General features: G+C 43.5%; 5 protein-coding genes across 6 annotated transcripts; 3 read left to right on the forward strand and 2 right to left on the reverse strand.

The window, feature by feature from the left end:
• The first annotated feature begins 15,136 nt into the window (after nucleotides 1-15,136).
• LOC120054315 (extensin-like) lies at nucleotides 15,137-16,936 on the forward strand. The gene has a single exon (XM_039001729.1). The coding sequence runs from the start codon at nucleotides 15,137-15,139 to the stop codon at nucleotides 16,934-16,936; it is 1,800 nt and encodes a 599-aa protein (XP_038857657.1).
• Nucleotides 16,937-26,549: 9,613 nt separating this feature from the next.
• Nucleotides 26,550-31,629, forward strand: si:dkey-44g17.6 (guanine nucleotide-binding protein G(I)/G(S)/G(O) subunit gamma-12). Its single transcript, XM_039001985.1, has 2 exons — nucleotides 26,550-26,648; nucleotides 30,744-31,629. Exons 1-2 carry the CDS (start codon nucleotides 26,556-26,558, stop codon nucleotides 30,867-30,869), a joined length of 219 nt encoding a protein of 72 aa, XP_038857913.1. The 5' UTR covers nucleotides 26,550-26,555; the 3' UTR covers nucleotides 30,870-31,629.
• A 3,987-nt stretch (nucleotides 31,630-35,616) lies between these two features.
• gadd45ab (growth arrest and DNA-damage-inducible, alpha, b) lies at nucleotides 35,617-38,470 on the reverse strand. The gene is made up of 4 exons (XM_039001986.1): nucleotides 38,337-38,470; nucleotides 37,936-38,037; nucleotides 37,518-37,731; nucleotides 35,617-36,465 (listed from the first exon to the last, which is right to left on the reverse strand). The coding sequence occupies exons 1-4, from the start codon at nucleotides 38,384-38,386 to the stop codon at nucleotides 36,355-36,357; spliced, it is 477 nt and encodes a 158-aa protein (XP_038857914.1). The 5' UTR covers nucleotides 38,387-38,470; the 3' UTR covers nucleotides 35,617-36,354.
• An 836-nt stretch (nucleotides 38,471-39,306) lies between these two features.
• On the forward strand, nucleotides 39,307-74,006 carry sec16b (SEC16 homolog B, endoplasmic reticulum export factor). 2 transcript variants are annotated; one of them, XM_039002761.1, is made up of 26 exons: nucleotides 39,307-39,427; nucleotides 39,918-39,986; nucleotides 44,830-45,249; nucleotides 46,212-46,303; nucleotides 47,885-47,987; nucleotides 48,075-48,162; nucleotides 48,335-48,476; nucleotides 48,718-48,869; nucleotides 49,141-49,202; nucleotides 49,442-49,580; nucleotides 50,466-50,562; nucleotides 50,769-50,914; nucleotides 52,811-52,908; nucleotides 53,604-53,685; nucleotides 53,942-54,059; nucleotides 55,778-55,889; nucleotides 60,017-60,122; nucleotides 60,353-60,490; nucleotides 67,080-67,199; nucleotides 69,355-69,439; nucleotides 69,843-70,124; nucleotides 70,317-70,345; nucleotides 70,668-70,847; nucleotides 71,132-71,236; nucleotides 72,749-72,860; nucleotides 73,345-74,006. In XM_039002761.1, exons 3-26 carry the CDS (start codon nucleotides 44,870-44,872, stop codon nucleotides 73,350-73,352), a joined length of 2,976 nt encoding a protein of 991 aa, XP_038858689.1. In that variant the 5' UTR covers nucleotides 39,307-39,427; nucleotides 39,918-39,986; nucleotides 44,830-44,869; the 3' UTR covers nucleotides 73,353-74,006. The 2 variants fall into 2 exon arrangements, with proteins under 2 accessions (XP_038858689.1, XP_038858688.1); XM_039002760.1 differs by lacking the exon at nucleotides 73,345-74,006 and having other exon boundaries at nucleotides 72,749-72,999.
• A 28,856-nt stretch (nucleotides 74,007-102,862) lies between these two features.
• Nucleotides 102,863-104,335, reverse strand: znf648 (zinc finger protein 648). The gene has a single exon (XM_039001730.1). The coding sequence runs from the start codon at nucleotides 104,333-104,335 to the stop codon at nucleotides 102,863-102,865; it is 1,473 nt and encodes a 490-aa protein (XP_038857658.1).
• Nucleotides 104,336-137,887: the final 33,552 nt, after the last annotated feature.

The following is a 137,887-nucleotide window of genomic DNA, read 5'->3' on the forward strand; positions in this document are numbered from 1 at the left end:
CCAACTAACCACCAACACTAGCCCTCACATACCTTCTCCCTGAGATCTCATAACTTGAATGAATACTTCCTTGTACTCCCGGTGGAGTTTGAACCCGACACCAGGAAAACCCATCCTCCTCAGCTGCATCACTATGTGGTGACCTTATGCACGTCAATGCTGGAGGAACATGCCAACATACAGAAAAGCACAAGAATAAAGAGTAGGTTGACTTGGGCTGCTGCTAAGGAAGAAAAGCATCAGTGGTCAGTGTAATCTTGGTCGTAGAGTACTTCTTCTGCAAGGTTATTCAGAACATGTTTATAGGATCATTTGATACGTATTTGGCACAGCAGTTAGACATATAAAACAACCAACACCCACCCTGTCAGACCCACACATACAGTGAAGCTGTTAGACTCTCTGCTCGTCTCTGTACCCGTTTAGAGCAGGACCTGGTCTCTCCCTCCTCGTCTCTACCTGTTTAGAGCAGGGCCTGGTCTCTCCCCCCTCGTCTCTGTAGCTGTTTAGAGCAGGGTCTGGTCTCTCCCCCCTCGTCTCTGTACCTGTTTAGAGCAGGGTCTGGTCTCTCCCCCCTCGTCTCTGTACTTGTTTAGAGCAGGGTCTGGTCTCTCCCCCCTCGTCTCTGTACCTGTTTAGAGCAGGGTCTGGTCTCTCCCCCCTCGTCTCTGTACCTGTTTAGAGCAGGGTCTGGTCTCTCCCTCCTCGTCTCTGTACCTGTTTAGAGCAGGGCCTGGTCTCTCCCCCCTCGTCGCTGTACCTGTTTAGAGCAGGGTCTGGTCTCTCCCCCCTCGTCTCTGTACCTGTTTAGAGCAGGGTCTGGTCTCTCCCTCCTCATCTCTGTACCTGTTTAGAGCAGGGTCTGGTCTCTCCCCCCTCGTCTCTGTACCTGTTTAAAGCAGGGCCTGGTCTCTCCCTCCTCATCTCTGTACCTGTTTAGAGCAGGGCCTGGTCTCTCCCTCCTCATCTCTGTACCTGTTTAGAGCAGGGTCTGGTCTCTCCCCCCTCGTCTCTGTACCTGTTTAGAGCAGGGTCTGGTCTCGCTGACCGACTCAAACGTGTCCATTCTGCCTGTCCAGTGGATGATTTGGCTGGACGTTGCATGAGTTTGTGTTTGTGTGAGTTCACAGGGCTGCTGCCTGCTACAGTAGCATTGCGAAGGAGACAGACTGTTGAGGGGTTCTGCTTCCTGTCTGATAAGACCAGATCCCAGCTCAGAAAATACAGCTGGGGGGCACTGACTGACTAATGGCTTCTGGCTCTTGACAGGAGTGTGTGTGTGTGTGCATTCAGTTTGAATTTGAGCATTCTATACACAAACTCTTTTGAACTAAAAAAGCACTGATTGGCATGTTGTGGAGCCAGATGCCGTGTCATTGGGCCATGTGACAGGTGCAGCATTCCTTGGTTATAGACAGACTCACATTCCTGTTTAAACTGAATGCCATCAGAATAAGGAAAAAAGATAGCTTCTTTGCATGAATGGCATCAGGGAAGAATGTCATATGTTCTGCAGCTGAGTCACCAGTGCAGGTTTCTGTCTGTCTGTCTGTCTGTCTGAGAGGGTAGAGTTTAGTCTGGTCCCTGGCAGCTGATCTGAGACAACCAGACCAGACCAGACAGGGCTTCAAGGCTTGTTTGTGTCACACTCCATTATCATTGGAATGCTAATGCTAGCACCGTGCCTGTTATGCTGTCTAATCTGGAGGAGACACTACTCTCACACACACACACAAATCAAATCAAAATGTACTGGTCACATGCGCCGAATACAACAGGTGTAGACCTTACAGTGAAATGCTTACTTGCGAGCCCTTAACCAACAATGCAGTTAAAAAAATATGAATAAGAATAAGAAATAAAAGTAACAAGTAGTTAAAGAGCAGCAGTAAAATAACAATAGTGAGACTATATACAGGGGGGTACTGGTACAAAGTCAATGTACGGGGGCACTGGTTAGTTGAGGTAATATGTGCATGTAGGTAGAGTTATTAAAGTGACTATGCAAAGATGATAACAACAGAGAGTAGCAGCGGTGTAAAATATGGGGAGGGGGAGGGGGGGCAATGCAAATATTCTGGGTAGGCATTTGATTAGATGTTCAGGAGTCTTATGGCTTGGGGGTAGAAGCTGTTTAGAAGCCTCTTGGACCTAGACTTGGTGCTCCGGTACCGCTTGCCGTGCGGTAGCAGAGAGAACAGTCTTTGACTAGGGTGGCTGGAGTCTTTGACACTTTTTAGGGCCTTCCTCTGACACCGCCTGGTATAGAGGTCCTGGATGGCAGGAAGCTTGGCCCCAGTGATGTACTGGGCCGTTCGCACTACCCTCTGTAGTGCCTTGCTTCCGGAGGCCGAGCAGTTGCTGTACCAGGCAGTGATGCAACCCGTCAGGATGCTCTCGATGGTGCAGCTGTAGAACCTTTTGAGGATCTGAGGACCCATGCCAAATCATTTCAGTCTCCTGAGGGGAATAGGTTTTGTCATGCTCTCTTCACGACTGTCTGGTGTGCTTGGACCATGTTAGTTTGTGGACACCAAGGAACCTAAAGCTCTCAACCTGTTCCACTCCAGCCCAGTCGATGAGAATAGGGGCATGCTCAGTCCTCTTTTTCCTGTAGTCCACAATCATCTCCTTTGTCTCACATGTCACTGTGAGCCATTAAAGTCCATGTCATGTGCGATGGGTGGATGCGACATGCTGGTTCCACTGCCATGGCTGGGCCTGGAGAGTCTCTGTCAGGTCTTAGCTGGTGTGAGTGCTGTCTAGTGCCTACAGGTCCTAGACCAGGTGAAAGCTTCAGGCACTGCATTGGCTCAGGTTACGGGTTCTTTGATTGTTGGAATGTGCCTGTCTGTCATTGCCTGTTGTGTGGCTTTGTAGTGAGGTATCTCACCCTAGATTGAAAATAAAACTCTATTTTAAACTCTCTAATAGTTAAACCAAGACCGAGACAGTCGTGGCCAGGTCGCAGTTGCAAATGAGAACTTGTTCTCAACTAGCCTACCTGGTTAAATAAAGGTGAAATATATATATATTAAAAATAAATTAAAAAAACAGTAGGCTACTTTGTTTGGGTAGGATGGATGGATTGATATCTTGGTAGGTCAGGCCATCCTCCTAGCCCACTGATGCATGCACAACTGGCACTAAAAGTAGGGCAAAGTAGGGGGAGAGGGAGGGACCTCTCAGTCTCATTCCTGTGGGGGGGCTATTCTCTGTTCTCCTCGTTCCCCTGGGGGTTGTTATCAGTATAATGCAGCCCCATCACAACCTGTTAACAACCCCCCTGTGTAATACACTCCACTAGGCACTGACTCAAAGCTAGAGCCTTCGAACCAATACTGTTCGTACTATGGGGAAAATCCTTACCCACTGGGCACAGACGTCAGGTCAACGTCTAGATTTTATTTACATTTGGTTGAGTTTTCAACTAACGTGACTTCAACATGAAATCAACCAAAAATATCACCATGTTTTAGGTAAAACGTTGGGTGAAAAAAATACGTTGATTGGATTTGAAAAAAAAATCAGTTTTCAACGTTGATTCAACGTCATCACATTGCTTTTTTTGGTTGAAATGATGTGGAAACATTGTTTTTGCCCAGTGGGTACTATCGAGGGCCTGGTTTCCCAAAAGCATAATGATGAACTTAGCCTTAAGATGCATTTGGGAAACCGGCTCCTGGTCAGTCATGCATTGATGTCAATGGGATACATAGTGAAAATTTGAAGTTAGGATTTTCCCCTTATGAGAGTAGCTATTGACTTGCAGTAATGCTTTAGGCAACCAACGTTGCATTGTTTATCATTGTGTTTTTCGGCCAGGCTTCTGGCCAGAGACAAATTGCTATAGCTACTTCCTGATGTGAATTGAAATCATGTGAATCAGGGAAGCATACCTGGCTCTCAGCCTGTTACACATAATGACAATGTGAGAGAGACTGACTCCTAACCCAGTCGACTGACTCCTACCCCAGGTTTGTGTTCGAGACCACCTAAAGCGAGACTGATTCAAGACCGACACCTGAGCAAAGACCGACACCGGAGCGAGAGGTACAAGACCAAGTCAAGACCGAGACCAGGAGGGGGTGAGGGTTCCGAGACCAAGTCAAAACCGAGAACAGGAGGGGGTGAGGTGTCCGAGACCAAGTCAAGACCGAGAACGGGAGGGGGTGAGGGGTTCGAGACCAAGTCAAGACCGAGAACGGGAGGGGGTGAGGGGTCCGAGACCAAGTCAAGACCGAGAACGGGAGGGGGTGAGGGGTCCGAGACCAAGTCAAGACCGTTATTGTACTTGTGTCAAATTGCCACCATAATAAAAGTTCAAAATGTCCAGTATTTCTGTATTCATATTTCAGAAGAACATATGGATTCTTTAGACATTCAGAATGGTGAAAATATGTTGAGGTCAAATAGAGAGACACTCTACAAATGATCACTACCCCGAACAGGTCTATAATTGATACAAATACAAAATATGTTCCAACTTCCCCTGGTCTCCCCTTACTAATAGTAAGTGCTCAACTTTCAAACAATTTCCACCACTCTTCCCTACCAGCGAATCAAGGAATTTCTGACCAGCACGACAAAGTAACGAAAGGACAGTAATATTACGAGTAAAGTAGGAAGTCCAGGTTTCTATAGGCGATAAGATATTACTTAGTCATGAAAGGAGTGTGGATATGGCAAACGCGGTTTTATGCGCTGACTGAATGGGAGCTGATAATCCTACGTTTTTATACTCCGCTGGTCTCGGGAAGAAAGTCCTCATTGTCCAAGACCGAGTAAAATGGATCCAACACGACACAAGACCAAGACACTCAATATGTGGTCTTGAGACCGGACTCGAGTACTACAATACTGTCCTACCGTACAAAAGAAAATGTAAATTCTTACTTCCCCGCAATCTCTATCTGTCTCCAACACGAGGCACTGCATGCTTTTTTCTCTCATATAGCCTTTCCTATGATCTTGTGCACATACAGCTGTAGGAGACTGGGTCAAATTAGGATCCTACAGCAGTAAAGGGCACTAGTTTTTGTGGGAATCGTTCTCTGTCTGTCTGTCTGTTTGTCTGTCTGTCTGTCTGTCTGTCTGTCTGTCTGTCTGTCTGTCTGTCTGTCTGTCTGTCTGTCTGTCTGTCTGTCTGTCTGTTTATCTTTCTCTCTCTCTCTCTCTCCCTCTACGTGTAACCTGATACTCTCCGTCTCACTGGGAGAAAAGGGATATTGGCCCACCCGGTTCAGTTTGAGGAACTGTTTTGTTTTCAGTTTGCTCGAGTCATGCGATGATTTCCAAGAAACTAAATGAAAAATGCTTGGCCATGATCCATGTGATATTGAAGTCAACGACAAGGTTCAGACTGATCTGCACAACATCCTCACTTCATCCAGTGCATTGGGAAAGTATTCAGACCCCTTGACTTTTTCCACATTTTGTTATGTTACAGCTTTATTCTAAAATGGATGACGTTGTTTTCATAAATCTACACACAATACCACACAATGACAAAGCAAAAACAGGTTTTTAGAAAAAGTTGAGCAAATGTATAAAACATTTCAAACTGAAATATCACATTTACATAAGTATTCAGACCCTTTACTCAGTACTTTGATGAAGCTCCTTTGGCAGCGATTACAGCCTTGAGTCTTCTTGGGTATGACGCTACAAGCTTGGCACACCTGTATTTGGGGAGTTTCTCAGATTTTTCTCTGCAGATCCTCTCAAGCTCTGTCAGGTTGGATGGGGAGCATCGCTGCACAGCTATTTTCAGGTCTCCAGAGAGATGTTCCATCTGGTTCAAGTATGGGCTCTGGCTGGGCCACTCAAGGCCATTCAGAGACTTGTCCCGAAGCCACTCCTGCGTTGTCTTGGCTGTGTGCTTAGGGTTGTTGTCCTGTTGGAAGGTGGACCTTCGACCCAGTCTGAGGTTCTGAGCGCTCTGGAACAGGTTTTCATCAAGAATTTCAATGTACTTTGCTCCATCTATCTTTCCCTCAATCCTGACTAGTCTCACTAGTTTTGCATTATCATTATGGGGTATTGTGTGTAGATTGATGAGATTTTTTATTTATTTTAATACATTTTAGAATAAAGCTGTAACAAAACAAAATGTGGAAAAAATGAATGGATCTGAATACTTTCCGAATGCACTGTATAATAGGCCTGATTTCTAACTTGAGATCTGTGCACATATCTAGTTTTTGCACAAATATTCCATTGACATCAATACATGATTTAGGTGATCATCGGAGTTAAGTGCACACATCTATGTACATATACAGATCTTCAGATAGTCCCGAAGACCACAGAATGTTGAAAAGATGACCATCAGTAAATTAGGAACATATTTAGCAGCTTCATATGAATGGTGTCATTGAATGTACAGTATATGGAATAGGAAGGCAGGCAGTTTTCCTATACAGCTCTTTATTCTGCATGTGAGCATCTTGTCCACACTGACTCTCACATACAGTATTCCAAGTTTAGCACGTTGCACAGAAATAGCTGTATAAAATAACTGTAAATAGTCTGTATTTTTTGTCTCTTTTATTCATGACTATTTTGTTTTCCCCATGTTGCTTAACTGAATATCAGTGAGTATCATAATACACTGTGTACAAAACATTAAGAACACCTGCTCTTTCCATGACAGACTGACCAGGTGAATCCAGGTGAAATCTATGATCCCTTAAATCCACTTCAATCATTGTAGATGAAGGGGAGGAGACATGTTAAAGAAGGATTTTTAAGCCTTGAGACAATTGAGACATGGGTTGTGTATATGTGCCATTCAGAGGGTCAACGGGCAAGACAAAAGATTGAAGTGCCTTTGAACGGGGTATGGTAGAAGGTGCCAGGCGCACTGGTGTGAGTGTGTCAAGAACTGCAACGCTGCTGGGTTTTTCACGCTCAACAGTTTCCCGTGTGTATCAAAAATTGACCACCACCCAAAGGACATCCCGCTAACTAGACACAACTGTGGGAAGCATTGGAGTCAACATGGTCCAGCATCCATGTGGAACGCGTTCAACACCATGTAGAGTCCATGCTCCGACTAATTGAGGCTGTTCTGAGGGCAAACGGTGTGCAACTCAGTATTAGGAAGGTGTTCCTAATGTTTTGTACACTCCGTGTACCGTGCATATGTTTGAGTGCATGCACTGCAGTGTATACAGCATCAAACTTTGTCCTTTGTGTGAATGTTTGTGTGAGTTGTAAGCAGGGCTAGAGGTGAGTGCAGTGAGTCATTCTGCAGGATTTCAGGGTGCAGTCAGTCAGGTGGCTTCCAAGAAGAGAGAAGTCATGCTGGCCTGTTATGAGAACAACAGTTCCTTCCTCTTACCCTCCCAACAGAGAGAGGGGGGGCAGAAAGAGAGAGTGGAGGGAGAGAGAAGGTAAGGAGAGAGAGAAAGAGAGGGGGGACAGAGAGACAGACGGAGAGAAAGAGAGAGCAAGCGTCCATCCTCTGCTCTAAAGTCCACTCTGGGGGAGGAGGATGGGTGGCCTTCCAGTCAGTGAGGTCAGCCTGTTTTGTTATTCTCTACCCCTCCCTCCCCTTTTTACTTCTGTCTTCTGTTAGCAGTGATATAGAATCAGTCAGGTGGTAGGCCTTGTGAGAATCTCTCTTTCCACAGTGGCATGATAGGGAATGGTATCATGCATCCCCACCAACCCCCATCCTTTTCCCAGAGTGCTACTGATGATGCCATGATTAGACCATCCTCATTCTCATTCTAGACTTTCACATTCCCTCCAAATAAGGAAAGAATGTTCCAGTGCCAACTGTTTTAAAGTCTTAACTTGGGTCTACCACACTAATCTTTACTTCCTCACTCAGGTGTAGCCTGTAAAAGAAAAGATACTTTAGGACCAGAAAATATGTTATTCCTATGCCTGGAGTAGCTGTGTATTAGTGCATACTGTGTACTGTCTGTTGTGTTGTAGCCTGACCACCAGAGACTTTGTGAGCTGCACATTTGACCTGTGTCCCAGTGTGGAATCAGATCTGAAGTATTTTACAGTGCATTAGGAAAGTATTCAGACCCCTTGACTTTTTCCACATTTTGTTACGTTACAGCCTTATTCTAAAATGTATTCAATAGTTTTTTACTCTCCATCAATCTACACACAATAGCGCATTATGACAAAGCAAAAACTGGTTTTTAGACATTTTTGCAAATGTATAAAAATAAAAAACTATCACATTTACATAAGTATTCAGACCCTTTACTCAGTACTTTGATGAAGCTCCTTTGGCAGCGATTACAGCCTTGAGTCTTCTTGGGTATGACGCTACAAGCTTGGCACACCTGTATTTGGGGAGTTTCTCAGATTCTTCTCTGCAGATCCTCTCAAGCTCTGTCAGGTTGGATGTGGAGCATCGCTGCACAGCTATTTTCAGGTCTCTCCAGAGAGATGTTCCATCTGGTTCAAGTATGGGCTCTGGCTGGGCCACTCAAGGACATTCAGAGACTTGTCTCGAAGCCTTGGCTGTGTGGTTAGAGTCGGAAGGTAAACCCTCGCCCCAGTCTGAGGTCTTGAGCACTCTGGAGCAGGTTTTCATCAAGGATCTCTCTGTACTTTGCTCCGTTCATCTTTCCCTCGATCCTGACTAGTCTCCCAGTCCCTGCCACTGACAAACATCCCCACAGCATGATGCTGCCACCACCATGCTTCACCATAGAAGATGGTGCCAGGTTTCCTCCAGAAGTGACACTTGGTATTCAGGCCAAATATTTAAATCTTGGTTTCATCAGACCAGATAATCTTGTTTCTTATGGTCTGAATCCTTTAGGTGCCTTTTGGCAAACTCCAAGCGGGCTGTCATGTGCCTTTTTACTGAGGAGTGGCTTCTGTCTGGCCTCTCTACCACAAAGGCCTGATTGGTGGAGTGCTGCAGAGATGGTTGTCCTTCTGGAAGGTTCTCTCATCTCCATAGAGGAACTCTGGAGTTTTGTCAGAGTGACCATCGGGTTCTTGTTCACCTCCCTGACCAAGGCCCTTCTCCCTCGGTTGCTCAGTTTGGCCAGCTCAAGGAAGAGTCTTGGTGGTTCCAAACTTCTTCCATTTAAGAATGATGAGGCCACTGTGTTCTTGGGGACCTTCAATGCTGCAGACATTTTTTAGTACCCTTCATCAGATCTGTGCCACAACACAATCCTGTCTCGGAGCTCTGCGGAGAATTCCTTTGACCTCATGGCTTGGTTTTTGCTCTGACATGCACTGTCAACTGTGGGACCTTATATAGATAGGTGTGTGCCTTTCCAAATAATTTGCAATCAGTTGAATTTACCACAGGTGGACTCCAATCAAGTTGTAGAAACATCTCAAGGATGATTAATGAAAACAAGTTGCACCTGTGCATTAGTGCATTCTCATCTGCCACGCTGATCCTCAATACGGGGGCGCCTCAGGGGTGCGTGCTCTGTCCCCTCCTGTACTCCCTGTTCACCCATGACTGCATGGCCAAGCACGACTCCCAACACCATCATTAAGTTTGGTGACGACACAACAGTGGTAGGCCTGATCACAAACAACGATGAGACAGCCTAAAAGGAGGACCAAGCACACCCCCATTCTCATCGACAGGGCTGTAGTGGAGCAGGTGAGAGCCTCAAGTTCCTTGGTGTCCACATCACCAATGAACTATCATGGTCCAAACACACCAATACAGTTGTGAAGAGGGCACGGCAACACATATTCCCCCTCACGAGACTGAAAAGATTTAGCATGGGTCCTCAGATCCTCAAAAAGCTATACAGCTGCACCATCGAGAACATCCTGACTGGTTGCATCACTGCCTGGTATGGCAACTGCTCGGCCTCCGGAAGCACGGCACTACAGAGGGTAGTGCGTACGGCCAAGTACATCACTGCCATCCAGGACCTCTATACCAGGCGGTGTCAGAGGAGGGCCCTAAAAATGTCCAAAGGGTCCAGCTACCCTAGTCAAAGACTGTTCTCTCTGCTGCAGCACGTGCACTTCTTAACAGCTTCTAACCTCAAACCATAAGTCATAAGTCTCCTGAACAGCTAATCAAATGGCTACACGGATTGTGGTGCAGCCCCTCCCGTTGTCAAAGCTGGAGACCTTTATGTCTTCAAGACACCACTACTAAAACCAGTCAAACCATGGACACAGATTACACTCAAACAATGCACACACACACACACACACACACACACACACACACACACACACACACACACACACACACACACACACACACACACACACACACACACACACACACACACACAAATAATCCCCCAAAATCTTAATCAAAGCATTATTGCACAATGTACAACATGTGCAAAGCAATCCAAACTTATCACATGCCATTTCTGCTCAAACCGTGCACCTCCTGTACTTTGAGCTGACTGTTTTACTGCCATAAGAGGGAGTCCACCTGGAATGTTGTTTTTATGGAGCATGTTGTTGTATCTAAATTCATACCATGGCATTGTTGAATACTTGTTTATGATTGGCTTGAAGGGCATTCTAAGGCGTGTATTATTTCCCTATAACGCACGGTATATTTGCACGGTAGAATTCAATGGCTATAGTTCATTCTTACACCTTCTATGTTTGAGCTGCTTTTGAAAGCAAAGGTCGAATTGAAAACATTACTGGCATTGATAAATTAGATTTTCATACTCTCAGATTAGGACTAATGTTTGGTTAACTAAACTAGCAAGTTTGTTTATTTATTATTAGAATTATAGCCATGGCATAAAAGGGATAATCAACTCGGGGCTCTATGCATTCTCTGGAAAATAATACAACTCCATGGAAGTTCATTATTTTCCATAGAACGCATAGCACCTCGTTGATTGTCCCTTACATATCTTTGAACAGGTTCTTCTTGAACTTGTACTCATTATCACTTTAATGAGTTTGTGTTTTCTCTAAACTATTAATTGCATGTGCGTCATCAAATCTGCATGATTCATCTTGTTTGTGCACTGTGCGTCTGTTTGTTTCACTGTTTCACCCTTACAAAAGGTCCTTTAAAACATACTTTACTGTTTCAGCCTTACAAAAGGTCCTTTAAAACATACTTTACTGTTTCACTCTCTTTACAAATGTATTTTCTCTTGTGCCATATACCATCATAAAAAGTAGCATCATATAAGACAATGTTCTTGTGCTAACAATTTACAGTAACTTTACGTTTCATTTTTACAACTAAATGAGTTACGGCCCAGTTAGTACTGTATATAGTCATGTTGATCGGACTTACAGCATTTGACAGATAACAGAAAGAACACTGAGCATGCATGTTATATGATAGATAACAGAAAGAACACTGAGCATGCATGTTATATGATAGATAACAGAAAGAACACTGAGCATGCATGTTATATGATAGATAACAGAAAGAACACTGAGCATGCATGTTATATGATAGATAACAGAAAGAACACTGAGCATGCATGTTATATGATAGATAACAGAAAGAACACTGAGCATGCATGTTATATGATAGATAACAGAAAGAACACTGAGCATGCATGTTATATGATAGATAACAGAAAGAACACTGAGCATGCATGTTATATGATAGATAAGAGACTGAAAAAATGTGTGTGTGTGTAGTTGTCATCCTCAGAATGCCCATATTCCATTCCAAAAGGCCAAATGATGTGTCATCAACAATGGCCCCACCTCAGCCTGCTGGGAGTGGGTGTATACCAATTGGCACCCTATTCCCTATATAGTGCACTACTCCTATTCCCTATATAGTGCACTACTTCTGTTTGCACATTTATAAAAAATGTCAAACTGAAATAGCACATTTACATAAGTAGTCAGACCCTTTACTCAGTACTTTGTTGATGCACCTTTGGCAGAGATGTTCGATTCGGGTTCAAGTCAGAGGAAAGCCCCAAAAATTGTCAGAGACTCCAGTCACCCAAGTCATAGACTGTTCTCGCTCTCTATTGTCTGTTTTCTCTGCTACCGCACGGCAAGCGGTGCCGGAGCGCCAAGTCTAGGACCAAAAGGCTCCTTAACAACTTCTACCCCCAAGCCATAAGACTGCTAAACAATTAATCAAATGACCACCAGACTATTTACATTGACACCCTCCCCCATCTCTCTATGTTTTGTACACAGCTGCTACTCGCTGTTTATTATCTATGCATAATCACTTTCAAGTTCCTTGGTGTCCACATCAGGCCTCATTAACATCAACGGGACTGTAGTGGAGCGGGTCGAGAGTTTCAAGTTCCTTGGTGTCCACATCACCAACAAACTATCATGGTCCAAACACAACAAGACAGTCGTGAAGAGGGCACGACAACACCTATTCTCCCTCAGGAGACTGAAAAGATTTGGCATGGGTCCCCATATCCTCAAAAAGTTCTACAGCTGCACCATCGAAAGCATCCTGACCGGTTGCATCACCGCCTGGTACGGCAACTGCTCGGCATCCGACCGTAAGGCGCTACAGAGGGTAGTGCGTATGGCCCAATACATCACTGGGGCCAAGCTTCCTGCCATCCAGGACCTATATACTAAGCGGTGTCAGAGGACGGCCCCAAAAATTGTCAAAGACTCCAGTCACCCAAGTCATAGACTGTTCTCTCTGCTACTGCACGGCAAGCGGTACTGGAGCGCCAAGTCTAGGTCTAAAAGACTCCTTAACAGCTTCTACCCCCAAGCCATAAGACTGCTGAACAATTAATCAAAGGGCCACCCGGACAATTTACATTGACCCCCCCACCCTTTTGTTTTTACACTGCTACTACTCGCTGTTTATTATCTATGCATAGTCACTTTACCCCTACCTCCATGTACAAACCTGTATCCCCACACATTGACTCTGTACCGGTACCCCCTGTTCTTTTATTTTGTTACTTTTTATAATTTTTTACTTTTTTGTTTATTTGGTAAATATTTTCTTAACTCTTTCTTGAACTGCACTGTTGGTTAAGGGCTTGTAAGTAAGCGTTTCATGGTAAGGTCTACAATTGTTGTATTTGGCGGATGTGACAAATAAAGTTTCATTTGATTTGAAGTCCGGGCCCTGGCTGGGCCACTCAAGGATATTCAGAGACTTGTCCCGAAGCCACTCCTGTGTTGTCTTGGCTGTGTGCTTAGGGTTGTTGTCCTGTTGGAAGGTGAACCTTTGCCCCAGTCTGAGGTCCTGAGGGACCTTATATAGACAGGTGTGTGCCTTTCCAAATCATGTCCAATCAATTGAATTTACCACACTTGGACTCCAACTTGTAGAAACATCTCAAGGATGATCAATGGAAACAGGATGCACTTGAGCTCAATTTCATGTCTCATAGCAAAGGGTCTGAATACTTATGTAAATAAGGTATTTCTGTTTTTGTCTAAAAACCTGTTTTTGCTTTGTCATTATGGGGTAGTGTGTGTTGATTGAGGAGGATTTTTTATTGTTGATTTAATCCATTTTAGAATACGGCTGTAAAGTAACCAAATGTGGAAACAGTCAAGGGGTCTGAAGACTTTCTGAATGCACTGTATGTGCATGGCGGTCTTGTCTCAGTTAGCATTCAAACTAGTGAGAATGTCCTGTCTGCTCTGCTTTAGATATGAACTCAACAGTACTTCCTTTTACACAAGAACTGAAAGTTATATTTTGTTATAATGCTGACAGAATTGTGTAGTTCAGCAAAATAGTCCAATCAAGCTATTAAGAAATAGGTCATATTTATTGCCAGCTGTACTGCACAGCTGGGGGGTTGCATTTATGTGTAGTAGGGTAAGATATGTTCACCATTATAGCATTTATGTGTAGTAGGGTAAGATATGTTCACCATTATAACATTTAAGTGTAGTAGGGTAAGATATGTTCACCATTATAGCATTTATGTGTAGTAGGGTAAGATATGTTCACCATTATAGCATTTATGTGTAGTAGGGTAAGATATGTTCACCATTATAGCATTTATGTGCAGTAGGGTAAGATATGTTCACCATTATAGCATTTATGTGTAGTAGGGTAAGATATGTTCACCAATTATAGCATTTAGGACTGTGAATTATGTAACTCTCTGGTGCAGCCAATGTGGGAGAAGCAGCACAAGGTAGTCGTATAACAATGAGGGGTTGTGGGCTAGCTGGATTCCTATCCAGTGAGCTACTACTGCAGTCGGGGCCTCTGATCTGTCTAGACACAGGCGAGTCATTGGCTGTCGGTCGTTGAGATCCAACTACTCTAATTCTGCTCTGAAATACAGAACTGCTCCAGGCAACAGGAAGTTGCTTTTGTGTGTGTGTGCATGTGCATGCGTGTGTGTGCGTGCACACATTTGTGTGTGTGTGTGGAGGGGGTTCCTCAGCTCATTTCTCAATCCTCTGGGGGATTTAAGCATATGCGGTCAAACTGCTGTAACTTCAAGCCAGCTCTGTGTGCCGTGCGGTCACAGGAGTTTTTCTCAGCTCGGCAGCCCAGGTGGGTTTTACAGTCACCGGTATCAGACCAGTAGTAGACTAGAGGCCTCAGTCCTTTCAACCCTCTTACTCAACAGGAAACAGTGGCCTCCGCCTAGTCTGGTCTGGCAGTGTAGCACACAGTAAGTAGTTACAGTCACTCACTGCCCTGCTTAGCATGGATTTCCTGCTTTCCACTTAATGACCCACATTAGTTATATCACTGTAGGGAAAGGAATGAAACACCACCACCCAGAAGCAGCAGAACATTAGCCTGGTCCCATATCTGTTTGTGCTTTATAGCCAACTCCTAGGGTCGTTGTATGACAGCACAAACAGCTCTGGAACCAGGCTAGCATCACCTCACTGTTTCAGTTGTCTTTCTGATTGAGATACTCACTTATCAAGTTGGAAGAGGTGATAACATCTCATCACACCTACCTCATAATAGAGATGTTACAGAGTTACAGGTTTTGTAAATAGTAAGCTGTCTGCGTGCTTATAGACATTTCGCAAAGTTACATGACTTGAGAAACAGGATACTAGTATTACCCTGGCTTTGAGAGCTTAAGAGGAGTTGGAAGATGATGAGAGCTGCACCGTGTTCTGTGTCAGTTTGGTGGCAGTTAGTGTGTCATTATTTGCAATAACTACCTGAACAAGAACAAACACAACGTTTCCTTTTGTTACTAACCACCTGAGTTCCTAGACGCTGCCACACACAAAGATGAGCTCTCATCCCTTCCTCAGCCCTCCCCTCGTCAGCCCCCACCCGTCAGCCCTGCCCTCGTCAGCCATCCCCACCTCAGCCCTCCCCTCCTCAGCACTCCCCTCCCATCCTCAGCGCTCCTCAGCCACCCCCAGCTCTCCCCTCCTCAGCCCTCCCCTCTTCAGCGCTTCTCAGCCCTCCTCCTCAGCCCTCCCCTCTTCAGCGCTTCTCAGCCCTCCCACCCTCAGCGCTCCTCAGCCACCCCCAGCTCTCCCCACCTCAGCCCTCCCCTCTTCAGCGCTTCTCAGCCCTCCCCTCCTCAGCGCTCCTCAGCCCCCCCCTCCTCAGCCCTCCCTTCGTCAGCCCTCCCCTCCTCAGCCCCCTCGCCTCAGCCCTCCCCTCCTCAGCCCCCCCTCCTCAGCCCTCCCCTCGTTTGCCCTCCCCCCCTCAGCGCTCCTCAGCCCTCCCCTCCTCAGCCCTCCTCACCCCTCCCCACCTCAGCTCTTCCCTCCTCAGCCCTCCCCTCGTCACCCCCCCCCAGCCCTCCCCTGTTCAGCGTTCCTCAGCCCTCCCCTCCTCAGCCCTCCCATCTTCAGCCCTCCCCTCGTCACCCCCCCCTCAGCCCTCCCCTGTTCAGCGTTCCTCAGCCCTCCCCTCCTCAGCCCTCCCCTGTTCAGCGTTCCTCAGCCCTCCCCTCCTCAGCCCTCCCCTCGTCACCCCCCCTCAGCCCTCCCCACCTCAGCCCTCCCCTGTTCAGCGTTCCTCAGCCCTCCCCTCCTCACCCCTCCCCACCTCAGCTCTTCCCTCCTCAGCCCTCCCCTCGTCACCCCCCCCCTCAGCCCTCCCCTCCTCAGCCCTCCCCTCCTCAGCCCTCCCCTCGTCACCCCCCCCTCAGCCCTCCCCTCCCCACCTCAGCCCTCCCCTGTTCAGCGTTCCTCAGCCCTCCCCTCCTCAGCCCTCCCCTGTTCAGCGTTCCTCAGCCCTCCCCTCCTCAGCCCTCCCCTCCTCAGCTCTTCCCTCCTCAGCCCTCCCCTCCTCAGCTCTTCCCTCCTCAGCCCTCCCCTCGTCACCCCCCCCCTCAGCCCTCCCCTGTTCAGCGTTCCTCAGCCCTCCCCTCCTCAGCCATCCCCTCCTCAGCCCTCCTCAGCCCTCCCCTCCTCAGCTCTTCCCTCCTCAGCCCTCCCCTCGTCATCCCCCCCTCAGCCCTCCCCTGTTCAGCGTTCCTCAGCCCTCCCCTCCTCAGCCCTCTCCTGTTCAGCGTTCCTCTGCCCTCCCCACCTCAGCCCTCCCCTCCTCAGCCCTCCTCAGCCCTCCCCTCCTCAGCTCTTCCCTCCTCAGCCCTCCCCTCGTCACCCCCCCCCCCTTAGCCCTCCCCTGTTCAGCGTTCCTCAGCCCTCCCCTCCTCAGCCATCCCCTCCTCAGCCCTCCCCTCCTCAGCTCTTCCCTCCTCAGCCCTCCCCTCCTCAGCTCTTCCCTCCTCAGCCCTCCCCTCGTCATCCCCCCCTCAGCCCTCCCCTGTTCAGCATTCCTCAGCCCTCCCCTCCTCAGCCCTTCCCTGTTCAGCGTTCCTCAGCCCTCCCCTCCTCAGCCCTCCCCTGTTCAGCGTTCCTCAGCCCTCCCCTCCTCAGGCCTCCCCTGTTCAGCGTTCCTCTGCCCTCCCCACCTCAGCCCTCCCCTCCTCAGCCCTCCCCTCCTCAGCCCTCCCCTACTCAGCCCTCCCCTACTCAGCCCTCCTCAACACTGGCTCAACCCTCACACTTTTATCTCTCTAAAGCCGATGCCAGAACACATGATAGGGGCAGGTTAACAAAAGGATGAGAGACAGTCAAACGCTTCCCTGCAAGTGGTGTCATTTGGCTGTGATGGATACAATAGATAAGGCATAGCACTGAGGCTTAGTGTTGAGATGTGCCAGAGCAGACAGGGTTGACTAAAAGTTCATGATCTGATCTGTAATGCTCAACCATGCCGAGAGGGTATCACTCGCTCTGCAAGCCAAGCAGCAGTCATACTCTCTGAGCTGAGCCTTTGTTTTCAGGTCATCCTGCATGATGACAGCTAGAATGTTTACAGGTGTTTATGAATTGTAGCTGTTCGGGAAAGTATGCCGAATGACGTTAAAGCAAGTAAGAAACATAGAGGAACACATGAAAATGAATGTCCCTCACCACCACCCTTACCAGCTTGTGAGCTTTTCCATTGCTGGGTAGCAAAGAGAGAGAGAACCTGTTTAATTTGCTTAGCTGTCCTGATTGTTCTAAAGTAAGATAAAGAGCCTCTAATGGACCTGGAGAGAGTGTTGCGTGCGAGGCCCTTTTCATTACGCAGCTTCAAGGTAAATGGACTGCATGCAACAGATTTAGTTTGCATGACACCCCTCCTCCCCGTTCCTCCGCCCTTTCTCCTCCTCTGTGTGTTTGTGTGTGTGTGTCTGTGTCTGTGTGTTTGTGCACTGTGTATTAATATTACCAGATGGTGGAGCGTTTCATTGATGTGGCATCTGGTCATACACACTGTGCCAGACAGATTCTCCCTTTGCCTATTCTCCAGACAGACACTCTCTCCTTCTCTCTCTCACATGTCACCCTGTTGCCTGCTGAAAGAATAGTGTGCATAGATGTTCTCATATTTACTGCTAGGCTACATATGACCCCAGTTTTGTGAAGACACTGATAATGATCGAATGAAAAACAAATATGTTGAATGAAGATAAAATATACAGTATGCTTCCTGAAAGGAAATTATGCACATCAATGTCAATGTGTAAACACACCTGGGATCTTGACTTTTGCTCTTTTGCTTGTCATCCATCTATTGACTGGCTCACAGATGTATTATATGAAGGATAAATACACTTCAAAGCAAGACTTAATCCATGGATGTTGTTCACCTTCCCTCTCACTGCAGGGTATACATGCGCTGGAAGCCATAGATGGACTGCTGCTGTGTCTTAGGAAATATTACATCAAAGACATCTACTCACAAAGCTTTGATCACTTTCTGACTGATTGGGAATCTGTCTGTTGTGTTGTGTGGGACAGGCCACACACAGCACGACTCTGAATGTGTGACTCTTGGTGAGATACACTACAGAAACTGAAAGACAAGAGAACCTGATTGCCTTCACATGAAGCCCAGGTGGGAAGGAAGAGACGGAGGAAAGGGTGAGAAAAGAGTCTGTGTGAGACATTATTGTTCTGGGTTTAACTTCAGCCGACCACCTAATTCACTACCTCCCTTCACAGAGCTCTGTGGAAGAACATATATCCCCTGTATATAGCCTTGCTACTGTTATTTTATTGTTGCTCTTTAATGATTTTTTATTGATTTTTTACTTCAGATTATTTTAGTAAATACTTTCTTAACACTTATTTTTCTTAAAACTGCATTGTTGGTGACTCAGTGGCTAAGAACCCTTCTATCCGGTTGAGTAGATTGTAAATAAAACACCTTGTTGTCTCCCTAATGGCACCTCACTATTCCCCATTATACAGTCTGAACAACAAATAACTGCACAGTAAATCTGTCATCATCATTATCACTTAGAATCAATATGGCACCTCTTACGGTCAATACTCAAACCTGCTTGACTGTCATTCCTGTTGCATTGCATCTACAGTTCTTCAGAATTCTGAAATGTTCTTGAAATGTCTGCAGATGTGTTCCTTTCATAGCACACAGCAAATTGGCCAGTGTTAACTAGTCAATCAATCAATCAATCAAGTTTATTTTATATAGCCCTTCGTACATCAGCTAATATCTCGAAGTGCTGTACAGAAACCCAGCCTAAAACCCCAAACAGCAAGCAATGCAGGTGTAGAAGCACGGTGGCTAGGAAAAACTCCCTAGAAAGGCCAAAACCTAGGAAGAAACCTAGAGAGGAACCAGGCTATGAGGGGTGGCCAGTCCTCTTCTGGCTGTGCCGGGTGGAGATTATAACAGAACTATGCCAAGATGTTCAAAATGTTCATAAGTGACAAGCATGGTCAAATAATAATCATGAATAATTTTCAGTTGGCTTTTCATAGCCGATCATTAAGAGTTGAAAACAGCAGGTCTGGGACAGGTGGCGGTTCCATAACCGCAGGCAGAACAGTTGAAACTGGAATAGCAGCAAGGCCAGGCGGACTGGGGACAGCAAGGAGTCATCATGCCCAGTAGTCCTGACGTATGGTCCTAGGGCTCAGGTCCTCCGGGAGAGAGAAAGAAAGAGAGAAGGAGAGAATTAGAGAGAGCCAAGATTTTCAAAATGTTCATAAATGACAAGCATGGTCAAATAATAATCAGGAATAAAAGTCAGTTGGCTTTTCATAGCCGATCATTAAGAGTTGAAAGCAGCAGGTCTGGGACAGGTAGGGGTTCCATAACCGCAGGCAGAGCAGTTGAAACTGGAACAGCAGCAAGGCCAGGTGGACTGGGGACAGCAAGGAGTCATCATGCCTGGTTTGCCGTGACGTATGGTCCTAGGGCTCAGGTTCTCAGAGAGAAAGAAAGAGAGAACGAGAGAATTAGAGAGAGCATACTTAAATTCACACAGGACACTGGATAAGACAGGAGAAGTACTCCAGGTATAACCAACTGACCCTAGCCCCCGACACATAAACTACTGCAGCATAAATACTGGAGGCTGAGACAGGAGCGGTCAGGAGACACTGTGGCCCCATCCGAAGATACCCCCGGACAGGGCCAAACAGGAAGGATATAACCCCACCCACTTTGCCAAAGCACAGCCCCCGCACCACTAGAGGGATATCTTCAACCACCAACTTACAATCCTGAGACAAGGCCGAGTATAGCCCACAAAGATCTCCACCACAGCACAAACCAAGGGGGGGAGTGTAGATCTAGTGTAGATCTTTCAGTTTCTAGTGTTGATTCAATAGTTAAATGAACACTAAAGAGTTCAATTAACATTCAGTGGCATAAAATAACCCCACTGTTGGTGTTGATAACCAGAGTTGAAACAAAACCACACCCATCTTTATTATATTTCCCAGCATGCTCTATTGCAGGTTGATTATTAGAATGATTTGTTTCAATATCTATGTTTTTTATTAATCTTATGTTACTCCAATATAAACATACATTTTTCTAAACTAATCCAATCTGTTAGTAGTTGGACTTGCATCCGTTATTGAAATGGTTATTCCAGTTTAAATACTTTAGTTTATATGTAGTATCATCTTAGTCTTCCCAACCCTGGCAGTCATTCTGAATCCAGGTGGCTGGTGATTTTTTTTTCTCCAAATGTTGGATATCCCCTCTCTGGCTAGATTCCAATATGAGTTAGACATCACTTTGCAAGCCAGCATACTGTGACTTGCAAGGCATGATGTGGCCTGTAAACCATGCATTTCAGGCCACTGTATTAGGCTAAAACTAGGCCATCAAAATAAGATCTATATGCATTGTAATATGCATTGTATTGTCTTAAAGAATTTAACTTGAATTATTAATGATATATTCACTTAGGATCTCACTTGGCAAAGGCCACAGGACTGAAAATGAATGAATGCAACCACCATGTCTGTCAGTAGCAAACACAGTCTTGGGTGGTATTGGTAACTAAAATATTCACTCGAATGGTACCCTGGGAAATATGCAAATAAGGACCAATACTTTATTTGCATAAAATAAGGTGTTGAGTGTGTGTGGTTCTTCGAAGAACCATCCCATTTAAGGTTCTTCTGAGTGTACTATGTTTGTTTTTCTATGGGTGGTGCTTTTACACTAGATCAGAGAGCCTGTGTCTTTTCCCTGCACGGCTAACTAGCTGCCTGCTCTGTCTCCCAGTCCCAGATAGCATCAGGCTGTCTGAGATTAGCACCCATGAGGGTGCAGTTCAACTTTCTTTTTTTTTTTTTTACTCCCGGACCCTATTTTTGGTCCCTCCATTTTGCACATCACCCACTGTCAGTCCGGCAGCGTCAAGCATCTAGTCGCACTGATAACACGTCTGTATTGTTCCTGTGGGGCTCTAATGTCCCCCGAGCCTTGAGAGCTCATTGTACTATCATTGTAGTATCAGGTTTCAGACACATTTTTAGGCCCAGGCTTAAGGCCAAGCCATCTTGTTGCTAGGCAGTTTAGTAGTGCGGAGGATAGATAAAGGACCTGCTTATTCTCTCATGGCCATTGGCCTACCAGTTAGGGACTGGTTTTCCCATTGGCCTACCAGTTAGGAACTGGCGGTTAGGGACTGTGTAACGGTGGCAGGGTTAGCTTCTGATTCAGTAGTAGTGCAGAGGATAGATAGGCTGATAATAGATGATATGAGATTTGTTCTCACAGCTCAGCCAATTCTCTCTTCTTACAATTATCCCTCAATCTCTGAATATAGCTAGTGTCTATTTCACACAGTGTATTAGCAATAAAGTCATTGATAATATCTATAACAAGTAACCATATTAAAGACCATAGTTTTACCAAAGTAGGTCTTAGGTATCTCAACCGTTGATGTGGTTTATCTGTGTAGTAATGTCTAAAGAGAAGCAGGTAGTGTCATAATTATATACACACCACAGGTCAGAGCTCGTCATTCGTTTGACCTCTCAGAAACCTGCTTCTTCTGGTGTAGTGACAACCCACTTGTGTACACACCAGAGTCACACTACAGCAGCCACATTACAGCCACATGAAAGCAGTGGCAGCAGAGGTGCCCACCACCACCAGACCACACATACACGTCTGGGTTGGCAGTGGCGTTTCCCTGTGGCTTTGACACAAGCTGAAAGCTGTTGTCCATGGTCTTGCTAATGCTTCAGTAGGAGTAAAAAGTAAAAAAAGTAAGTTTGACACCAGCCGTGCTGATTGGTCTCAGAGCAGTATATGAATAGTATCAATGATGCAGTGTGCTGTAGTAGATGGCATTACTAAAGACTCCAATCTGTGGTCCAGAGAGGTGGCTGGGTAGCAGGATGGGATGCTAGCTATGGCATTCCTACAGACAATCCCTGACCCTTGGCTGCCTTTCCTGGACAAGAGAGCAAAGCAGGGAGGTGGTCCTATTGACTGGCTATTATTTGTAAAGTGAGAATCTGTGAATCCCTAGACTTAGTCCCCCCAGCACTTCCGACAGGGGTCGCCCAACTGTGGCTATTTCCTTCCCAGGAACAGAGAGTTATTTCAGGGTACATCAGAGGCCTGGGAAGGACCTCAGTGAGTCAGGACTTATGTCCCAAATGGCACCCTATTTCCTATATACGGTGCACTTCTTTTGACCAGGCCCCATAGGGCTCTAAATAGGGAATAGGGCCCTGGTCAAAAGCAGTTTACTATATAGGGAATAGGGTGCCATAGAGCCATAGGGCTCTGGTCAAAAGTAGTGCACTAAATATGGAATAGGGTGCCGTTTGGGAAACAACCAGGCGGTTCCTAGAGGAAAGCCAATCAGCACGGCTGGTGTCAAACTTACTTTTTTTTACTTTTTACTCCTACTGAAGCATTAGCAAGACCATGGACAACAGCTTTCAGCTTGTGTAAAGCCACAGGGAAACGCCACTGCCAACCCAGACGTGTATGTGTGGTCTGGTGGTGGTGGGCACCTCTGCTGCCAGCTTAGCTGTGCCAAGTGGGCCTCTTACAGTATCCTTGTGGACCATGTCCTTAGGTGGTCTGATCAGGTGTGGAGGGTCTATCCGGTATAAATCCTATGAACCCCTGGTCGTGACCATCTAAAAACAGATGCACAATGAAACCCAGCTGTTTCACAGAATGACTCGAAAACTACGTTCCAAATGACACCCTAGTCCCTATTTAGTGCACTACGTTTGACCAAGGGCCATATGGTTCTGGTTAAAAGTAGTGCACTACATAGGGTATAGGGTGGCATTTTAGGCACTCACTAATACTGCACATACTAATACTCTTCTGTACTTTCTTTAAGTAGATATAAGATATGATTAGATTTGAAGCCTCTACAGTTCCTTTTAGTCTGACTTTGGTATTGCCTACAGCATTAACCTGATCCATACAGCTAGCCTCCTTTACTATGACATCACTGAGAGGTCAGACAAAATAAAGGTCAAGACAAAGTAGCACCAACTGAACACACTTCATTGAGTTGACTAGACAAAAGCTAGTTGTTAGTGTTGCACACAGTGGCACTCAGCCCATTGACCCTCAAGCACCTCCTCTTTATGGTCCAAGCCCTAGCTGCTAGCGTCACGTTCAGTCTGGTGCAGACATTAGTTAGACACTAGGTTAGTAGCCCTTGTCTGACCCAGCCCTCCGATTATGGCCTTCTTCCTGTGTTCACTCTACCATCGCCTGGTCAGTGTAGTGGTCTGGCTGTGTTTTAAAACCCACTGTTGCGCAAATAACAGAGATATGCACATTAAACCACTCCTGTGTCTAGCCAAGCCAAGCACACAAAAGGCACTGAGGCAGACATGAGGTTGAAGGGCTCTTGAAGTGTCTCAGAGCATTGAAAGATGAATTAATTCAAGGAAAGCTGCGGTGTGGAAGAGGATGAAGTGTCTTTGATTATTTCAAGATCCTCACGTGAAGGAAAGAGTGTTGAGACTGTGGTTGAGACGGTTGAGAAGTGTTTATTTGTCAGGATACTTTGTTTCTATTCCTATACTTACTCCTTGTGGTACTAAATCTTTATGTTCCTGTCTGTTTGGGTGACTAACCACCTCTGCAGCTCTCTCCTCTTCCGCTTTCTTCTATTTTTAAAACCGGAACATATTTAATAATTTATACTTCAGAGGGGAATTGAACTGGTTGTCTGGCTGGGGATACATCTTCCTGTGAATGAAGGAGGGAGGAAGGGAAAGGAAGGGAAGGAGGAGAGGAAAGGAGTGGGTTGGTAGGGTGATTAGAGAGATGTATGCTTCTGAGGGAGGTCTCTCCATCCAGTTTGTACTCAGCTGCGCTGTGGCTGGCTGCAGATTACTTTGTTCCATTTCAGCTTCCTTCCGTGCGTCTTCCTCCTCCATAAACCTCTCAGCCATTGTAATAGAAGTGCGATCACATATTGATGACCTCAATACGAAGGTTATTGTTGATGCTTCTCAAATGACCTGCATGGTGTGTGTGCGGGCGTGCCAGAGTGTGTGTGTGCGTGCAGTCAGTCTGGATCCACATGTTCCAAGGTGAGAGTGAAACCTGGCAGACTGGTCGCTCTTCTTTAAACAGTCCCAGCACCCGGGCAGTCTCTTTCTTACTACATACTGTACAGACCCACTACAGCCCTGTCCTCTCAGGCAATTTCTTTATTGCTATGGACCAATTAGTGTTGTCACGATACCAGAATTTTTACTTTGATACCGATACCAGGTTTAGTATCATAATACTCGATACCGTCACGATACTCGATTCCAAAACGATACTACAACAAAAAAAGAAGCCATATTAGCCAAAGTCACCAAATGGCACTTGATCCAGACAGATAAACTCAGCTACTGGTCTGTTCAATCGTTGGCCATCTTTTGAGTTCAATACCATTACATTTGAACATTTGTATGTCTTTTTTTTTTTAGACAACCATGTATGCATTAATGAATCAATTATACAATCATACAATCAATTTGTTTTTACCAATCTAACAACAAAACAACATAATGGTATTCATTTATTTAATAGGTAAATATATTGATAAACTGAGTAAATCAAGATGTAGCATAGGTCTTTTCACAATACAGGTGAATGCATATTATTCACTAGGAGTGTGTGCATTGAGTATTGAGCTTGTTTTATCTGATTTCATGGGGCCACAGATGACAAACAATCCCTTCCATTTAGGATCTATTTCAATGGCTACTGCTAGGAGAACATATTATTTCATTGTACTGATCAACAAAATTGATCACCGTGTGCTAACTAGCAAGCTATTACACGGTGTCGCTAACTAACAAGCTAGCTAGTTATCTAACACACGGTGTCGCTCCCCTGCCTCCCACATACCGGAGTAGCTAGCGGGAGGCGGGGAGGCGGGGAGACCGGTAGACAGTATCCTTTGCCCTTGCATGTCGGGCACTGTTTTTCCGCAGTTCTCTTAACGAATGTGAGGGCAGGTGTTCGGCAGGCAAGAGCGAAGGACACTGTCTACTGGTGTTGCCCCTGCCTCCCACTAGCTAGTAAGGAGGACTCCAGTACATAGGAGGCGGGGGCGATAATGCTTGTATTTTCCTTTTGACCCACATTCAAAAGTGTAACACAAGCATGAAGATGTCATGATCGAGGGGGGGCATTTATGCAGGAACCAATGGGATGCTCGAGGGGGGATGTTTATGAAGGAACCAATGGGATGCTCAAGGGTGTTCCTGTATGCCCACATACAGGAACACCCCTAATTGCAGCCCGCAATCACACACTATTGGATTCTACTGGAAACCAGACTGGAAGCGAGGGAGTGAAGAAGTGAATGAGTTTTTGGTGGTGAGGGAGATGAAGTGAATTAACAAAGTTTTTTGTGACAATCAATCAGCTTTGAAATCAGCATATTTTGCAGTATGGTTTGCACAAACAAAGCTAGGGTAGTGAATTGATGTTGCTTCAGCTGTAAGCTAGCAAGGAACATTAGCCTACAATTAAAACCGGAAGCTACCGGTATCGTCTTGCATTGTTCTAGCCTGTATGGACATTGTTTTGTGAACAGTTTCAACACTTCTACATGCCGTGTTGCATTATTGAAGTGTGTTAATTTCTGTGCAGCATGAGTGGGGAGCTAACAATGCAGCCCAGACAGCTCTAGCAATGAATGGAGTGGAGCAGGCACTTTGCTCTTCACGCTATGAAGGGGCTGCATTTATACACAGACTTGATCCTCTCAATCACGTGAGACACATTTGACAGAAGTATCGAATGTTATTTTTTTGTATTGAAATACTACCTAAGTTTTGGTATACCGTGCAATGCTAAGACCAATGCAGACTTCCCATGTTGTGTGTGGGTTGTGCAACCACTTTCATCTATGCCAGTCTGTGCGTGATTATGTGTGTTAGCTTGTTTGTAGGTTGTTGGTTGAGTAGTAAATTGCAGATTAACTTCCGACTGTCACTTTTGGAAAGTTACTCTGGAGAGGAAGGACAGTGGAGTAACAGCTTAGACAGCTTAGACAGCTTGTCAAAGTTCTGTTCCTGGCACTTAACCATCTTGGGTTATTCTCCAACACACCATCTGCTGTACAAAGATGTAAGAAGTGCCTGCTGATGTAGCTGGGATATCTTTTATGAGACTGTTATACAGGGACTGTCTGTTCTGCTGCCCTATATGGATGTACAAATTATGATTTAATGATGGTTTATTGTGCTTTTCTTTAGTTTTTCCAGATAAAGCCACACAGAAAAATTGCCACTACTCCAGAATTGTGGAAGGTATATCCAATATTCATGTATTAATTCATTCATTTATTGTCAGTCATTCTTTTCCATAGTGTTATACAGTACTGAGTCCAGTATGTGTGTTTTAACACAGGTGTGTGAAGACCATCATGTCTTCAAAGATGCAGAGTTCCAATAACATAGCCCATGCCAGGAGGACAGTCCAGCAGCTGAGAATAGAGGCCAGCATTGAGAGGATTAAGGTATGCTTCTCAAACATAACCCATAACTTGAATGACCTAAATAGACTGTACGTATATGATATTACATTTTTCATCCTGCAAGAACTGCCTTCGCTGACCTTCTCTTTAACAATTCCACAACAAATACCTAATACACACAAATCTAAGTAAAGGAATGGAATAAGAATATATAAATATATGGATGAGCAATGTCAGAGCGGCATAGGCTAAGATGCAATAGATTGTATAGAATACAGTATATACACTACCGTTCAAAAGTTTGGGGTCACTTAGAAATTTCCTTGTTTTTGAAAAAAAAAAGTCCATTAAAATAACAGAAAATTTATCAGAAATACAGTGTAGACATTGTTAATGTTGTAAATGACTATTGTAGCTGGAAACGGCAGATTTTTTTATGGAATATCTACATAGGCGTACAAAGGCCCATTATCAGCAACCATCACTCCTGTGTTCCAATGGCACGTTGTGTTAGCTAATCCAAGTTTATAATTTTAAAAGGCTACAGACAAGTCCTCAACTGGCAGCTTCATTAAAAAGTACCCGCAAAACACCAATCTCAACGTCAACAGTGAAGAGGCGACTCTGGGATGCTGGCCTTCTTTTGTCCATTAAATGTGTGCTTTGCTTTCAAAAACAAGGACATTTCTAAGTGTCCCCAAACTTTTGAACATTAGTGTACATACGAGATGAGTAATGCGAGATATATAAACATTATTAAAACTTCTTATGGCTGAGATCCCGTTAACGGGATTGACTTGACAACAGCCAGTGAAAGTGCAGGGCGCCAAATTCAAACAACAGAAATCTCATAATTAAAATTCCTCAAACATACAAGTATTTTACACCATTTTAAAGATAAACTTGTTGTTAATCCCACCACAGTGTCCGATTTCAAAAAGGTTTTATGACGAAAGCACACCATCTGATTATGTTAGATCAGTACCTAGTCACAGAAAAACACAGCCATTTTTCCAGCCAAAGAGAGGAGTCATAAAAAGCAGAAATAGAGATAAAATTAATCACTAACCTTTGATGATCTTCATCAGATGACACTCATAGGACTTTATGTTACACAATACATGTATGTTTTGTTCGATAAAGTTCATATTTATATCCAAAAATCTTAGTTTACATTGGCCCGTTATGTTCAGTAATGTTTTGCCTCCAAAACATCCGGTGATTTTGCAGAGAGGCACATCAATTTACAGAAATACTCATAATAAACATTGATTAAAGATACAAGTATTATACATGGAACTTTAGATAAACTTTTCCTTAATGCAACCGCTGTGTCAGCTTTCAAATTTTCTTTACTGAAAAAGCACACCATGCAATAATCTGAGTACGGCGCTCAGACACAAAAACAAGCCATACAGGTACCCGCCATGTGGTGGAGTCAACAGAAGTCAGAAATAGCATTATAAATATTCACTTACCTTTGATGATCTTCATCAGAATGCACTCCCAGGAATCCCAGTTCCACAATACATTTTTGTTTTGTTCGATAACGTCCATAATTTATGTCCAAATACCTCCTTTTTGTTGGTGCGTTTAGTTCCAAAATCCAAATTGATGACGCGCAGGCCAGACGAAAAGTCAAAACATTCCATTACAGTTCGTAGAAATATGTCAAACGATGTATAGAAATAATCTTTAGGATGTTTTTAACATAAATCTTCAATAATGTTTCAACCGGAGAATTCCTTTGTCTGTAGAAATGCGATGGAACGCAGCTAACTCTCACGGGGCGCGCCTGAGTGAGCGCGTGACACTCTGCCAGACACCTGACTCAATCAGCTCTTATTCCCTCATCCTTCACAGTAGAGCATCAAACAAGGTTCTAAAGACTGTTGACATCTAGTGGAAGCCTTAGGAAGTGCAATATGACCACATAGACACTGTATATTGGATAGGCAAACCTACAAACCTCAGATTTCCCACTTCCTGGTTGGATTTTTTCTCAGGTTTTTGCCTGCCATATGAGTTCTGTTATACTTACATACATCATTCAAACAGTTTTAGAAACTTCAGAGTGTTTTCTATCCAAATCTACTAATAATATGCATATCTTAGCTTCTGGGACTGAGTAGCAGGCAGTTTACTCTGGGCACCTTATTCATCCAAGCTACTCAATACTGCCACCAGCGATAAGAAGTTAAAGTGGCTTTATTAAAGTGACTAGTGTTCCGTTTATTAAAGTGGCCAATGATTTCAATTCTGTATGTAGGCAGCAGTCTCTCTGTGCTAGTGATGGCTGTTTAACAGTCTGATGGCCTTGAGATAAAAGCTGTTTATCAGTCTCTCGGTCCCAGCTTTGATGCACCTGTACTGACCTCGCCTTCTGGATGGTACCGGGGTGAACAGGCAGGGGCTCGGGTGGTTGTTGTCCTTGATGATCTTTTTGGCCTTCCTGTGACATCGGGTGCTGTAGGTGTCCTGGAGGTCAGGTACTTTGCCCCCGGTGATGCATTGTGCAGACCCCACCACCCTCTTGAGAGCCCTGCGGTTGTGGGTGGTGCAGTTGCCGTACTAGGCGGTGATACAGCCTGACAGGATGCTCTCAATTGTGCATCTGTAAAAGTTTGTGAGGGTTTTAGGTGGGGAGCCAAATTTCTTCAGCCTCCTGAGGTTGAAGAGGCACTGTTGTGTCTGAGGCACTGTTGTGTCTGAGGCACTGTTGTGCCTTCTTCACCACACTGTCTATGTGGCTGGACCATTTCAGTTTGTCAGTGATATGTACGCAGAGGAACTTAAAACTTTCCACCTTCTCCACTGCTCTCCTGTCGATGTGGATAGGGGGGTGCTCCCTCTGCTGTTACCTGGAGTCCACGATCATCTCCTTTGACGTTGAGTGAGAGGTTATTTTCTTGACACCACACTCCGAGAGCCCTCACCACCTCCCTGTATGCTGTCTCGTTGTTGGTAATCAAGCCTACTACTGTTGTGTCGTCAGGTAAGGTGGAGGTGATATGATCCTTGACTAGTCTTTCAAAGCACTTCATGATGATAGAAGTGAGTGCTACGGGGCGATAGTAATTTAGTTCAGTTACCTTTGCATTCTTGGGTACAGGAACAATGGTTGCCATCTTGAAGCATGTGGGGACAGCAGACTGGGATAGGGAGAGATTGAATATGTCTGTAAACACACTAGCCAGCTGGTCTGCGCATGCTCTGAGGACGCGGCTAGAGATGCCATCTGGGCCGGCAGCCTTGCGAGGGTTAACACATTTAAATGTCTTACTCACATCAGCCACGGAGAAGGAGAGCCCACAGTCCTTGGTAGCGGGCCGCGTAGGTGGTACTGTATTATCCTCAAAGTGGGCAAAGAAAGTGTTTCGTTTATCTGGAAGCAAGATGTCAGTGTCGGTGTCCGTGACGTGGCTGGTTTTCCTTTTGTAGTCCGTGATTGTCTGTAGAACCTGCCACATACGTCTCGTGTCTGAGCCATTGAATTGCAACTCCACTTTGTCTCTATGCTGACATTTTGCTTGTTGGATTGCTTTATGGAGGGAATGACTACTCTGTATTCTGCCATATTCCCAGTCGCCTTGCCATGGTTAAATGCAGTGGTACGCACTTTCAGTTTTGCGTGAATGCTGCCCTCTATCCACGGTTTCTGGTTAGGGTAGGTTTTAATAGTCACAGTAGGTACAATATCTTCTATACACTTCCTTATAAACTCACTCACCGAATCAGCGTATACGTCTATATTATTCTCTGAGGCTACCCGGAACATATCCCAGTCCGCGTGATCAAAACAATCTTGAAGCGTGGATTCCGATTGGTCAGACCAGCGTTGAATAGTCCTTAGCATGGGTACTTCCTGTTTGATTTTCGGCCTATAGGAAGGGATTGAGCAAAATGGAGTTGTGGTCAGATTTAGAATACATCCCCAGTACATTGGTTCATAATAAGTAGTAAGCAAGTGTATATTTCCACTACATAAACTGTTGAGGATCGATTTAGGGTAGTCAGTCTTTACCAAGGATGTGCATCTCTCAGGGACACAAACTACATTCCTTGGTGAGCCACCTGACTGTTTCTTTGTGTTCATCTGAGGCCGATAGTAACCTGCTGTATGATTCTCTCCCGTAGGTGTCCAAGGCCTCAGCAGACCTGATGCACTATTGTGGAGAACATGCTAAATACGACCCTCTACTCATGGGCATCCCAGCCTCTGAAAACCCCTTCAAAGACAAGAAGCCGTGCACTATATTATAGTAGCGGGACAGCTGAAATTTCTTTGCTTTTTTATTTGTATATTATTTTATAGAGAGAAATATGACATTAATACCGGTACACTATTTGCCTTAAGGCCAGCCCAGCCCCACTCCCCCTATTTCCTTGTGCTTTCGGTTGATTCCCAAATGTTATCCTAGGGCCCATAGGGCTCTGGTAAAAAAATGGTGCACTATATAGGGAATAGGGTGCCATTTTTGGACTCTTATAAACAAGTGCCATTTTGGTAGGATCAGAATCATTGGTGTGCTCTCTCTTCATCAGATACAACTAAGACCAAATAGCACCATGAGCCAAAATGTAACAGGTCATTGGTAACCCAGAAACAATGTTTTAGTTTAGTTCAATCAGTCATGAAAGAATGAAAGCTCATTCTGAGGCTCCTCTCAACAGAGACTGGTGTTCTTTTAGATTGTTATCTCATGTTATGCAGACTAAATACTAGCTTGGTTTAAACTAGGTGTTCCCAACTCTGTAATGTTCACATCAGCCAGAGCATAAATAATGCCAATGGCCCAAAAGTATAAAGCATTGCACTTGCACCACACTCTAGTTAAACCTTTCAGCTCCTGATTGCGTCATCAGTCCCCACACAGTAGCTTCTTTGGGAAACAATCAGTCTAGTTTGTATATTACTGATAAGCCTGTAATAACCCCATGATGTAAATCACCCAGTCCCATGACACAGGAGGACTCTAAAACCAGTGCTGATGGGCTGGTAAGCTATGTCTGTGTCCCAAATGGCGCCCTATTCCCTATAGAGTGAACCACTTTTGATCAGAGCCCTATGGGCCCTGGTTAAAATGTGTGCTCTGAAGGGAAAAGGGTGCCATTTGGGACTCAGACTGTGAATGTCCCGTCACAACAGGAGAGGGTGCCTGTCGTTTTGTAAGGGAAAGCGTATGGCTTGCAGCAATAGCCTCATGAACTGGCAGGTTTAACCAGCATTGTTTTGTTTCTGCAAAGATGTCAGAGATCGTTTCATTTTCAGGTGGGGGTAGATTCGAACTATCCCACTTCTATGTCTTTTGTTATGAAAGAATGACTCTTTAAACTTTAATACTAATATTTATCTCTTGTGAATTTGCCATGCCTTTGCCTTAGAAACCAAACTTTGTGACTTTGCATAGTTGTCTTATTTGTATGTAGTACAGTAGATAGGTAATGTAGCATCAATATGAAGTGTTGCAGATACCATGTAACCCCTTTAAATGATTTTACTAAGCCTTACATTGATGTAAAAGTTGTTGTTCCATAATGATGTCTCTACTTGGCTGAAGGAGAAGAAGTTTTTAAGATCACAATCACGTCTATCCAATGTACAGATGTAGGATCGTAATTTGATCACCCTGTTGTTACAGGACATTTCCTACACAGCAAACTTGCAGTGTTTTTGAGGTTTTAAAAAGGTTCTAAAGTTTGTAATTTTCACTTTAAAATGTCAGATTGGATTTGCCCTAACTAAAAATGTATCAAAAATGTCCATTAATTATAATCCACATAATAATTCACATTTCCTGTTGCTGCAGGATTATTTTCCTGCTGTGAAAAACTGCTCAAATTACGATCCTACATCTGTACCAGCACCAGAGGAAACTGGATGCTAATCTGTTTGTGCTATCATGCCAACTCCTTCACACATTGTAGTGGCAAACAAAGATAAAAACTGGCTTGACAAGGACATCAATGGAGTAAGCAAGAGCACAAACAGATCTGGTACCAAGCTAGAAATGTAAAGGTTTTCTGATTTGTATTTTATTGCCAGTGCTTTTAAAGTGTTTCACTGTAATAACTTTTTATTGATAGATGTACGACTTCTATTCTGACAGGGATTCTGTGATCCAACGTGAAATTTGTGACAACTGTTATTATGATCTCTTCTTGAGTGTGAACATTCCATGTTTACAATAGCTGCTCCATTGTCTTCTTTTCAACTCTCAGAATGGTCATGCGTTGAATAATAATTGTTATTGTGTGTTTGGGAGAATATTTTTTTTTGTCTGTGCACGTGACTGTCAAAGGCAACTCGGAGACCATGGTCGTGTTCATTAGGGCGGACAATAGCAAAACCGAAAACTAAAACAATTAGACAAGTTCAGGTAGTACATACCTGGTTCGCTTTGTTTTCTACCTTATGAACATGACCCAGCTTAACCAGCCAGGGCCTTAGTATTAAAGTAGTCTCGTTTCTACATCTCACTACACCTTTTTAGCCACACTCCTCAAACAACACTATACTAATACTGTGAACAACTGAATCCATACATCCCCAGTGGATGCAGGGAGCACATCTTTGAAGTGCTTGTCGCTATTCATCTGTCAGTATCATTATTGGCAATACAATAAGTTGCTCTTACACCTGTGGGTTAAAGCCTATAATTACTATAGACTGCTATATATAGAGACAGACGGCAGCACCAACTGAAATGTCCCCTCATAGTAGGCTATTTGCCTCCATATTCTGTGTAATCTTGGCAACCTACAATCGAAAATCTCACGTAAAATACTATTTACGTTAAGTAGTCTGTCCACAAGAGATTATATTCTGTGTGGCTTTGAAAGCTCGCTTAAAGTTGCGTGTTCCTGTATGATGTGTTTCTGCACTTGCTTCTTCTCACTGTTATGTCACTGCATTTACATTTACAATAAAAGGCCTGTGGTATTTTGATGCATGTGCTGCATTGATTTTTGCCAACTTAATTCATGTTGCAAATGGATTTTGCAGTTTTAAAGAAAAACATGTTTATTTACCTCTGTGACACATACCGGATGCTAATTTGGTCTCTAGTACATACTGTCTATGTGGATATATTTCCTATTTCAAGTGATTACAATTTTATTCCCAATTTTGCCTTCTTAAATTTAGTAGATCTTAATGAATTTATTTAAATACACAATTTTAATGATTTAGTAGTGATTTGTAAATGCATCTGGCACAATAAAAAGTGTGTAGAAAAAAATACTTGTCTTACAATGATTATCAGATACATTTGAACAAGTGGAGAGGATAGATTGTTGAATTGTCACAACCACTAATAGACTAGCTAGTGCCACGTCAGTGAGTCACCTATCTGTAAACATTCCCATTTTGCTCTGATTTCTGCCATATTTTGTCCTGTTCTCTGCCCCAATGTCCAGGCAGGTCTGGTTGTTATGTAACGATCCCTGTGCTTCAGTGGCCTTTCTCTCTCTCTGTCTCTCTGTCTGTCAGTCTCTCTTTCTCTCTCTCTCAGGGTCTGATGTTACAGGCAAAAACCAGGTCAGGCCATATACAGTGAGGAGAACAAGTATTTGATACACTGCCGATTTTGCAGGTTTTCCTACTTACAAAGCATGTAGAGGTCTGTAATTTTTATCATAGGTACACTTCAACTGTGAGAGACGGAATCTAAAACAAAAATCTAGAAAATCACATTGTATGATTTTTAAGTAATTAATTAGCATTTTATTGCATGACATAACTATTTGAACACCTACCAACCAGTAAAATGTGTGGTTATGGCCCCCGGAAAGGTTGGGAAAGCTAAATTACAAAAATGTATCATTGAATGCTCCATTGTGTTAAGATGCCACAGGAGTACAGCTACATTTCAGGTCATCATGCTGACGTGACATTAGGTGGTTTGTGGTTAACAGCCTGCACTGCTTGTGTTGCCTTCTAATTAGTAACACTATTATTACTATCAGTGCGTCACTGTGAGTGTGATTGCATCACCTCCATTCATAGGGTCTATTTATAGCCATGATGAAATCAGTGGTCAGTAGTACCCCCACTGTAAGGGTGTGAATGGGCCTTGACTCAGTCACACACATTGTTTCATCAGCTGCTCTTTGAGGGCTTTGTCCCCCTGCTTTGCTCTGCTGCACACACACACACAATCACTTCTGGTGTCCTCTGAGTGTGTTGGTTAGTAATATATATTTTCTTTCCTCTCTGGCTATTTTTGTCCCTGACAGGTGTTTGAACAGAGGGTGTTTCTGTGTTCGAACAGAGGGCCTCGGTGACAGCAAGGGTTGTCATGGTGATCACACAAACACCCTGATGCTGCTCATCACACAAGGAAACTATATGTATGTGGAAATTCTCCTTCTCCCTCCCGTGTGACGTTTTTATAAAACATTTTTGATGTGAATGCAGGGTGTGGAACTGTTGTTACATGGGCTTTGTGTCCTTGGATGTAAATAACCAACACTGTAGTGTTTACCATTGGTGTCAATGGAGTGATGTATTGTTGAGACATGGTGTATGTTACATAATAAATACACGCAAAACTAAGTACTAGCTTTTTGCACCCGGTTAAACAGTGCACCTTTCTTTATTCAGCTGAATATGAAAGATCACTTGAAAGTGTTGCATGCCATTCCATTCCCCTGAACTGAGGCTTGCAGTTAACACCTGCAGCTGAGAAAAAAAACACTACCTACGAGAAATGACAAAAGGTGCTGCAGCTGGAATTGTGCTGAATTATCTAGTGACCTCACTGAATTATCTAGCGACCTCGGTGAAAAGCCTCTTTGACCAAGCTTGGTGCAAACAGAATCCTTGTTCAATGCCCGTTTTCCACTGCCTTGACAGAGAGGCATTATTAGTCCTGTGAGTGATGTTGCTTACAGGTTAATCAAAAACCTGCAGAATTATACCCATAACTCACTGCATTAATTCCAAACAAGCAAAACAATTAAATGTTTAGTTCAGTTCAGTTTATTTCTCCACAAAGGTAGCTGTTGATGAACATTGCAACATAAATACAATTAATTAAATTAACGCAAACATATTAATTAAAACAAAACAACAAGTTAATGTTTAAGACAATACATTGCTTTGTCCTGACAATATCTTCCCTTTTTTTATTTAAATAATTCTCAAAACAAAAATTCAGAGATGATCAACATCATATAAATTACAGTTGAGATTTGTCCACTTTCCTTGAGGCATTATCCAACCTGTAGTCCAGACTACTCCAGTCCAGTTCAGTAAAATCCTGTCCGGTTAAATGGAGTCCGGTCCAGTCCTTGGAGTCAGTTGTCTGATCCTCCAGTAGATTCCAATCCCCTGCTGCCTAGTGTTCTCTGCTCACCACCACCTGTGTCTAGTGTGTTCTGCTGTGTGTGCTCACATGATTCAGCTTCCTGTAATGGCTTTCTTCCCGGCAAGGAGGGCACAGTCATACCAATGACCAACCGTTGCCTTGTAATTACAGTCATCATTGTTACCATGGCAGTCTTGGAACCCAGAACGCTGAATCACTCTTCCTCAGCTGAAACCTCTGCATTAAAATCCACACTGATCCAGCAAGTTTTGTTGGAGTTGGAGATTTTGTTGTTATTTTTTGGGAGATGTCCTGGTCCTCTATCTTCCTCTGGCAGAATCAAGGTTGTTCATGAGAGGTCCAACAAAGGGGTTATTACACAGATCTAGTGCAGTGTGCAATGTTTCCATATAAAGTGCACAACATGGGTAGAGTCATCAGTCAGGTAGGTTGATAATGGGAACCCACTGGTCCAGGATTCGACTGTCTCTACAGAAGAGATTCACTTTGCTCAGAGCTGGGTCCTTCCATGTGGTCAACTGGGGGTTCTGTGAAGAGGAAGGGAAAACACAGTCAGGCTAATGCTGCTTTCTAAAAACGTATGCATTCAAATACAGACCTAATAAATGTGTAAGAACAACCCTAATCAGTTAGGCCTAAGGGGTTCTCTGCAAGTGAGTATGGTTACCATAACTGCTCACACAGTTAATCCGCACACATCTACTGCTGTGCTTTCTAAATGTATTCATCAAATATAGGGATAAAAAGTCATTTCTAACAACCATATTAAGATAAGGGTTCTCTGCAACTGGTGTGGTTACAGTGACAAGTAGAGCCAGTTTGCTACAGCAGGAAAAATATTCCTGCAGCAACAGGAAATGTAAAGTATTATGTGGATTATAATTAATAGACATTTTTGTAGGGGTTGATACAAGTAGAAATGACTAAACTTGAGAAGCCTTTTTAAACCTCAAATACATTACAAGTTTTACATTTCTTGAATTGCAGGAAGGTTCTGCAACAGGGGGATCAAATTAAGATCCTATATGATCTGTATGGCCTGCTAGTGTGCTTCATAGATCAGATCACTACTAAGGAAGTGTATGAGCAGGGCATAAAAATGTCTCCATGCTGACTTCTGCATTCTAAGAATCGCTCTGCAAACATGCAATCATTCATCCTCTTTCTCCTATGAGCTCAGCTTTATTTATTTTTAGATCACTTGCAGTACTGCAGCCAGCGTAAGCTACGTCAGACCACTACGCAACCCACATCACTACAGATCAGGTGGCTGCAGTCAGCTGGATTACATTTAAAAGAGCAGAGCAATGAATGAAGACATAAAACTACTAGACCAGATGTTGTGGCCATTAAAATCAAATATTTGTATGCATCTAGGCCTTTGATTCTGTATTCAATGCTCTTGACCTGCAAATCTTTAGCATCCACAAATAATGTTTAATAACCTAGCTGGCATAATGAACTCGGTCCAGGTTAAAAGTGCCACACCTGCAGAGACCCCAGCTGAGTAACTGATATAAAGGTCTAGCACTGTTTAGTGCAGGGATATGGGGAGTATGAATAATGTAATGACACATACAGTAACTAGTACACAGTGCATGTCCATTGGCTCTCCTCCTGGCTTCACTCCTCCAAGGATCTCAGCGAGGCGCCTCATGTTGCTGACCCGCAGGATGTTGATGTCGTTCTCGCAGCAGAATGCCTGGATAAGGGTAAAGTGGATCTGGAGGGCCACGTCTTCTACCTGTTCCTCGTCCGTAGCCAGGAGGCACAACACCACATTATCCGGGTCACTGATGATTTAAATGACAACACAATTTGTTAAACAAGCAGTATATATTAATTTAGTTGCCAGAATGTTTATTAGTTTCATTGCGTAAGAATATATTGAAACATAATGTACTTCACTCCTTGCATTTAGTTATTTCAGAATGGATTTATTACTAGCTAATAACGTTATAATATTGCTGAATGTGCTTCATTTGCCATCTACTTACACATTGAGTGACTTGGCTGCCTCGTATACCCCGACAGTGATGCAGCCCTGAGGTAACGCGGAGCTGAGGACCTCCTCCAGTGCTTTAGCCACCGAATCCATCCTGTGGTTGCACAACAACAAAGAAGCATATTGATGGTGGGTGATACATAGACCAAAACACTAAGTATCGATATTTAGTCAGCATGCAACATTATAGAAAGTATATAACTACCTACCTATCTAGCTAACTAAATAGCTAACTAGGTTAGCTTAGACATGCTCAGCCAAACGCTCGTGCATACCGGGACATTGACATCACATAGCTGCTATAACTGGATCGCTTGCCAAATGAAGTAAATTTAGCTGACAACTGAAGCTTTAATTTTCAACAAGTTGCAAAAAATAATCTCAGCTAGCTACCTTTCTGTAGAGTTTTCTCCGCTGGTTTCCTCAAAAGTCATATTGCACATTAGAAAATATCCACGTTGAAGACAGGATATCCACAGATGGTCTCTCTTCACGTCCCAGTTAAGTTCGCGACCTTGTGTGTCTGCTCTTTTTCTCATATTTCCCCGCAGTTCACCGTGGAAGTTGGAGTTCGAGCGCCTCATATTTGCATATCAAACCCCATTGGTCACATGCTAATTTTCACGGTGTTTCAAGTGAATGAGGAGCGCCCCTCAAGGTATCAGTACACCTATGTAACTTCCTTGGTAAACTGCGACGACTGCTGGAAAAACGATGAAATTGATCAGTGGCTAACTATTTCATTGTATATTCGTGGTAAATGCAAGACTGTTGATAGTGTGCAGAGTTGTGGACAATAATTTTTATTTACACTTGTTATTATAGCCAACATATTTTATACCCGTTTGCTTTGAAGGCTAATTCAACATTCTAAACTTTCTGAAATCACGTGGAAACAACGTTGATTCAACCAATGAGTGGGGAGAAACTCAAGCAGAGCACATCAAATAGATGTTATCTCCATTTGCTGTGATTCCAACAATGATCTCATAGCGGATGTATACAAGACGCCTTGCCAAAGAGTGTACAGAAGGCCTATGGTTTTGAAACTCCTTGCCTTCGCTTGAAATAGCTCATTTAAATTTGGTCAGCACACTCTTTTAAGATATTTGATATACACTTGATATAATAACAGCTATGCAAAAGTCCATAGTGATTTGTCCACAGAAGACACCAGTGGGCCTACACATGGTTCTCCCTAGTCTCATTTCATAGCCACTCTGTGCTTTCAGGTCCTCACTTATGTGGGAGCCAGCCTCTAACTTTTTCCCTTCCCAATATGGAGGTTTTAGGATACCAATCTCCAGCTAAATGGTATGCGCTGGTGGCTTGTTTTTTTCCATTTCCACTGTCAACCGCCCGGGGTTCAACGCAACGTGGCATGTCCAGACATCCAAATAAAATAAAAAATGTAAACATGGAAATGGATACAGTTATCTTTCACAGACACAAAATATCGCAAATGATAGATATAGAGACATGATGTAAGTAATTCAAAGTAGCCTAATCTCTTCTTAAAAGTAATATCATGTTTATTACAACGGTTCTGCTGTCAAGGGTGTTTGCCAATATATGTTTACTAACAATTGTTTGAACAACGTGCATCGGGATTTTGTCGGGGCCACAGATTAGACATTTGTTTAGAAATACATTTTGATAGATGGGTACAATATTTTATATATATATTTTCTATCAATGAAACGTTTATTTTATATATATATATATATATATATATATATATATATATATATATATATATATATATATATATATATGTGGGAAACTATTTTACATGTGCGCAAAGGCAAGCTCTAATTGTAATGCGCAATTTGGCCCTTGTTATCCAATGAAAATACCTCGCTTACGCCATGCTTTTATTTACCGGCTCATTTGGACTGTTGGACTTTGTACCCCTGAGAACTTTATCTGTCAGGTTCGGGTCGGTTTATTTAATGTTGTGTGTTTCTTTTCCAGTGAAATTATGTGGCAGATGAACTTTGACTGCGACTGGCTGGGTGGAAGCGCTTTGAACAGATGTGAACTGTAAGTTTGAACTTTACAAATATATTTGGTATTTTTTTGTTAAGAAAATTATTAATAGAATGTTAAATGCGCTGTCAAGGAAAGACAAAGTACATGTGCATGTATGTATTGGTAGGTAGCTATAGCCTTGTTGGTTTATGTTGCAGAAATCAAGATTGAGAACCTATTTTCGAGAGAGAACTGTCAATCTCAATTTCAAGATATCTCTCGTTTAGACAAAGGACAAATGCCTTTCACAGGCTTTTATTTTATTATCTGTAGGCTACACATGATATTGACCAAATGTGAACGTGTTGCTATATTATGGTCTAAATTAGCCTAACCATGTAGCACTAGTATTCTGCCAGGAGCACAAATGATGATGTCAAGTTTGTATGGTAATGAGCTAACCTTCAAAATAAAAGCCCGCATTTCAAAACATTGCAATGTGGATAACTCATTCAAAATACATGTAATTTTAATCAATGGACACTTTTATTTTGCCAACAAGAAAAGGCAATGAGTAATTTATTAAAACAAATAACAAATATGGTTTAAACATATTTTTACCATTAATGAAAAAAGTACTATGTTGGCACTGGTATGTTGAAAATATTGGTCTGTGGAGAACTTTTCTACCTGTCTCAGCTATAGTAAAGTGGAAAATACTCAGTAGGGTCTCTAATAACCAAATATGGTTCGTTTTGGAGGGGTACTGTGTCCTACATATCCAACAGCACTTTGTTCTCCACCCCTTCCATAGCCCCCAATGCAATACATTGTAATACTGTACATGGGATACATATTGGGTTGTCGAGAGATAACTTTTCTACCTGTCTCAGTTAAAGTGGGGTGGGAACTACTCAGTAGGGTCTCTACTAACCAAATATGTGTAGTTTTGGAGGGGGACTGTGTCATACATATCCAGCAACACAGCTTTAAATGATCTGGTGCTATCCATGGTCCTGACGTCAATACAGACAACAACAAAAAACACACACTAAAGCAACACTATTTTATCAAAATGAAAATCTATTTTATTTATATGTTAAATGTAATGAATATTAACCCGGCTATTAGGAAACAGTATAATCACACTTTCTAAACAGCAATGGAGAAAATGATTTACAAGTTGTAGGCCAATATGTACTGCTTATCTATGAAGGTTATTAGGCCTATTAAATAGTTTTACAAATTATAACAGAGACAAGATTATTTACAAGCTATATTGTAATGATTATTGATTAAGGTCAGAAAAGGCACTTTTGTAGAGTTTAAAATGCGTTACATGAGACAACAAGGCTACAAGGCTAACAGTATACAGTATAATCAAGCTTTCAGAACAACAATGGAGAACATTATTTACAAGTTATATGCCTCTATGTTTTGCATCTCTATCAATGTTAGCAGTATACAGTTAAGGCCTATTAACCAAGTTTTCAAAACCATTATCAGAGACAAGATTGCATGATAATACATACAACAGATATGTGATGATTATCTATCAAGGTCAGCAAAGGCATTTTCTGTAGAGTTTAAAATGTATTACGTTGTAATTTTCTCTCTGATCAGTCATATAAAACATTCTCTCGCATGCCATTGTGACAAAGTGTATTCACGTTTCCCTCTAAGACTGTTTATGAGAATAAGCACACATAAACACCACAACTACTACCATCTGACTGTTTTCTAAAATAGGGGCGCCGATGAGAAAATGTCACATCTACCACAACGCAATGCATTGCCAGATACTGTAATGCCAGGTATTTCTGAAGTAGAAGTAGTGTATCCTTTAATTCTCGTTCTTTCTGGCTTAAGGAATCCATCATTTTAAGATTTAATGTAATGCAATTACTGCTACTAAATACACTGATTACACAAAACATTAGGAACACCTGCTCTTTCCATGACATAGATTGACCCGGTGACTCTACTGTAGGTGAAAGCTATGATCCCTTATTGATGTCACCTGTTAATGAAGGGGAGGAGACAGGTTAAATAACGATTTTTAGGCCTTGAGACAATTGAGACATGGATTGTGTATGTGCCATTCAGAGGGTGAATGGGGAAAGACAAAAAATGTTAAATGTCTTTGAGCGCTCAACAGTTTCCCGTGTGTATCACGAATGGTCCATCACCCAAAGAACATCCAGCCAACTTGACACAACAGAGGGAAGTATTGGAGTAAACATGGGCGAGCATCCCTGTGGAACGCTTTCGTTCATGCCCCGACTAATTGATATTAGGAAGGTGTTGCATATCTATGACTATAACTGTCTAATGTGACTTTACATTCACAAGCAATATCACATGCTCAAAATGCCACCAATTTTTTACCGTTCCAGGCACATTTGGCATAACCTCTTTGATCTCACAAAAAAGACTCTGTAATTCCTGACTCGGAAAAGACACAGGGGACATTAACGCATATTGTTCCTTGAGATGCGACTTCAAAAGACCATTGTACCCCTCAAGTATTCGGTCATTGAACCAGTTGTAGTCATTGCTTAACCTTTTTCTGAAGTGGGTTAAATCAGGGTCACACCGAGTGTTTCTTGGTAGTCTTAAACAAATCTCATTTGAAACAAAAGTATACACCTCACACACATGGTTATGGTCTTAAAAAAGAAGACACCTGTAGCATGTCAGATATAGATTTGAAATGTATTACATTTTGAGTTTGCATTACATAATTGCACTTTATATACATCACAGAAGTCTGAAAAATATAAAAACCATTTGACATAGAAACACCGGATTAATAACGTAATAATCCCTTGTATTTTATCTTTACAACTGATATTCAACACAACAACAGTACATTCAGTTATTGTTTTGGGATTAATATAACATGCAGGACAAATGCATATGTCTATAACACAGTCCCCCTCCAAAACTACACATCATTCGTAAGTAGAGACTCTACTGAGTATTTCCCACCCCACTTTAGCTGAGACAGGTAGAAAACGTATCTCTCTACAAGCCAATATTTATCCCATGTGCAGTTTATTACAGTGTATTGCATTATAACTGGTTGTGTTTATGCTACACAGAAAAGGTAATACATTTTAAAAGTTAAACTACAAATATTTAGGCTATATTGAAGCATTAGGTTCTAGGTCGAGGAATAGCCTCTCTGATTGGACAGGAGGCTGACGCACTGCACTAGAGTGCTAAAGAAAATCAATATTCCCTAAATTCAGTGTGTCTTTGCAAGACTCTTATTTTGAGGAAAAACATCTGCGATTGTGATGCCAGCATAATATCCTGCTGCTAGGAGAACAGTAATCCCTTTCCTGAATATCTGGGCCTGATGGGAAAATAGGCCTATGTGTCTGCACTATATAGGACAACTTGGGAGAATGATGATCGGTAACAGGCAGCGTATCAGAAGTTAAAATACAGCCAGACTGTCCTCTACTGTTCCTTTATAGAGCTTAAAATCTGTCGAGATTACAATTTGGGTCGCTGGTGTGAAAGACAAACACCCTACGCATCATGCCAATAGGGTTAACCCACTTGCTTGGATTTGTAATGTGGCTCATAGCAAGGTTTGCAACACTGCCTCCTACTTTTTACGCGAACAAAGTGCGTTTTGAATAACACAATGTCATGACAGGCCTGATAGAAACTTGCCAAATGTCGACAAAACAAAGTACACTAGAAAAGGTGGGATCTTTTTCTGTTGGTAAAAGGAATTGTGCGTGAAATGTCGGTGGAAATGCTTTTATGTTGAAATATTGATATAATAACACTCATATCGAAGTAAGCTTGGAGTCACGGGATGACATGTAGTGTGGTCCTCCCACTACGACTCCTCTGGGAAAACATGCAGTTTATTAGGCTCCATATTAAATAAATGATGATGAACTTCACAGGGTGGTGAAAGTGAAAGGTGATGAGCTTGATGCTCCTTTCCAATACATATTGAGGGTCTTATTCTGGTGATGTGATGATCAATGCTTGTCTGCCATTTGACAAATAAAAATCATCTTGGTCTTTTGCCCATAATAATCTCATAATGTAGTCTATACGTGCACTCTAGCCAACAGCACCCAATCTGCGCCCTGCGCGCTGTTGGCTGGCTAGAGCGCACATGCCAATACCAGAGTGAGCACACTCACTATATAACAACAAATAATTGTGAGAAAACAATCAGTAGACTTGAAAATGCGATGGAAACACATTTGACTTTATTTTTTATTCGGTACATGGGAATTTAACCGCAAAAGTTATTTTTATGTGCACTCTGTCATCATGCACAGCCTTTTATCCGCACAAGTCAATTTGATGGAAACACATCTCTGGTGGGAAAATGTGCAAATAGTTTTTATGCGGATTTTGGAATCTGTCACCAATTGGATGAAAACCAAGCTACTGTTTGCAATTCACAAATTATTATTTTGATTCCTATGATTCAATTCACAAATTATTATTTTGATTCCTATGATTCAATTCAGCACAATTGAACCGATCCCCAACTACTACAATTGCGAAGCACATCATTCAATTTGTCAAAAAGAATCGTTTAAAAATAATATTTTCATATGAATCAAATTATTATAATTTTTTTTTTACTATTTTGAGAAATGTGAAGAGGGGCATCTGCTATATAGTCAATTTAGAGATCAATAGGGGAGCTTTTTGAGCTGCATGTCTTGACTGATCTTTAATGCTCAATGACACACCAAAAAGGCACTACCCTCCCCAAAAGTTTGTCAACCTTCCCCTATTTTGGACCAGCCCTCCACCCAAGTACATTTTGATCTGTCCTTAATTTATTGTAATGCTCCAGAGATCTTCCTCAGAGAGCTCTACCAATCCTTTTCATGTGAAAATACTGATGATCCATTATTCTTCTCAGGTACTGAATCATTCTCCTCTCAACATAAAGAGTGGTCATCATGGACCCCAGAAGTTACCACTGGAACGAGCCAGGCCCTGGTCGTCACCCACAGAGACCCAGGGAAAGAGAGGACTACCATAGGCCTGCTCACCCTCACCAGGGGACTGGAACCGGGCACTACCCACCAGCACCAAATGTTGGGGACGCTATCACTGAGCACTACCCACCACCACCGGACCCCAGGGAGAGGGAGAGGCAGTGGTCCCACCAGGACCCTCGCTACAGGGTCTACCTCACCAGCCCTCCCCCTTCCAGACCACCTCTAGAGTTCTCACACAGCTCTTACAGCACTCCCCACTCCAGAACAGCTTACGACAGACCCCATTCCACGATGGGTTACATCAGACCAGAGCCACAACACTCCAGACCCCACTCAAGGTTTGTTCACAGAAACTGACTGTTACTTATTATATTATTGTCAAATGTCAATGTCTTTATGTCTCAATTTGAAAAGTTACAAATAAAGTATTTAAAAAAAGAAAACACTGACTGTAACTGTCCACTATTCATTGAGGAAAATGTTAAACTATTGGATCTCTCAGTATTATTTGATGTGGATTGGTGGTGACACTTGTGAAATGCCAGCTTTTTATTATGTGGACCTTAACATGCTGACCAGACCGCTCGCGCACGCGTCCGCCATCGTGCCCATGTTGATTTTGTCCCCCCACACCAGACGTGATCAGGACACGCAGGTTGAAATATCAAAACTAACTCTGAACCAACTATACTAATTTGGGGACAGGTTGAAAAGCATTAAACATATATGGCAATTTAGCTAGCTAGCTTGTCCTATTTAGCTAGCTAGCTTGCTGTTGCTAGATCATTTGTCCAGGGATATAAACATTGGGTTGTGCATTTCTGGTAAAATAACAAGGTCCTCTACTCCGACAATTAATCCACAGATAAAAGGGTAAACCGAGTTTGTTTCTAGTAATCTCTCCTCCTTCAAGCTTCTTCTTCTTTGGACTTTAGATGGCGGTTGGCAACCAACTTTAAGGTGCATTACCACAACCAACTCGACTGGAGTGTGGACCTCAGTTCATCTTTCAATCACCCACGTGGGTATATGCTCCTAAAAACCAATGAGGAGGTGGGAGTTGCAGCGCGTCAAGTGTCACAAATAGAACCAAGTTCTATTTTAGTGCCTGGCTACGTAGATGCTCATTTACACACAGGAGCAGTGTGGGTTGCAATGATTGAATAATATGTATGTGTAAATGTATTTTGCAACTCGAGTGGTGTGGTCAGCATGTAAGATACAGGTTTTAATAAATTATTCATCTTTATATGATCAGAAATGGATCTATGATATCTTTATATTATCTTATTGTTTACAGGCAAGCATATGACTACCCACCCCAGATTTACTGGGACCATAGTCAGGACTATGGCTACTATGACCAGGGCTATTACAAAGGACATTACCCAGGTACTGACATATTGTTATCAGTGGATTACACTGATGGATTATATTACTCAAGTATTGCACTCCTGCTTGCCAAGCAACTTAAGCTGTTATCAGAGTTATAAAAAGGGTGGCATGTAGCCTAATGGTTAAGAATGTTCGGACTGTAACCGAAAGGTTGCTGGTTTGAACCCCCGAGCTGACTAGGTGAAACATCTGTCAATGTCACCTTGAGCAAGGCACTTAACCCTAATTGCTCTTGTAAGTCACACTGGATAAGAGCGTCTGCTAAATGGCAACAACACCTCCGCTACGCTGATCCTCAACATGGGGGCTCCACAAGGGTGCTTGCTCAGCCCCCTCCTGTACTCCTTGTTAACCCATGACTGCGTGGCCACGCACGTCAGCAGCTCAATCATCAAGTTTGCAGACGACACAGCAGTAGTAGGCCTGATTACCAACAATGACGAGACAGCCTACAGGGAGGAGGTGAGGGCCCTGGCAGAGTGGTGCCAGAAAAATACGTTCGTGGTCGTGGTCTTCAGGAGACAGCAGAGAGAGCATAGAGCTGCAGTGGAGAGGGTGAAAAGATTCAAGTTCCTTGGTGTGCACATCACTGACAACCTGAAATGGTCCTTCCACACAGAGAGTGTAGTTAAGAAGGCGCAACAATGCCTTTTCAACCTCAGGAGGCTGAAGAAATTCAGCTTGGCCCCTAGGACACTCACAAACTTCTACAGATGCACCATTGAGAGCATCCTGTTGGGCTGTATCACCGCCTGGTAAGGCAATTGCACCGTCCGTAACCATAGGGCTCTCCAGAGGGTGGTGCGTTCAGCCCAAATATCACTGGGGGCACAGTGCCTGCCCTCCATGACACAGGAAGGCCAAGAAGATCATCAAGGACCTCGGCCACCTGAGCCATGGCATGCACACCCCGCTACCATCTAGAAGTCGGAGAAGGTACAGGTGCATCAAAGCTGGGACTGAGAGACTGAAAAACAGCTTCTATCTCCAGGCCGTCAGGCTGTTAAATAGTCACCGCTAGCCGGCCTCTGCCCAGTACCCTGCCCTAAACTTAGTCACTGTTACTAGCCGGCTACCACCCGGTACTCTACCCTGTACCTTGGAGACTGCTGCCCTATGTACATAGTCATTGAACACTGGTCACTTTAATAATGCTAACATACTGTTTTACCCACTTCATATGTATATACTATTTTCTAGTCATGGCTCATCGTATATAACTACTGCTGTACACACCTTTCCTATTCATATACTGTCCATACTGTCTATACACACAATCATATACATATATATTCATGTTCTGGACTCTGACATTGCTCATTCTGATATTTCTTAATTCTTGTCTTAGATTTTTGGGGATTTGTGTGTATTGTTTTGTATTGTTAGGTGAGCTAGAAACATAAACATATCACTGCACCTACGATAACATGTGTACGCGACCAATAACATTTGATTTTATTTCAACATATGCACCACAGTACAAAAGTAATTAATGTGTAAAGAAACAAAACTAAACAATAACTATGTGCAAGTAAAGCAACATGATTGATACAATTCTCTGTAATTGATATGATCCAGATGCAGGTCAATGGCCTCCCCAGGAACAGTGGAGATCTGACCAGTATCAGGAGAGGAGATATGAGCAGGACCAGACTGGCAGTGGCTACCGAGAACAACAAAGGTTAGACAGAAAGATGTGAGATTCATGATATTCCTTTCATTGAAGGGCATGAATTCAACCCTATTTCTTCTTCTAATTATTTTTCAGGTATGACCAGCGAAGAGCGAGCTCTCAGCATGACTTCAGAGGCTCTGATGAAGATCGTTCTAAAGAGAATGGGGATGCTGGTGGAGATGTAAACATCTAAATATTATGATTAATAATTATATACATTTCTTATGACAAAGATACAGATCTGTGTTGCTGTTTGCCCACTTTGGTGAATATTTACTTTGGGAACTTGGTCATATGATGTTCTCCATCCCTGCCCATTCTCCTATCTTGAGTTGACTGATTTTGTTCTCCAGGACTGCTGTTTTGCCGAAGGGGCTCTGGCCATCTCCAAGGCCTCAGGCTTGTCCTCCAGTAGCTATGAGTTGAGCCAGTACATCAACGGTGCTGAACAGAATGACCCTGCCCCACAAACCACCTGGAGCACAGCAGACACAGGTAATCATTGAGTTACATGTAATCTCCGCCCAGATACTATAGGTCTGTCTCTTAGAAACAGGGGTCACATTCTAATGTCATGCTCTTCTCTGTTGTGTTATTGTATTCCGCTAATAACAAAAGAGCACAATGAGGCTAACTGGCCATCCTCAAGTCTAATGAACAGTCATTACAGCACAATGAATATCTCCCATGAAAGTGATAATATTATTAATGATAATAATGCATGTTCTCTCCTTAGAGTATGCAGCTATTCCCCAGGTGACTGCCCCTCTGAAATACACTTTGCCCCATGCTCTGGTCAGCTTTGGTCCAGCCGGACAGTTGATCCGGGTCAGTCCTGGTCTGGCCATGCAGGGAGACCCAGGGAAGGTGGAACTACACAGTCTCGAGGTATAGTTCTAGGTTAAAAGAGCAGGACAGAATCAGTACGGAGAATAGTAGGATATATCTACATGGCAGAAGTGCTGTGGTGAACTAGCAGGTTATAGGAAGAGGCCGCAATCATTCTTGTGAATAGAGTAATCATCAAGGAATGGCTAAATTACTGGGCTATTAGTTTCGGTTTTGAGGAACTGTTGAGCTGTTTTTATCAGTATTGAGCTGGTGTGTGAGAAGTTTCTGTTAATGTGTTACTGAGAGGCTGTCTATGTTCTGTCTGCAGATCATTCTGGGGGAAACACAGGAGCAGCAGGACATGAGAGAATTTCCTGGGCCACTGGCTAGGTATTTTACACTCTTAAACACAATATCCAAACATCCATGCTACTCTGTATGTGATGATGTATTGTCTATGCATGCAAAGTAGGAGACACTGACCAAATAACTACATAAAACTGTTCTAGAGACAATAAAAACAGGCACACAAAATGGATTGACAACAACGAAGGTTTACTGTCATAATGGCGGCTATTAGTATTATGTGTGTATTTCTTTCAACTGGCATTTTTTCTCCTCCTTCAAAGGGAAGACCTGCACAAAGTAGATGCCATCTCTTTTGCCCACCAGAAGGCAGAAGCCTGCATGAAAGATGAAAAACTACAAGACAAGGGCTCTGCCGCCCTCCTTTGGAATCTACTGGTACTGCTGTGCAGACAGAATGGAGTAGGTGTACTATAGACTGTATCTCCTCACACTCTTCTAGTAGTTGTACTATATATCTCCTCACACTCTTCTAGTAGTTGTACTATATATCTCCTCACACTCTTCTAGTAGGTGTACTATATATCTCCTCACACTCTTATAGTAGGTGTACTATATATCTCCTCAAACTCTTATAGTAGGTGTACTATATATCTCCTCACACTCTTATAGTAGGTGTACTATATATCTCCTCAAACTCTTATAGTAGGTGTACTATACATCTCCTCACACTCTTATAGTAGGTGTACTATATATCTCCTCACACTCTTATAGTAGGTGTACTATATATCTCCTCACACTCTTATAGTAGGTGTACTATACATCTCCTCACACTCTTATAGTAGGTGTACTATATATCTCCTCACACTCTTATAGTAGGTGTACTATATATCTCCTCAAACTCTTATAGTAGGTGTACTATATATCTCCTCACACTCTTATAGTAGGTGTACTATATATCTCCTCACACTCTTATAGTAGGTGTACTATATATCTCCTCAAACTCTTATAGTAGGTGTACTATATATCTCCTCACACTCTTATAGTAGGTGTACTATATATCTCCTCACACTCTTCTAGTAGGTGTACTATATATCTCCTCACACTCTTATAGTAGGTGTACTATATATCTCCTCAAACTCTTATAGTAGGTGTACTATACATCTCCTCACACTCTTATAGTAGGTGTACTATATATCTCCTCACACTCTTATAGTAGGTGAAAACCCTTTTGTCTTAGCACTCTTGAAATCTCAAGAGTTGGCCAAGATGGTCCAAAACTAAACTAAACGCCCAGATACTCATTCTAACATTGCCTTACTTTTTTATCTCCCTGGATTCATTCAGCGTATCGTTGGTTCAGACATAGCAGAGCTGCTGATGAGGAACTCTCAGGGCCATGGTGGTTCAGGGGGAAGTGAATCAGAGGCCCCTACACTCATAGGTAAAACCTTTTTTTATAGCGTCTGCTAAATGGCATATATAGGTAAAGGACTCTACACCACACGTACTGAGGAAGACATGTTGTTTTTTGTCTGTTGGACATGTTGCTATGAGTTAAAAAATAAATCAAACAAAGCTTGTAAATAATTGCAAATGATATCTAAGTGAGTCCTGGCCTTTTTTTCACTTTTTATACCACCCTCATAGACCTGAGTGAGGGACCCAGTCCTGAGACAGACCCCTTGGATGGAGCAGATCTGTTGACAGGGACAGCCACTAGTGCCTGTACGGCTGAGTCCACAGAGAAGGACATGCAGGGATACACCAAGCTTCTCCTGGCTGGACGGAAGAAGGTCAGGGTGATCTCTTGAACAACATATAATAATATATTTTAAAATGGTAAAGTAATCTCCTATTTATTCTGAAATGAATAGATAGTGTCTATGATTAACACCACGGAGACAGCATAGTGATAGCTGTCTGACTAATGTTATACCAGGGCTATCCTCTTACTCCTCCAACACTGACCCCTGAGCCTGTGTTCTTCTACAACTTCTCCATATCTCTTCCATGTTCTTTCACACTTCCTTCACCCCTGCCTATGCCTCGCCCATAACTCTCCCACTCCTCCCCCACACCTCATGTCTCCTCCAGATACTTCAGTTCTGGGACAATGTAAAGTCCATGGAGAACAAGAGCACCTCCTCCCAGCTGCCCACTGCACTGAGGCTAGGAAACACTGTCACCACCGATAAATCCACAATAATTGAGAATTTCAATAAGCATTTTTCTACGGCTGGCCATGCTTTCCACCTGGCTACCCCTACCCTGGTCAACAGCCCTGCACCCCCCACAGCAACTTGCCCAAGCCTCCCCCATTTCTCCTTCACCCAAATTCAGTTAGCTGATGTTCTGAAAGAGTTGAAAAATCTGGACCCCTACAAATCAGCTGGGCTAGACAATCTAGACCCTCTCTTTCTAAAATTATCCGCCGAAATTGTTGCAACCCCTATTACTAGCCTGTTCAACCTCTCTTTCGTATCGTCTGAGATTCCCAAAGATTGGAAAACTTCCGCGGTCATCCCCTTCTTCAAACCGATCGCTGCCCGCACCTGCCCCGCCCGTCCAGCATTACTACTCTGGACGGTTCTGACTTAGAATATGTGGACAACTACAAATACCTAGGTGTCTGGTTAGACTGTAAACTCTCCTTCCAGACTCACGCAACAAAGCAACTTTCATTCATACTGCCAAACATACCCTCGTAAAACTGACTATCCTACCGATCCTCGACTTCGGTGATGTCATCTATAAAATAGCCTCCAACACTCTACTCAACAAACTGGATGCAGTCTATTACAGTGCCATCCATTTTGTCACCAAAGCCCCATATACTACCCACCACTGCGACCTGTATGCTCTCGTTGGCTGGCCCTCGCTTCATATTCGTCGCAAACCCACTGGCTCCAGGTCATCTATAAGTCTTTGCTACGTAAAGCCCCGCCTTATCTCAGCTCACTGGTCACCATAGCAGCACCCACCCGTAGCACGCACTCCAGCAGGTATATTTCACTGGTCACCTCCAAAGCCAATTCCTCCTTTGGCCACCTTTCCTTCCAGTTCTCTGCTGCCAATGACTGGAACGAATTGCAACTTTAAGCATCAGCTGCCAGAGCAGCTCACAGATCACTGCACCTGTACATAGCCCATCTGTACATAGCCCATCCAACTACCTCATCCCCATATTGTTATATATTTCTTTTGCTCCTTTGCACCCCAGTATCTCTACTTGCACACTCATCTTCTGCACATCTATCACTCCAGTGTTAATTGCTAAATTGTAATTATTTTGCCACTACGGCCTATTTATTGCCTTACCTCCCTAATCTTACCTCATTTGCACACACTGTATATAGATGTTTTTATATTGTGTTATTGACTGTACGTTTGTTTATTCCATGTGTAACTCTGTGTTGTTGTTTGTGTTGCACTGCTTTGCTTTATCTTGGCCAGGTCGCAGTTGTAAATGAGAACTTGTTCTCAATTGGCCTACCTGGTTAAATAAAGGTGAAATAAAAAGGCTCAGGCTTGAGTTTCACAGAGTTTTGCCTCCCCGTGCCTCCCCAACTGTTCCTTCACCCCTCCCTAAGCCTCCTCATCCCTCCCCAAACCTCCCCTATGCCTTCTCCCACGGTTCCTCCGCCCCTCACTCACATCTCCTCCACACCTCCTTTATGGTTCTTTCACAGGAGGCCCTCGAGTCGGCCATGAAGAGTGGACTGTGGGGCCACGCCCTGTTCCTGGCCAGCAAGATGGACAACAGGTCCTATACCACTGTGTTGAACAGGTAAGCGCATGGGGCAACATTATCTTTGAGACAATACAGTGCTTTTAGAGATAATTCACTATTGATCCAAGGTTAGTGGGTTGGGTGTACATGGGGGGGGGGGGGGGGGGGGGGTAAGGAATAGGGGAAGACTGCGGGAATGAGGAGTGAAGCTTGGGGTGAGGGATAGGGACGGGGAGGATGGAGGAATGCTTGGTCTCATGGCAGATCATTGGTCTGGACCTCACGCAGTTTGTTTGCAGTTCTGTGGGAAAAATCCACATCCTCACTTACATGATCTGATGGTCGGTGTCGGGGTTGTCAACATACTCAGCACACAGCGCAGTGTTTCATATACCATTACATATTCAGTATTTCGGTAGGCGTTTCTTTTTTGTAATATTTTACTTGACTTTTTTTTCAATAAACAAAAAACATGAGCTTTTCTATTTCTATTACCCTGAACAGGGTTGGATTTTTCCATGTACAGTGTAACCTTACATGTTCATATCAATTACATATTAATATCACATTACATATTCAGTATTCTGAATTTCCATTTCGTGGGTGGTTCTATTTGCAGCACTCAGTGACTGGAACTATGCAGGGGCGGGATTTTTTCCATGTACAATGACCTTACATATTCATATCTATTACATATAAATATTGAATATTACATATTTAATATTTCCATGACGTGGTCATCTCTATGGCAGGTTTACAGGCCAGCTAGCTCCCAACGACCCCCTACAGACCCTGTTTCAAATGCTCTCTGGAAGGATCCCTGCTGTTTCCACGGTAAAACAATGCTTAATAAATACATAAACATACCACAGTACAATAGTTGTCTATTCTATTGTGCCCTTCCTTGTGTAATTGGGGCTGGTCTTGGCACATTTACTGTAGTTGACCAGTTCATGTTTTCAGTGGCTGTTATGTTTATTGTACTGTAGTTGGTAATTATGCTAACAACGTACAGTACATTTACAGTATTTTGCACCAAATTGTAATATAAAAATCTGGTAATAGACTGACAGTGTGTGTGTGTCCTCAGTGCTGTGGAAGTGACAAATGGAGAGACTGGGAGCCTCACCTGGCCGTCATGCTGTCCAATGAGACGGGAGATCCAATCGGGCACCAGAAGAGCATCATTACCATGGGAGACACGCTAGGTATACACGCACGCACATACACACGCATACATACATACAGTTGAAGTCAGAAGTTTACATACACTTAGGTTGGAGTCATTAAAACTTGTTTTCAACCACTCCACAAATTTCTTGTAAACGAACTATAGTTTTGGCAAGTTGGATAGGACATATACTTTGTGCATGACACAAGTCATTTTTCCAACAATTGTTTACAGACAGATTATTTCACTTATAATTCAATGTATCACAATTCCAGTGGGTCAGAAGTTTACATACACTAAGTTGACTGTGCCTTTAAACAGCTTGGAAAATTCCAGAAAATGATGTCATGGCTTTAGAAGCTTCTGATAGGCTAACTGACATAATTTGAGTCAATTGGAGGTGTACCTGTGGATGTATTTCAAGGCCTACCTTCAAACTCAGTGCCTCTTTGCTTGACATCATGGGAAACTCAAAAGAAATAAGCTAAGACCTCAGAATTTTTTTTTAGACCTCGACAAGTCTGGTTCATCCCTGGGAGCAATTTCCAAATGCTTGAAAGTACCACGTTCATCTGTACAAACAACAGTACGCAAATATAAACACCATGGGACCATGCAGCCGTCATACCGCTCAGGAAGGAGACGGGTTCTGTCTACTTTAGTTGAACGTACTTTGGTGCGAAAAGTGCAAATCAATCCCAGAACAGCAGCAAAGGACCTTGTGAAGATGCTGGAGGAAACCGGTACAAAAGTATCTATATCCACAGTAAAACGAGTCCTATATCAACATAACCTGAAAGGCCGTTCAGCAAGGAAGAAGCCACTGCTCTAAAACCGGCATAAAAAAGCCAGACTACGGTTTGCAACTGCACATGGGGACAAAGATCGTACTTTTTGGAGAAATGTCCTCTTGTCTGATGAAACAAAAATATAACTTTTTGGCCATAATGACCATCATTATGTTTAAAGGAAAAAGGGGGAGGCTTGCAAGCCGAAGAACACCATCCTATCCGTGAAGCACAGGGGTGGCAGCATCATGTTGTGGGGGTGCACTTGTGCACTACACAAAATAGATGGCATCATGAGGGAGGAAAATTATGTGGATATATTGAAGCAACATCTCAAGATATCAGTCAGGAAGTTAAAGCTTGGTCGCAAATGGGTCTTCCAAATGGTCATTGACCCCAAGCATACTTCCAAAGTTGTGGCAAAATGGCTTAAGGACAACAAAGTCAAGGTATTGGAGTGGCCATCACAAGCCCTGACCTCAATTCTATAGAAAACGTTTGACCCAAGTTAAACAATTTAAAGGCAATGCTACCAAATACTAATTGAGTGTATGTAAACTTCTGACCCACTGGGAATGTGATGAAAGAAATAAAAGCTGAAATAAATAATTCTCTCTACTAATATTCTGACATTTCACATTCTTAAAATTAAGTGGTGATCCTAACTGACATAAGACAGGGAATTTTTACTAGGATTAAATGTCAGGAATTGTGAAAAACTGAGTTTAAATGTATTTGGCTAAGGTGTATGTAAACTTTCGACTTCAACTGTACATACACACACACAGACATACACACACACACACACAGACACACACACACATTTCTACTTGAATATAGTGGCTGTGTTTCTATTCTCCTCAAAGGTTTTGTCTGAGTCCCAAATCGTGCCATTTTTCCTATATAGTGCACTATATAGGAAATATGGTGCCATTTGTTACATAACCTTAGTGTTGTCTCTCCCCAGCCTCCAGAGGGCTGTTACATGCTGCTCATATCTGCTATCTGACAGCTTACGCTCCTTTTGGCGTCTACACAGCCAAGACCGAGAGACTGGTGCTTCTGGGCAACTGCAACAGGTGAGCTCAGCTGTAATATGACCCATATTCTATTAACGCTCCTTTCACTTGTCATCTTTCTGGGTGGTGATCCCCTCTTTCACTCTTATGTCTTCCTAACGACTGGGAATGTCCTCTGGGACTCACTGTTGAACAGCACAGCAACAGTTATTTGAGACGCAACCAATCTCGCACCATGAATAGAAAGGAGCTGCTTGTGTTGGAAGAAGAGGACACCTATTTTTAAATTGGGTTATACAGTTATAGTTCCTGATTGCGGGTATCAGTATTTGGGTGATCCCTGTAATGTTTTCTTAACAAGGTGTCCTCTGGGACTCACAGTAGAACAGCACAGCAATGCATTTGTAACGAGTGCACTGGGAGTCAGGAAGCAAGCTCAGGGAGTGCATAATTTAATAAACAGATGAACGAAACACGAACAATGCACAGACAGGAAACTGAAACAATAACGCTTGGGGAAGGAACCAAAGGGAGTGACATATACCCCCCCCCCCCCCCCCTTTGACATATACCCCCTCCCCGGCGCATTCGGCTCCAGACGCAGGACGCCGGCCAAAGGGACAATTCCGGGGATCAGGAGTGGACCGGTCGCCTCCGCAGAGGCGCAGAAACCTGACGAACCGGCTGAGGCGTGAGAGCCTGATGAGCCGGCTGAGACCTCCCCGGTTGCCTCGGGCGAGGCACTGGAGCCTATTGAGCCCGCTGAGGTATGGAGACCCGTCGAACCAGCTGAGGCAGGGGAAGCCGACAAACCGGCTGAGGCCTCCCAGGTAGCTCCGGTTCGGACACCCAGACCCGACATCACCTCCAACACAAAAACAAATACAGATTAAAAGCCCTCCTGATGCTTCCCTTTGGTGAGGCGTTATTCTGTAAAGAGTACACTGGGAGTCGGGAAGCAAGTTCAGGGAGTGCATAATTGAATAAACAAATGAACGAAACACAAACAACTCACAGACAGTTAACTGAAACAGAAACAATAATGCCTGGGGAAGGAAGCAAAGGGAGTGACGTATATAGGGAAAGTAATCAGGGAAGTGATGGAGTCCAGGTGAGTCTGATGACGCGCAGGTGCGCATAACGATGGTGACAGATGTGCGCCATAACAAGCAGCCTGGTGACCTAGAGGCCGGAGAGGGAGCACAAGTGACAGTCTTGCCATGCTGAAAGGAAACGAGCTGCTAATTTTGGAAAAGCAGAATAGGGACGTCATGCACCCAATTCTTAGTGGTATACACGATGGAGGTATCGATGTGAGGGGGATGCCCCTATAGGCATGAAAGTAATAGCTATTGATTGCGGGAACTAATGCCACAACATAATGCTGCTATTATCGTAGCATGACTGGTATGAAAACTACTTCGTCCTACTTAAAGGCCCAGCACAGCCAAAAACTAGATTTCCTGTTTTATACACTGCCTTCGGAAAGTATTCAGACCCCTTGACTTTTTCCACATTTTATTACATTAGTGTTATTCTAAAATTGATTAAATAAAAATAAAAAACTCTTTGTAATCTACTCACAATACCCCATAATGACGAAGCAAAAACAGGTTTTTAGATTTGTATTAAAAATAAAAAAAATACCTTATTTACATAGGTATTCAGATCCTTTGCTATGAGACTCTAAATTGAGCTCAGGTGCATCCTGTTTCCATTGATCATCCTTGAGATGTTTCTTGACTTGATTGGAGTCCACCTGTGGTAAATTCAATTGATTGGACATGATTTGGAAAGGCACACACCTGTCTATATAAGGTCCCACAGTTGACTGTCCATGTCATAACAAAAACTAACCCATGAGGTCAAAGGAATTGTGCGTAGAGTTCCGAGACAGGATTGTGTCGTGGCACAGATCGGGGGAAGGGTACCAAAACATTTCTGCAGCATTGAAGGTCCCCAAGAACACAGTGACCTCCATCATTCTTAAATGGAAGAAGATTGAAACCACCAAGACTCTTCCTAGAGCTGGCCGCTTGGCCAAACTGAGCAATCGGGGGAGAAGGGCCTAGGTCAGTGAGGTGACCAAGAACCCGATGGTCACTCTGACAGAGCTGTAGAGTTCCTCTGTGGAGATGGGAGAACCTTCCAGAAGGACAACCATCTCTGCAGCACTCCACCAGTCAGGCTTTTATGGTAGACTGGCCAGACAGAAGCCACTCCTCAGTAAAAGGCACATGACAGCCCGCTTGGAGTTTGCCAAAAGGCACCTAAAGACTCTCAGACAAAGATTGAACTCTTTTGCCTGAATACCAAGCGTCACGTCGGAGGAAACCTGGCACCATCTCGACGGTGAAGCATGGTGGTGGCAGCATCCTGCTGTGGGGATGTTTTTCAGCGGTAGGGACTGGGAGACTAGTCAGGATCGAGGCAAAGTTTTTTTAATTTTTATTTTATTTTTATTTTTTAAAAATAAATATATTTTACCCCCTTTTCTCCCCAATTTTCGTGGTATCCAATCGCTAGTAATTACTATCTTGTCTCATCGCTACAACTCCCGTACGGGCTCGGGAGAGACGAAGGTCGAAAGCCATGCGTCCTCCGAAGCACAACCCAACCAAGCCGCACTGTTTCTTAACACAGCGCGCCTCCAACCCGGAAGCCAGCCACACCAATGTGTCGGAGGAAACACCGTGCACCTGGCCCCCTTGGTTAGCGCACACTGCGCCCGGCCCGCCACAGGAGTCGCTGGAGCGCGATGAGACAAGGATATCCCTACCGGCCAAACCCTCCCTAACCCGGACGACGCTAGGCCAATTGTGCGTCGCCCCACGGACCTCCCGGTCGCGGCCGGCTGCGACAGAGCCTGGGCGCGAACCCAGAAACTCTGGTGGCCTAGACCACTGCGCCACCCGGGAGGTCGAGGCAAAGTTTAACGGAGCAAAGTACAAAGAGATTCTTAATGAAAACCTGCTCCAGAGTGCTCAGGACCTCAGACTGGGGCGAAAGTTCACCTTCCAATAGGACAATGACCCTATGCACACTGCCAAGACAACGCAGGAGTAACAAGCCTCTGAATGTCCTTGAGTGGCCCAGCCAGAGCCCGGACTTGAACCCTATCTAACATCTCTGTAGAGACCTGAAAATAGCTGTGCAGCGACACCCATCCAACCTGACAAAGCTTGAGAGGATCTGCAGAGAAGAATGGAAGACTCTCCAAGTACAGGTGTGCCAAGCTTTTATCATCATACCCAAGAAGACTTGAGGCTGTAATCGCTTCCAAAGGTGCTTCAACAAAGCTCTGAGTAAAGGGTCTGAATAGTTATGTAAATGTGGTATTTCAGTTTTTTAAAATTTATAATACTGTTTTTGCTTTGTCATTATGCGGTATGGCGAGTAGATTAATGAGGGGGAAAAACAATTTAATAAATGTTAGAATAAGGCTGTAACATAACTAAATGTGGAAACCCTGAGTTAATAGACCAATAAGAGTTCTAAACCTTTCTGTCAACAGGGTTCAGTTTTCCCCTCCCCACTCAGACAGCTCCCAGACAGTCATATCAAAATTCTTGCTTGAGAAATTGCTCTTTGCTAATAATCAATTTATGTTCGTTTTTAGCATTTTAATTAAAAACAATCACAGTAAGGTAGTTAATTGTTACCCAGAAATCATTTGATATTGAGATTAACACGGTTTTAAAGTAACTGTCTAGTGTTTCCAGATGAAACTGTCTAGTGTTTCTATGAAATATTACTTATAATTAATAAAAATATGAGTGAAATAGTTTTCCTTCCAAACGTTTTTAATTAAGTATGTTAAAAAGCAGCTTTTCTGTGTTGGAATGGTGTGGGCGTACCCCAACAACAGAATGGTGTGGGTGTATACAGGCTCTTAAAATGACATGTTCTATGAGGAAACGGTGTTGTTGAGACAAGTTTGAGGTGGGATATTTGAAGTGTTTTTTTTGTATGCTTTGGCCAAAAATACGAATATAGGACAAGTCAACAACATTATTTGGGTATGAGTTAACAGAATATGGACTTTTAAAAGTGAGATTTTCACTGGACAGTTACTTTAAGACTTAGTAGGGAAGCTAGTAGGTAGCAAGTAGTAGTAGTCCCAATGGTAACTTTTTAATGTTTAAAACAACTTCTGCTAAGAACTGAATGTATTTCCTCCCCTACAGTCTGCCATTCAAAGAGTTTGCTCAGAATTCTGCCATTCGGTGCACAGAGTTATTCGAGTACTGCCAGAGACTTGGAGATAAATTCTTCTGTATCCCCCCCTTCCAGGTAGTTTATATTAATTTTTTTGTGCTTTTTTATGACTAGTATGATTCGTCCATAATTTGCCAGATTTGGAACTCATAAGCCAGTACAGAGTTTTGATTCCATCGGTATTTTGTTATTAAGCTTTCTCTAGTCCAGGACACAGTGAAATTATGTTTAGCTTTTTCCATGTGGCTACCGTAGATTGTGCTGTTGTGTTGTTGTCTTGTTACAACCTGTTGTGTCATTCCCAGGTGTATAAGTTCCTGTATGCGTGTCGTCTGCTGGATGCTGGGCTGGCGTCCCAGGCCTTCCACTACTGTGAGGTGATAGGGATGTCTTTACTCAGACTGCAGGAGCCCAGCATGGTGCTGCTGGGGGAGCTTATCAAGGTAGAACACTTTATGATGATACTCTGACAAATACACATCATCAAATGTATTTATATAGCCCTTCTTACATCAGCTGATATATCAAAGTGCTGTACAGAAACCCAGCCTAAAACCCCAAACCACAAGCAATGCAGGTGTAGAAGTACGGTGGCTATGAAAAACTCCCTAGAAAGGCCAAAACCTAGGAAGAAACCTAGAGAGGAACCAGGCTATGAGGGGTGGCCAGTCCTTTTCTGGCTGTGCCGGGTGGAGATTATAACAGCACATGGCCAAGATGTTCAAATGTTCATAAATGAACAGCATGGTCAAATAATAATAATCACAGTAGTTGTCGAGGGTGCAACAAGTCATCACCTCAGGAGTAAATGTCAGTTGGCTTTTCATAGCTAATCATTAAGAGTATCTCTACCGCTCCTGCGGTCTCTAGAGAGTTGAAAACAGCAGGTCTGGGACAGGTAGCACGTCCGGTGAACAGGTCAGGGTTCCATAGCCGCAGGCAGAACAGTTGAAACTGGAGCAGTAGCACGGCCAGGTGGACTGGGGACAGCAAGGAGTCATCATGCCAGGTAGTCCTGAGGCATGGTCCTAGGGCTCAGGTCCTCCTCCGAGAGAGAGAAAGACAGAGAGAACTAGAGAGAGCATACTTAAATTCACACAGGACACCAGATAAGACAGGAGAAATACTCCAGATATAACAGACTGTCCCTAGCCCCCCGACACAAACTACTGCAGCATAAATACTGGAGGCTGAGACAGGAGGGGTCAGGAGACACTGTGGCCCCATCCGATGATACCCCCGGACAGGGCCAAACAGGCAGGAATATCTTCAACCACCAACTTACCATCCTGAGACAAGGCAGAGTAAAGCCCACAAAGATCTCCGCCACGGCACAACCCAAGGGGGGGCACCAACCCAGACAGGAAGACCACGTCAGCAACTCAACCCACTCAAATGACGCACCCCTCCTAGGGACGGCATGGAAGAGCACCAGTAAGCGAGTGACTCAGCCCCTGTAATAGGGTTAGAGGCAGAGAATCCCAGTGGAGAGAGGGGAACCGGCCAGGCAGAGAGAGCAAGGGCGGCTCGTTGCTCCAGAGCCTTTCCGTTCACCTTCACACTCCTGGGCCAGACTACACTCAATCATATGACCCACTGAAGAGATGAGTCTTCAGTAAAGACTTAAAGTTTGAGACCGAATCTGTGTCTCTCACATGGGTAGGCAGACCATTCCATAAAAATGGAGCTCTATAGGAGAAAGCCCTACCTCCAGCTGTTTGCTTAGAAATTCTAGGGACAATTAGGAGGCCTGTGTCTTGTGACCGTAATGTACGTGTAGGTATGTACGGCAGGACCAAATCGGAAAGATAGGTAGGAGCAAGCCCATGTAATGCTTTGTAGGTTAGCAGTAAAACCTTGAAATCAGCCCTTGCCTTAACAGGAAGCCAGTGTAGGGAGGCTAGCACTGGAGTAATTATGATCACATTTTTTGATTCTAGTCAGGATTCTAGCAGCCGTATTTAGCACTAACTGAAGTTTATTTAGTGCTTTATCCGGGCAGCCGGAAAGTAGAGCATTGCAGTGGTCTAACCTAGAAGTAACAAAAGCATGGATACATTTTTCTGCATCATTTTTGGACAGAAAGTTTCTGATTTTTGCAATGTTACATAGATGGAAAAAAGCTGTCCTTGAAACAGTCTTGATATGTTCGTCAAAAGAGAGATCAGGGTCCAGAGTAACGCCGAGGTCCTTCACAGTTTTATTTGAGATGACCGTACAACCATCAAGATTCATTGTCAGATTCAACAGAAGATCGCTTTGTTTCTTGGGACCTAGAACAAGCATCTCTGTTTTGTCCGAGTTTAAAAGTAGAAAGTTTGCAGCCATCCACTTCCTTATGTCTGAAACACAGGCTTCTAGGGAGGGCAATTCTGGGGCTTCACCATGTTTCATTGAAATGTACAGCTGTGTGTCCTCCGCATAGCAGTGAAAGTTAACATTATGTTTTCGAATGACATCCCCAAGAGGTAAAATATACAGTGAAAACAATAGTGGTCCTAAAACGGAACCTTGAGGAACACCGAAATATACAGTTGATTTGTCAGAGGACAAACCATTCACAGAGACAAATTGATATCTTTCCGACAGATAAGATCTAAACCAGGCCAGAACCTGTCCGTGTAGACCAATTTGGGTTTCCAATCTCTCCAAAAGAATGTGGTGATCGATGGTATCAAAAGCAGCACTAAGGTCTAGGAGCACGAGGACAGATGCAGAGCCTCGGTCCGACGCCATTAAAAGGTCATTTACCACCTTCACAAGTGCAGTCTCAGTGCTATGATGGGGTCTAAAACCAGACTGAAGCATTTCGTATACATTGTTTGTCTTCAGGAAGGCAGTGAGTTGCTGCGCAACAGCCTTTTCTAAAATTTTAGAGAGGAATGGAAGATTCGATATAGGCCGATTGTTTTTTATATTTTCTGGGTCAAGGTTTGGCTTTTTCAAGAGAGGCTTTATTACTGCCACTTTTAGTGAGTTTGGTACACATCCGGTGGATAGAGAGCCATTTCTTATGTTCAACATAGGAGGGCTAAGCACAGGAAGCAGCTCTTTCAGTAGTTTAGTTGGAATAGGGACCAGTATGCAGCTTGAAGGTTTAGAGGCCATGATTATTTTCATCATTGTGTCAAGAGATATAGTACTAAAACCCTTGAGTGTCTCCCTTGATCCTAGGTCCTGGCAGAGTTGTGCAGACTCAGGACAACTGAGCTTTGGAGGAATACGCAGATTTAAAGAGGAGTCCGTAATTTGCTTTCTAATGATCATGATCTTTTCCTCAAAGAAGTTCATGAATTTATTACTGCTGAAGTGAAAGCAATCCTCTCTTGGGGAATGCTGCTTTTTAGTTAGCTTTGCGACGGTATCAAAAATACATTTCGGATTGTTCTTATTTTCCTCAATTAAGTTGGAAAAATAGGATGATCGAGCAGCAGTGAGGGCTCTTCGATACTGCACGGTACTCTCTTTCCAAGCTAGTCGGAAGAGTTCCAGTTTGGTGTGGCGCCATTTCCGTTCCAATTTTCTAGAAGCTTGCTTCAGAGCTCGGGTATTTTCTGTATACCAGGGAGCTAGTTTTTTATGACAAATGTTTTTAGTTTTTAGGGGTGCAACTGCATCTAGGGTATTGCGCAAGGTTAAATTGAGTTCCACAGTTAGGTGGTTAACTGATTTTTGTCCTCTGACGTCCTTGGGTAGGCAGAGGGAGTCTGGAAGGGCATCAAGGAATCTTTGGGTTGTCTGAGAATTTATAGCACGACTTTTGATGCTCCTTGGTTGGGGTCTGACCAGATTATTTGTTGCGATTGCAAACGTAATAAAATGGTGATCCGATAGTCGAGGGTTATGAGGAAAAACATTAAGATCCATAACATTAGGTCCAGAGTATGACTGTGTCAGTGAGTAGGTCCAGAGACATGTTGGACAAAACCCACTGAGTCGATGATGGCTCCGAAAGCCTTTTGGAGTGGGTCTGTGGACTTTTCCATGTGAATATTAAAGTCACCAAAAATTTGAATATTATCTGCTATGACTACAAGGTCCGATAGGAATTCAGGGAACTCAGTGAGGAACGCTGTATATGGCCCAGGAGGCCAGTAAAACAGTAGCTATAAAAAAGTGATTGGGTAGGCTGCATAGATTTCATGACTAGAAGCTCAAAAGACGAAAACGTAGTTTTTTTTGTTGTAAATTGAAATTTGCTATCGTAAATGTTAGCAACACCTCCGCCTTTGCGGGATGCACCAGGGATATGGTCACTAGTGTAACCAGCAGGTGAGGCCTCATTGAACACAGTCAATTCATCAGGCTTAAGCCATGTTTCAGTCAGGCCAATCACATCAAGATTATGATCAGTGATTAGTTCTGTAACGACCCTGGGTTTATAAGCGTGGAAATCGACTCTGCCGCACGAGCATGCTTTTGCGGCACAGTCGATAGCGCGCCGGGCCTCGGGCTAGAAGGGCGAGGGTTCGAGACCTGCTCCCTGCCTGTTTCATTACCTTGGTGTCAGAAGTGATCGGACCTTGCATCCACGACAGTGCGTGTGCTTGGCCGGTGAGCGCGTTCCTGTAAGACGTAGAGTCGCAAGCTAGCGGGAGGACGCGCTCTTTGAAAGGAGGGAGTAGTGTTACGACACTGGCATTATAAGCGCGGAAATCGACTCTGCCGCACGAGCATGCTTTTGCGGCACAGTCGATAGCGCGCCGGAACTCGGGCTAGAAGGTCGAGGGTTCGAGACCTGCTCCCTGCTGTTTCATTACAGTTCATTGATTATAACTGCCTTTGAAGTGAGGTATCTAACATTAAGTAGCCCTATTTTGAGATGTGAGGTATCACGATCTCTTTCAATAATGGCAGGAATGGAGGAGGTCTTTATTCTAGTGAGATTGCTAAGGCGAACACCGCCATGTTTAGTTTTGCCCAACCTAGGTCGAGGCACAGACTCGGTCTCAATGGGGATAGCTGAGCTGACTACACTGACTGTGCTAGTGGCAGACTCCACTAAGCTGGCAGGCTGGCTAACAGCCTGCTGCCTGGCCTGCACCCTATTTCATTGTGGAGCTAGGGGAGTTAGAGCCCTGTCTATGTTCGTAGATAAGATGAGAGCACCCCTCCAGCTAGGATGGAGTCAGTCACTCCTCAACAGGCCAGGCTTGGTCCTGTTTGTGGGTGAGTCCCAGAAAGAGGGCCAATTATCTACAAATTCTATCTTTTGGGAGGGGCAGAAAACAGTTTTCAACCAGCGATTGAGTTGTGAGACTCTGCTGTAGAGCTCATCACTCCCCCTAACTGGGAGGGGGCCAGAGACAATTACTCGATGCCGACACATCTTTCTAGCTGATTTACACGCTGAAGCTATGTTGCGCTTGGTGACCTCTGACTGTTTCATCCTAACATCGTTGGTGCCGACGTGGATAACAATATCTCTATACTCTCTACACTCGCCGTTTTAGCTTTAGCCAGCACCATCTTCAGATTAGCCTTAACGTCGGTAGCCCTGCCCCCTGGTAAACAGTGTATGATCGCTGGATGATTTGTTTGAAGTCTAATACTGCGGGTAATGGAGTCGCCAATGACTAGGGTTTTCAATTTGTCAGAGCTAATGGTGGGAGCCTTCGGCGTCTCAAACCCCGTAACGTGAGGAGTAGAGACAAAAAGAAGGCTCGGCCTCTGATTCCGACTCGCTGCTCAATGGGGAGAACCGGTTGAAAGTTTCTGTCTGCTGAATGAGCGACACCGGTTGAGCATTCCTACAGCATTTCCCCCAGAAGGCTCATTGCCTTCTTGAATCATGCAGAAACGGGCAGCGTTTAGGTCATGTAATTGATTCTGTTGGAAAGGGAAGAAATTGTGCTTTACAATGGTATTGACATTACAGTTGATCTGGAAGTATTACGTTTTTGGGGCGCTAAAATAAGGTCAATTGTACGGACCAAGGCGATGTACAAAAGTGAGTGAGTTTACGTTACTACTTAGCTTCGGCTGTTGGAAGTCCTGACGAACCATTTCCAGATAAAACGTCCGGAGTGAAAAAGTTGAGTGAGGGAAAAACTAAAAATATAAACGGTAATTAAAAAGTAAAAACCGTAAAGTTGTCAGGTAGCAAAGTAAGGTTGGCAACAAAACGCGCAGCAGCACGTAAACAAGTCTGCAAGTTGTGACCGGAAATGACTAATGGCTTCTCTCCTGTGTGTAATACATCATATGTAGTACTTCGCCGGTAGGTAGCCTAGCGGTTAAGAGCGTTGGCCCAGTAACGGTAGCTGGTTAGAATCCCTGAACTTACTAGGTGAAAAATCTGTCAATGTGCCGTTGAGCAAGGCACTTAACCATAATTGCTCTGCATAAGAGCGTCTGCCTATCTATGTACTTCCATACATACACTAAACACAGTCTGCAGGGAGAGCTTATAAAAGTAGCGTACTCTGACTTGTACTGTATGTATCATACACACATTTTATGCCATATTGCATTCCTAGTAATATTACTAGGAATGCAATACTAATACTAATAGTATTGCAATAACAATACTAATATTACTACTGTATTACTAGCATTCCTAGTAGTACACTTCAGGGCCTGTATTCATAAAGCATCTCAGAGTAGGAATGCTGATCTAGGATCAGTTTTCAATTTTAGGTCATAATGAATACCATTACATGGACAGGAACGACCTGAGCTCCCGAGTGGCGCAGTGTTCTAAGGCACTGCATCCCAGTGCAAGAGGTGTCACTTCAGTCCTTGGTTTGAATCGAGGCTGAATCGCATCCGGCTGTGATTGGGAGTCCCGTAGGGCGGCGCACAATTACCCCAGAGTTGTCTGGGTTTGGCCGGGGCAGGCCGGCCATTGTAAATAAGAATTTGTTCTTAACCGACTTGCCTAGTTAAATAAAGGTTCAATAAAAAATTAAAAAATGACCTGTTCCAGAGGGTACCAGATTAGGCACTAATGTACAGTAGTGTCTTAAAAACACTGTGTGTGTGTGTGTTAGCTCAGCACTTTCCCTGTTTGTGTGTGTCCACCCCTCCCAGCTGGCAGAGCGTCTGAAGCAGTGTGAGGGAATGGGACAGCTCAGTGACACAGCTGACGACAGGCCTGGACAGGAGCCTGACTGGCTACAGCAGCTGAGATACAGACAGCAGGGCATACAGGTGACCACACCACAATGCATCACCATTGTACTCGTCATGTCTCTCTCTGTCACATTTTCACATGTTCCTCTGTTTGTGTTGGAGATGATTACCTACAGTGGGGCAAAAAAGTATTTAGTCAGCCACCAATTGTGCAAGTTCTCCCACTTAAAAAGATGAGAGAGGCCTGTAATTTTCATCATAGGTACACTTCAACTATGACAGACAAAATGAGAAAAAATAATCCAGAAAATCACATTGTAGGATTTTTAATGAATTTATTTGCAAATTATGTTGGAAAATAAGTATTTGGTCACCTACAAACAAGCAAGATTTCTGGCTCTCACAGACCTGTAACTTCTTCTTTAAGAGGCTCCTCTGTCCTCCACTCGTTACCTGTATTAATGGCACCTGTTTGAACTTGTTATCAGTATAAAAGACACCTGTCCACAACCTCAAACAGTCACACTCCAAACTCCACTATGGCCAAGACCAAAGAGCTGTCAAAGGACACCAGAAACAAAATTGTAGACCTGCACCAGGCTGGGAAGACTGAATCTGCAATAGGTAAGCAGCTTGGTTTGAAGAAATCAACTGTGGGAGCAATTATTAGGAAATGGAAGACATACAAGACCACTGATAATCTCCCTCGATCTGGGGCTCCACGCAAGATCTCACCCCGTGGGGTCAATATGATCACAAGAACGGTGAGCAAAAATCCCAGAACCACACGGGGGGACCTAGTGAATGACCTGCAGAGAGCTGGGACCAAAGTAACAAAGCCTACCATCAGTAACACACTACGCCGCCAGGGACTCAAATCCTGCAGTGCCAGACGTGTCCCCCTGCTTAAGCCAGTACATGTCCAGGCCCGTCTGAAGTTTGCTAGAGAGCATTTGGATGATCCAGAAGAAGATTGGGAGAATGTCATATGGTCAGATGAAACCAAAATAGAACTTTTTGGTAAAAACTCAACTCGTCGTGTTTGGAGGACAAAGAATGCTGAGTTGCATCCAAAGAACACCATACCTACTGTGAAGCATGGGGGTGGAAACATCATGCTTTGGGGCTGTTTTTCTGCAAAGGAACCAGGACGACTGATCCGTGTAAAGGAAAGAATGAATGGGGCCATGTATTGTGAGATTTTGAGTGAAAACCTCCTTCCATCAGCAAGGGCATTGAAGATGAAACGTGGCTGGGTCTTTCAGCATGACAATGATCCCAAACACACCGCCCGGGCAACGAAGGAGTGGCTTCGTAAGAAGCATTTCAAGGTCCTGGAGTGGCCTAGCCAGTCTCCAGATCTCAACCCCATAGAAAATCTTTGGAGGGAGTTGAAAGTCCGTGTTGCCCAGCAACAGCCCCAAAACATCACTGCTCTAGAGGAGATCTGCATGGAGGAATGGGCCAAAATACCAGCAACAGTGTGTGAAAACCTTGTGAAGACTTACAGAAAACGTTTGACCTCTGTCATTGCCAACAAAGGGTATATAACAAAGTATTGAGATAAACTTTTGTTATTGACCAAATACTTATTTTCCACCATAATTTGCAAATAAATTCATTAAAAATCCTACAATGTGATTTTCTGGATTTTTCCCCCTCATTTTGTCTGTCATAGTTGAAGTGTACCTATGATGAAAATTACAGGCCTCTCTCATATTTTTAAGTGGGAGAACTTGCACAATTGGTGGCTGACTAAATACTTTTTTGCCCCACTGTATTTACTGGGTATAAACATCCTTGTATAGAGTTGATTGAATAATGGTAGTAAATGGGACTCACTGTAGTTGGATCTTAAGATTCACCTAAATTGGTATTAGCCTATAATCCACTGGTACTGGTAGGTTGTCAAGTGAGTGAAATTATGTCAGTTGGCACTTTTGTCAAGGTTGCTTAGGTGGTAAGTACTTACTATAGTCCAGCTGGCAAGACTAGACTCAGGTTTCTAACTTGCCTCAGTCAGCACAATGGTTGACCTTACATAGACACTGGTAACATTTGTATTACTACATTAGAATCCCTTTGTACCATTTAAATTATATATTTCAAACAATACCAGACCGTTTGAAATTCTTCAATTGGCTCATATGATCTTAATTGTGTATTTTTTGTCTCTTCCAAAACATTCTCTACACATTATGATGCTATGGTTAAAACGTATCTATTTGCTTAGATGGGGAGCAGTGGTTGTAGTGATACATACCAGTCAGCAGCAGACGGGAGTGCATTGGCCCATGAGGAGAGCAGAGTGTATTCAGGTAAACCTACAGTCCCAGATCATTATTTCAATGGACAATTAATAACAATTTATTGGACTCATATAGCACTTTTCCTGATGCTCAAAGAGGTTACATAGTAAGGGGGAACTCACTTCATCCACTTGGGTGATGTATGGCCACCATTTGTGCCACATCCAGTATTTCTCTGCTCTGTGTCTGTCTGTGTCTGTATGGTGTGGTACCCTCTTATTCCACCTGGGGGGAGTGTCTCATGTATCAGAGTTGCATGATGACTCATCAGAGGGCTCCTCCTATCAACCAGTTGCACAGTGTTTGAACCATGTCCCAGGTCGAAAGTAGTGATTTGATAGGGAATGGGGTGCTATTTGGGACGCACTCCAGTGTTGTAATTTTTGTCTTCACTCCTTTGGTTTCGCTGTAGAATCAGACACCGGTGACCTTTCTGCAAGGGGAGATGACCAGGGACTGGATGCTAAATTCCTCTCCTACAAAGCAGCAGAAGAGCAACAACAACAGCACGTGCAGCCACAGCAGATCAACACCCAGCCTCCGCTGCCGGTCATGGCTTCTAACACTCAGCCTGCAGTGTCACCTGTGGTGGGAGGCCAGGACCACAGTTACTACTACACAGACACTGCACAGCCTCCGCCTCAGCCTTCACCTCAGCATCCTACACTGGACTGTCCTCCTTCAGCAGGGGAAGGTGAGAAAATGGATGAAGGCCCTGGTTTTGATTGATCAAACATACTAGTGATTCAACCCTGTTTCTGGTGGTTTACAATGAAACATGCTCATTTAATGTAACTCCTTTTTACTCATTTTATGAATCTTCTTGCATGTTTCTGTTAACTGTGATATGAGGACCTCATGCTTTGATTTCATTGTATTGTTCTAGGGGCTGATCCTTCTGCTGGCCCAGGCATGGTGAGTGCTCAGGAGAGTTTTATTGGCTACCAAACATACATTACATGTATATACACGAACATACCCCCTATTGGGGCATACAAATTTAATCTCTGTAAAGATTTCCAGTGATTTATTCCTGAGCACCTGCTGTTTCTGTCAGTGGTGCTGTATTTTATATGTAAAACATAAATAAATAAACAAATAAAAACTTTAAAAAAACTGATCAAGCATGTGAAATCGTTTGATAAATGTATTTGTGAGACTCAGATGAGGTCATGCGTCTTGTTTGTGTCCATCGAGATGTCAAATGACAGTCTGTATATCTGTCTGTCCTATGCAGATAGGGGTCCAAATAAATGCTGGCATGATGCCAGTGGCAGAGTATGGTCAGCAGTATGGTCAGCACTATGGCCAGGAGTATGATTATGGAGATCAGCAGGCATGGCAGCAGGGAGGGCACCAGGCCACCATCACGCAGGAGGGCAAGGACTCAGAGCCGGACAAAATCCAACCAAAACAGGTGGGTGGAGCCTGATGCCTGTCGTCATGTCGACAGCATCAGATAAGAACCAGAATTTGTTTTAATAAGCCTCTATCTCTCTCTCTCTCTCTTTCTCTCTCTCTCTCTCTCTCTCTCTCTCTCTCTCTCTCTCTCTCTCTCTCTCTCTCTCTCTCTCTCTCTCTCTCTCTCTCTCTCTGTGTATCTCTGTGTGTCCATCTCTCTCTCTCTCTCTCTCTCTCTGTGTCTCTCTCTCTGTCTCTCTGTCTCTCTCTCTGTCTCTCTCTGTGTCTGTGTCTGATCAGAGCATCAAGTCAGGGTGGTTTAGCGGCTGGTTCAAACACAAACCCAAAGAGGAGCAAAGTGAGGCGTCTCAGGATGCAGACTCAGCTGACCCAGTTCCCACTATGGTAAGGGTCAAGCAGACCTACTGTTAACTCTTAGCTAGCTGTTAGATGGGGGACATAACAGCGTGCGCTGTCAAGTCAGTGATCTCAAGTTTAGGTTTTGTAGTTTACAGTCCAACAAATGATGTCGATGGACATAATACTATTTTGATGATGATGGGCAAGAAAATTATGAACTTAGTTGAAAACAATCTTTTAAAATGAAAAGGATTCTTCAAATTAACCACTAAGGCAGTTTTGGCTATTATTATTATTATGATATTCAGATAATTTGATCTCCTTGTACCTCTCATAAGACCCATTGGAGGTGGTGACGATGTTTAGTTTGAATGTAGACCCATTGAACCTTTTTAATGAAGGTTAGCCACTAGCTCTAAGTAGGGTATGGTATTTGCTGTCCTTTAAGCACTAGCTCTAAGTAGGGTATGGTATTTGCTGTCGTTTAAGTACTAGCTCTAAGTAGGGTATGGTATTTGCTGTCCTTTAAGCACTAGCTCTAAGTAGGGTATGGTATTTGCTGTCGGTCAACCAACTCTTTCCAGTTCAATGGCAATGTTTGCAACACATTCTGCATAAATACGGTAGTTTAGCTATTTTGTTGTCCATAGCATCTGAATTGTACAGCTACGATCCATAAGTTACAATGATAAAGCATAAGCTACAATGATACAATAACTATTTGTGTCATAAATGGTAGAGGTTTAACTACTACTTTCCTGAGAGCATTGTATCATGCAAGTTAGATTAAAACAGTGATTTTTAAAACTTGCTCTAAATATGCCAATAAGTCAAGTCACAAGTAATTTGAAGGATTTTATTGTTTTTTGTTATTAAGTGATAACAGTATATTAAAATGTTTGAGACTAACGGGCTGATAAATTGTTGTAAGTTAAACATAGTTTTTAACAATGCAAATATAACCTACCAATTGTCAAAGTAAAGCTTTTCAGAAACATCTTAAATACATGATTACATAATCAGAAACAAGTAGCTTTCCTTATGTCAATGACAGTAAACTCTCAAAACTCACCATGGAGAAGCTATTGAGTCTATGTATGCCCCTTAAACTGGAGGTTCTGAGAGATAAGCAAACCTAACGTATCCTAGTGCCGTAAAATTAATTTAGTGTAAGGTGGCTGACTTTCCGAGTGATGACTCTTAGTACAGCTGAAGGATCTTAATTTGATCACTCTTTTGTTGCAGATGAGCTTCGTGATTTATATAAATTAATTGAAAATCCGCACTAACACAGGATAAATCAACAGTATTGCACTTTTCATTTAGCCTACTTTTGTCCAGCTAATAGCCTAACCACCGATCAAGCAACATTATGGACTAAACGTTCAAATCCTGTTGCTGCAGGATTATTTTGCTATGACAATACTGGTCAAATTAAGATCCTACATCTGCATCCTTAGTGCCCCTCGGTATGTATTCGTCGGTTACGTCATTGTGCAATACTAGGTCAGTGGGTCTTGGGCGTTAATGTAACATCATTTATGTGTATTTCCTCAGGAGACGCCTCCCACTTCCCTATTTGCTTTCCCTTCCACTACCAACATCCCTGCAACCAATTTTCCTACCCAGCCTGCATCTACTGGTATCAACGCCTTTTCTCGGAAAGCGGGTGAATAACAGGCCGGAATGCATTGGACAACACATAGACTAAAGTTTTTATGTTTTTCTGCAACCACCCACCATACATCATACACCTGTACACATACACAAATCATTAATGATAATAAAATATTTGTGGTGACAATTGATATTGATATTTAATGGATTACTGCATGTTGGAACTGCAGAAATGCATTAATAATGTGCAGAACAGTGTCCAATACTGTCCAGAGTTGTGGACAGGAGGCTGCAAAGCTCACTTATCACTGTATCTAATTCTCCCGGAAGCGAATTTGGGCTGGTTTTCTATTTCTCTTTCACCTACACTTTGATGAAGGCTCTATGCTGAAACATGTTGGAGACTTTACATTTTTTGAACTGCTCTATGCCCTGTAGATAAAGGCTTTTAAAATGTAAAACCCATCTGGAGTGCCTGGAACTTAGACTCGTCAAGCAATTTTACACTCTTTTGTTGGATTTTTCCTGTTTTTCAGATTTTTAATTCCCCACTCCAGAGCGATGGTGGATGTTTTTGTGGGATACTTGTAGTGCTCCCGATATATTGTTTCCTGTCGGGCTGCTCTTGAACCAGACATATTCATGCTGAATGACAACTGTATGCTTGTCTTGGCTAACATGAAATGAGGAATTTTGACTGGTGCTTCTTTTGTAATGAAATACCCAACATGCTCTGCCATATAGTGATAGTGCTTCCATTGATAGTGTTAGTGCTTCGAGTGTTAGTGCCATTGAGTGATTGTCTGAACTTTGGTCTGCTGTAGAATCCTTTCAGTAGTTTTTAAACAACAGAATGAGTACAACAGAGAAATACAAATGGTTTATAACAATGCTTTTTTGTGAATATATTTTTCTCAATCAGAAAACAGTGCTCATGTGCTATTTGACCTGAATACTATTGTATATGAGACATAACCTTGATTTCTATGAGTATCCCTCCCTTTTATCATTATCTAAACTATAGATGAATATGGTTAACTTGTTTAAACTATGGTTTATAATTGTCATATTATTCACAAACAAGTTGTATACAACTTGTTGCTAAATCATTGCTGCCCTTTGAGCTTTGAATCTGGAGCAAAGTATGCATTTCAACCATTGCACTACCCTGCATAACCCTGACAAACTCTGCAACACATACTGTAAAAAAAAACTTTAACCAATCTAATAATACTTTTTAAGTACCATACATTCTGTCATTAATCTAGATAAGTTGCAGCCAAGGAAATGTTTTTCCTATGTCCAACATGAGTGTGATATTCACACACACATACGCACACACACGCCAGCACACACACTCTACACACACATACACTACCGTTCAAAAGTTTGGGGTCACTTAGAAATGTCCTTGTTTTTGAAAGAAAAGCACATTTTTTGTCCGTTAAAATAACATCAAATTGATCAGAAATACAGTGTAGACATTGTTAATGTTGTAAATGACTATTGTAGCTGGAAAACGGCAGATTTTTTATGGAATATCTACATAGGCGTACAGAGGCCCATTATCAGCAACCATCACTCCTGTGTTCCAATGTCACGTTGTGTTAGCTAATCCAAGTTTATCATTTTAATAGGCTAATTGATCATTAGAAAACCATTTTGAAATTATGTTAGCACAGCTGCAAACTGTTGTTCTGATTTAAAGAATCAATAAAATTGGCCTTCTTTAGACTAGTTGAGTATCTGGAGCATCAGCATTTGTGGGTTCGATTACAGGCTCAAAATGGCCAGAAACAAAGCACTTTCTTCTGAAACTCGTCAGTCTATTCATGTCCTGAGAAATTAAGGCTATTCCATGTGAGAAATTGCCAAGAAACTAAAGATCTCATACAACGCTGTGTACTAATCCCTTCACAGAACAGAGAACTGTCTCTAACCAGAATAGAAAGAGGAGTGGGAGGCCCCGGTGCACAACTGAGCAAGAGGACAAGTACATTAGAGTGTGTAGTTTGAGAAACAGACGACTCACAAGTCCTTAACTGGCAGCTTCATTAAATAGTACCCGCAAAACACCAGTCTCAACATCAACAGTGAAGAGGCGACTCCGGGATGCTGGCCTTCTAGGCAGTGTTCCTCTGTCCAGTGTCTGTGCTCTTTTGCCCCTTAATCTTTTATTTTTATTGGCCAGTCTGAGATATGGCTTTTTCTTTGCAACTCTGCCTGGAAGGCCAGCATCCCGGAGTCGCCTCTTCACTGTTGATGTTGAGACTGGTGTTTTGCGGGTACTATTTAATGAAGCTGCCAGTTGATGACTTGTTAAGCGTCTGTTTTTCAAACTAGACACTCTAATGTACTTGTCTTCTTGCTCAGTTGTGCGACAGGGCCTTCCATTTCTCTTTATATTCTGGTTAGAGACAGTTTGCGCTGTTCTGTGAAGGGAGTAGTACACAGCATTGTACGAGATCTTCAGTTTCTTGGCAATTTCTCGCATGGAATAGCCTTCATTTCTCAGAAGAATTCAGAAGAAAGATCTTTGCCATTTTGAGCCTGTAAGTGAACCCACAAATGCTGATGCTCCAGATACTCAACTAGTCTAAAGAAGGCCAATTGTATTGCTTCTTTAATCAGAACAACAGTTTGCAGCTGTGCTAACATAATTACAAAAGTGTTTTCTAATGATCAATTAGCCTTTTAAAATGATAAACTTGGATTAGCTAACACAACGTGCCATTGGAACACAGGAGTGATGGTTGCTGATAATGGGCCTCTGTACGCCTATGTAGATATTCCATAAAAAAATCTGCCGTTTCCAGCTACAATAGTCATTTACAACATTAACCATGTCTACACTGTATTTCGGATCAATTTTATGTTATTTTAATGGACCAAAAAAGTGCTTTTCTTTCAAAAACAATTACATTTCTAAGTGACCCCAAACTTTTGAACGCTAGTGTATACATCTCATATACAATAGAGCTCAATATCACTCAGGAATAACCCTGAACCGGAAGAGAAGCACAACAAAATCTACAGAAGGCCAGCATACTGACCCCTTAAATGTCTGAACTGGGATTGTATGAATGTATGAACACTGTGCAGGACCCCAATGCCAACCAGGCCACAACCCACATATCTATTCTCAGATGCCCTTTCAGCCGGACAGTATTTTGACATCATGTGTTGAGTTGGTAGGCTACGCAGGCAGGCAGGGGGAGTGAGTGGGCTTTTAAGGGCTCAGTGTTCACTGAGATAACTTAACAGCTGAGATCTGGTTCCCCTGAGCTGACAGATGGGGAAATGGCCAGCATCGGACGCTGCAAAGTAGTGAAAGTAGTAAAGCTGGTCAAGTAAATCTCACAAAAAATCTCAAGTCATAAGTAAAGGATCCAAGAAAAGTTATTTTTGGAGCAAGTCTCAGGTCTCATTGGTCATATTTTGCAGCTATATGCAACAATGACTCATGTTTAGATAGACCTATCTTTGTCTAATCATTGATTTCGAGTCACAAGTTAATTTCAAGTCCTAAAGTCCTAGAAAAGTTATGTAGAAAAAGTCTCAAGTTGTGAATTGTAAGCTCAAATCAAGGCAAGTGCAAGTCCTAACGTTTTATGCCCCAAGTCTCAAGTTCTTGGTAATTCAGTATCTTCTAGACATTTGCGTTAACTCATGTGTAGTTGCCAATGCATTTTATACATAAAATAACACTTTTACGACAAACTCCAATGCAAGCTTGTAAATCCTGCTGTGTGATAAGTCAAGCTATCAATTTCTAGCTGTATACAGTGCCTTTGGAAAGTATTCAGACCCCTTGGCTTTTTCCACACTTTGTTACGTTATTTTAACATGGATTCAATAAAAACAAATCCTCAGCAATCTACACACAATACCCCATAATGACAAAGTGAACGCAGGTTTTTAGAAATTGTTGCAAATTTTATTTCAAATAAAAAACAGAAATACCTTATTTACATAAGTTTCAGACCCTTTGCTATGAGGCTCGAACTTGAGCTCAGGTGCATTCTGTTTCCATTGATCATCCTTGAGATGTTTCTACAACTTGATAGGAGTCCACCTGTGGTAAATTCAATTGATTGGACATGATTGGAAAGGCACACAGCAGTCTATATAAGGTCCCACAGTTAACAGTGCATGTCAGAGCAAAAACAAAGCCATGAGGTCGAAGGAATTGTCCGTAGAGCTCTGAGACAGGATTGGGTTGAGGCACAGATCTGGGGAAGGGGACCAAAAAATGTCTGCAGCATTGAAGGTCCCCAAAACACCGTGGCCTCCATCATTCTTAAATGGAAGAAGTTTAGAACCACCAAGATTCATCCTAGAGCTGGCCGCCCAGCCAAACTGAGCAATTGGGGAGGTGACCAAGAACCCAATGGTCACTCTGACAGCGCTCTAGAGTTCCTCTGTGGAGATGAGAGAACCTTCCAGAAGGACAACCATCTCTGCAGCACTCCACCAATCAGGCCTTTATGGTAGAGTGGCCAGACGGAAGCTACTCCTCAGTAAAAGGCACATGACAGCCCGCTTGGAGTTTGCCAAAAGACACCTAAAGACTCAGACCATGAGAAACAAGATTCTCTGGTCTGATGAAACCAAGATTGAACTCTTTGGCCTGAATGCCAAGCGCCACGTCTGGAGGAAATCTGGCACCATCCCGACGGTGAAACATGGTGGTGCCAGCATCATGCTGTGGGGGTGTTTTTCAGCGGCAGGGACTGGGAGACTAGTCAGAATCGAGAGAAAGATGAACGGAGCAAAGTACAGAGAGATCCTTGATGAAAACCTGCTCCAGAGTGCTCAGGACCTCACACTGGGGCGAAGGTTCACCTTCCAACAGGACAACGACCCTAAGCACACAGCCAAGACAACGCAGGAGTGGCTTCGAGACAAGTCTCTGAATGTCCTTGAGTGGCCCAGCCAGAGCCCGAACTTGAACCTGATCGAATATCACTGGAGAGACCTGAAAGTAGCTGTGCAGCAACACTCCCCATCCAACCTGACAGAGGTTGTGAGGATCTGCAGAGAAGAATGGGAGAAACTCTCCAAACACAGGTGTGCGAAGCTTGTGTCATCCTACCCTAGAAGATTCAAGGCTGTCATCGCTGCCAAAGGTATTTTGACAAAGTACTGAGTAAAGTGTCTGAATACTTATGTAAATGTGATATTTCAGTTTTTTCTTTGTTGTAAATTAGCAAAAATTTCTACAAACCTGTTTTTTCTTTGTTATTATGGGGTATTGTGCGTAGATTGACGAGGGAAAAAACTATTTAATACATTTTGGAACAAGGTTAACAAAATGTGAAAAATTCAAGTGGTCTGAATACTTTCCGAAGGCACTGTATATTTTTATTCAGTAGGACCATATTATCTTAGGTGTCGCCGGTTGCATGAATTATTCTGATATCTTGACCTTGAAAGGCCTTTATGTTGGTTATTGGCTGAAAGATTTGTGCACTGTAGTTGCTGCCTAGCTCCAAATTATAATTTGAAGTTTAATTAAAAGTAAATAGCTGATGATGCTAACACGCTATAGTATAAAACATGTGATCAGTGTGATTCTATGATAGTTGCTGGTTGAAAATAGATCTATACAGGAACTTCTTTTCAGCAGGTTCTGTATAGGTGGATGTTTTTCCCCTAGACATCAAGATTGAGACTGATTTTAATAGACCATGGTCTATGGTTGTTTCTCAATTGTCAAAAAAGCTGTCCTCCTTCATCTGCACTGATTACTGTATAGTATATTACATTATTAGATATACCCTATTGTCTTGTTGTTAAGATGAGTGCATTACTGTAAATCAATCTGAATGAGGGCCTGCTATATGACAAATATGTAAACGTTCACAGAAATGTACTTTTCGTACAGATAATGCAATGCGTTACATTCACAACTAAACAGGGACATGGAATAAACAGTTAAACAGACACAGGCCAACATACATAAATGGAAAAGTCTTGACAGGTGAAAGTTCATAATTAGGCAGGCTGTCTCTTTTCACCTGGTCAGTTCTTTCAGATTAGTGCAATGGAGTTGAGGAGAGGACAGAGTTTATAGGGAAAAAAACGATAGTGAAAGAGTGATGTGTAATAACAGCCACCTCAGCTTTACCTCAGCATCAGTTCTGTTATTTTACATGTCTGTTGTAATCCTGGTTACAGGATAGATACCCTAGGTATTGTGTATAGGACTGAACGTTTTTATTTAGTTTGTTTATAACTCACACTAAGGCATAGGTCAGGGCCCCCCTGAGAAATGTTCTGGTTATGTCAGGAGTGGTGACGTGACGTCAGAGAAGATTTCCCTTTGGTGACATTGGATGGTGCGTAGTAGTGGGAGTAGTACAGGGTTTGGATATACTGTGCCTCAATCAGGACACCATCCAAACCCTATTGATCAACCGGAGCCTGTATAATGAGGCCAAACAGCCAGGACCACAAGGGCAAACTTTTCCTTAGGGGTATGTGCCACAGTATCAGCCAAAATATAAATCTGGCTCTGAGACAGTATGGCACATGTTAGGATTGAGGGGAAACTGTATTCTATAAAAAGCATGAGCTGACACACCCCAAAATATTTGTAAAGGTGCTGACTAACGGAGAATAATCTACAGTACCAGTCAAAAGTATGGAGAATCTGAAATCTAAAATATATACTTTTGATTTGTTTAACACTTTTTTGGTTACTACATGATTCCATATGTGTTGTTTCATAGTATTGAAGTCTTCACTATTATTCTACAATGTATAAAATAGTACAAATAAAGAAAAGCCCTGGAATAAGTAGGTGTGTTCAAACTTTGGACTGGTACTGTATATAAAAATGAAGAAAGTCACACACTATAAACTGTATTCTGTGACACAGATACACATACGCATGTGGAACAGTCTGGCCCTGACCACATGGCCTACAAAACAGGTACCATTAACAGGATATTATTCCATAGAGGTAATCTAAACTAGCCTATCACTAGAAGGGATATGCAATATGTATGATTATTTTCATTTTATTTCTCTCAGAAAACAATGCCTTGTCATTGTATTTGTAAATGTAAGGAATTTCCTTCAGGGTCTTATCAATGTTTTTTATTTAATTTAATCAGACAAGTATAGGCCCAGAAACCAATGTGCAAACATGTATTATATTTTAGGTAAGTCATTTATGGCCATAGTAATTTGTATATGGTTTGCTTAATACAGAACCTTATTCATTAAATCTCTTGGTTATGTTTTACAAGAAATATTAATTGACAAGTGTTTTAACTTTGGTTTGATATACTTAGAAGTGTTATTCAATCATGTTACTATATCTATTTATGATAGACAATTATTTACCACTGTGTTTTACAGAAATACACTGCTCAAAAAAATAAAGGGAACACTTAAACAACACAATGTAACTCCAAGTCAATCACACTTCTGTGAAATTGTAACGGGCTTCCTCCTTCTCTTCATCCGAAGAGGAGTAGCAAGGATTGGACCAAAGTGCAGCGGGGTGTGAATTCATAATGATTTATTAAACAAAAACGACGAAACACGAAATAACACTTTAGAAATACAAAATAACAAAACGAACTAAACAGACCTAAACTTACGAACTTACATGAAACGAAGAACACACGAACAGGAACAGACAAACCGAAACAGTCCCGTGTGGTAACATGTACTGACACGGAAGACAACCACCCACAACAAACAATGTGAAACAACCTACCTTAATATGACTCTCAATCAGAGGAAACGCCAAACACCTGCCTCTAATTGAGAGCCATACCAGGCAACCCATTAACCCAACATAGAAAACACATAACATAGACTACCCACCCAAAACTCACGCCCTGACCAATAAAACACATACCAAACAACAGAAAACAGGTCAGGAACGTGACAGAACCCCCCCCTCAAGGTGCGAACTCCGGGCGCACCCCTACAACTCAAGGGGAGGGTCTGGGTGGGCATCTGTCCGCGGTGGCGGCTCCGGCGGTGGACGAGGACACCACTCCACCACTGTCTTTGTCCCTCTCCTTCGCGTCCTTTGAGTGGCGACCCTCGCCCCCGACCATGGTCCAGGAACCTTCACTAAGGCCCCTCCTACATAGAGGAGACAGCTCAGGACAGAGAGGTAGCTCAGGACAGAGAGGTAGCTCAGGACAGAGAGGTAGCTCAGGACAGAGAGGTAGCTCCGGACAGAGAGGTAGCTCCGGACAGAGAGGTAGCTTAGGACAGAGGGACAACTCTGTACTAATGGCAGCTCCGGACTGAGTGGCAGCTCCGGACTGGGTGGCAGCTCCGGACTGGGTGGCAGCTCCGGACTGGGTGGCAGCTCCGGACTGAGTGGCAGCTCCGGACTGAGTGGCAGCTCCGGACTGAGTGGCAGCTCCGGACTGAGTGGCAGCTCCGGACTGAGTGGCAGCTCATGACTGGAGGGCAGCTCATGACTGGAGGGCAGCTCATGACTGGAGGGCAGCTCATGACTGTAGGGCAGCTCATGACTGGAGGGCAGCTCATGACTGGAGGGCAGCTCATGACTGGAGGGCAGCTCATGACTGGAGGGCAGCTCATGACTGGAGGGCAGCTCATGACTGTAGGGCAGCTCATGACTGTAGGGCAGCTCATGACTGTAGGGCAGCTCATGACTGTAGGGCAGCTCTGGCAGCTCCTGACTGGCTGGCGGTTCTGGCAGCTCCTGACTGGCTGGCGGCTCTGGCAGCTCCTGACTGGCTGGCGGCTCTGGCAGCTCCTGACTGGCTGGCGGCTCTGGCAGCTTCTGACTGGATGGCGGCTCTGGCAGCTCCTGACTGGCTGGCGGCTCTGGCAGCTCCTGACTGACGGACGGCTCTAGCGGCTCCTGACTGACGGACGGCTCTAATGGCTCGGGACAGACGGGCGGCTCTAATGGCTCGGGACAGACGGGCGGCTCAGAAGGCGCTGGGCTGACGGATGGCTCAGAAGGCGCTGGGCAGACGGATGGCTCAGAAGGCGCTGGGCAGACGGATGGCTCAGAAGGCGCTGGGCAGACGGATGGCTCAGAAGGCGCTGGGCAGACGGATGGCTCAGACGGCGCTGAGCAGACGGATGGCTCAGACGGCGCTGGGCAGACAGATGGCTCAGACGGTGCTGGGCAGACAGATGGCTCAGACGGTGCTGGGCAGACAGATGGCTCAGACGGTGCTGGGCAGACAGATGGCTCAGACGGTGCTGGGCAGACGAGCAGTGCAGGCGGCGTTGGGCAGACAGCCGACTCTGACCTGCTGAGGCGCACAGTAGGCCTGGTGCGTGGTGCCGGAACTGGTGGTACCGGACTGGAGACACGCACCTCAAGGCTAGTGCGGGGAGCAGGAACAGGGCACACTGGACTCTCGATGCGCACTATAGGACTGGTGCGTGGTACCGGAACTGGAGGTACCGGGCTGAGGGCACGCACCTCAGGGCGAGTGCGGGGAGAAGGAACAGTGCGTACAGGGCTCTGGAGACGCACAGGAGGCTTGATGCGTGGTGCCGAAACTGGAGGCACTGAGCTTGAGACACGCACCACAGGGAGAGTGCGTGGAGGAGGAACAGTGCGTACAGGGCTCTGAGGACGCACATGAGGCTTGGTGCGTGGTGCAGGCACTGGTGGTACTGAGCTGGGGCGGGAAGGTGGCGCCGGATATACCGGACCGTGTAGGCGTACTGGCTCCCTTGAGCACTGAACCTGCCCAACCTTACCTGGTTGTATGCTCCCCGTCGCCTGACCAGTGCGGGGAGGTGGAATAACCCGCACCGGGCTATGTAGGCGAACCGGGGACACCATGCGTAAGGCTGGTGCCATGTAAGCCGGCCCAAGGAGACGTACTGGTGGCCAGATATGTAGAGCCGGCTTCATGGCACTTGGCTCAATGCTCAATCTAGCCCTACCAGTGCGGGGAGGTGGAATAACCCGCACCGGGCTATGCACACGTACAGGAGACACCGTGCGCTCTACTGCGTAACACGGTGTCTGCCCGTACTCCCGCTCTCCACGGTTAGCCTGGGAAGTGGGCGCAGGTCTCCTACCTGCCCTAGACCCACTACCTCTTAGCCCCCCCCCCAAGAAATTTTTGGGTTGTACTTGCGGGCTTTTCAGGCTTCCGTGCTAGACGCGTCCCCTCATAACGCCGGTTCCTCTCTCCGGTTTCCTCCGCTCTCCGAGCTGCCTCCAGCTGTTCCCATGGGCGGCGATTCACTCCAACCTTAGCCCATGGTCCTTTTCCTTCCATGATTTCCTCCCAAGACCAGAAATCCTGCTTCGTGCGCTGTCCGTTAACCCGCTGCTTGATCCGGGTTTGGTGGGTGGTTCTGTAACGGGCTTCCTCCTTCTCTTCATCCGAAGAGGAGTAGCAAGGATTGGACCAAAGTGCAGCGGGGTGTGAATTCATAATGATTTATTAAACAAAAACGACGAAACACGAAATAACACTTTAGAAATACAAAATAACAAAACGAACTAAACAGACCTAAACTTACGAACTTACATGAAACGAAGAACACACGAACAGGAACAGACAAACCGAAACAGTCCCGTGTGGTAACATGTACTGACACGGAAGACAACCACCCACAACAAACAATGTGAAACAACCTACCTTAATATGACTCTCAATCAGAGGAAACGCCAAACACCTGCCTCTAATTGAGAGCCATACCAGGCAACCCATTAACCCAACATAGAAAACACATAACATAGACTACCCACCCAAAACTCACGCCCTGACCAATAAAACACATACCAAACAACAGAAAACAGGTCAGGAACGTGACAGAAATCAAACTGTCCACTTAGGAAGCAACACTGATTGACAATAAATTTCACATGCTGTTGTGCAAATGGAATAGACAAAAGGTGGAAATTATCGGCAATTAGCAAGACACCCCCAATAAAGGAGTGATTCTGCAGGTGGTGACCACAGACCACTTCTCAGTTCCTATGCTTCCTGGCTGATGTTTTGGTCACTTTTGAATGCTGGCGGTGCTTTCACTCTAGTGGGAGCATGAGACGGAGTCTACAACCCACACAAGTGGCTCAGGTAGTGCAGCTCATCCAGGATGGCACATCAATGCGAGCTGTGGCAAGAAGGTTTGCTGTGTCTGTCAGCGTAGTGTCCAGAGCATGGAGGCGCTACCAGGAGACAGGCCAGTACATCAGGAGACGTGGAGGAGGCCGTAGGAGGGCAACAACCCAGCAGCAGGACCGCTACCTCCGCCTTTGTGCAAGGAGGGGCACTACCAGAGCCCTGCAAAATGACCTCCAGCAGGCCACAAATGTGCATGTGTCAGCATATGGTCTCACAAGGGCTCTGAGGATCTCATCTCGGTACCTAATGGCAGTCAGGCTACCTCTGGCGAGCACATGGAGGGCTGTGCGGCCCCACAAAGAAATGCCACCCCACACCATGACTGACCCACCGCCAAACCGGTCATGCTGGAGGATGTTGCAGGCAGCAGAACGTTCTCCACGGCGTCTCCAGACTCTGTCACATCTGTCACATGTGCTCATGTGCTCAGTGTGAACCTGCTTTCATCTGTGAAGAGCACAGGGCGCCAGTGGCGAATTTGCCAATCTTGGTGTTCTCTGGCAAATGCCAAACGTCCTGCACGGTGTTGGGCTGTAAGCACAACCCCCACCTGTGGACGTCGGGCCCTCATACCACCCTCATGGAGTCTGTTTCTGACCGTTTGAGCAGACACATGCACATTTGTGGCCTGCTGGAGGTCATTTTGCAGGGCTCTGGCAGTGCCCCTCCTTGCACAAAGGCGGAGGTAGCGGTCCTGCTGCTGGGTTGTTGCCCTCCTACGGCCTCCTCCACGTCTCCTGATGTACTGGCCTGTCTCCTGGTAGCGCCTCCATGCTCTGGACACTACGCTGACAGACACAGCAAACCTTCTTGCCACAGCTCGCATTGATGTGCCATCCTGGATGAGCTGCACTACCTGAGCCACTTGTGTGGGTTGTAGACTCCGTCTCATGCTACCACTAGAGTGAAAGCACCGCCAGCATTCAAAAGTGACCAAAACATCAGCCAGGAAGCATAGGAACTGAGAAGTGGTCTGTGGTCACCACCTGCAGAATCACTCCTTTATTGGGGGTGTCTTGCTAATTGCCTATAATTTCCACCTTTTGTCTATTCCATTTGCACAACAGCATGTGAAATTTATTGTCAATCAGTGTTGCTTCCTAAGTGGACAGTTTGATTTCACAGAAGTGTGATTGACTTGGAGTTACATTGTGTTTTTTAAGTGTTCCCTTTATTTTTTTGAGCAGTGTATATTGCAGTTAAGGCCCAGTGAAACTGAATCTTGTGAAAATGTTAATTTACATGGGAATAGCAAGTCCATAATTTAAATCTCATATGATGCCTTTCAAGCAGGAGTGAAGAATTTCGAATTATGCCTGGTCCCATCTCCTTTTACCATTAGTCAACACTCCTGGCTCCAGGGCTGGGAATAGTGACCCAGTGTCCAGCCAACGTGTTCAGGCCCCCACCCGTTACACTGGCAGCCTCAGGATGTGTCCAAAATGAACACTATTCCCATTTTTCTACTTCAGTGCTACTTTAGTAGTGCACTATACACTGATTGTACAAAACATTAGGAACACCTTCCTAATATTGAGTTGCACACCCCCCTTAGAACAGCCTCACTTCATTGGGGCATGGACTCTACAAGGTGTTGAAAGCGTTCCACACGGATGCTGTCCCATGTTGACTACAATGCTTCCAACAGTTGTGTCAAACTGGCTGGATGTCCTTTGGGTGGGGGACCATTCTTGATGCACACGAGAAACTGTTGAGCGTGAAAAACCCAGCAGCGGTGCAGTTTTTAACACACTCTACCATACCCTCTTCAAAGGCACTTAAATATTTTGTCTTGCCCATTCACCCTCTGAATGGCACATTATACGCAATCCATGTCTCAATTGTCTCAATGCTTAAAAATCCGTAGCCCTTTCCTGCAGTCAAATGACCAAAACGCCCTCTAGTTCCCTCATTGGTGGAATGTTGTTCAAATTTTTCATAATTTAAGCATCAATAAACATTATATATAAAAAAACGGTTTTGCTATATTTCAGTCTTTTGTGATGTACAGTAAGTGCAAACTCAACATTGAATACATTTCAACTCTATATCTGACACGGTACAGGTGTCTTCTTTTTTTTAAGCCCATAACCATGTGTGAGGTGACTTTGTTTCAAAGTAGATTTTAACTAGCCCACTGCAGTAAAGGGTTAACTTGTCTCCTCCCCTTCATCTACACTGATTGAAGTGGATTTAACAAGCGACATCAATAAGAGATCATAGCTTTCACCTGGTCAGTCTATGTCATGGAAAGAGCAGGTGTTCCTAATGTTTTGTGCACATCAAGCTGCCTCACGCTACAGAAACAGGAGACAGGGACCTGCTCCTATGAGCTGTTTCGGCTGGCACAAACCAAGGTTCGTGCTAGGCTACTGAGGCTGCCAGTGTAATGGATTCCAGGACACGTTGGCTGGACACTGGGTCACTATTCTCAGCACTAGAGATAGGAAAGACAGCTGCTAGTAAGATTCCCAGCCATGTCACTGGTCTGGACCACATCTCAACAGTGAAAACTATCCCTCATTCCTGATTGTGTTGTTTCGCATCACCCTAAAGAAGGCGTGGCGAAATGTGACTTTTTAAATAGACTGATATAAAGTGGCCTACATGTGCTGGATGATGTAGTGTTGTCTCCATGTTTAAAAGGGGGGGGGGGACACACTGACTAAATGCAATCCTCTGATGTCACGTGGGAGTATTTCATGGATAAACAAATAAGATGGCAACGGTGCTGGTAATTATAAAGTAAGTTCCACAATGGAAAATGTATAACACACACATGAAAAAGTTACTCAGAATTTATAAAAAGGCCTATTGTTATATGATTCTTTCTTTTTTCTTTCTTTTTTCTTTGTCATCTTTATTTTCAGGATCTTGTAGGGTGAAATAAATGTACAGGTAACAGCTGAAATAAACACATGCCAACAATTAAGTGTCTTAAAGGTCCAATGCAGCTGTTTTTATTTAAATATCTAATCATTTCTGGGTAACAATTAAGTACCTTACTGTGATTGTTTTCAATTAAAATAGTCAAAAAGAAACAAAAATAGGTTTTTAGCAAAGAGAAATTTCTCAAGCAAGAATGTTGCTAGGACTGTCTGGGAGTGGTCTGAGTGGGAGGGGGAAAACTGAAAACTAGCTTAATGGTCTATTAACTAATTTACCACCTGGCAATGTTACTAGGCAGGCCAAAACTCCATCCCACCAAAGCAAGTTGTAATTTCAAGCAGTCTTTTCGAATAGCTCTTACACTAAAGGGGCATTATCATAATGTTCACAATTTCACAGTATTATTCCAACCTTATAATGTGGAAATATATATATATACACTGCTCAAAAAAATAAAGGGAACACTTAAACAACACAATGTAACTCCAAGTCAATCACACTTCTGTGAAATCAAACTGTCCACTTAGGAAGCAACACTGATTGACAATAAATTTCACATGCTGTTGTGTAAATGGAATAGACAACAGGTGGAAATTATAGGCAATTAGCAAGACACCCCCAATAAAGGAGTGGTTCTGCAGGTGGTGACCACAGACCACTTCTCAGTTCCTATGCTTCCCGGCTGATGTTTTGGTCACTTTTGAATGCTGGCGGTGCTTTCACTCTAGTGGTAGCATGAGACGGAGTCTACAACCCACACAAGTGGCTCAGGTAGTGCAGCTCATCCAGGATGGCACATCAATGCGAGCTGTGGCAAGAAGGTTTGCTGTGTCTGTCAGCGTAGTGTCCAGAGCATGGAGGCGCTACCAGGAGACAGGCCAGTACATCAGGAGACGTGGAGGAGGCCGTAGGAGGGCAACAACCCAGCAGCAGGACCACTACCTCCGCCTTTGTGCAAGAAGGAGCAGAAGGAGCACTGCCAGAGCCCTGCAAAATGACCTCCAGCAGGCCACAAATGTGCATGTGTCTGCTCAAACGGTCAGAAACAGACTCCGTGAGGGTGGTATGAGGGCCCGACGTCCACAGGTGGGGGTTGTGCTTACAGCCCAACACCGTGCAGGACGTTTGGCATTTGCCAGAGAACACCAAGATTGGCAAATTCGCCACTGGCGCCCTGTGCTCTTCACAGATGAAAGCAGGTTCACACTGAGCACATGTGACAGACGTGACAGAGTCTGGAGACGCCGTGGAGAACGTTCTGCTGCCTGCAACATCCTCCAGCATGACCGGTTTGGCGGTGGGTCAGTCATGGTGTGGGGTGGCATTTCTTTGGGGGGCCGCACAGCCCTCCATGTGCTCGCCAGAGGTAGCCTGACTGCCATTAGTTACCAAGATGAGATCCTCAGACCCCTTGTGAGACCATATGCTGGTGCGGTTGGCCCTGGGTTCCTCCTAATGCAAGACAATGCTAGACCTCATGTGGCTGGAGTGTGTCAGCAGTTCCTGCAAGAGGAAGGCATTGATGCTATGGACTGGCCCGCCCGTTCCCCAGACCTGAATCCAATTGAGCACATCTGGGACATCATGTCTCGCTCCATCCACCAACGCCACGTTGCACCACAGACTGTCCAGGAGTTGGCGGATGGTTTAGTCCAGGTCTGGGAGGAGATCCCTCAGGAGACCATCCGCCACCTCATCAGGAGCATGCCCAGGCGTTCTAGGGAGGTCATACAGCACGTGGAGGCCACACACACTACTGAGCCTCATTTTGACTTGTTTTAAGGACATTACATCAAAGTTGGATCAGCCTGTAGTGTGGTTTTCCACTTTAATTTTGAGTGTGACTCCAAATCCAGACCTCCATGGGTTGATAAATTTGATTTCCATTGATAATTTTTGTGTGATTTTGTTGTCAGCACATTCAACTATGTAAAGAAAAAAGTATTTAATAAGAATAGTTCATTCATTCAGATCTAGGATGTGTTATTTTAGTGTTCCCTTTATTTTTTTGAGCAGTGTATATATATATATATAAAAGACAGAAAAATTATGTTTAATAGGGCCTTTAATAGGGTGCTGGGCCAAGGACACCATGAGCTGCTCAATGAGCTGTTCAATGTGCATTGAACAGCTTCAATGCACATTGTCATGGATTCTACAAGTGTCTGGAATTCTATTTGAAGGATAAGACACCATTCTTCCATGAAAAATGTCAGAATTTGGTGTTTTGTTGATGGTGGTAGAAATTGCTTTATCAGGTGTGGTTCCAGCATCTCCTATAAGTGTTCAATTGGGTTGAGATCTGGTGACTGGCACGCACGCAGACACCCCCCCGCACGCAGACACCCCCCCACACCTACACATCCTCTTTGAGACCCCTCTTTCAGAGACACTGAGATCTCTTCTTCTAGCCATGGTAGTCAAAATAATGGGCAACTGGGCATTTTTATACATGATCCTAAGCAATTAATTAACTCAGGAGCAACACCTGTGTGGAATTACCTGCTTTCAATACACTTTGCATCCCTCATTTAATCAAGTGTTTCCTTTATTTTGGCAGTTACCTGTATGTTGTGCCTGTCACCAGTTCCATAAATTCTGTAATGTCTACTGTACTGTGACTCTTGAACTGAAAATGAACGTGTGTACATTTAAAGTATATGTGTGGTAATGGTATTTTTCTACTTCAGTGCTACTTTAGTAGTGCTCTATGTAGGGAAAAGAGTGCCATTTGTGACACAGCCTGAGACACACTAACTCAGTGGCCTTGTGGTTAGTGTCCACCCTGATATTGGAAGGTTGGGAGTTTGATCCCCAGCTGAGTCATACCAAAAACTGTAAAAATTAGACCAGATGTGTCTCTGCCTGGCACTGAGCATTAAACGAAAACTCCATTGTTGACATAGTCCCAAAATGTTTTGCTTGTCAGATATAAAGTCTTCAAAATACATAAATCATCCCTGTATGATGCATTTTTCATCATATGATGCGTTATGCATCATATAATGCAAAATGCATCATAAGGGAATGATTTATGTATTTTGAAAGTTACAAATCTTGAAAACTTGATTGCTGACAAGCCAAACATTTTGGGACTATGTCACCAATGGACTAATGAAACAAATACCAAAATATAGTTTTTTTGTGGAGTTTTCCTTTAATTAGATAGATTGTGGATAGACAGTGTCCTGTCCAGCGGGTGTACTTGTACATCAAGCTGCCTCACGCTACAGAAACAAGAGATAGGCGCCTGTTCCTATGACCAGTTCCGGCCCGCACAAACCAAGGCTCGTGCTAGGCTACTCAGGCTGCCAGTGTAATGGGTGGGGGCCAGGACACATGGCTGGACACTGGGTCACTATTCTCAGCCCTAGAGCCAGAGAGACAGGAGAGACAGCTGCTAGTAAGACTCCCAGCCAAGTCACCGGTTTGGACCACATCTCAACAGTGAAAACTATCCCTCATTCCTGATTTTGTTGTTTTGCATCACCCTAAAGAAGGCGTGACAAAACTTGGCTTTATAAATATACATATAAAGTGGCCCACAATATGCTGGATGATGTAGGAGATAGTGTACCATTTGACATTTATCCATGTGTTAAAGGGGGGATACTGAATAAATGCAATCAAATCCAATCAAATGTATTTATAAAGCCCTTTTTACATCAGCAGATGTCACAAAGTGTTATACAGAAACCCATCTTAAAACCCCAAACAGCAAGCAATGCAGATGTAGAAGCACAGTGGCTAGGAAAAACTCTCTAGAAAGGCAGGAACCTAGGAAGAAACCTACAGAGGAACCAGGCTCTGAGGGGTGGCCATTCCACTTCTGGCAATCCCTTCTTTCCAAGTCACTGAGATCTCAAACCAAGGCTCGTACAAGGCTACTGAGGCTGCCAGTGTAGGACACATTTGCTTGACACTGGGTCACTATTCTCAGCCCTAGAGCTGGAGAGACAGCCACTAGTAAGATTTGGCTTATTTCCATGTGCCAAAAGGGCGGACACTGACTAAATGCAATCCTGTGTTGTCAGGTGAGAGTATTTCCTTGGTAAACAAATAAGATGGCAATGGTGCTGATAATTCTAAAGTAAGTTCCACAATGGAAAAGGTATAACACACTTATGAACAAAATGTACATAAATAATTTATAAAAAGGCATATTGCTATATGCAATCCTGTGTTGTCATGTGAGAGTGTTTTATGGGTAAACAAATACGATTTTTTAAATTTAGATTTTATTAATCAAATCTAATTTTATTTGTCACATGCGCCAAATACAACAAGTGTTTACCATGAAATGCTTACCTACAAGCCCTTTCCCAACAATGCTGAGTTAAAAAGTACTAAATATTTGGTACAAATAAAAAAGTAAATAGTCACACAATAAAACAAAAATAACGAGACTATATACAAGGAGTACTGTTAGATAGTCAATGTGCAGGGGTACGAGCTAATTGACGTAATGGGGATAGGATCCCCATTAGCCGACGCCAATGGCGACAGCTAGTCTTACTGGGGTCCAACACATAACAAACATTACAACTGACATACATGTAAAACCTTAACATGTAGTATGTGTGTGTGCATCTATCAGTTCCACATACATGTCAGTACATACACAACAAGTACGTCACATGGTGGAGAGGCATTGGGCCGTGAGGCGTTGCTTTGTTTGTTTTTTGAAACCAGGTTGCTGTTTACTTGAGCTATATGAGATGGAAGGAAGTTCCATGGCTCTGTATAATACTGTATGTTTCCTTGAATTTGTTCTGGACCTGGGGACTGTAAAAGGCCCCTGGTGGCATGTCTGGTGAGGTAAGTGTGTGTCAGTGCTGTGTGTAAGTTGACTATACAAACAATTTGGAATTTCCAACACAATGTTTCTTAGAAAAACAAGAAGCAATGCAGTCAGTCTTTACTCAACTCTTAGCCAAGAGAGACTGGCATGAATCACCAGCATACAGTACATGGACACACAGGCTTTGTTTAATGCCAGTGGCAGGTCATTGGTAAAACATAGAAAAGTAGAGGGCCAAGAGGGCTGCCCTGCGATACACCACACTTTACATGTTTAACATTAGAGAAGCTTCCATTTAAACCCCCTAGTCTATTGACGCACCGATGCATAAATCTAAGTAACATAATAAAAAAATCCCCATCAAAATCCATCAGTTTAAGCTAGAGATACAGTATCAGTTTTTTTGAATGGGCTGCTTCTCAATCCACCACATCCGCCTATGTCGCCCTTCCACATCTGCGGTGACAAGTGGCAGAGCTACAGCGCTATTTGTCAGACCAGGAGGCATTTCAAAAATCTGTCTTCTCACAAAAACATTTGTAGCATCCGAACGGCTTGTCCTTCAGACTCATCTAAAGGTAATGAATGGAAGTATGGAGGTAGTTTTGTGCCAACAAAAATAAGGGGTTAAATATGTGTAAAAAAAATTATAAAATTCCTGATTTTTCTTATATCTCCAAGATATAGGACAGACAATTCAAAACCTTATTCCTTATGATAAATTTTTTGATTGTCTGTTTTGCCATTCATGAATGTGTTATTCATGGGCCAGTAGTAAAGGTCAAATTCAATATTTTATCAAATAATTGTAACGGCTTTCGTTGGTGGAAGGTGAGGAGGACCAAAATGCAGCGTGGTTCGTATCCATAATATCTTTTAATTAGAATGAATACAAAATACAAAAAGAACAAGAGAATCAAAATGAAAACCGAAACAGTCCCGAATGGTGCAAACACTGAAACGGAAAATAGGAAACAATCACCCACCCCACACAATGAAAAACAGGCTACCTAAATATGGCTCCCAATCAGAGACAACGATAAACAGCTGCCTCTGATTGGGAACCACACCAGGCCAAACACATAGAAAACAAATAACCTAGAAAAAATAACATAGACTGCCCACCCCAACCCACGCCCTGACCAACCTAACACAAAGACATAAAAAAGAAACTAAGGTCAGAACGTGACAGTACCCCCCCCCCCCCCCCCCAAAGGTGCGGACTCCGGCCGCAAAACCTGAACCTATAGGGGAGGGTCTGGGTGGGCGTCTGTCCGCGGTGGCGGCTCTGGCGCGGGACTTGGACCCCACTCCACCATAGTCTTTGCCCGCTTAAGTGGCGCCTTTGGAGCGGCGACCCTCGCCGCCGACCTCGGACTGGGGACCCTTGCAGCGGGCCCCGAATAGATGGGAGACTCCGGCAGCTCCGGACAGGCGGGAGACTCCGGCAGCACCGGAGTGAAGGGCGACTCCGGCAGCGGCGGAGTGACGGGCAGCTCCTGACTGACGGGCGGCTCAGGCGGCTCCTGACTGACGGACGGCTCTGGCGGCTCCTGACTGACGGACGGCTCCTGACTGACGGGCGGCTCCTGACTGACGGGCGGCTCTGGCGGCTCCTGACCTACGGGCGGCTCTGGCGGCTCAGGACAGACGGGCGAACCTGGAGGGAGGAGACGGAGAGACATCCTGGTGCGTGGGGCTGCCACAGGACCCACCAGGCTGGGGAGACCTACAGGAGGCCTGGTGCTTAGAGGAGGCACCGGATGGACCGGACCGGAGTGACGGGCAGTTCCTGACTGACGGGCGGCTCAGGCGGCTCCTGACTGACGGGCGGATCTGGCGGCTCCTGACTGACGGGCGGCTCTGGCGGCTCCTGACTGACGGGCGGCTCTGGCGGCTCAGGACAGACGGGCGGCTCTGGCGGCTCCTGACTGACGGACGGCTCTGGCGGCTCAGGACAGACGGGCGAACCTGGAGGGAGGAGACGGAGAGACAGCCTGGTGCGTGGGGCTGCCACAGGACCCACCAGGCTGGGGAGACCTACAGGAGGCCTGGTGCTTAGAGGAGGCACCGGATGGACCGGGCTGCGGGGGAGCACTGGAGCTCTGGTGCGCAGCCTTGGCACCACTCCGCCAGGCTGGATGTCCACTTTAGCCCGGACCCTCCAGAGTGCAGGCACAGATTGAACCGGGCTGTGGGTGAGCACTGGAGATCTGGTGCATACCACTCGCACCTCTCCCTTAGGCTCAATGCACACATTCGCCCGGCACGAGTGGAGCGCAGGCATAGGATGCACTGCACCCTCCCAGCGTCCCGGAGACACAGCACGCAGAGCCGGCGCAGGATACCCTGGGCCGAAACGGCGTACCGGAGACCAGACACGCTGAGCCGGCACAACACGCCCTGGCTGGATGCCCACACTCGCATGGCACTTGCGGAGGGCTGGCCTATAGCGCACCGGGCTATGAGCGCGTACTGGCGACACCGTGCGCTTAACCGCATAACACGGTGCCTGACCAGTAACGCCCTGCTTACGATAAGCACAAGGAGTGGGCTCAGGTCTCCAACCTGACTCTGCCACACTCCCCGTGTGCCCCCCCCCAATTTTTTGGGGGGGCTGCCTCTCGTGCCTGTCGCGCTGCCGTGCTACCTCCTCATATCGCCGCCGCTCAGCTTTCGCTGCCTCCAGTTCTTCCTTGGGGCGGCGATATTCCCCAGCCTGTGCCCAGGGTCCATTGCAGTCTAGTATCTCCTCCCATGTCCATGAGTCCAGAACCCTCTGCTCCTGGTTCCCACGCTGCTTGGTCCTTTTTTGGTGGGTGATTCTGTAACGGCTTTCGTTGGTGGAAGGAGAGGAGGACCAAAATGCAGCGTGGTACGTATCCATAATATCTTTTAATTAGAATGAATACAAAATACAAAAAGAACAAGAGAATCAAAATGAAAACCGAAACAGTCCCGAATGGTGCAAACACTGAAACGGAAAATAGGAAACAATCACCCACCCCACACAATGAAAAACAGGCTACCTAAATATGGCTCCCAATCATAGACAACGATAAACAGCTGCCTCTGATTGGGAACCACACCAGGCCAAACACATAGAAAACAAATAACCTAGAAAAAATAACATAGACTGCCCACCCCAACTCACGCCCTGACCAACCTAACACAAAGACATAAAAAAGAAACTTAGGTCAGAATGTGACAATAATTAACTTTTTTTACCTAAAGGGGTCCTAAAATTCCAAATCAAATAGCTAAATGATCCATGGTATGACCTTTTTTTAAAAGGATTCAATATATGAGATTAGAACCCTTCCCCCCTCATTTTATTTTCAGGGTCTTATAGGGGGAAATGTATGTTGTGCATGTCACCAGTTCCATAGATTCTGTAATGTCTACTCTGCAGTGACTCTTGAACTGTATAAATGTATGTGTGTACATTGAAAGTATGTCTGTGGTAATGGATATGTGCTAATGTAGTTTGAGAAATGAAACCTGTCACTAACAAGGATCATCAGCAAGAGAAAAAACTAAATTAAGATTAGTTCTGATTCTGGTGGGTTGCTGGGGTTCAAATTCCCAACTCCTGTCAAACGTCTTGTCCAATATATCTTATAAGTAATACAAGCTCCATTGCCAATGTAACTGTGTGTCATAGTTGAACGAGAATTCTCAAAACCAAAAATTATTCCACTGAATCAATAACTTATCATGATTTATGCTTAGAGATTTCTGCTTGTACTGTTAATGAACATTTCAGCGCTTTAAAAATAAAATTTACTATAATGTTTACATTAAACATTTTCAAAAAACACAAACAATTGATTGTTATTCGCATTCTCTTTTATTTAAATTCTTGTTCTCTTTTACTCAAATCCAATTATACACATAACATCTATGTGTTACTGCAGCAGACAGCTACAGAAATCAGCTTGCAGCTTGTACAGTACAAATTATATATTTTTTTCATTCCCGCAATATTCGGTAGACCTTTGGTCTTCAAATAGAATATCAACTTGACACCTGAAATAAGATCCAACATTTTTCTGACATCTAGCAAATATTCACACAATATTTCTTGACACATATAAACAAACATAAAATGTGCCACCCTGGGCAAGAGGGCAAGGATGCCTCGTGTCAAGATTTTTTCTCACTAATGTATCTACACTAGGAAGTGAACACACTAGGAAGTGAACACACTAGGAAGTGAACACACTAGGAAGTGAACACACTAGGAAGTGAACACACTAGTGACCAGAGCCTTGTTTATACCGGGCGCTAACATGCATCCAATTATTTGATTAATATTCTTTCAAAATAATATAAATGTATTTATTTTAAAACAAAAATTGATGTCTAAAGTCAAGGGTGCCACCTGTCAATGATTTTAGAAGGTGGGATAATTTTGATTCAAATGGTTTCACTGTCTAGATATGTCTACATTTGTAAGATATCCAGACACAATGCAGGCCGTGGGAAGATGTTTGAGGGTGGGGGTGCTGCACTACAGACGGCTATATAAGTCCGTTAATATCGTACTAGTAAAGGCCCAGTGCACTACTTCCCACGGCTATGTGCCTGTCTACCTCTGGAGGTGGTCAGGAAGATCACAATCAGATCACAATGTGTCTTTTGATCGTCTACAAATGTGGGTACAATCAGGATGTGGACACAATCAGGACAAAGGGGGCTTGTTAGCACCAGGTATTAACAGCACTTTTGTAGTATCACATGAACTCCTAATGACCATTAGCCTGTCAGTCGGACAGCAGCTCTGAATGACTCCGCTCTGGTTTTCATTCAACCCAATCTCTTGATTATTGCATAGAAATAGTGAGTGAGTCTCTTACTGTATATTCTCATGTGACTGGATGGCACTGATGGTATCTGATGGTATCAAAACTGTATTATTGAGTAAGTTGTGGATTGTAGTAAGACTTAAGGTTAACTACAGAGCACAGGCAGCGAGTGGTACCTTAATTGGGGAGGACGTGCTCATAGTAATAGCTGGAAGGGAATAAATGGAATGGTATCGAACACATCAAACCATTCCATTCACTCCATTCCAGATATTATTATGAGCTGTTCTCCCGTTAGCAGCCTCCTGTGCTACAGAGGTATTGGGGGACCAATTTTCACAACGGATCACCAGGTCTTACTAAGACAAATTACTGGACTTTCAAACTCACTTAAGGTCCCTGCTGTGAGCTTTAAAGTGCTTCAAAGGACGTCCATTGAATTCAATCTTGCTGGTCTAGATTTTCAGAAAAGGATGGCGCTTTCTGCATTATGTTATTCTGCACTCCTTTGCAATCAAGGTGTCCATACTCTTCATCAAAGAACACCAAAAACACAGGTAAAAAATACAAAAACAAAACCTGCCAAATCCATAACAAACAAAAATGTTATAAATTACATTCCATATTGTACTTTCAAAGATTCAGATTGTTCCCATACGATTAACCTTAGAACTGCACCCTCATTACTGATCTCCACTTCATATGCTACTAGGTGTGCTTGCCAAAAGGCAACCTATTTCCTATATAGTACATTATTTTTGACCAGGACCTAAAGGTGCCATTTGGGATGCACACTGCACTTGATAGGCTACTAGGTGTTCTTCTTAGAGGTGCTCATGTGTACAGTCGTGGCCAAAAGTTTTGAGAATGACACAAATATAAATTTTCACAAAGTCTGCTGCCTCAGTTTGTATGATGGCAATTTGTATATACTCCAGAATGTTGTGAAGAGTGATCAGATGAATTGCAATTAATTGCAAAGTCCCTCTTTGCCATGCAAATTAACTGAATCCCCCCCAAAACATTTCCACTGCATTTCAGCCCTGCCACAAAAGGACCAGCTGACATCATGTCAGTGATTCTCTCGTTAACACAGGTGTGAGTGTTGACGAGGACAAGGCTGGAGATCACTCTGTCATGCTGATTGAGTTCGAATAACAGACTGGAAGGTTCAAAAGGAGGGTGGTGCTTGGAATCATTGTTCTTCCTCTGTCAACCATGGTTACCTGCAAGGAAAAACGTGCCGTCATCATTGCTTTGCGCAAAAAGGGCTTCACAGGCAAGGATATTGCTGCCAGTAAGATTGCACCTAAATCAACCATTTATCAGATCATCAAGAACTTCAAGGAGAGCGGTTCAATTGTTGTGAAGAAGGCTTCAGGGCGCCCAAGAAAGTCCAGCAAGCGCCAGGACCGTCTCCTAAAGTTGATTCAGCTGCGGGATCGGGGCACCACCAGTACAGAGCTTGCTCAGGAATGGCAGCAGGCAGGTGTGAGTGCATCTGCACGCACAGTGAGGCGAAGACTTTTAGAGGATGGCCTGATGTCAAGAAGGGCAGCAAAGAAGCCAATTTTCTCCAGGAAAAACATCAGGGACAGACTGATATTCTGCAAAAGGTACAGGGATTGGACTGCTGAGGACTGGGGTAAAGTCATTTTCTCTGATGAATCCCCTTTCCAATTGTTTGGTGCATCCGGAAAAGCTTGTCCGGAGAAGACAAGGTGAGTGCTACCATCAGTCCTGTGTCATGCCAACAGTAAAGCATCCTGAGACCATTCATGTGTGGGGTTGCTTCTCAACCAAGGGAGTGGGCTCACTCACAATTTTGCCTAAGAACACAGCCATGAATAAAGAATGGTACCAACACATCCTCCAAGAGCAATTTCTCCCAACCATCCAGGAACAGTTTGGTGACGAACAATGCCTTTTCCAGCATGATGGAGCACCTTGCTATAAGGCAAAAGTGATAACTAAGTGGCTCGGGGAACAAAACATCGATATTTTGGGTCCATGGCCAGGAATCTCCCCAGACCTTAATCCCATTGAGAAATTGTGGTCAATCCTCAAAAGTCGGGTGGACAAACAAAAACCCACAAATTCTGACAAACTCCAAGCATTGATTATGCAAGAATGGGCTGCCATCAGACAGGATGTGGCCCAGAAGTTAATTGACAGCATGCCAGGGTGGATTGCAGAGGTCTTTAAAAAGAAGGGTCAACACTACAAATATTGACTCTTTGCATCAACTTCATGTAATTGTCAATAAAAGCCTTTGACACTTATGAAATGCTTGTAATTATACTTCAGTATTCCATAGTAACATCTGACAAAAATATCTAAAGACACTGAAGCAGCAAACTTTGTGGAAATTAATATTTGTGTCATTCTCAAAACTTTTGGCCACGATTGTATAATCACTCCTATAAAGTTTAGCCTTCACTAACCTACCATAAGCTACATGCTGTCAAACTACTAAACTGTCCAATTTTGATGCAACTGAATTGCTTTTTGGGGACAATAAAGATGAATTGTATTGTATTGTATTGTATTCTAGTCTACTCCATTCTAAGTCAAATACTGTATTGCAGAATAATAGAGATTTGAATAGAACTATGGGTCACCAGAAAGAAGGCATGCTCAAATGATAAAAACAAGAACAAACTGACATACTTAAAAAAATAAATTGATGAAAGCAAGCTGTTGCTTGTGTCAATTAACCAGAGATCTATTTTATAAGAACAGGTAAAAAACAAAGTACATTTCAAACATATTGATACACTCAACTGTCATTCAGGGCAAAGTAATTCCTGGTAGTATATATTTTTCAGACAGTCTTTGTCAAGTTCACACAGAATAAATAAACTATGTAACCACAGTGTAGTAAACTAAATCCAATACTCTCCATCATTGAGGATGACAGATGACAGTTGATTTTTGTGGATATTTTACCACATTCCTTATATAAGAGATCACAAATATTATAGAAAGCGGCATATAATTCCTGAACATCATACATCTTCCTTAACAATTTAGCTTTTTTCAGACAAACTCATGCTTGCATTAGCAGAAGTTTTTTAATATAGATTTTAGAATATTTTCAGAGGATGCTTAAGTAACTGTCCAGTGAAAATCTCCCTTTTAAACGTTCATATTCTGTTAACTCATACCCAAATGATGTTGTTGACTCATCCTATACTCGTATTTGTGGCCAAAGCATAAAAATTAAAAAATATTTTTTTTAAACTACACCTCAGACTTGTATCTCAAACAGACCATTTAAAAAATGATTGTTATTTCCTTATAGGGAATGAGTCTACTTGCATGAATATTTTTGATGACTGGTATACACCCACACCGCTCTGGTGTTGGGGTACGCCCACACCATTCTAACACAGAAAAGCTGCTTTTTAAAATTAGCATTTTTTGGAAGGAAAACCTTTTCACTCATATTGTAATTAATTACAGGTCGTATTTCATAAAAATCATTCTCCTTGACTTATTCCACATCTTGTTGTGTTACAGCCTGAATTGAAAATGTATTAAATAGATTTTATTCTCACCCATCTACCTACACACAATACCCCATAACGGCAAAGTGAAAACATCTTTTTAGAATTTTTTGCAAATGTACTCATTTACATAAGTATTCACCCCCCTGATTCAATACTTTGTAGAAGCACCTTAGGCAGTGATTATAGCTGTGTCTTTCTGGGTAAGTCTCTAAGAGCGTTAAACAACTGGATTGTACAATATTTGCATATTATTCTTTTTAAAATTCGGTTAAGTTGTTGATCATTGCTAGACAGCCATTTTCAAGTTGCCATAGATTTTCAAGCCGATATAAGTCAAAACTGTAACTAGGCCACTCAGGAACACTCAATGTCGTCTTGGTATGCAACTCCATTGTATACAGTGGCTTGCGAAAGTATTCACTGCCCCCTTGGCATTTTTCCTATTTTGTTGCCTTACAACCTAGAATTAAAATAGATTTTTTGGGGGTTTGTATCATTTGATTTACACAACATGCCTACCACCTTGAAGATGCAAAATATTTTTTCTTGTGAAACAAACAAGAAATAAGACAAAAAAACAGAAAACTTGAGTGTGCATAACTATTCACCCCCCCAAAGTCAATACTTTGTAGAGCCACCTTTTGCAGCAATTACAGCTGCAAGTCTCTTGGGGTATGTCTCTATAAGCTTGGCACATCTAGTCACTGGGATTTTTGCCCATTCCTCAAGGCAAAACTGCTCCAGCTCCTTCAAGTTGGATGGGTTCTGATGGTGTACAGCAATCTCAATCCAACAGATTCTCAATTGGATTGAGGTCTGGGCTTTGACTGGGCCATTCCAATACATTTAAATGTTTCCCCTTAAACCACTCAAGTGTTGCTTTAGCAGTATGCTTAGGGTCATTGTCCTGCTGGAAGGTGAACCTCTGTCACAGTCTCAAATCTGGAAAACTGAAACAGGTTTACCTCAAGAATTTCCCTGTATTTAGCGCCATCCATCATTCCTTCAATTCTGACCAGTTTCCCAGTCCCTGCCAATGAAAAACATCCCCACAGCATGATGCTGCCACCACCATGCTTCACTGTGGGGATGATGTTCTCAAGGTGATGAGAGGTGTTGGGTTTGCGCCAGACATAACATCTTCCTTGATGGCCAAAAGCTCAATTTTAGTCTCATCTGACCAGAGTACCTTCTTCCATATGTTTGGGGAGTCTCCCACATGCCTTTTGGCGAACACCAAACATGTTTACTTATTTTTTTTACACTCCCAGCTCTGTGGAGTGTACGGCTTAAAGTGGTCCTATGGACAGATACTCCAATCTCTGCTCTGAAGCTATGCAGCTCCTTCAGGGTTATCTTTGGTCTCTTTGTTGCCTCTCTGATTAATGCCCTCCTTGCCCGGTCCGTGAGTTTTGGTGGGCGGCCCTCTCTTGGCAGGTTTGTTGTGGTGCCATAGTCTTTCCATTTTTAAATAATGAATTTAATGGTGCTCTGTGGGATGTTCAAAGTTTCTGATATTTTTTTATAACCCAACCCTGATCTGTACTTCTCCACAACTTTGTCCCTGACCTGTTTGGAGAGCTCTTTGGTCTTCATGGTGCAACTTGCTTGGTGGTGTCCCTTGCTTAGTGGTGTTGCAGACTCTGGGGCCTTTCAGAATACGTGTATATATACTGAGATCATGTGACAGATCATGTGACACTTAGATTGCACACAGGTGGACTTTATTTAACTAATTATGTGACATCTGAAGGTAATTGGTTGCACCAGATCTTATTTAGGGGCTTCATAGCAAAAGGGGTGAATACATATGCACGCAAGTTATTATTTTCATTTCACTTCACCAATTTTGACTATTTTGTGTATGTCCATTACATGAAATCCAAATAAAAACCCATTCAAATTACAGGTTGTAATGCAACAAAATACGAAAAATGCCAAGGGGGTGAATACTTTTGCAAGGCCTTGTGTTTTAGGTTATTGGCCTTGTGTTTTAGGTTTTTGTCCTGCTGAAAGGTACATTTGTCTCCCAGTGTCTGTTGGAAAGCAGACTGGACCAGGTTTTCCTGTGCTTAGCTCTATTCCATTCCCTTGTCCTTGCCGATAACAAGCATACACATAACATGATGCAGCCACCACCATGCTTGAAAATATGAAGAGTGGTACTCAGTGATGTGTTGTGTTGGATTTGCCCCAAACATAATGCTTTGTATTCAGGACAAAAAGTGAATTGCTTTGCCACATTTTTGGCAGTTTTACTTTAGTGCCTTATTGCAAACAGGATGCATGATTTGGAATATTTTTATTCTGTACAGGCTTCCTTCTTTTCAATCTGTCATTTAGGTTAGTATTGTGGAGTAACTACAATGTTCTTGATCCATCCTCAGTTTTCTCCTATCACAGCCATAAAAGGAAAGTTCCACCCCAAAACCATCTTTTGGTATTTGTTTCATTAGTCCATTTTTTATACAGTCCCAAAATGTTTTCCATGTCAGCAATCAAGTTTTCAAGATATACAACTTCAAGATAAAATACAGAAACACAACGTGTATGATGCATTGAGCATCATATGATGCAAATCGCAACATAATTTGATGCAAAATGCATCATACCGGCTGAGGGCACTTGTGAAAAAGGAAAGGGGTGTGAATACTTTCTGAAGGCACTGTATTTTAAGGCTTAGCAGCCTAGCAGGATGTTTTCCTTCAAAAAAGGTGCTATCTACCTGGAACCAAAAAGGGTTATCCTATGGGGACAGCCGAAGAACCCTTTGGGAACACTTTTTTCTGAGAGCGTAGCATGTAGAGATCAGTAAGGTTGATTAGACCAACTGTTTGTACTGTATGAGAGGGTAGCTCCCAAACAGCATAAATCAGTCTTCAGTGTTTTCAACAACAGAAGCAGCAGCAGCAGTAGCAGCAGCAGCAGTAGGGTCATTCATGGCTCACCATGTGCTCTGTGAGCTGAGAGGCACACTGGAAAGCCTTGTCACACTCCACACAGACAAAGATCCTCCCGGCACACGTCTGCTCTTGGTGGCGCTTCAGAGCAGCCGTGCGGCTGAAGGACATGCTGCAGCCTGTGCAGTCGTAGGGCCTCTCTCCGGTATGGACACGTTGGTGACGGACCAGGCGGGACACCATGGCGAATGCCACCCCGCACTGAGGACACTTGTGGGGGCGGATGCCGCTGTGTACGGCCTGGTGCTCCAGCAGGTTGGAGGACTTGGTGAAGGACTTGGTGCAGACCAGGCAAGTGTAGGGTCTCACCCCGGTGTGCACCTTCTGGTGCTCTGCCATGCGGCTGGCCACGGCAAAGGCTTTCCCGCAGATGGGACAGCAGAAGGGCCGCTCGCCCAGGTGAGTGCGCTCATGGCGGAGCAGGGACAGTGGCTTGTTGAAGGTCTTGCCGCACTGCGTGCACGGGAAGGGTTTTTCATTGGTGTGCATGTTGCGCTCATGCTTCCGCAGGTCCGAGGAGCGCACAAAGTCCTTGCTGCAGGTCTCGCACACGTACGGTTTCTCTCCGGTGTGCGTGCGAATGTGCTTGCGGTAATCGGAGGACCAGATGTACGTCTTTTCACAGAAGGGGCAGTGGTACGGTCTCTCTCCAGTGTGCAGGCGCTTGTGCTGCTGCAGTGTGCCTTGGTGAGAATAGGCTTTGCCACACAGGTCACATATATGAGGCTTCAGGCCACTATGAGTATCCAGATGACTCTGCAGATTGCTGGACTTCTTAAAGGCCCAGTTGCAGTGAGTGCACTTGTAGGGCCGGTTCTCTGTGTCTCCCTCCACTCCACGTTTCTTCATGGCAGCAAACACTATAGGCACCTTATCCTCACAGGCATCAATCATGGCCATAGCCTTGTTTAGTGGAGGGGGAATGACTAGCGGTTCTCCACCCTTCCAATTCCCCTTGTTCCCACGTACATCGCGCACATCATGACGAACATCAGACAGAGCCTCCTTGGTTTTGGGCCTGATCTCTCTCACCAGACGCAGCTTCAGATCAGAAGGATCACCGCTACACACTTTCCTCTGCAGAAGTCTTTTAGTACCATTCTTGATGTTGCCTTCCTCCTGTTGTGACGAGTCTGAGTAGACCCCCTCCAGACCTGTAGAACCTCTCCTATTGGCAACATTATGTTCAATGGCTGCGGGTGAACCTGGAGGACTACAGAGGTCCTGATTGGGAGACAGTCTCTTGTCTTTTCCAGAGTTGAGCCCAGCAAACTTCTCAGCCAGAGTCCATGTAGGTGTTTGTGGGTTTAAATAAATCATCCCAGTGTAGCTACTACCTGAGAGGGAGTCAGTATCGTCATTATCAGATGGGTTAGAGTCACTTTCCACTTTGTGAGCAGTGTTGACTTTTACACTCTCTGAGGGCACGTGGGAAACGTAGTGCATTTTGTTTATTAAGTTTTTCCTGATACTTCTCTTTGAAATGTACACTTTATCAACAAACCTTTCTGAGGTCCATGAAGGCATTTCTTCAGCCATACTGGATATTATAGAGGTGGTGAACGTGGCTTGAGGCTGAAAAGGGATTTTCCCTGAACTCACCTCCTTGGCAGTGCCTGGAAGAAAAACACAAAAACAAATACAGTGTTAACTATCCACCACAGTGAGGATAAAAATTGTAATGCTATATGACCAAAGGTTTCACAATAAGTAGTAATGTTATTGAGTTCATCACACATGCAAAATATGAGTTTAGTAAGTGTTATAAAGCATCTATGAATGTTTGTAAAGCATCTATGAAGGGTTTATTAAAGTTTTAGTGCTCTGCGAAAACTGCCACTATACAAAACGGCCTAAGAAGAGACAAGCTGTCTGTGTGCAGCTCATAACAGGCTCATATGAAGCATATGAATTCCAATAACTGGTGCTGTTTGTCGTGAAATAACCAAGTGTCAGCCGAAGAAGATGTGGATGTGGTGGTTCAAAATAGAAGAGAAATGAAATATGTAATAAAATATAGATGACTTTATGAAATCAATTAAATGTACAGAATATTGGACACACCTAGTCATTCAAGGGGTTTTCTTTATTGTTACTACATTGTAGAATAATAGTGAAGACATCAAAACTATGAAATAACACATATGTAATCATGTAGTAACCAAGAAAGTGTTAAACAAATCAAAAGTAGCCACCCTTTGCCTTGATGACAGCTTTGCACACTCTTGGCATTCACTCAACCATAACAGAATATGCTATATTCATTTCAAATCAGATCAAATCAAACTTTATTTGTCACATGTGCCAAATACAGTGTATACTTTACCGTGAAATGCTTACTTACAAGCCCTTAACCAACAGTGCCGTACAAGATGAGTTAAGAAAATATTTAACAAATTAACTAAAGTAAAGAATTATAAAAAGTAACACAATAACATAACAATAACGAGGCTATATACAGGGGGTACCGGTACCGAGTCAGTGTGCGGGGGTACAGGTTAGAGGTAATTTGTACATGTAGGTAGGAGTGAAGTGACTATGCATAGATAATAAACAGCGAGTAGCAGCAGTGTACAAAACAAATGGAGGGGTGGGGGTTTGATGAATTGTTCAGCAGTCTTATGGCTAGGGGATAGAAGCTGTTAAGGAGCTTTTGGTCCTAGACTTGGTACCCCGGTACCATTTGCCGTGCGGTAGCACTGAAAACAGTCTATGACTTGGGTGACTGGAGTCTCTGACAATTTTATGGGCTTTCCTCTGACACCGCCTATTATATAGGTCCTGGATTGCAGGAAGTTTGGCCCCAGTGATGTACTGGGCCGTACGCACTACCCTCTGTAGCGCCTTATGGTCAGATGCCGAGCAGTTGCCATACCAGGTGGTGATGCAACCAGTCAGGATGCTCTCGATGGTGCAGCTGTATGACTTTTTGAGGATCTGGGGACCCATGCCAAATCTTTTCGGTCTACTGAGGGGGAAAAGGTTTTGTCGTGCCCTGTTCACGACTGTCTTGGTGTGTTTGGACCATGATAGATTGTTGGTGATCTGGACAACAAGGAACTTGAAACTTTCGACCCTCTCCACTACAGCCCCGTCGATGTTAATGGGGGCCTGTTCGGCCCGCCTTTTCCTGTAGTCCACAATCAGCTCCTTTGTCTTGCTCACATTGAGGGAGAGATTGTTGTCCTGGCACCACACTGCCAGTTCTCTGACCTCTTCCCTATAGGCTGTCTCATCGTTGTCGGTAGTAAGGCCTACCACTGTTAATGAGGGTGTAAGAGTCGTGTTTGGCCACGCAGTCATGGGTGAACAGGGAGTACATGAGGGGACTAAGTACACACCCCTGAAGGGCCCCAGTGTTGAGGATCAGCGCGGCAGACGTGTTGTTGCCTACCCTTACCACCTGGGGGCGGCCCATCAGGAAGTCCAGGATCCAGTTGCAGAGGGAGGTGTTTAGTCCCAGAGTCCTTAGCTTAGTGATGAGCTTCATGGGCACTATGGTGTTGAACGCTGAGCTGTAGTCAATTAACAGCATTCTCACATAGGTGTTCCTTTTGTCCAGGTGAGAAAGAGCAGAGTGGAGTGCGATTGAGATTGCATCATCTGTGGATTTGTTGGGGCGGTATGCGAATTGGAGTGGGTCTAGGGTATCCGGGAGGATGCTGTTGATGTGAACCATGACCAGCCTTTCAAAGCACTTCATGACGACTGATGTGAGTGCTACGGGACGGTAATCACTTAGGCAGGTTACCTTGGCTTCTTTGGGCACAGGGACTATGGTGGTCTGCTTGAAACATGAATTTTGTCCCATTCCTCCTGACAGAGCTGGTGTAACTGAGTCAGGTTTTTAGGCCTCCTTGCTCGCACACGCTTTTTCAGTTCTGCCCACAAATCTCCTATAGGATTGAGGTCAGGGCTTGTGATGGCCATTACAATACATTTACTTTGTTGTCCTTCAGCCATTTTGCCACAACTTTGGAAGTATGCTTGGGGTCATTGTCCATTTGGAAGACCCATTTGCGACAAAGCTTTAACTTCCTGACTGATGTCTTGAGATGTTGCTTTAATATATCCACATAATTTTCCTACCTCATGACGCCATCTATTTTGTGAAGTGCACCAGTCCCTCCTGCAGCAAAGCACGCCCACAATATGATGCTGCCGCTCCTGTTCTTCACGGTTGGGATGGTGTTCTTCAGCTTGCAAGCCTCCCCCTTTTTCCTCCAAACACAACGATGGTCATTATGGCCAAACAGTTCTATTTTTGTTTCATCAGACCAGAGGACATTTCTCCAAAAAAGTTTGATCTTTGTCCCCATGTGCAGTTGCAAACCGTAGTATGGCTTTTTTATGCCGGTTTTGGAGCAGTGGCTTCGTCCTTGCTGAGCGGCCTTTCAAGTTATGTCGATATAGGACTCGTTTTACTGTGGATATAGATACTTTTGTACCTGTTTCCTCCAGCATCTTCACAAGGTCCTTTGCTGTTGTTATGGGATTGATTTCCACTTTTCGCACCAAAGTGCGTTCATCTCTAGGAGACAGAACGCGTCTCCTTCCTGAGTGGTATGACGACTGCGTGGTCCCATGGTGTTTATACTTGCGTACTATTGTTTGTACAAATGAACGTGGTACCTTCAGGCATTTGGAAATTGCTCCAAAGGATGAACCAGACTTGTGGAGGTCTACATTTTTTTTTCTGAGGTCTTGGCTAATTTCTTCTGATTTTCCCATGATGTCAAGCAAAGAGGCACTGAGTTTGAAGGTAGGCCTTGAAATACATCCACAGGTACACCTCCAATTGACTCAAATGTTGTCAATTTGCCTATCAGAAGCTTCTAAAGCCATGACATCATTTTCTGGAATTTTCCAAGCTGTTTAAAGGCACAGTCAACTTAGTGTATGTAAACTTCTGACCTACTGGAATTGTGATACAGTGAATTATAAGTGAAATAATATGTCTGTAAACAATTGTCAAAAAAATTACTTGTGTCATGCACAAAGTAGATGTCCTAACAGACTTGCCAAAACTATAGTTTGTTTACAAGAAATTTGTGGAATGGTTGAAAAACGAGTTTTAATGACTCCAACCTAAGTGTATGTAAACTTCCGACTTCAACTGTAGGTATTACAGACTCAGTCAGTGAGAGGTTGAAAATGTCAGTGAAGACACTTGCCAGTTGGTCCACGCATGCTTTGAGTACACGTCCTGGTAATCCATCTGGCCCCGCGGCTTTGTGAATGTTGACCTGTTTAAAGTTTGACCTTTCTGGGTTTCCCTTTGTAGTCCGTAATAGTTTTCATGACCTGCCACAATACAAAGAGCGTCAAAGCCGGTGTAGTAGGATTCAATCTTAATCCTGTATTGACGCTTCACTTGTTTGATGGTTCGTCTGAGGGCATAGTGGGATTTCTTATAGTGTCTCGCTCCTTGAAAGCGGCAGCTCTAGCCTTTAGCTCGATGCAGATGTTGCCTGTAAAACCACCCCTACCTTGTCACAACACAACTGATTGGCTCGAACACATTAAGTGTCACAGATCCCTCAGAAACTTGAATTACGCACACCTGACCCCTATTCCCAGTGATTAGTAATTGTATAAGTGTCACGACCTCCGCCGAAGTCGGGTCCTCTCCTTGTTCGGGCAGCGCTTGGCGGTCGGCGTCACCGGTCTTCTAGCCATCATCGATACACTTTTCATTTTCCATGTGTTTTTTCTTGTTTTTCCTCACACCTGGTTTCAATTCCCTCAATCATTTGTTGTGTATTTAACCCTCCGTTCCCCCCATGTCTTTGTGTGGATTTGTTTATTGTAAGTGCTTGTGCACGTGTTGTTTGGTGCGCGACGGGTTTTTGTTCCCAATTATTCTTGTTATTTTTATGCCGTGGGTTTTGCTATTAAACTGCTCCGGCTATTACCAAGTTCTGCTCTCCTGCGTCTGACTTCCCTGCCAGTGTCCTGTCGATTATTGTTGCAATGTCCGTTGGTGCGTGTGAGTACCTGTGCTGTGTGTTTTGGCTTTCGTGCCATTGTGGATTGCGCAGATGATAATGGGTCTCGTCCCGTGTTGTGCGCTAGTGTTATTTATTTGAGGTACTCCTCGCACTTTTGTTTGGGTTTCACCCCTGTGTGTTGTATACGTGTTTGTTTGGTCTTCGTTCCCGTGCCTTTACACGGCATGCCGTAATTTGGGTAAGAAATAAAAAAGCCTATTACGCATTCATGCACCTGTCTCCTGAATCATTCATACCAGCATGACATTAAGAAGGAAAGAAATTCCTCAAATTAACTTTTAACAAGGTACAGCTGTTAATTGAAATGCATTCCAGATGACTACCTCATGAAGCTGGTTGAGAGAATGCCAAGCATGTGCAAAGCTGTTATCAAGGCAAAGGGTGGCTACTTTGAAGAATATCAAATAGAAAATATATTTTGATTTGTTAAAAACTTTTTTGATTACTACATGATTCCATGTGTTATTTCATAGTTTTGAAGTCTTCACTATTATTCTACAATGTAGAAAATAGTAAAAAATAAAGAAAAACTCTGGAATGAGTAGGTGTGTCCAAACGTTTGACTCGTACTGTATATGAAATAAAAATAAATAAGGGGCACAATTTACCTGAACTGAAACAAAACCAATGACTTTATTACACAGTGCTTATTGACAGATTTCAAAACAATTCTGCCCTCATGTCTCTTAAGCCAAAAGCTGGCATTTTGCTCCATATGTTTCTAAATACATAACAGTCTGTAACAGTCTAGCTACTTTAAGTATATATGCACATTAGCCTATGGCTCTAGCTGTCTCTGTGGCTCCGGAACCCGGAATCAATTAACTGTCTATTCATGTATTGCACATTTCGTCACAATATAGTTTTGAACGTTAGTTTTGGGACTGATGCCCAGCTGAGCATTCTACTCAATGCCGTATCAATTGATGCTGATTAAGATTTGATCTAAAGTGCATTACTGTGGCTTGGAAACACGATGTCATTTCAAAAGGAGGCAAATAATTAGTAGGACAAGCTTTAGTCATCATTGTGATGTCTCCAGATTGATTGAAGATGCAGTATAACTTTAGCTAGCTGGCTAAGATTAAGGGGAGAGCACCGACATTTTAGCTAGCTAACGTTAGGATTGCTAGCTATTTTTGACGAACTTTGCTAGCTCATGGCAACATAGCCGTCTCTCTAAAGTAAACTTGACCACATCATAATGATGGCAAAGTTGTTTTTGACTAATTATTTGTCAACGTTATATGTCTAGTAATTATTTATCTTGAGTCAATAAGTATTCAACCCATTTGTTATGGAAGGCCTAAATAGATTCAGTAGTAAAACGTTGCATACATGTACAACAAATTGCAATAAAAACAATTCCATATGTTAGGCTAGTATGGCATTGTCATTGCCCTCCAGCTGGTAATACACTCGTGTCCCCTGTCTACCGGTTCATACATAAAACGTCCTCCATTCGGGTTGCAAATGCGTCTGTTTCCTGCTTAACTCGATTTAATGGCTCGCTGGTCAAAAAAACAGAAAATATGCAAAATTTTCCACCACCGCTTTCAAATTGTCTGCCAGCAAAATTCTAATAGTTTGCCTAATTTCAGTTTATGGGCCAAAACAAGCAATGTATAGTGTACAGAATCATTGTATCATCTAAACCGCTGAAACATATATTTTCAATAACCCCAAATATTGTATTTTCAGCTTTTTGAATCTGGTGTACAAAACTGAAAGTAAAAGACACATAAGAGTGCACATAGAACTGATCTACCACTTCTTAGACCTGCTTTCAATGATAATGACAGATCTATAACTCATATTTCTATGTGAATTTGGAGGCTCGCCCAAAAATGTACATATTGTAACTTGAAAAAAGTAGGGGAGAGTGGGATAAGAAAGTAAGGGAGAGTTGGAGAGCCAAGGGATTAGTTGAGCCACCCATTGTTCCTAGGAAACCATACAAAACATTTATAATTTGACCAAATATTCTGGAAAAGGTCATAATTTCATGGAATCTGTGATGGAAGAAACATGGAAAAAGTGGTAAGCAAGTTCGTTCCCCCAAAATTATTTGTACAAAGTCAAATGAATTTATTGTGTTATAGGTTTCACGATCCTTGTATCTAAACCAAAGTAGATTGTTTTAAGATTGTTTTATACATCAGTTGGGGTCTCTATAAACTACAATATGAGGTCCTAAACCTAGCATGAAAGTGCATCCTTGTAGCTGTGTGGGCTAATATAGTCAAAATGTTTGCCTTGGGGTATATTGAGCACTTGGCCATGGGGTAAGTTGAGCCAATGGCCACCATACCCATTCAAATGATGATAAACAAAATCAGTTTTATGCATAATATGCATAGTATTTTAGCAATATGTAATTTTTATGAACTCAAGATAGTGCTTTTTTATTGTTACAGAGCAGATATCATGCCCCATAAACCAAACAAGCAGGGGAGACAGAGAGCTGGTTTCAAGCGTAGCTACCCAAGCGCCCTGTGCTTGAAACCAGCTCTCTGTCTCCCATCGTGTTCATTACGCTCATGTTATTATTTTTCTATTATTTGTCACTGCATTGTTAGGAAGGGCCTTAACCTTAACCTTATAAGTAAAACTCCAATTAGGAAGGGTAAGTAAGCATTTCACTGTTAGTCTACACCTGTTGTTTACGAAGCATGTGACAAATACAATTTCATTTGACTTCCTTGACTGCTCTCTCAAGAACCTCAAGGGGGAACAGACCCCTGGTTTTTATTGCAAAGGACCACCGGAGGAGGCAGGTAGCTGGGTCGAGGGGCAGGCAGAAGGTCATACACATGGGGTCCAAAAGGGCAACAGTGCAGGCAAGGAAAAGGCTAGTAACGTAGTCCGGGAGATCAGGCAATAGGTAGATAACAGGAAATCCGATAGGCTAAAGTACAGGCAGGGAATAGGCAAAAGGTGTCTGTCACGTTCCTGACCTTATTTCCTTTATTTTGTCTTTGTTTAGTATGGTCAGGACGTGAGCTGGGTGGGCATTCTCTGTTATGTGTTTCTATGTTGGGTTCTTTTCAATTAGCCTGATATGGTTCTCAATCAGGGGCAGGTGTTTTACGTTTCCTCTGATTGAGAACCATATTTAGGTAGGCTGTTCTCACTGTTTGTTTGTGGGTGATTGTTCCTGTGTCAGTGTTTGTGCCACACGGGACTGTTTCGTTTGTGAGTTTGTTCCTGTTCGTGCGTTCTTCGTTGTCTGTAAGTTCTCATGTTCAGGTCTGTTTACGTCGTTTGTTATTTTGTAGTTGTTCAAGTGTGCTTTGTGTTCGTCTTTCTTTATTAAACGGATTATGTATTCAACCCACGCTGCATTTTGGTCCGATCCTTGTTCCTCCTCAGACGAGGAGGAAAACGAACGTTACAGTGTCGTTAGTGAGGCAGGCAAAAACTATCATACACGGGAGGAGTAAATCAAGGGAAACCACAGAACTCCGAAAGCCGTGTGTCACAAAACAAACAATACCTCACAGTGATGGGGTGCAAAGAACTGAACTAAATTGTGTGTGATAATGACATACAGGTGTGTGAACAGGTGATTATAATTCAGGTAATTCATGTAATTCAGCTGCGTTCAGGGGATCGAGGTGTTTGAGAGTGTGAGCTGGAAAGTGGGCTGGAAAGTGAGCTGCGTTCAGGGGATCTACGTGTTTGAGGGTGTGAGTTGGAAGCAGACGTTACAATGAGGAATAAATACACAATGAGTGACAATAACTTGGCTATATACACGGGGTACCAGTACCGAGTCGATGTGCAGATGTACAAGATAATTGAGGTAGATATATACATATACGTAGGGATAAAGTGATTAGGCAACAGGATAGATAATAAACAGTAACAGCAGCGTATCTGATGAGTGAAAAGAGTTAGTGCAAAAAGGGTCAATGCAGATAGTTTGGGTAGCTATTGGTTAACTATTTAGCAGGCTTATGGCTTGGGTGTATAAGCTGTTCAGGTTCCTGTTGGTTCCAGACTTGGTGCATCGGTAGCAGAAAGAACAGTATATGACATGGGTGGCTGGAGTATTTGACCATTTTTAGGACCTTTTTCTGACACCGCCTAGTATAGAGGTCCTGGATGGCAGGGAGCTCGGCCTCAGTGATGTTCTGGGCCGTACGCACTACCCTCTGTAGTGCCTTGTGGTCGGATGCCAAGCAGTTGCCATACCAAGCGGTGATGCAGCCAGTCAAGATGCTCTCAATGGTGCAGCTGTAGAACTTTTTGAGGATCTGAGGGCCCATCCCAGGGTACTTTGTTTAGTGATGTGTTTGGAGGGCACTATGGTGTTGAACGCTGAGCTGTAGTCAAAGAACAGCATTCTCATGTAGGTGTGCCTTTTGTCCAGTTGGGAAAGGGCAGTGTGGAGTGCAATAGAGATTGCGTTATCTGTGGATCTGTTGGGGCGGTTTGCGAATTGGAGTGGATCCATGGTGTCTGGGATTATGGTGTTGATGTGAGCCATGACCAGCCTTTCAAAGCATTTCTTGGCTACAGATGTGACTTCTACGGGGCGATAGTAATTTAGACAGGTTACCTTGGCGTTCTTGGGCACATGGACTCTGGTTGTCTGCTTGAAACATGTAGGTATTACAGACTGGGTCAGGGAGAGTTTGAAAATGTCAGTGAAGACACTTGCCAGCTGGTCAGTGCAAGACACTTGCCACTCCTCAGTAAAAGGCACATAAAAGCCCGCTTGGAGTTTGCCAAAAGGCACCTAAAGACTCTCAGACCATGAAAAAGCCTGATGAAACCAAGATTGAACTCTTTGGCCTGAATGCCAAGCGCCACGTCAGGAGGAAACCTGGCACCATCCCTACGGTGAAGCATTGTGGTGGCAGCATCATGCTGTGGGGATGTTTTTCAGCGGCAGGGACTGGGAGACGAGTCAGGATCGGGGCAAAGATGAACAGAGAAAAGTAAAAAGAAATCCTTGATGAAAAAATGCTTCAGAGCGCTCAGGACCTCAGACTGGGGCACAGGTTCACCTTCCAACAGGACAACGACCCTAAGCACACAGCCAAGACACCTCAGGAGTGGCTTCGGGACAAGTCTTTGAATGTCATTAAGTGGCCCAGCCAGAGCCTGAACTTGAATCCAATTGAACATCTCTGGAGAGACCTGTAAAGCTACGCTCCCAATCCAGCCTGACAGAGCTTGAGAGGATCGGCAGAGAAGAATGGGAGAAACTCGCCAAATACAGGTGTGCCAAGCTTGTAGAGTCATACCCAAGAAGACTCAAGGCTGTAATCGTTGCCAAGGGTGCTTCAACAAAGTACCGAGTAAAGGGTCTGAATACTTTTGTAAATGTGATATTTCAGTATTTATGTTTAATAAATTAGCAAATATTTCTAAAAAACTGTTTTTGCTTTGTCATTATGAGGTATTGTGTGTAGAATGATGAGGGCAAAAAATATTTAATACATTTTTGAATAAGGTTGTAACATAACAAAATGTGGAAAAAGTCAAGGGGTCTGAATACTTTCCGAAGGCACTGTATATCTGAACGTAGGCATAGATTTAATATATGCAATACACCATAATGCCATTCCATTAATTAACTTTGGCCTACTAGCAGCATCACAGGACAACATTACCCATTTACCCCAAGGTGGCTCAATTTACCCTGTCCCTATGCTTAATTTACACCATACATACACCATAAGTTGTGCCAAGAGACCAATTTATTTGGACTAGCTATGTTTTCAAAACTGTTATGTTTATATTAATTCAGATTATTTCAAGGGATACACAACATCCTGAAATATATGTACATATATTTGTTAGAAAGAATACTATATTTCCCTTGACTTAGTGATGCTTAATGTAAAAAATGGTGCAAAATACCCCACTCTCCCCTACGCATATTTCCCCCATTTGTTTTAGTCCTGTGGGCCATTAATAAATCAAGTTAAGGAGGAAACCAACCTTTACAGCCTGAATGGAGGATGTTTTATGTACGAAATGGTCGCAGGGTTACACGAGCAGGACGTCAATGGCAATGACTAGGACGTAAGGAATAATAGCGCCATTATTCTTAACAGGGCTAGATTTTTTGACTAGGAGGTTAACAGTAACCTCATAAAGTTCCCAAAGCTTCTGTGGCACTGGCCCAAAGTCATGCAATGCATACAACGCATTTCTAACACAATGTAGACATAATGTGCATAATTAGAATTTATAACATACTTTAAGTCAAATGCAGTGCAGAAATAAATCACATTTGGACAATAAATATCTTAAATTACAGTAAACCAACAGGTTGCCCAACTCTTATTTGGTGGGGACCCCATGCGATGAACTCTATATAATGCAACGTCTATGATGTTAATTTACAAGTTTCATCCGATTTTACTCTATTGTAGGCTAATATTAATTCCGTATGTAAAATTTCTCAATAAAAGGCTACTGTTTGCTTATACGCTACTTAGATATAAACGACAATAATGACAGCAGTCAAATGCGCTGATGGGGGGACAAGTTATGGGCAAGTTATGTTTACCCGCTGATGAGGGGTATCCTAGTAATGGGGGTGGAGGGGATCCTAATAAATAATACATGCAATGGTGATCCTTAAAATCTATATAAGACTATAATAAATAAGAAGCTCAGCGCCTACAGGCCATTTCATAAACTGTCAGCATACATGCCATCTCTTTCTCACTACAACGTTTAGTCATCAGAGCTTGATCTGTCCATTCATTCAGTCATAGGCTGCATTCTGCCGCTTACCTCGACAACGTCCTCTTATCTCCCCGTAGGCAAACCATAAGCATCCTCCTGTCGGCGTGCGAACCATAGTCATTTAGAGATCCCCACTCGGAGTGGGCGGAGTCAAAGTGAAAGAACGTGGGGACAGCAGTGTCACTTACGCCTTTAGTAAGCAGTTTTATGCCGCGTTCAAAACAATTTGGAACTTGGAAGTCGACTTCAGAGCGTTCAAGACAACTAGGAACTCGGGAAAAAACCTTGTGAACGTTCATCCAACTCGGAATTACAATTCGGAAACTCGGAATCTTTCCAGAGCTCCTCCTTCCGACGTGAAGATCACTGACGTCATTATTTGACCTCATTTTCCCCGAGTTCCCAGTTGTCCTGAAAGCACCATTAGACTCTTGCAAGCCGACACCAACATTATGCCATGATCCTAGTTCATGATCTGTATGCCTATACCAGGGTATTTATGTGACCCACTGACCCATATTTGATGAAGACATATTGACACTGCGGTTTCTCCCGTCATTTGTCCGTATTTTTACAGTGATTGACTTTATTATAGGTTGTATTAACTTATACATACTATATATAGACTCTCTATATATCGTATTCACAGCAATTTCGTTAATTGTTTTATTTATACATAGCCTAGAAGTGAGACAGATTAATGAATGTTGCTTGTTACACAGTTAGGCCTACATAGCCAAATCATCACAAAGTGTGCTATGTAGACCTAAATAGTCAACCTTATAGTATTTTCTTTATTTAAAGTTGAAAGTTTTAATGTCATGTTCACAAGTACAGTGAAAGGCCTTTCTTACCAACTCAAAACCCAACAATGCAATAATCAATAACAATGTAGCCTAATACTAGAAAAAACACACAAGAAATTAGAAGAACACAATAAGTAAGTAACATACAGGGTCAGTTCCAATACCATATTTACATGTGCAGGGATGCTGGAGTGATGGAGGTAGATATGTACAGGGGTAAGGGGACTAGGCAACAGGATACAAGATAAACAGAGTAGCAGCAACTTGTATGTGAGTGGTTGTGCATGTGTGTAGAGTCAGTATAAATGTATGTGCATATTATGTGTGAGTGAGCAGATGATGGAGTTTGTGTGTGTGTGTGTGTGCGTGCGTGTGTGCGTGCGTGCGTGCGTGCGTGCGTGCGCGCGCGCGCGTGTGTGTGTGTGTGTGTGTGTGTGTGTGTGTGTGTGTGTGTGTGTGTGTGTGTGTGTGTGTGTGTGTGTGTGTTGAAGTGACAGTGTGTGTGTGTGTGTGTGTAGGGCCTTGTGAGTGTGAATAGAGACTGCAAAAATAAAAAATAAGATAATAAATAAAGGTTAACTTAGATAGTCCATGTAGCTATTTTGTTAGCTATTTATTGCTTGGAGATAAAAGCTGTTCAAGAGCCTGTTGTTGTCAGACATGATGCACCGGTACGGCTTGCAGTGCAGAAGCTGTGCTCGCTTCATAGACTTCATGTGAGGGTGTGACTAATTAAATAATAATTGTGGCTCCTTCTCTCTTTCAGATAGGATTTGTGTTGTATCATATAGAGCCCCACAGTAAAGGTTTCATAATACCCATAAACCTAGCGGTCAAACGCAGAAATGGTTTCAATTGTTTTTCCACCATTCATTTATCAATATATTTGGCCGCTAGGTTTTATGGGTATTATGACACCTCTACTATGGGGCTCTATATGATACGCCACAAATCCTATCTGACAGAGAGAAGGAGCCACAATTATTATTTAAGTAGTAATACATTTTTCAACAAATGTTTTATCTAAATCCAAAGTCGTGCTGAAATGTTTTGTTGATTTCATGTTAATTTCACTTTATTTGACAACTCAACTCAATGTAAATCAAAAATATGAGAAGAAAAAACCTCTCAGGGGAGGTTCTCTTCTGCATTGTTCAACAAATTCAGTAAATGTAGAGGAGTTAAGATGGACTTTCCTTGTTACGTCCAAAAGCGGAAGACGTGTCACAGGCTCACAGGCTCACAGGCTCATTTAACTAGAAGGTTGCAGTGTAATGCATATTCCTGACTGCGGTCACTGCTCCTCATGTGTTGTCGTACTACAGCTACTAATGAGGACAGGGAGACATTCAGCCAAGAAAACAACACTTGCAGCCCATCCTTAGAACAGACTGCCACCATGTGGATTTATTTCATAAAGACATTTCCGGAGAGAAAATCTGGATTACACAGCGGAATTGTTTATAATCTACATTTAAAAAATACACAATTGGTCAACAGCATGTATTATAAAAGAAATAAAGGGTCAACAGTCAAACTTTTTGAGAACCCTTTGAGATATTCCAGTAATAAGTCACTTACTTAATAAATAAATAAATAATTCACTTAAAACATAATTGCCTTAAAAACAGATTTCTGGCACACATTGCATCTTCATAGCTGATGTTCCCATGCTGGTTTTGCACTAAGATATGCAAAACTATTAGTGACAGAAATACATTTTCATTTCCCTTCTTTTTAATCACACCAAAAAGATAGAGAAATCAATGCAGTTCGCAATAGGTCAGAATGAGACCAACGCATTTCATAGCATTCGGACATTCATTTACATTATATCCACAAGGTTGCTATTCAGAGTCTCTGTTTTAAATTAGCATAGGTACAGTATGTGTTTTATAAATTGAGAAACAATGTTACACCACAGTATAACCAACATGAGGAAGGAGGAGGGGTGTCAGTAGACTAGAATTGTGCCACATGGAGAGAACATTCCGTACAGTTTCACCCGTTCTGAATATCCACAGTTTCCTACTTTGGTTATAGTCCAGAAGCGCTCTGGATCTTCCAACAGGCGAGGAAAACAACATGCAGTACCACTCATAACCACTAGAGGACTCACTGTTTCAATATATCTGGCTTTTATAATTTTGTTTTCTGAAGACCTAGGGACAGCTCAGAATGAATGAAAAATAGAATCTTTAACTATTCATTAATTGAACAGTTTATTCATGAAAAAGCACAATTGATTTTAGCCTGGTTCCAGATCACTTTGTGCTGTGTAGTCAACTCCTATTGTTATGCAGCATTTGTCACGCTGATCTGTTTCACCTGTCTTTGTGATTGTCTCCACCCCCCTCCAAGTGTCGCCCATCATCCCATTATCCCCTGTGTATTTATACCTGTGTTCTCTGTTTGCCTGTTGCCAGTTTGTTTTGTTCATCAAACCTACCAGCAGTTTTCCCCTTGCGCCTGTCTTGCCCTGTTTTGACCTTTTCTGCCCGCCCTGAGCCTGCCTGCCGTCCTGTACCTTTGCCCCACTACTCTGGATTTTTGACCCCTGCCTGCCTTGACCTGTCGTTTGCCTGTCCCTGTTGCTGTAATAAACATTGTTACTTCTACACAGTCTGCATTTGGGTCTTACTTGAAACGTGATAGTGCGAACTGGCCATGACTGACCCAGCAGACCCGGGCCAGCTGCACGACGCCATCTCCTCCCAAGGAGCCACCATCGGTAGGCACAAGGAATTGCTTCGTGGCCTTATGAAGGGGGTCCAAACGTTGGCTGAACGCCATGACCGGGCGTTGGACAGTTTGCTGGAGCAATTCCATGGGTTGTCTGGGAGGCAGCCTACCACGGTGGTAACCCCACAGCCCCTCAATAACTCAGCGGCACCATCTCATCGGTCTCTCCACCTTCTCGGAAGCCCCGCTTACCCCCCCCGGAATGCTTCAATGGAGAGCCAAGCACCTGTCGGGCGTTTCCCATTATCCCCTGTGTATTTATACCTGTGTTCTCTGTTTGTCTGTTGCCAGTTCTTTTTGTTCATCAAACCCACCAGCGGTTTTCCTCCTGCTCCTGTCTTGCATATTGTTTCTGTTTTTCATGGTTTGTCTGGGACCTGTTGTTTGCCTGCCACTGTTGCTGTAATAAACATTGTTACTTCGACACAGTCTGCATTTGGGTCTTACCTGAAACGTGATAGCATTTGGTGTGACAATGACCAAGCGTTGACAAGACATCATGAACGGATCTGGAACTAGACTAACCTATTCCCCACAAGGAGCCTGTATATAAATACCCTTAAATACCCTTGCCCTTATCACATATAGGTCCTGGCCAGAAGTAATACACTAAATAGGGAATAAGGTGGCATTTAGGACACAGACAAGGAGGAGGCCCTGTTAAGTAATTTAACTTTCCGTGAGAGAGAGAGAGAGACAAGGCTACTCAATTACAACTCAATTAAAGCTTAAGGGAGGAGAGCAGGACTGTGTTCTTTGTCAAGCTCTTTCCAATGGATTGTATGCTTCCCAAATTGCACCCAATTCCCTATATAGTGCATTATTTTTTACCAGGGCCCATGTCAAACAGGTTGATGAAAACATTTTCATCCTTTGAAGAAATGTTGTAACTTTCCCTGTTTCGCAATACTGCTACCACTTACCCAGAAACGTCCCTTCCCATGCAAGATCAGGTTGCTCAACACCTGAGGCGGGGAGAATGAAGTGCGTCTTTGTCTCCTTTGATGATGTCATGACAATTAGGCCCTTTGCCTTAATCCAATTAGACCATTAAGATTAAACTATTCTCATCACAGCATCTACTGACAATGACTTTAAGCTTAACCAACCACATTGGTTGTATCCCAAATGGCACCCTATTCTCTATATTTTGCACAAGTAGTGCACTATAAAGGGAATACAGTGCCATTTGGGACAAAATCCTTGTCTGTCTGTGGTGTGCTTCACTCTGGGAGTGAATGTAAGTTCAAATATTTCACTGGTGTATATTTCACTGGTCACCCCAAATTCCTCCTTTGGCCGCCTTTCCTTCCAGTTCTCTGCTGCCAATGACTGGAACGAATTGCAAAAATCACTGAAGCTGGAGACTCATATCTCCCTCACTAACTTTAAGCATCAGCTATCAGAGCAGCTTACAGATCATTGCACCTGTACATAGCCCAATAGCCCATCCAACTACCTCATCCCCATATTGTTATTTATTTTATTTATATATATTTTTTTGTTTGTCCTTTGCACCCAAGTATCTCTACTTGCGCATTCATCTTCTGCACATCTATCACTCCAGTGTTTATTTGCGAAATTGTAATTATTTCGCCACTACGGCCTATTTATTGCCTTACTTCCCTAATCTTACTTCATTTGCACACACTGTATATAGACTTTTCTATTGTGTTATTGACTGTACGTCTGTTTATTCCATGTGTAACTCTGTGTTTGTGTCACACTGCTTTGCTTTATCTTGGCCAGGTCACAGTTGTAAATGAGAACTTGTTTTCAACTGGCTTACCTGGTTAAATAAAGGTTAAATAAAAAATTAATAAAAAAACAGGGATAAAGAGGTAGAATATTCATTTTTCCACAATGCTGAATATGTCATTAGGAAGCTGTGTAAACAAAGCTGTCAGAAGGGGGCTGTGACTCTGTGGTCATATTGGTCAGCTATAAGCACAGCTCAGCAAGATGTCCAAGCTGAACTAACAACTGGGTATGCATCCCAAATGGAAAACTATTCCCTACATACATGCTTTTGAAAAGTAGTGCACTAAAAAGGGAATAGGGTGCCATTTGGGATGCAACCCAGGAAAGAAAATCTCATATGTTTCATTGAGGAGGTCCCGGTTGTTTTGATAGATTCAATGGATGATTGTTAGTGTACTGAGTGTTTCTGTTTCTAGTAGATCTTAGGATCATTTTACAGCCAGCTGGGAATGTAGAGGTTGTACATGGTCTGATAGTCAAGTAAAAGTTCACCCTTAGGTGAGTTTGTTTTGATCCTAGTTGTTTTGGTTCAACTAGCTGTTTTGGTCAGGTGTGTTTGGTCCAGCTAGCTGTTTTGGTCAGGCTTGTTTGGTCCAGCTATCTGTTTTGGTCAGGCTTGTTTGGTCCAGCTATCTGTTTTGGTCATGCTTGTTTGGTCCAGCTATCTGTTTTGGTCAGGCTTGTTTGGTCCAGCTATCTGTTTTGGTCAGGCTTGTTTGGTCCAGCTATCTGTTTTGTCAGCTTGTTTGGTCCAGCTAGCTGTTTTGGTCAGGCTTGTTTGGTCCAGCTAGCTGTTTTGTCAGCTTGTTTGGTCCAGCTAGCTGTTTTGGTCATGCTTGTTTGGTCCAGCTAGCTGTTTTGGTCAGGTTTGTTTGGTCCAGCTTGTTTGGTCCAGCTAGCTGTTTTGGTCAGGTGTGTTTGGTCCAGCTAGCTGTTTTGGTCATGCTAGTTTGGTCCACCTAGCTGTTTTGGTCAGGTTTATTTGGTCTAGCTAGCTGTTTTGGTCAGGTTTGTTTGGTCCAGCTAGCTGTTTTGGTCAGACTGGTTTACATGTACTGCACCTGTATGTATGCACTCACTACTGTAAGTCGCTCTGGATAAGAGTGTCTGCTAAATGACTAAAATGTTTTTTTTTAAATATACCTGTCTAGATTTTTGATACCAAGACTAAAGCTACGTATAGACTTGTTTTCATTGTGCATGTATTGTAACAGAATAAGGTGAGTTGAATTTCAGGTTTAGAAGCATCTTGTAATGATACAAACATTTCTTAACTTGAAGTTTATGTGAAATAGGGTTAGAAAGAGTCTAAGAAACATGAATGAGTAGCTATACTGGAATATATTGCTCACCAAAAAGTGCAAAGTCATCCTAGCTAGGGCTGGTTCTTGAATTATGCAGTCAAGGAGACTGGGCCTTAATTGAGAACATACCCTGTCCTGGAAATTGAATTTTCCACAGTTCTCCACTTCTGCAAGAGCAGTTTAGAAATTGGTGGTTACGGGTTACAATACAGAATAAATGACCAAAACATGCAGTTATGTAAACCCTTGACCTACATCTACACACACTGTCACTTGTCTTCCTAATACTATACCATTTAAAACCAGAAATAGATTACATTAAGATATAAGTGAAATATAAAGTACTATGACCAGCTGACCACACAACTCTATACTGGCAATCTCCTCCAATCTTGAAATTATGTTTTTCTCCAACAGTGTTGGCCTAATGGTTGCGCAACATGCCTGCATACTAATAAATACACACACACACACAACATTGAATTTTGTATTCATCAAGACACAACATTCTCTCAAATTGGCAACCCACGCTTTATGTGTCGAAATCCATGCAAGTTTCACAAACTTCCACCAAACAACAATGCTGTAACTTGAATAGGTGGTTAGTATCATTGAGAGTTGATGCAAGACAAGACATTGGAATGGATAGGTTAGGCATGCTTCTATCCCCCAACTAATGTCTTGAGGATAGAGTTCTCTGTGCTTTAGACAATGAGACTGTGTCCCAAATGGCACCCTATTGACAATATAGTGCACTACATTTAACCAGAGCCCTATGGTTAGGCTATTGCAAAAAGCAGTTCACTATATTGACAATAGAGTGCCATTTAGGATGCATCCAATGAGTGTCAACATGTTGGCCAAGATGTTTTCCATCATGCTTACAATTATCATGTAGATCTAAAAGCAACACAGAGTGCTCAAAGAAATTATTTCAATGGCTATTGGACATGATAGTAAAAGGCATTCAGTGGTTATTGTACATGAGAGTGAAAGACAAAAACAAGTTGCTGTTAGTTAACTTCTCTGCGCTACGGATCCCTTTTACGGGATCATTTTCCTAAACAACCGCTGAATTGCAGGGCGCAAAATATTACTAAAAATATTTATAATCATGCAATCACAAGTGAAATATACCAAAACACAGCTTAGCTTGTTGTTAATCCACCTATCGTGTCAGATTTTGAAAATATGCTTTACAGCGAAAGAAATCCAAGCTTTTGAGAGTGTATCAATCAATGCTAGAACAGCTAGCCCCAAATTAGCATGGTCACGAAAGTCAGAAAAGCAATAAAATGAATCGCTTACCTTTGATAATCTTCGGATGTTTGCACTCACGAGACTCCCAGTTACACAATAAATGTTCTTTTTGTTCGATAAATATTTGGGTTGCCATTTGGGTTGCGCGTTATGTTCAGAAAACTACAGCCTCGTTCCGGTCCTGAAAGGCAGAAGAAAATTCCCAAACGTATCAGATTCAAAAATATTACAAAAAATATTTATTCAATGCTTTATTCAAAATATCATTCAATGCTAGAACAGTTAGCCTTATATTAGCTTGGTTAGCTTGGTCACGAAAGTCAGAAAAGCAATAAAAATAATCGCTTACCTTTGATAATCTTCGGATGTTTGCACTCACGAGACTCCCAGTTACACAACAAATGTTCTTTTTGTTCGATAAATATTACTTTTATAACAAAAAAACGCCATTTGGGTTGCGCGTTATGTTCAGAAAACCAAAGCCTCGTTCCGTTCGACGAAAATTCCAAAAAGTATCCGTAATGGTCATAGAAACATGTCAAATGTTTAAAATCAATCCTCAGGTTGTTTTTAACAAACATAATCGATAATATTTCAACCGGACCGTAACCTATTCAATAAGAGAGAAAAAGAAAATGGAGAGCTACCTCTCGTGCGCAGGAACTAATCAGAGGACACCTGACTAGTTTTGAAAAATCTCGCTCATTTTTCAAAATAAAAGCCTGAAACTATGTCTGAAGCCTGGTCACAGCCTGAGGAAGCCATTGGAAAATGAATCTGGTTGATACCCCTTTAAATGGAAGAAAGACGGGCCAGGAAACACAGATAAAATTTAAAAAAATCACTTCCGGGTCAGATTTTCTCAGGTTTACGCCTGCAGAATCTGTTTTGTTATACTCACAGAAAATATTTTGACAGTTTTGGAAACTTTGGAGTGTTTTCTATCCTAATCTGTAAATCACATGCATATTCTACGATCTGGACCTGAGAAATAGTCCGTTTACCTTGGGAACGTTATTTAAAAAAATACACTGCTCAAAAAAATAAAGGGAACACTTAAACAACACAATGTAACTCCAAGTCAATCATACTTCTGTGAAATCAAACTGTCCACTTAGGAAGCAACACTGATTGACAATAAATTTCACATGCTGTTGTGCAAATGGAATAGACAAAAGGTGGAAATTATAGGCAATTAGCAAGACACCCCCAATAAAGGAGTGGTTCTGCAGGTGGTGACCACAGACCACTTCTCAGTTCCTATGCTTCCTGGCTGATGTTTTGGTCACTTTTGAATGCTGGCGGTGCTTTCACTCTAGTGGTAGCATGAGACGGAGTCTACAACCCACACAAGTGGCTCAGGTAGTGCAGCTCATCCAGGATGGCACATCAATGCGAGATGTGGCAAGAAGGTTTGCTGTGTCTGTCAGCGTAGTGTCCAGAGCATGGAGGCGCTACCAGGAGACAGGCCAGTACATCAGGAGACGTGGAGGAGGCCGTAGGAGGGCAACAACCCAGCAGCAGGACCGCTACCTCCGCCTTTGTGCAAGGAGGAGCACTGCCAGAGCCCTGCAAAATGACCTCCAGCAGGCCACAAATGTGCATGTTGCCAGCATGTTGCCATCACGTAGAGTGTAGACCTTGGGAAAATGCTGCCACAGCAAGACTCAGCAGCAGGTTTATTAATGTGCTTGAAGTAAATACTTTCTGTATTCAAGTACGACATACGGAGTTCTTGACTTTTAGCATCCCATTGTAATTCGTTCTGCCCCTTTTATTTAACTAGGCAAGTCAGTTAAGAACAAATTCTTATTTACAATGACGGCCTATCCTGGCCAACCTGGACGATGCTGGGCCAATTGTGTGCCGCCCTATGGGACTCCTAATCACGACCTGTAATCAAAATGAAGGTACAGTCATGGTGTGAGCATGGTTATGTAAGAGTAGGACTCCATATGCTGTCTTCACTTGAAGACATGCCAGGATACCAGACAACGCTGGGCCAGTTGTGCGCTGCCCTATGGGACTCCCAATCACGGCTGTTTGTGATACTCAATATGCTCAATATGCCTTAGCCAAACATGTTGTTCCACCTCCCTCATATGCGATGACATCACCTGGTTTAAACGTCTCTAGAGACTATATCTCTCTCATCATTACTCAATGCCTAGGTTTACCTCCAATGTACTCTCTTCCTACCATACCTTTGTCTGTACATTATACCTTGAATCTATGCTATCGTGCCCAGAAACCTGCTCCCTTTACTCTCTGTTCCGAACGTGCTCTTCTAGCCTTTAGCCGTACCCTTATCCTACTTCTCCTCTGTTCCTCTGGTGATGTAGAGGTTAATCCAGGACCTGCAGTGCCTAGCTCCACTCCTACTCCCCGGGTGCTTTCATTTGTTGACTTCTGTAACCGTAAAAGCCTTGGTTTCATGCATGTTAACATTAGAAGCCTACTCCCTAAGTTTGCTTTATTCACTGCTTTATCACATTCTGCCAACCCGGATGTCTTAGCCGTGTCTGAATCCTGGATTAGGAAAACCACCAAAACCCCTGAAATTTCCATCCATAACTATAACATTTTCCGCCAAGATAGAACTGCCAAAGGGGGCGGTGTTGCAATCTACTGCAGAGATAGCCTGCAGAGTTCTGTCTTAATATCCAGGTCTGTACCAAAACAATTCGAGCTTCTACTAAAAATTCCAGAAACAAGTCTCTCACCGTTGCCGCTTGCTATAGACTACCCTCTGCCCCCAACTGTGCCCTGAACAACATATGTGAATTGATTGCCCCCATCTATCTCTGAGCTCGTGCTGCTAGGTGACCTAAACTGGGACATGCTTAACACGCCGGCCATCCTACAATCTAAGCTTGATGTCCTCAATCTCACACAAATTATCAATGAACCTACCAGGTACAACCCCAAATCCGTAAACACGGGCATCCTCATAGATATCATCCTAACTAACTCGCCCTCCAAATACACCTCTGCTGTTTTCAACCAAGATCTCAGCGATCACTGCCTCATTGCCTGCATCCGTAATGGGTCTGCGGTCAAACGACCACCCCTCATCACTGTCAAACGCTCCCTAAAATACTTCAGCGAACAGGCCTTTCTAATCGACCTGGCCGGGGTATCTTGGAATGACATTGACCTCATCCCGTCAGTAGAGGATTCCTGGTAATTCTTTAAAAGTGTCTTCCTCACCATCTTAAATAAGCATGCTCCATTCAAAAAAAATTGAACTAGGAATAGATATAGCCCTTGGTTCACTCCAGACCTGTCTGCCCTTGACCAGCACAAAAACACCCTGTGGCGTTCTGCATTAGCATCGAATAGCCCCTGTGATATGCAACTTTTCAGGGAAGTTAGGAACCAATATACACAGGCAGTTAGGAAAGCTAAGGCTAGCTTTTTCAAACAGAAATTTCCATCCTGTAGTACAAACTCAAAAAAGTTCTGGGACACTGTAAAGTCCATGGAGAATAAGAGCACCTCCTCCCAGCTGCCCACTGCACCGAGGCTAGGAAACACTGTCACTACCGATAAATCCACAATAATTGAGAATTTCAATAAGCATTTTTCTACGGCTGGCCATGCTTTCCACCTGGCTACCCCTACCCCGGTCAACAGCCCTGCGCTCCCCACAGCAACTCTTGCAAACCTCCCCACTTCTCCTTGTTCTAATGTTCTAAAAGAGCTGCAAAATCTGGACCCCTACAAATCAGCCGGGCTAGACAATGTGGACCCTCTCTTTCTAAAATGATCTGCCGAAATTATTGCAACCTCTATTACTAGCCTGTTCAACCTCTCTTTCGTATCATCTGAAATTCCCATAGATTGGAAAGCTGCCGCGGTCATCCCCCTCTTCAAAAGGGGAGACACTCTAGACCCAAACTGCTACAGACCTATATCTATTCTACCCTGCCTTTCTAAGGTCTTTGAAAGCCAAGTTAACAAACAGATTACCGACCATTTCGAATCTCACCGTACCTTCTCCGCTATGCAATCTGGTTTCAGAGCTGGTCATGGGTGCACCTCAGCCACGCTCAAGGTCCTAAATGATATCATAACCGCCATCGATAAGTGACTGTGCAGCCGTATTCATCAACCTGGCTAAGGCTTTCGACTCTGTCAATGACAACATTCTTATTGGCATGCTCAACAGCCTTGGTTTCTCAAATGATTGCCTCGCTTGGTTCACCAACTACTTCTCCGATAGAGTTCAGTATGTCAAATCTGAGGGCCTGTTGTCCGGACCGCTGGCAGTCTCTATGGGAGTGCCACAGGGTTAAATTCTCGGGCCGCCTCTCTTCTCTGTATACATCAATGATGTCGCTCTCGCTGCTGGTGATTATTTGATCCACCTCTACGCAGACGACACCATTCTGTATACCTCTGGCCCTTCGTTGGACACTGTGTTAACTGACCTCCAGATGAGCTTCAATGCCATACAACTCTCCTTCCGTGGCCTCCAACTGCTCTTAAATGCAAGTAAAACTAAATGCATGCTCTTCAACCGATCGCTGCCCGCATCTGCCCGCACCTGCCCGCACCTGCCTGCCCATCCAGCATCACTACTCTGGACGGTTCTGACTTAGAAAATGTGGACAACTACAAATACCTAGGTGTCTGGTTAGACTGTAAACTCTCCTTCCAGACTCACATTAAACATCTCCAATCCAAAATTAAATCTAGAATCGGCTTCCTATTTCTCAACAAAGCATCCTTCACTTATGCTGCCAAACATACCCTCGTAAAACTGACCATCCTACCGATCCTCGACTTCGGCGATGTCATTTACAAAATAGCCTCCAACACTCTACTCAACAAATTGGATGCAGTCTATCACAGTGCCATCCGTTTTGTCACCAAAGCCCCATATATTACCCACCACTGCGACCTGTATGCTCTTGTTTGCTGGCCCTCGCTTCATACTCGTCACCAAACCCACTGGCTCCAGGTCATCTACAAGTCTCTGCTAGGTAAAGCCCTGCCTTATCTCAGCTCACTGGTCACCATAGCAGCACCCCTCGTAGCACGCGCTCCAGCAGGTATATCTCACTGGTCACCCCCAAAGCCAATTCTTCCTTTGGCCGCCTCTCCTTCCAGTTCTCTGCTGCCAATGACTGAAACGAACTGCAAAAATCTCTGAAGCTGGAGACTCTTACCTAACTCACTAGCTTTAAGCACCAGCTGTCAGAGCAGCTCACAGATCACTGCACCTGTACATAGCTCATCTGTAAATAGCCCATCCAATCTTCCTCATCCCCATACTGTATTTATGTATTTATCTTGCTCCTTTGCACCCCAGTATCTCAACTTGCACATTCATCTTCTGCACATCCTACCATTCCAGTGTTTAATTGCTATATTGTAAATAATTTGCCACCATAGCCTATAGCCTTACCTCTCTTATCCTACCTCATTTGCACATGCTGTATATAGATTTTTCTACTGTATTATTTTTTGTATGTTTGTTTATTCCATGTGTAACTCTGTGTTGTTGTATGTGTCGAACTGCTTTGCTTTATCTTGGCCAGGTTGCAGTTGCAAATGAGAACTTGTTCTCAACTAGCCTACCTGGTTAAATAAAGGTGAAATAAAATACAGCCTGGATTCAAACCAGGGTCTGTAGTGACACCTCTAGCACTGACATGCAGTGTCTTAGACCGCTGCGCCACTCGGGAGACCTTAAAATACCTTGACTGCTGTAGCTTCATTCACCTCACCTACATGTTTAATTGAACCTTTATTTAACTAGGCAAGTCAGTTAATAAGAACAAATTGCTATTTACAATGACAGCCTACTAAGGGACATACATAACATTCTGGAACAAATACATGCCATAGCCTACAACAATACTGCTACACAGTAGCTCAGCACCGGGATTAAAAACTCTAGTTTAGTTTCCTGTCAAATCAAACAGCAGGTACCTAGCCATTTTCCACCTCTGCACTGCTTTCATCAACTCAACTGAAACTGAGAGGTCTGCTGTTCTTTCACTGCAGCTGCACTCCATAGTAAGGAAAAAAAAGAACCAGCCAGCCAATCAAACAGCCTTCCAGCCGGCTCTGAGCCATCTGCAGACCATGCTCCAAGGCAGAGGGGTTGGTAGTAAATTAGGGGATGGTGCCAGGAAGCAGGAGGAGGATGAAGGGGGAGGCGTAAAATGGGGGATGGGCTGTCTTTAAAATCCACCAGGAAAACAAGTTAAGGCAAGTGGAAAAATACTGGAGATCTCAGGTTGTTTTTAGCATTGAGAGAGTGGTGTCAATACTCATCAGTGAAATGATGAACATTTCTGTCTGCAGTTATTACAAAGATACAGGAAGAGAGACAAACAGACAGTCAACATAGGCCTGATCTCTTTTGTGTCAAAAACTAGAAGGGTGACACTATTTCAGTGTGTGTGACACACATAAGCCATGATATATTTACACACTAAGGAAAGCTTCTGAACAGCTTCTACTCCCAAGCCATAAGACTGCTTAACAGTTATTGAAATGGATACCCTGACTACTTTCATTGACCCCCTTTGTATTTGCACTGACTCTCTTGCACCTGCTCTATGCACACTCACTGGACTCTATCCACACACTCACACATACTTACACAGACACTCCAACACAATCATACACAATCATACATAGACACACTATGTATGATTGGAGATGGTGGAGGAGGAGGAAGAGGTGGAGATGGTGGAGGACCAAAAGCAGAAGATGTCCACATATGCTGATGTTACTCTGTTTATTATCTATCCTGATTGCCTAGTCACTTTTACCCCTACCTACATATACATACTACCTCAATTACCTCAACTACCTCGTACCCTGCACATTGACTGTTACCGGTCCTCCCTGTATATAGTCTCATTATTGTGTTAGTATTTCCTTTTGAGCACATTTTTCTTACTTTTTAACTCTGCATTGTTGTGAAAGGGCTCGTAAAATAAGCACTTCATGGTAAAATCTACACCTGTTGTATTTGGCACGTGACAAATACAATTTAATTTGAACTCACGGTCGTGTATGTTTAGCCCACATACCCTCTCTATGCCCGCCTTTATACACATTTTTACATTTACATTTTTGTCATCTAGCAGAATCTCTTATCCAGAGCAACTTACAGGAGCAATTAGGGTTAAGTGCCTTTGCTCAAGGGCACATAAACAGATTTCACTTAGTCGGCTCGGGTATTCCAACCAGTGACCTTCCGGTTACTGGCTCAAAGCTCTTAACTGCCGCCCGAGTGTCCAAAACAACATCCAAATAAAAGCTATAATACGTTATTGATGTTATCTGTTATATCCATTTCAATCAAAGTAGATGAAGGAGAGGAGACAGGTTAAAGAAGTATTTTTAAGCCTTGAGACAATGGAGAAAAGGATTGTGTATGTGCCATTCAGAAGGTGAATGGGTAAGACAAAAGATTTAAGTGCCTTTGAACAGTAGGTGCCAGGCGTCCCAGTATGAGGGGTGACAGGTAGCCTAGTGGTTAGAGAGTTGGGCCAGTAACCGAAAGGTTGCTGGATTGAATCCCTGAGCTGACAAGGTAAGAAAAAAAAAATGTTGTTCTGCCCCTGAACAAGGCAGTTAACCCACTGTTCCCCGGTAGGCCATCATTGTAAATAATAGTTTGTTCTTAACTGACTTGCCTAGTTAAATAAAGGTAAAAAAATTAAGTTGAGTGTATCAAGAACTGCGACGCTGTTGGGTTTTTAACGCTCAACAGTTTCCCGTGTGTATCAAGAATGGTCCGCCACCCAAAGGACATCCAGCCAACTTGACACAACTGTGGGAAGCATTGGAGTTAACATTGGCCAGTATCCTCATGGGACGCTTTCGACACCATGCCCTGACAAATTGAGGATGTTCTGAGGGCCAAAGGGGTGCAACTCAGTAATAGGAAGGTGTTCCTAATGTTTTGTACACTCAGTGTATATGTAAGGCTCACAAAGATCCGACACAATGTTGCAATCCAGAAAACTCATAGGCGTTCAGTTGCAAGGGGAACAGTTACACAAATGCATGAGTGAGAACATTTTGTTCCCATTGAGGGTGAGCAATCTGACACCAGGGGGTTTTACAGAAAAACAGGATGGAAGAAAAAAAAACTGCCTGGAAAAGGGGAGGTACAGGAGAAGGAGAAGAGGAAGAAGAGGTGTAGATGGAGGAGGAAGAGGTGGAGGAGAAAGAGGTGGAGATGGTGGAGGAGGTAGAGGTGGAGATGGTGGAGGAGGAGGAGGTGGAGGAGGAGGAGGAAGAGGTGGAGATGGTGGAGGAGGAAGAGGTGGAGATGGTGGAGGAGGAGGAGGTGGAGGAGGAAGAGGTGGAGATGGTGGAGGAGGAGGAGGTGGAGTAGGAAGAGGTGGAGATGGTGGAGGAGGAGGAGGTGGAGATGGTGGAGGAAGAGGTGGAGATGGTGGAGGAGGATGAAAAGGTGTAGATGGAGGAGGAAGAGGTGGAGGAGGAAGAGGTGGAGATGGTGGAGGAGGAAGAGGTGGTGGAGGAAGATGTGGAGATGGAGGAGGAAGAGGTGGAGATGGTGGAGGAGGATGAAGATGTGGAGATGGTGGAGGAGGAGGAAGAGGTGGAGATCGTGGTGGAGGAGGAGGAAGAGGGGGAGATGGCGGAGGAGGAAGAGGTGGAGATGGTGGAGGAGGAGGAAGAGGTGGAGATTGTGGTGGAGGAGGAGGAAGAGGGGGAGATGGCGGAAGAAGAGGGGGAGATGGTGGAGGAGGAAGAAGAGGGAGATGGAGGAAGAGATGGAGGTAGCGGAGGAGGAGGAAGAGGAAAAGATGGAGATAGTGGAGGAGGAGGAAGAGGTGGAGATGGTGGAGGAGCAGAAACAGAAGAAGTACAACCTGTCAACTTTCACCATCCACAGTTGAGGGAAATAGATGTTTACAACCTCCAGTGGCGGCAGCAGCCTTTTAAAGGAGCATAGGGCAGCCTGTATGGAAGACATTAGACATCCCTACTAGCATTATCACCACAGATTAGATTTACTGTAAAGAAGAAAGAGAGAGACTATTTGTTGCTTTCATCAATATTTGTTGCTTGCCCAAATATTGAAATATTGGCTTAACTGAAAACAACATATGGCCTTTCACGACCTGTTTTTAATGACCTCCTAGCGTCTTTCTTCCCAGACCTCTGAACTCTAACCTGTAACATAAGCAGTTTCCATGAGGCTGTAAAGTCTAAACAGAGTGTGACTGTGCAAAACCCAGACCTCTCATAAAAAACACCAGCCTATAGAGACCAAATGATGAGAAACCTTTGGTGATTTAATAAACAGCTGAACCAGCATTATCATATTTGGGTTGGGATGAACCATCCGGCCGTATTCTGTACCAGTCTGGGTTGCATACAGAATATTTTTGGATACCGGTATGTTACTCATAAGTTACAAAATATAAAGTTTGAAGCACTGACATCAACGTGATGTAACATGGGTGTGTAATACAGGAGGTTGGTGGCCCGTTAATTGGGGTGGACGGGCTCGTGGTAATGGCTAGAGCGGGATTAGTAGAATGGTATCATATACACTACATGACTAAAAGTATGTGTACACCTGCTTGTCTAACATTCCAAAATCATGGTCATTAATATGGATTTGGTCCCCCCTTTGCTTCTATAATAGCCTCCACTCTTAAGGGGAAGGCATTCCACTCGATGTTGGAACATTGCTGCAGGGACTTGCTTCTATTCAGCCACAAGAGCATTAGTGAGGTCGGGCACTAATTATGGGCGATTAGGCCTGGCTCGCGTTCCAATTAATCCCAAAGGTGTTCGATGGGGTTGAGGTCAGGGGCCTGTGCAGGCAAGTCAAGTTCATCCACACCGATCTCGACAAACCATTTCTGTATGGACTTCGCTTTGTGCACAGGGGCATTTTCATGCCGAAACAGGAAAGGGCCTTCCCCAAACTGTTGCCACAAAGTTAAGCACCTAGTACTTCCTGGTTTGGGGGCTTATCTAAGCTTATGAAGGGAAGCTCCAGATAGCCCAGAATAAGCTGATCAGGGTAGAATGTGAGTCAACGTACTCACATAGGCAGGAGCTGCTTTCAGGAACTCAACTGGCTGCCTGTTGAGGCTAGGGTATCCCAGATTACAATGGGTTTGGTTTACAGGACTATTTATGGTTCTGCGCCCAGATATCTAACTGTTTACTTTTCCCGTGTTAGGGATGCACACAATCACAGCACCAGATCAGGTGTTGCTAATGTGTTCTTATACAGGTTCAGGAGTAATGCTGGGAAAGGTACTTTCTTGTATACTGGAGCCTCAGAGTGGAATGAGTTGCCTCTGCCCATAAAAACGAGATCCTCTCTGGGCAGCTTTAAAAATAAAGTAAAAAACGGGTTGATGTCTTCTGTGCCCATATGAATGACCCCTATGATGTAAATGCAATGTTGAGGTAGATATTCTTCTTCTTTGTTTTTTGTTTTATTATCTCGCTGTCATACTGTGTTCAACCGTGTTCGATCTTAACTAGCCATCTTGTTTCAAGAGGACCACAATGGAAATAAGTCCCAGACTTTATTGTGTGTTATCCACAATGATTTGACTCATTTGCATGTATGGCTTTTTCAACTTTTATGTGTGCTTGATTTTTTGCAAATGGTCAAATTAATAAACTAAACTAAGTTGGAAGCACAGAATCGTCTAGAATGTCATTGTATGTTGTAGCATTAACATTTCCCTTCATTGGAACTAAGGGGCCTAGCCCGAACCATGAAAAACAGCCCCAGACCATTATTCGTGGTCCACCAAACTTTCCAGTAGGCACTTTGCAATGGGGCAGGTAGCGTTCTCCAGGAATCCGCCAAACCCAGATTTGTCCGTCGGACTGCCAGATGGTGAAGCGTGATTCACCACTCCAGATAACACGTTTCCACTGCTCCAGAGTCCAATGACGGCGAGCTTTACACCACTCCAGCCGACTCTTGGCATTGTGCATGGTGATCTTAGGCTTGTGCTCGGCCATGGAAACCCATTTCATGAAGCTCTCTAAGGAACAGTTCTTATACTGACGTTGCCTCCAGAGGCAGTTTGGAACTCTGTAGTGAGTGTTGCAACCGAGGACAGACAATGTTTACGCACTATGCGCTTCAGCACTCAGCAGTCCCATTCTGTGAGCTTGTGTGGCCTACCACTTCGGGGCTGAGCCATTGTTGCTCCTAGACGTTTCCACTTCAAAATAAAAGCACTTACAGTTGACCGGGGCAGCTCTAGCAGAGCAGAAATGTAAAGAACTGACTTGTTGGAAAGGTGACATCCTATATTGAAAGTCACTGAGCTCTTCAGTAAGGCCATTCTACTGCCAATGTTTATGGAGATGGCATGGCTGTGTGCTCGATTTTATATGCCTGTCAGTAACAGGTGTGGCTGAAATGGCCTAATCCACTACTTTGAAGGAGTGTCCACAAAATGTTGTATATATAGTGTACATTGATGCCATTCAATTAGCTCTGTTCCAGCCATTATTATGAGCCGTCCTCCCCTCAGCAGCCTCCTATGGTGTGTATACATCAGTGTGTTGCTACTATACATTTCCAGTTGTGTCACCCTGTAATCAAAGGGGCGGGGCTCTAACACCCATTGTTAGAATGCCAAGTAACTACGGACTCTATCAAGTTAGATGTCTGCAAAGATTGTCTATTATATTGACAAGATAGTTGACTGACCACTCTAACAATGAAAATACATGTCCTCAAAGATGGAAGGTAGGCGGGAGGAGATCAGGAGATCAGGTAGGACCATTCTATCCAATGAGAGGGCAGATACTTGTGTGAACAACAGGCCATAGATATAGATAGAGACCTTGGCCCGGTTGCATAAAACATTAAGGTGAATTTCCCCCTTAAATTAAGTGATAAAGTTAAGGGTGCCCATGAGGTCCCTTAAGTGCTTTATTCTGTATGGATATCAATGTAATCAGTATTTATGAAGGTGAATGTTGCTCTCTTCTGCCCTGGTTGCAAAAGGAAAACATCAAACAGCTAAATAGCAATACTAACTGCTACTTACAGTGCCTTCAGAAAGTATTCATACCCCTTGATTTATTCCACATTTGTTGTGTTTCAGCCTGAATTAAAAAAGGATTACCAATACCCCATAATGACAAAGGGAAAACATATTTTTTGAAATGTTTGCAAATGTATTGAAATTGAAATACAGAAATATCTAATTCACATACTGTAAGTATTCACAATCCTGAGTCAATACTTTGTAGAAGCACCTTTGGCAGCGATTACAGATTACAGTCTTTCCACACCTGGATTGTGCAACATTTGCCCATTATTCTTTTCAAAATACTTCAAGCTCTGTCAAATTGGTTGTTGATCATTCTAGACAACCATTTTCAGGTCTTGCCATAGTTTTTCAAGTAGATTTAAGTCAAAACTGTAACTCGGCCACTCAGGAACATTCACTGTCTTCTTGGTAAGCAACTCCAGTGTATATTTGGTCTTGTGTTGTTGTCCTGCTGAAAGGTGAATTTATCTCCCAGTGTCTGGTGGAAAGCAGATTGAACTGTTTTAAAGTCACCATTGGCCTCATTGTGAAATTCCTGAGCGGTTTCCTTCCTCTTTGTCAACTGAGTTAGGAAGGACGCCTGTATCTTTGTAGTGACTGAGTGTATTGATACACCATCCAAAGTGTAATTAATAACTTCATCATTCTCAAAGGGATATTCCATGTCTGCTTTTTTTATTTTTACCCATCTACCAATAGGTGCCCTTCTTTGTGAGGCATTTGAAAACCTCCCTGGTCTTTGTGGTTAAATCTGTGCTTGAAATTCCCTGCTCGACTGAGGGACCATACAGTTAATTGAATGTGATCATCCTTGAGATGTTTCTACAACTTCATTAGAGTCCACCTGTGGTAAATTCAATTGATTGGGCATTATTTGAAAAGGCACACACCTGTCTATACAAGGTCCCACAGTTGACAGCGCATGTCAGAGCAAAAACCAAGCCATGAGGTCAAAGGAATTGTCCTTAGAGCTCCGAGACAGGATTGTCTCGAAGCACAGATCTGGGGAAGGGTACCAAAAAATGTCAGCAGCATTAAAGGTCCCCAAAAACACAGTGGCCATCATTCTTAAATGGAAGAAGTTTGGAACCACCAAGACTCTTCCTAGATCTGGCCGCCCGGCCAAATTGAACAATCGGGGAAGGAGGGCCTTGGTCAGGGAGGTGACCAAGAACCCGATGGCCACTCTGACAGAGCTCCAGAGTTCCTCTGTGGAGATGGGAGAAATTTCCAGAAGGACAACCATCTCTGCAGCACTCAACCAATCAGGCCTTTATGGTAGAGTGGCCAGACAGAAGCTACTCCTCAGTAAAAGTCACATGACAGCCCGCTTGGAGTTTACCAAAAGGCACCTAAAGGACTCTCAGACCATGAGAAACAAGATTCTCTGGTCTGATGAAACCAAGATTGAACTTTTTGGCCTGAATGCGAAGCGTCACGTCTGTTGGAAACCAGGCACCACTCATCACCTGGCAGCATCATGCTGTGGGGATGTTTTTCAGCAGCAGAGACTGGGAGACTAGTCAGGATCGAGGGAAAGATGAACGGAGCAAAGTACAGAGAGATCCTTGATGAAAACCTGCTCCAGAGCGCTCAGGACCTCAGACTTGGGCGAAGGTTCACCTTCCAACAGGACAAAGACCCGAAGGACACAGCCAAGACAATGCAGGAGTAGCTTCGGGACAAGTCTCTGAATGTCCTTGATTGGCCCAGCCAGAGCCCGGACTTAAACTCAATCAAGAGACCTGAAAATAGCTGTGCAGCGACACTCCCCATCCAACATGACAGAGCTTGAGAGGATCTGCAGAGAAGAATGGGAGAAACTCCCCAAATACAGGTGTGCCAAGCTTGTAGCGTCATACTGATGAGGGAATGTATATGTTTAAAGTAATGACTAAAGGATTCCACCCTGAAATCATATAATTGTATGAAATGTGTTAAGAGTCATAGTTCCATAATATGTGCGACTAGACCATTGAGTTACTATGTAGTAATGTGAGAGTTGAGAGAACAAAGGACAACAGGAAAGAGGCTCCTTCCAAGGTCCCTCTAATCTGGGGAGGAGAGGAACGGCGAGAAACTGTCAAGGCGGGTAGAAAAGTGATAAAACTGTGTGTGTGTGTGTGTGTGTGTGTGTGTGTGTGTGTGTGTGTGTGTGTGTGTGTGTGTGTGTGTGTGTGTGTGTGTGTGTGTGTGTGTGTGTGTGTGTGTGTGTGTGTGTGTGTAAGTAGGTGGGGGTGGGAGTTATAAAATGACTGTCTTTGCATTTTTGACTTCAGAACGTTCTCTGAATAAACCTCGGGGATTGGTCAAAGCTTAAATAATTGTTTAGTTATCACATACCCAAGAA

The sequence above is a fragment of the Salvelinus namaycush genome, chromosome 10 (genome assembly GCF_016432855.1).
Source record: "Salvelinus namaycush isolate Seneca chromosome 10, SaNama_1.0, whole genome shotgun sequence".
Lineage (NCBI taxonomy): Eukaryota > Metazoa > Chordata > Actinopteri > Salmoniformes > Salmonidae > Salvelinus > Salvelinus namaycush.

Coding starts and splice junctions, on each gene's coding strand:
- LOC120054315 (XM_039001729.1), top strand. CDS start 15,137: ATGAGCTCTCATCCCTTCCTCAGCCCTCCCCTCGTCAGCCCCCACCCG.
- si:dkey-44g17.6 (XM_039001985.1), top strand. CDS start 26,556: ATGTCTTCAAAGATGCAGAGTTCCAATAACATAGCCCATGCCAGGAGG. Junction 26,649..30,743: donor CCAGCATTGAGAGGATTAAG/GTATGCTTCTCA, acceptor TCTCTCCCGTAG/GTGTCCAAGGCCTCAGCAGA.
- gadd45ab (XM_039001986.1), bottom strand. CDS start 38,386: ATGTGCAATATGACTTTTGAGGAAACCAGCGGAGAAAACTCTACAGAA. Junction 37,732..37,935: donor GCAGCCAAGTCACTCAATGT/GTAAGTAGATGG, acceptor TTAAATCATCAG/TGACCCGGATAATGTGGTGT. Junction 36,466..37,517: donor TGCACTGTGTACTAGTTACT/GTATGTGTCATT, acceptor TCCTCTTCACAG/AACCCCCAGTTGACCACATG.
- sec16b (XM_039002761.1), top strand. CDS start 44,870: ATGGACCCCAGAAGTTACCACTGGAACGAGCCAGGCCCTGGTCGTCAC. Junction 53,686..53,941: donor GGATCCCTGCTGTTTCCACG/GTAAAACAATGC, acceptor GTGTGTCCTCAG/TGCTGTGGAAGTGACAAATG. Junction 70,125..70,316: donor TCCTCCTTCAGCAGGGGAAG/GTGAGAAAATGG, acceptor GTATTGTTCTAG/GGGCTGATCCTTCTGCTGGC.
- znf648 (XM_039001730.1), bottom strand. CDS start 104,335: ATGCACTACGTTTCCCACGTGCCCTCAGAGAGTGTAAAAGTCAACACT.